The 144,179-nt window shown below is 41.4% G+C and overlaps 1 protein-coding gene across 1 annotated transcript; it reads left to right on the top strand.

Moving 5' to 3' along the window:
- The first annotated feature begins 51,810 nt into the window (after positions 1 to 51,810).
- Positions 51,811 to 121,077, top strand: VAMP7 (vesicle associated membrane protein 7). Its single transcript, XM_056128854.1, has 8 exons — positions 51,811 to 51,910; positions 61,420 to 61,574; positions 70,402 to 70,459; positions 73,374 to 73,511; positions 79,110 to 79,200; positions 87,808 to 87,875; positions 103,830 to 103,922; positions 120,857 to 121,077. Exons 2-8 carry the CDS (start codon positions 61,429 to 61,431, stop codon positions 120,914 to 120,916), a joined length of 654 nt encoding a protein of 217 aa, XP_055984829.1. The 5' UTR covers positions 51,811 to 51,910; positions 61,420 to 61,428; the 3' UTR covers positions 120,917 to 121,077.
- The last annotated feature ends 23,102 nt before the right edge of the window (positions 121,078 to 144,179 follow it).

Below are 144,179 nucleotides of genomic sequence, written 5' to 3'. Positions count from 1 at the left end.
GAGAGACTATGGGGGAAATTGTCTGCCATGGAGGCAGAAGGAGGAGTGAGATGTGGGGGGATGATACTGGGGACATTGGTGGTGGAAAACGTGCACTGGTGGAGGTATGGGTGTTCAATCATTGTATGACTGAAACTCAAACATGAAAGCTTTGTAAATATATCTCACGGTGATTCAAAAAAAAAAGAGAGAGAGACCAACCAGATACCAAAAATCCTTCAGACATTTGTGCATGGCTGAGAACCTAGGCCCTGGACTGATCCTCCCAAAGCCCCGCCAGCCTCCTTCACTGCAAAATTGCTGCTATATCTCTGGCTGGCTCCATTATCTTAGGACCAATCCTTACCCAGAAATTAATCTGCTGAAAATTCAGGTATGCGGGTCTTTGTGACTGAAATCTTCAGGCTTTCTCAGAATTGGGATAGGCTGCCTTACCTCCCCGCCCACTCTTCTTTACTTCCAGAAGCTCCAGAAGTCATGTCCACACCCCAAAGCTGCTGCCCCGTTAAAATTTAACTCCAGATGTACCACCCAGTTAAAATTTCTGGACTTCATAGAGCATGTGACCACACTACTTCTCCAAACTCTACGACACTGATAATCCAGTAGTAGCACTGCAGATTGGATGGGATGTAACATAGAAGGCAACCAATCTCAACTAACCAAACAGTAATACAGAATGCTTAACCTGTGACAACAGTTTAGTAAACCTGCCACGGTAAGATACAACAATTTTCACTAATTTTCTTCTAAATAAATATTTCTTATCATTCTAAGGAAATATTTTTATCATTCTGGTAACAAGTTATTGATAACAAGTCACTGTCACTGTCCTCTCGTTGTTCATCAATTTGCTCGAGCAGGCCCAGTAACATTGTAAGACTTGTTACTGTGTTTGGCATATCGAATACATCACGGGTAGCTTGCCAGGCTTTGCCATGAGGGTGAGATACTCTCAGTAACTTGCTAGGCTCTCTGAGAGGGCAGAGGAATTGAACTCAGGTTGGTCATGTTGCTGTGTACAAGGCAACCGCCCTTACCCTGCTATGCTATCGCTAATACAAAATAAATTATTGTGGGCCTGCCATTGGGGCAGGCTTGTGCGGTGGTTGAGAAAATTATAGACAATGGTGGAGGGAAGGCGATAATGGTGGTGGAATTGGTGTGGGAATATTGAATGCCTGTAATAAATCATCATGAACAACTTCACAAACCATAGTGTTTATATAAAGTGTAAGGGAAAATTTTATGTAAGTAGATCTTATGGCAGAGCCTGGAAAGCTACCCGTGGCATATTTGATATGCCAAAAGCAATAACAATAATGGGTCTCATTCCCTGACCCTGAAAGAACCTCCAATACAGCAGTGTTGGGAAAGACAGGTAAGGAGAGGCTGCTAAAATCTCAGGACTGGGAAACATTACTGGTGCCACTCGAGTAAATCAATGAACAACAGGATGACAGTGATACAGTGATACAGTGAAGTAGATCTTACCTATTTCATGTAAATTCCAAAATATATCAGCACAGAATTTCTTTAAAAGTTTTATTAGGGGCTGGAGAAATAGCACAGCGGGTAGGGCGTTTGCCTTGCAAGCAGCCGACCCGGGTTTGATTCCCAGCATCCCATATGGTCCCCTAAGCACCGTCAGGAGTAACTCCTGTGTGCAGAGCCAGGAGTAACCCTTGTGCATCGCCAGGTGTGACCCAAAAAGCAAAAAATAAATAAATAAAAGGTTTATTAAAGACAGGTAAGTCATGATTATTGCCATAATGAGATCCAAATATAAAATAACATTAATGCAATATACTTTAGATTCCAGAGTTGAGAACTTACTTATGTAGATGAGAATAAGCATTTATTATATTGTATTAAAGGATTTTATTTTTCCTATTTACATAGTTTAAAAATCATATAGCAACCACATATTGGCTCTTATTAATTTTCTGATCATTCTATTTGCCATATCTTAAAATTTTGTTGGAACAAATAATATAAAGTAAATTTGTTATGTGCCTAAGAGGGCAGGTTGGCAATGGGAGGGAAAATGGGGACATTGGTAGAGCAAAAGTCACACTGGTGGTGTTGTAACACAAAATTACTGAGACGACTATATAATGAACAACTTTATAAATCAGAGTTTTTAATCAAAATACATTAAAAAAATTTTAAATAATAGGTTATTTTTAAACATTATAAAAATAAATAAAAATTTTTAAAAGATTATTTTGAAAGTAATATGTAAATATATTTTTATTAAAAATAAAATACTATATGCAAAGCTAAACATTAACCTGATGAGTATCTAAACTAAGTACCCTACCCAAATATAGTCATGTTATATACTTTTTGATATGTTTTAATTTTTATATAAATGTATTCATATATGTACACATATCTATGTTCACAAAAGTAGTTTTTTAATATCAGCACAAAAAATAGAAGTATTTCTATGTAATTTTCTTATTTAAAACTTTCTTTTATAAGAAACAGTAATAGCAACAAAATTATATAAAACAGATTTGGAGTTAAATTAGCCAAAATAGCTAAACAGAAAGTCCAGGAAGTCTTGAAGATAATAGAAAAGAGAAGAGCTCCTATTTAATCTACAAAAATTAAAGCTATGTAGATACATAATATCATATAGAGAGAGTATAAACTTTAGAACTGTGTTATCCTTAAAGTTGCATCTGCAGTCAGATATCTCAACTGAACCCATAATTCACATATCCTATAATCTATGTGATTTCTGCACATTTCCAACTAGACATTTCAAATCGATGAAACAGTCAAAATCTAATTCTTTCAAGTTTTCCTGACTAACTCTACCATTAAGAATGTTGCTCTAGTCAGAAATCTAGGTTCGTATCAGATCATATTACATCTCTACTTGCCACCCAGTTAATGAGGAGGGGGTAGGAGTGATAGCACAGCAGGTAGGGTGTTTGCCTTGCACGCAGCCGACCCGGGTTCGATTCCTCCATCCCTCTCAGAGAGCCCGACAAGCTACGGAGAGTATCCCGCCCGCACGGCAGAGCCTGGCAAGCTCCCCTCGGCATAGTCAATATGCCAAACACAGTAACAAGTGTCACAATGGAGACATTACTGGGCCTGCTCGAGCAAATCTAAGAACAACGGGAGGACAATGACAGTGAAGAATAGTTGTATATCAAGTTTAGAATAGAATTTTACCAAGAATAAATTGTAAGTAGTGTTGTTTATAGTTGTCATTGTGTTAGATCAAAAGACCCATAATATCTGGGGGTATTACTCCTGGGAATATCTCCCAGAGAGGCAAAAAAGTATAGTCAAAGTGACATCTGCACTTGTTTGTTCATTGCAGCACTATTTACCATAGCCAGAATTTGGAAAAAACCTGAATGCCCAAGAACAGATGACTGGTTAAAGAAACTTTGGTACATCTACACAATGGAATACTATGTAGCTGTTAGAAAAGATGAAGCCATGAAATTTACATACAACTGGTACTACATGGAAAGTATCATGCTAAGCGAAATGAGTCAGAAAAAGAGGGACAGACATAGAAAGATTTCATTAATCTGGGGAACATAAAGTAACAAAATAGGAGACTAACACCCAAGAATAGCCGAGATAAATACCAGGAGGTTTACTCCATGGCTTGGAAGCCAGCCGCACACTCTGGGGGAAAAGGCAGCTCAGATAGAGAAGGGAGCACCAAATAAAGGGTATTGGGAGGAACTTCCCAGGATGGGAGCTACATGCTGAAAGTAGACTATAGACCAAACATGATTGCCACTCAATGCCTCTTTTGAAAACCACAGCACCCAAAAGGAGAGAGCGAACAAAAGGGAATGCCCTGCCACAGAGGCAGAGTGGGATGGGGGAGATGGGGGTGGGAGAGATACTGGGATCAGTGGTGGTGGGAGGATGGGCAGTGGTGGAGGAATGGGTACTCGATCATTGTATAATTGAAACTCAAACACAAAAATTTCTAAGTCTACAACTGTACCTTTAATAAAAATTAAAATAATTTTTAAAAATAAAAATATCTGGGGGTATTGTAGTGTTCACAGTGGCTAGTTAATTTATACTAAAAGCCAAATATTTCAATAGACCCAATAGATAAAATAAATTTACAAAGTTAAAGTTGTTCATAACAAGTCTCACAATGGAGACGTTACTGGGCCCGCTCAAGCAAATCGATGAACAACGGGAGGACAGTGCTACAGTGCTAAAGTCGTCCAGGTGTAAGAAAATTGGGACTAGGCTTTAAATTAGAATAGACTGTGTGCACCAACCCCAAAGAATCAAATCCAATTAAAAGCACAGAAGACTTCACATTCACACCCATCTAGAATCTCTGGTATCTATGTTTGTTCCAGTTGATTCCATGTAATCCTATAATTTCAATAACCATCAGAGAAAATTTTGTGTTAATGTCTTCTACTCAGTTCTTTGAGCTTCAAAACTGACCTATCACATACTTTCTGAATATCTCAAACGATGTTTGCCATTTGTACCCCAAAATTTAACATGTTCAAAAAATAAATAAGTATTTTATTCTCACTCAGTATCTACCATCCTCTTGTATTATCCGTTAAGCATCCCCGGCATTGTTTGGCACAGTACTCTATACTTTCTACTCCTTACCACAGTTCAAAATTACATTTTTGTTTACCATGTTTATTTCTTTTGCTAGACTGTATCAGACATACAAAAAATAACCATTCTTATTTACTTCACCACTTTATTTCCAGAACACAATTTTATAGTAGGCAATTAATAAACTTTTTTTAGTGAATAAATGGTACCTTTGAGATCTAAGCCCTGGGTCCTGCATACCTGGGTTCCTCTGCCATTTCCTTCATGCGTGAGGCTTGTCCGAACGTGTGGAAAGTGGTCTTAAGCGTGGCTGTGGCTGGAACCGGAGGTCTTTAGATGTCGGGGCTCTGCTTGGGGCGGGGAGGAAAACTCAACCCGCCCCCCTCCAAGGGGCCCCGGTGAGGACAGCCAGGTGCGGAGGCAGGAGACTCTGCGCTGTTCTCTTCCAGGAGCTGGGTTTTATAGTCTCTGGATCTTGGCCATTGATGGGATTACACGGCTTAGATCTCCAAGCCTGCTCGGATCAGGACTGGGCCTCCGCCACCCAGATTCCCCATCTACCAGTATGTAGGCGTTACACTGCCCCCAGCGCCAAGTAATCCCATCAACGACCAAGACCCAGAGACTATAAAACCCAGCTTCGGGAAGCACGCGACGGCATCTACGGTCGCGCACCATCTTATTATCTAATTTTTACTCTGGAGAACCTGGCAGGCTACTGAAAGAATCCTGCCCGCATGGCAGAGTCTGGAAAACTCCTTGTGGCATACTCAATATGCTAAAATCCTGTAACAATGATGGGTCTCATTCTCCTGACCCTGAAAGAGCCTCGAATGTGGCACTTTCTAAAATCTCAGGGCTGGAACGAAGGAGATGTTACTGGTGCCTGCTCGAGGCAATCGATGAACAACAGGACAACAGTGATACAGTGAAATGGTACCATCAGCTATTCAGTTAGCCAAACACTTGACTCAGCTCCCTCACTTGCCATTTTTTCACTTAGCAGGTAGTCTTTAATTCTTACAGATTTTATTTCTTCAATAATTGTTGTATCAATGGAATACGACACAACTGTTAGAAAAAAATGAGGTCATGAAATTTGCCTATATGTGGATGGATGAAATTTGCCTATAAATGGAGTATTGTGCTGAATGAAATGAATCAGAAGGAGAGGGGCAGATATAGAATGACTGCATTCATTTGTGGGATATTAAAAAACAGTATGTATTCCGGGAGCTGGGTTTTATAGTCTCTGGGTCTTGGCTGTTGATGGGATTACCTGGCGCCGGGGGCAGTTGGTGGGTGGGACGCCTACCTACTGGAAGATGGGGGACCTGGGTGGAGGAGGCCCAGTCCCAATCCAAGCAGGCTTGGAGATCTCAGCCCCGGGACCCGCATGCCTGTGTTCCTCTGCCAGTTCCGTCATGCGTGTGGAGAGTGGTATCAGCATGGCTGTGGCTGGATCTGGAGGTCTTCAGCTGCCGGGGCTCTGCTCAGAGCGAGGGGGGAAACTCAACTCACCCCCCTCCAAGGGTCCCCAGTGAGGACAGCCAGGTGCGACATCTTATTATCTAGTTCTTACTCTGGAGAACCTGGCAGGCTACCGAGAGCATCCTGCCTGCATGGCAGAGTCTGGCAAACTCCCCATGGCATACTCAATATGCCAAAAACCAGTAACAATGATGGGTCTCATTCTTCTGACCCTGAAAGAGCCTTGAATATGGCACTTTCTAAAATCTCAAGGGCTAGAACGAAGGAGATGTTACTGGTGCCGGCTCGAGGAAATCGATGAACAACATCCTGATCATGATAGTGATTGTGATGAAACTAATAATAATAAGTTCAAACTCAATACATCAGGATCCTCCGTGAGCTGTACTGCGGATTCACTACCAGGATCTCACCATTCTACAAGCAGGTGGTCATTGACGTCAAGAGAGGGGTTCCGCAGGCTGATACCATTTCACCGAAACTCTTCAGTGGCACCCTCGAGAACGTCATGGGACGACTGGAATGGGAAGGAATGGGAGTGAAGATAGACAGTCAGCAACTATACCACCTCCTCCGCTTTGCTGATGACATTATTCTTATAACACCAAACATCAGCCAAGTGGCACAAATGATGGCCGACTTCAACCGTGACTGTGGAAAGGTCAGACTGCAGCTGAATCTCATGAAGACAATGTTTATGAGAAACGGTCTCGTTCCTGACGTTCCATTCACTCTCAATGGGACAAATATCTCTGAATGCAACAGTTATGTGTACCAAGGTCGAGAAGTCAATATGACGAATGACCTGGCACCTGAATTGCGCAGGAGGAAGAGAGGGGCTTGGAATGCCTTCAAGAATGTCGAAGAAATAGCTAAGAGGATGAAGAACCTCCGGCTCTTGGGCACATCTCTTCGATTCCACTGTTCTTCCTGCATTAACATACACCTCAGAGACCTGGACCCTATGAAAACAGGATGAGAACACTATTTGGGTCTCCCAAAGAGAAATTGAAAGAGCTATGCTTGGAGTATCACGCTTCACTCAAATGAGAGAAAGAATCCAGAGTTCCAACCTCCGTCAACGGTCAAGAATCAGGGATGCTGTGGATGCTGTCTCATTTGCCAAGGCATTGAAAATCAGATGGGCTGGACACGTAATGTGATTTGGAGATGACCGCTGGACTAGAGCCATTACCGACTGGATTCCATGGGATGTCAAAAGATCGCATGGCCGCCCACCTATGAGATGGTCAGACTTCTTCGTCAAGATCCTGAATCATCGGTTTGAGGCTGTTTGTGTTCCTAGAACGAGCAGATGCCACTGGGCTAGACTAGCACAAAACAGGGACAAATAGAGACGTTACTGGTGCCCGCTTGAGCAAATCGATGAGTAACGTGATGTCAAGTGATCAAGTGATGAAACTAATATCCAAGGCCAGGGAAAATGGACCAGGATGACTGGTCAATGGTTGGAAATTACCACAAAGGTGTGGCGGGTGGAGGGTAATTAAGATAGATGAGGGTCCATTATGACAATATTAGTTACAAATGATCATTCTGGACAAGAACTGACTGTTTAAAGTAGGTAAATGGATATACATGATAACCTTTCAGCAACTGTATTGCAAACCATAATGCCTAAAATGAGAGACAGAGAGAGAGAGAGAGAGAGAGAGAGAGAGAGGAGAGGTTCCTGCCGGAGAGGCAGGCAAAGGTGAGGGATGATTTGGGGGGATGGGAGGGAAACTGGGGACACTAGTGCTAGGAAATTAATTACACTGGTTGAGGAATGGGTGTTGTAACATTGTATAACTGAAACCCAATCATGAATAGCTTGTAATGCTCTATCTCACGGTGATTCAATGAAATAAATAGCACATTGTATCTTTCTCCAGTGCAGCTTCCTCTTTTTTTCTTTCTGGGTCACACCCAGAAATACACTCCTGGCTCTGCACTCAGGAATTACTCCTGGCAGTGCTCAGGGATGCTGGGATATGGGATGCTGGGAATCAAACCCGGGTCGACCGCATGCACAGCAAATGCCCCACCCGCTGTGCTATCTCTCCAGCCCCCAGTGCAGCTTCCTTAATCTACCATCATTTTTAAAGTATCTGACAGTTTTGATAAAATAAAACAAAAATAAAAGTTTTCTTTTAAAGGCCTATTTCCGTTGTATGACATTTCTGAAAAAAGGTACTCTGGGTACTTCTGCTATCATAACAGTTTTACACACAGTATATTTAGACAGGGAAATTTTAATTTCCATTGATTTCACATGTTTATCACACAGTTTTCTGCTAAACTGTACTCATTTGAATGTGAATAATAAAACCTCTCTTACAAAATATCTACTATGTCAGGAAGCAATATTATAGTGTAAGTATTTCTATCATTGTTTTAACTTTGCAAATGGAGAACTGAGACTCAGAGAGGTCAATTCCTAATCCACTCAGCTAGTAAGTGATATATTCCAACTCAGTTTCATTTTTCTATCAAAGAATCTATTCTCTTTTATATATGCCCAATCATAAGAAACTATATTATCACTGACTAAATGTGAACATGTTTTTATAATTTTCAGAAGTGCTCTTATTATCATACTGGTCATATTTCAATGGTCTGGGAATCTGAATATCTAAAACTTCTTGATCAAGGCCACAAAGTAAGCTGATGGAATCCAAGACTTCAGTCTCTCAATCTATTACTTTTTTACTGTAGCATGATGTTTTTGTAGTATTCTCAGGCAGGATTCTTATTCCTTTCTCCTGTTTCCCATAGCATTTTGCCCAGAGTTGAACAGAAAGTGGGTCCTTACTGTGTTTTTTATCACTTGACTTAATCAAATATTCAGGTTTTTAATAAATACAGTACCTAAAATTTGAGTGATACTATTGACTCCTTTAGTTAATCAGAAAGCAGAAATTTTTCTGAATTAGTCTTACTGGGTAATTGGCCAACACTTAATTACATCTGGCTTTGAAATTTTCAGGAGGCGCAGGAGGAAGAGAGCGGCTTGGAACGCCTTCAAGAACATAGAAGAAATAGCTAAGAGGACGAAGAACCTCCGGCTCCGGGCACATCTCTTTGATTCCACTGTTCTTCCTGCATTAACATATGCCTCAGAGACCTGGGCCCTACGCAAACAAGATGAGAACACTATTCAGGTCTCCCAAAGAAGAATAGAAAGAGCTATGCTTGGAATATCGTTTCACTCAAATGAGAGAAAGAATCCGGAGTTCTGACATCCGTTGATGATCAAGGATCAGGGACGCTGTCTCATTTGCCAAGGTGTCGAAAATCAGATGGGCTGGTCACATAATGAGATTTAAAGACGACCGCTGGACTAGAGCTGTTACCAACTGGATTCCACGGGATGTCAAAAGACCGCGTGGCCGCCCACCTACCAGATGGTCAGACTTCTTCGTCAAGATCATGAATGATCGGTTTGAGGCCCTTCATGTTCCCGGAGCGAACAGATGCCATTGGGCTACACTATCACGCGACAGGGACAAATGGAGACGTTACTGGCGCCCGCTCGAGCAAATCGACGACTAACAGGAAGTTAAGTAGTTAAGTGATTAGTCACTAGTCTTTTTAAGATGATTAAATCATCTTACTTTTTGATCCCCTTCTCTATGCAACTTTCTCTTACCTTTAATTCTCTTCAACTTAAATACCAGTTCATAGAATTAGCAAAGATTTTTCTTTGTGCCTATGAAATTTCACTATATTCTCCTTAACAATATTCTTAATTCCAAATACACAGTTAGAGGATGGAGAGATTCCACCACAAATAGAGCAATACCCTTGCATTTGGCTGACCTGGGTTTGATTCTCAGCATCCCATATGATCCCCCCCAGAGTAATTCCTGAGTTCAGAGTCAGAAGTAACCCCTCAGCATCAACAAGTGTGACCCAAAATAACAACAATGGCAAAAAATCAAATACATTGTGATTTGAAGATAGTCTTGTCTCAATGATTCACATTTCATGTGGGGATTTTATTTCAGTCCAGAAGTTCCAAAACTTATCTGACCCACTGCTCTTTTTCAGGAAGAAAATTACTCAGCACCTTAACTGTAAATGTACCTTCTTTAAGCAAACCGACAACACCCTCAATTGCACTTGGGGCTACAACTGCGGCCCTTCTCCTGAAGTTGATCCCGTGCTCCACACTCCCACTCCCAAGGCAGTGTTGCACACTTTGTTAAAGACTGTTGAGATTGTGACAAGGGATACAACCATTATGCTACAGATGAAGCAATATCATGCAGTGGTTTTGGGCGGAAGGATTTACTCTTTAGTGGAAGGGTATGGTGACAATGAGTCAGGAACTTGAAAATGACCCATCCTGCTGCCAGTATTGATACAGAATCTCTTGGTATACAGCCCAGATCCCTTCCAGTAAACTGCTGAAAATGTTTGATTTCATTTTTTATTTGGTTGCCAATTTATTAAGTGGTTAACCTTGGACTGTATCTATCCAGCATTTAATTAATTAAGGCCAGTTTGAAGTACCTTTAGAAACCTCACTAATTTCAATATACCAAACTGGCGCATGTATAAGCATCCAGCAATTGCTGAAACACTAAATCATCGTCACTAAGTTGCAGTAGTTGCCAACAGAGCATTAATCAATTGAAGAGCTAATTGTTTAGCTCAAGAATAAAATCAATCCAGCATTTATTCTCCCTCTCTCCACAATTTACAGAAGAGTAGTGAGAATTAGTTTCATGGAAGTTCAGAACTGTAAAGGTCCACAAAAACTCTTTAGTCTATCTTCCCTGTTATTGTTAAACATGAAAAGTGGGAGACAGAACAGTGAGCATTAAATAATTCAGGATTAGAGTCCTAGATTCTAATAGTCTTAATTTCAAGAAATATTTTTGTTATAGAAAATGTTAAAGAGAAATTTTTGTTATAGAAAAAAACCCACAACTTATCCACTCAGTACTTTTTCCCCCTGAATATATTTTATTATGAAGCTGTTCACTTTCCATAAGAATAATTTTTACCATATTTTCTATTTTTTTATTAGTGAGACACCATGAGGTACAGCTTTAGACTTACAAATTTTTTGTGCTTGGGTTTCAATTATACAATAATCAAATACCCATCCCTCCACCAGTGCCCATTCTCCACCACCACGGATCCCAGTATCCCTCCCATCCCTCATCCCCCACACGGATCCCAGTATCCCTCCCATCCCTCATCCCCCACCCCATCCCACCTGCCTCTGTGGCAGGGCATTCCCCTTTGTTCTCTCTCTCTCCTTTTGGGTGCTGTGGTTTGCAAAAGAGGCATTGAGTGGCAATCATGTTTGGTCTATAGTCTACTTTCAGCATGTTTCTCCCATCCTGGGAGGATCCTCCCAACACCCTTTATTTGGTGCTCCCTTCTCTATCTGAGCTCCCTTTGTCCTTAGCATGTTGCAGTACTCTTTACAATAGCCAGAATCTGGAAAAAACCTGAGTGCCTGAGAACAGATGACTGGTTAAGGAAACTTTGGTACATTTACACAATGAATTACTATGTAGCTGTTAGAAAAAAAATGAAGTCATGAAATTTACATACAAGTGGTACTACATGGAAAGTATCACTCTGTACTTTTATGGAGAATACTTGGAGGACAATGTGATGATGGTAAACAGCATTCCTGCATGTCATAGAAAAATGATAATCCATACTGCTGCTCGTTATCATATTATTGCAGAAACCCATAGCATAGTTTTGAAGGTTAATTCTAAAGCCAAAGTTTTCTCCAAAAATTAGAGTTAACCTTTTCTCAGGGCCTTTACTTACCTACTATAAGTAGATTCCTGAAATCTGAATTGTCAAGACATGGTGGTACTTGTACCCATTAAATTGCAAGCGATGATTTAGACAAAGAGCATTTATATTTGACTTTGAACTTTGGACATGGGTTTGTGGAAGAAGTAAAACTCATTAATAAAATGCCAACCCAAACAGAATAACAATTCACATTCTCTGAGTCTACATCAGCTGAATATAGTCATGCCAGCAGAAAAATATAAGTTTACTCTCTTTGGATGCTGAAAAACAATTACCGCACAACACATCAACAGTCTATGACAGAAGAAGAGAGAAAAGAGAAAAAGATGAAAAGTGATCCTTGACTAGTAAATAATAATAAATATGTCATTGGTGTGCAAACTGCAATTTGTATCTTAAAATACTTGAGAAAAAATAATCAAAATAGGCTGAATGGTTCTTGAGACAGGTTATGAGTGTGGTGGTTACAAAACTGTATACAATAGGGGCCAGAGGGATAGTACAGCAAGTAGGGTGCTTTCCTTGCACATTGTTGACCCAAGTTAAATCCCCAGAATCCCAAATGGTCCCCCAAGCCCTACCAGAAATGATCTCTGAACACAGAACCAGGATCAAGTCCTGAGCATCCTGCTTATGACCAAAAGATATGTAATTATTTCATGTTGATTAATTAAAAATTAAAAAATAAATAAATAATATGAAACTTCATATAATCACAAAATTCATCTGGCTGTATATTTTTAGTGGTTGTACTTTAAAAAAAAAAAAAGGCCCTCCCGTTGATCATCGATTTGCTCGAGTGGGCCCAGTAACGTCTCCATTGGAGACTTTGTTGTTACTGTGTCTGGCATATCGAATACTCTCAGTAGCTTGCCAGGCTCTCCGAGAGGGGTGGAGGAATCGAACTCGGGTCGGCCATGTTGGCTGCGTGCAAGGCAAATGCCCTACCCGCTGTGCTATCGCTCCAGCCCGGTTGTACTTTATTGAGTATAAATAATCTGTATAAAGTAATAGTAAGTCATTTTTAGAAGAAAATGATCTTGTCCACAAGTCTATGTAGCCATCGAGCCATAGATGTGCAATAAAACCATTCTATATAAAGCAAAAAAAATCATAGAGACGTTAATATGCATACGGAAATGTAAGGAAATACCAAGGACAAATCTATTGAAAATAGAACTAATGAAAATATTTAAAAATGAAATAATCTTATTCCTCATAAAGCTACTGAAAAAGCAATTGGTTATTACTTTATTTTCTATAGCTATGAGAAATTTGCCCAAAACTTAATATATTTGCCAATGACAGATAGAATATTGAGAAGGACTGGTGACAGAAGCTTACACACACTCATTAGAACATAGTAGGGACTTAAAAAAGAAAATAATAGGAACTTTGCAAACTAAATTATCTCAATAAAAATAAAATAAACTCTAAAAGTATGCAGAATTTTATAACTAAAATCACCAAACTCTAGGGAATTTTTATGGACTTAAGACGTTCAAATAAATCATTTAAAAACAAAAATAAAACAGCAGATTCAGGCACATGATACCAGAAAGTCTAGTTAGGCAGTTAAGCAAAGAGTGTGATCTGGAAAGTATTATTGATGAGTTACAGAAATCAAGAGACCCAAAACTTAACAACTGAACTTAGAAAGATACCTGTTAAGAGGGCAGGCTGTAGAGTGGGATAGGGAAAGGAACCTGGGAACATTGGTGGAGGAAGGTTAACACTGGTGGTTCGATTGGTGCTACAATATTCTATGTCTAAAAGTATGAATAACTTTATAAATAAAGGTGTTTTAATAAAAATTTTAAAAATAAATTAGCATCGAGTGGGTATGCAGTCAGTTTCTTGTGGGAGTTTGGTAGCAGAGATAAGTGGAGGTAGGAAAGTTATTAACATGGGGTAGAAATGTAAGGTTTTGACTTTATTGTCATAGAGGAGAAGTACATGAATAAGACTTGCTGATAAGACACTAACAACACTTAGATATTGTGAAAACTAGCATGGTTACCAGAGGGAAAAGAAGATGAGTGTGAGAGGAACTGGTAAATGGTCTTTTTTTGGTGGTCAGATAACATTTGAAATTTGGTGGTGAGTGTAGTGATAACTGCAAACACAGAGAGGTGTGAAGCAAAACCCCTGAAATTCCACAATATTGAACACCAAGAATAAGTCACTTCAATTAATCACTTAACTTCCCGTTAATCGTCGATTTGCTCGAGCGGACGCCAGTAACATCTCCATTTGTCCCTGTCGCGTGCTAGTGAAGCCCAATGGCGTCTATTCACTCTAGGAACATGAAGAGGCTCAAACCGATCGTTCATGATCTTAATGAAGAAGTCTGACCATCTGGTAGGTGGGCGGCCACGTGGTCTTTTGACATTCTGTGGAATCCAGTCGGTAACAGCTCTAGTCCAGTGGTCGTTTTTAAATCTCATGACGTGACCAGGGCTGGAGCGATAGCACAGCGGTAGGGCGTTTGCCTTGCATGCAGCCAACATGACTGACCCGAGTTCGATTCCTCCACCCCTCTTGGAGAGCCTGGCAAGCTACCGAGAGTATCTCGTCCGCACGGCAGAGCCTGGCAAGCTCCCCGTGACGTATTCGATATGCCAAACACAGTAACAACAAAGTCTCCAATGGAGATGTTACTGGGCCCACTCGGGCAAATCCATGATCAACGGGAGGGCCTTTACTTTACTTACTTTTACTTGACCAGCCCATCTGATTTTTGACACCTTGGCAAACGAGACAGCGCCCCTGATTCTTGATCGTCGATGGATGTCAGAACTCCGGATTCTTTCTCTCATTTGAGTGAAACGTGATATTCCAAGCATAGGTTTTTCAATTCCTGTTTGGGAGACCCGAATAGCATTCTCATCCTGTTTGCACAGGGCCCAGGTCTCTGAGGCATATGTTAATGCAGGAAGAACAGTGGAATCAAAGAGATGTGCCCGGAGCCGAGGTTCTTCATCCTCTTAGCTATTTCTTCGATGCTCTTGAAGGTGTTCCAAGCTGCTCTCTTCCTCCTGCGCAGCTCAGGTGCCAGGTCATTTGTCATATTGACATCGCTACCTAGGTACACATAGCTGTTGCATTCGGAGATGGTTGTTCCGTTGAGAGCGAAGAGGGCGTCAGGAATGAGGCTGTTTCTCATAAACATTGTCTTCGTAAGATTCAGCTGTAGTCCTACCTTTCCACACTCATGGTCGAAGTCGGCCAGCATTTGTGCCGCTTGGCTGATGTTTGGTGTTATTAAAACAATGTCATCAGCAAAGCGAAGGTGGTGTAGTTGCCAACCATCTCTCTTCACTCCCATTCCTTCCCATTCCAGTCGTCGCATAATGTTCTTGAGGATGGCACTGAAGAGTTTTGGTGAAATGGTATCACCCTGGCGAATCCCTCTCTTGACATCAATGATTACTTCTTTGTAGAATGGTGAGATCCTGGTAGTGAATCCGCAATACAGCTCACAGAGGATCTTGATGTATTGGGGTTGAATGCCCTGATTGGCTAGGGCTTCAATGACCGCTTCCGTCTCAACAGAATCAAAGGCATTCTTTAAATCAATGAACGTTAGACAGAACGGCATCTTGAACTCTCGAGAAACCTCAATGAGCTTGGTTATCGTTTGGATATGGTAATGGTGCTGAATCCTTTGTGGAACCCGGCTTGCTCGCATGGTTGACCTTCATCTAGTGTTCTGCCAATCCTATTTAGGATGACTCGAGTGAACAACTTGTAGATGACAGACAATAGGCAGATCGGGCAATAGTTGCCAATGTCATGGATGTCTCCCTTCTTGAACAGTAGTACGGCCCTGCTGGTTTTCCATTGGGACGGAACCTTGCGTTCAGACAGGTAGCGTGTGAAGAGCCGAGCCAGTGTATTGATGAGTACTGACGGCAGGTTCTTCAGGTGTTCAGGTCTGACCTTGTCTGGGCTGGGTACTGTTCGTTTCTATACTGATAAAATGGCATGTCGGATTTTGGAAGGGAGAACATTGGGAACGACATATCCATCCTGTGGAATTTGGTATGTCGGGAAGTGGACATGGCTATCAAAGAGATTTGAGTAGAAATCATGGATAATCATCTCCATTGCTGTTCTGGAGGATGTGATAGATCCATCAGGACGTTGGAGGGCAGTCATCTTGGTCTTGTAGTTGGCGAAGGACAGGCAGACGTTATGAATACTCTTCCCGGCTTCTGCCGCACCTACCAGCACTTCTGCTCTTCTCTCTTTAAGGTCTTCCTTGATCGCATTTCTGCACTGCTTTGCAAGTTCGGACGTTCGCTTGTGGTTTCCTTAGGCATGCGCCAAACCACATTGGCGAATAAGCTAAAGAGTTTTCGAATACAGGAGTTTTTTTGTGGCTATCTCTCTCGGCGTTCCTCGCACAATCATAGAGGTGCTGAACCAGTCGATCGTATTCCTCGTCAATGTTGTCAACAATGGCATCTTCCCATGTTGCTGCAATAGTGCCAAAGAGCTCCCAGTTGGTGGTCATTCTGGCAATTGTCTTCTTAAACTTTGCAGCCCTTTCTCCCCGCTCTGTGAAGTAGAATTTTGCACGAAGGAGATGGTGGTCCGATCCCGTTTTGATTTTTGGGATAGCAGCGACATCAGTCAGGCAAAACCATCGATTGAATATGATGTGGTCTATTTCGTTGTGGAATCGTCCACCGGGAGACTCCCAGGTCCAACGTTTAGATTCTGCCTTCTGGAACTCTGAGTTACCATGGAGGGTCTTGGTCGACATTATGAACTCAGATAGTCTCTCACCCTGTTCGTTCCATTCTAGGCCATGGGTCCCGATGTGAAGTTCTTCAGCTGATCTTCTCGGTCCCATCTTGGCATTAAAGTCACCCACAATGATCTTGTAGAAGGTGTGGTCTTCTTTATAGAACTTCTCCAGCTCCATGTAGAACTTCTCAATTTCTCTTTCATCATAATGAGATGTTGGTGCATAGACAACGAATATAGAAACTGCCGGCAGTGAGCCACATCTATTCAAATGTAAACGTCCGATTCGGGTTGTTAGGCATTCGAATGAATCAATGCTCATGGCCAAGTTCGTGTTGACAAGGACACCGACACCACCGACACCTCTTTTATCACATGTTCCAAGGAACAATTCTTCTCCAGTGTCGGAAACGGCATGGTGAGATTCGTGCCTTCTTATCTCGGTCAGAGCAATGATGTCGTACTTGATCTTTCGCGCTTGTACCATCAGGTCCTCAATGGATGCATCTGATGCTAGCGTACATGCATTGAAAGTACGGACGATCATTTTTGTCTTCCTTAGTTGTGGTAGCCTAGTTCGGCCTTGAGATTTTGTCGGCCTCTCCTTTCTCATCCTTCTCAGTGCTGCCATGTCGGTGAACCCTTCAGGGTCAGGTGAATGAGACCAGTTGTAATTACTGGTTTTGGCATATCGAGTACACAACGGATAGCTTGCCAGGCTCTTCCGTGCGGGCAGAATACTCTCGGTAGCTTGCCAGTCTTTCTGAGAGGGATAGAGGCTTTTGGGGCGACCTCTAATCGCCCTGGTAGGTGTTACCATATTTGAACCCTATCAAATATGGTATGGCAATTCCGGAAGATGGGTATGTAGTGTCTTATTATGTGTCGCGCGGCCGCTTTGCGGCCCCACGGATCTGGAAAGCGTCCTGGAGTGTCCAGGACGCTTTCCGGACCCGCGTGGCAGCTCCGGCCGAGACTCACGCACGACTGATGACCCACAGAGCAAGATAAGTGGAACTCTCTGAGACCTTTGACTCCAGGCTCAACGTACCCAGGGATAGAGATACTCTGCTTGCTCCCACCAACCACAGGTGACAAAGGGATTATAATCAGGAGCCCCACCCTACCCTGCCCTGTCTGCTCCCATCAACCACCAGAGACCCAGGGATCGGATCGCGCACAGAAGACCCACCCTACCCCTACAGGGACCAGATAAATACCCCACTGGCAGACCTCCTCTACCGACACTACCTCCACTACCCAGCTGCTGCCACACACTCCAAGAATAAGTCAAGGGCAAAAAACTTTAAGAGTACAATCACAGTTAAAGAAACTATCAAGAGACCTGCAGCTCAAGTGGGTAGTTAGGCCATGAAAGAAACTGAATTAGGAAGCTGTTACAGGTGTCTATTAATATAATTTATAGGAAGTCACAGGAATATGAGAATCCTGATTTATTCTATCTCTCCTTGCTATGTGGTCCCAGAGGTAGATGTAGTCACAAAGAAGATAAAAAGACAAATATGCTTAATTTTTAGTTGAGAACTTAGATCTAAAAACTAATTAAAAACTACAGTAAGCTAGTTTTAGTCACAGAGGAAATCTTTATTTTTTAAGTATGTCCTAAAGGCCTTTCATTCAATGAACTTGATGGACTTCTACTTGGCTTCCCTCTGTGTTTTCTGTAATTCTGTCATTCTGAAGGTGAATCTTTGTTTTTAGTTCCACTGGGAGTCACTGAGGAATTGGAAAGTTTCTCTTTTCCTTCCCTGCCAGTTGTCACCCAGTGAAAAGTTGTATAAGTGTGAACAGTGTGAGGAGCGGTGAGTAGAGCTATCCTGCAGCCTCATATGGAGGCATGAAGTTCAGGGTACAAGCAACAGTGAACAGGATTGTGGGCATGAGAAGTGGATAGTGCCCTCCACAGTTTTTTTTAATGTAGTTCACAGCTACATGGAATTTCCTTTTTACTGCTCCTTCAAGAGTTAGAAGGAGGGAAGACCAGAGCTTCTGGGTATATCCAGTTCAAAATATAAACAATTATATTACAAACAAATAGATTATAAACAAACCATTATAAATAAACACAAGGAATAAAGAGTGAAATAGAAAATATATAATGCCAGTTCACACTTTTACTACTAAGAAAACATTTCTACCTCAAGTGAACTGCTATTTAGAGTCCTGAAAGTCCCACTACCCTCTAAAAAGACGACTATATGAATAAGGCTTACTTTTCCACCACTAAGCATTCCAAATTATACACTTCACCTGGGTCAAATGGCACATGTAAACTGTAGTTAACCTAACCATTTGGTAATTCGATAATTATTAAAAGAATTACATCAGGAGTTTTCACTGTTAGGTAAGCGCCTAAAGACCAAAGTTTAAGAATTATATGGTATCAATTGACACTGATAGACATGACTAGCTCTCTAGAAGGAAAACATAAAGCATATGACAAATAAACAAATTAATCAATAATAAAGAAAAATTCTTGAGTTTATAAAAGAACCCAAAAGGTACACAGAAAGAGTGGTTAAATATATGTGGGAGATAATAGATTTCTAGGAATGGAAAACATAACTGTTGAACAAGGACACTTACAACAGAGAAAACTCTAATATCTAGAACTAAAAATACTGCATCATTTATGAAACATGAGAGTGGTGGCTAACAAAGGGTGCAAACAGAAAAGTAAACACATTCTACTTGTTGTGTCTGGGAGAGAATGAATTTAGAGGGAAAAATTTGAAAATAGTCCAAATGAATGAGAAAAAAATCTAAATAGTGAATATTGGAGTAGCATCAAATCATAATAATGAGCAAAGCATCATGTTTTCAAATATTAGTGGGAGAATATGTGCCTGAAAGTTACTGTAAAGTTATAAATGAAATAATAAAGCATATACAAATAACAAATTAAAAACGGGCTAAATAGCTCCATCAAATTAGAATGCTTGGGAAAAGAAAAATTGACAACAATAAAAATAAACAGTCTTCTTAAAATAACATGCATAAAATTAAATTAGGTGCATCATTGTACAAAATGTGAATGATCTGCAATGAACAAACAAGTGCAGATGTCACTTCGACTACACATTTTTGCCTTTCTGGAATATATTCCCAGGAGTGATATTGCTGGGTCAAATGGGAGCTCAATTTCTAATTTTTTGAGAATCGTCCATACTGTTTTCCAGAAGGGCTGAACCAGTCGGCATTCCCACCAACAGTGAAGGAGTGTCCCTTTCTCGCCACATCCACGCCAGCATCGGTTGCTTTTGTTCTTTTGAATGTGGGCCAGTCTCTGAGGTGTGAGATGGTATCTCATTGTGGTTTTGATCTGCATCTCCCTGATGATTAATGATGTAGAGCATTTTCTCATGTGCTTTTTTTGCCATTCGGATTTCTTCTTTGAGAAAGTTTCTGTTCATTTCATTGCCCCATTTTTGGATGGGGTTGGATGTTTTCTTCTTGTGGAGTTCAACCAGTACTTTGTATATCCTTGATATCAAACAGTCCTGACCTACATTGTATCACAGCCCTGGCTTCTACTTCTCAAACCACGAGGTACTCCTGTGCATAGCCAGGTGGACAGTTCAGACCAGTAATTTAGGTCTTTTTCTGTTCTACGAAATACAGTTTTCTCTTGGCCACTTCAATGAGTCTAGGAAGTTATACACTAGTTTAGTAAACGGAGAGTGGACTGAAACACTCTATGGGGTAAGAAATTGGAATTGTAGGTAACTGCAGTATAAGCCAAAAGGATGGGCTTCAGAGGTGAACATATTAAAAAAAAGGTGAATGATCTCAGTCTCTTTAAATAATAGAGATCATATAATATTGGGTAAAAATTAAAGTCAATATATGTTGTTTTCAAGGAAGAAATGCGATTACCTGGTCACATCTATAGTCTAGCAGGAAGGGTGCACCATATGGTTCCCCAAACTCCTCCAGGAGAGATCCCTTAGTGCAGAGCCAGAAGTAAGTTCTGAACACTGCTCTGTGTGGCCCAAGAACCAAAAAAGTAATTGCAATGACAAGAAGTAGAAAATAAGAATCTGTATATATTCATTCATTTAACAAGTAACTTACGGAATGTTTACCATGGACAAGACACTTCAAATTACTGGAACCACATCAAAAAATAAAAATTCTTGTTTTTTAAATGAGCTTACATTCTCATAAAAAGTTGAAGAAATTATCAGATAAATGTATATTAGGTGATAGTAAGTGCTAAGAAACAAGTGCAAGGTAAAGTGACAGAATAAACTTTAAACTACAGTGACTGAGGGGGGAGAAGAAAAGTATCTATCAGGATGGAAGAGGGAGGGGAAAATGGGGAATGGGAAATGTATACTGGTGAAGGGATGGGTGTTGGAACATTATAGAACTGAAACCCAATCATGAACAACCTTGTAACTGTGTATCTCATTGTGATTCAATTAAAAAAATAAACTAGAATGACTGGGGCTGGAAAGTTAGTACAGTGGATAAGGCAATTGCTATGCATGTGGCTGACCTGGTTTTGATGTTTGGCATCTCACATGGAACCCTAAGAATCACTAAGAGTACTAATCAAATAATAAAGGAAAGTTCTTGAGCTTATGAAAGACCCCAAAGGGTACACAGAAAAAGGAGTTAAATATAAGTGGGCAAGAATAGATTTCTGGAAATAGAAAACGTAACTGTTGAACAAGAACTCTTAAAACAAAGAAAAATCTAATGTTTTATTCCTGAGTTGGAGCCAGGAGTAAGCCCCTGAACACAGCCACGTGTGGCCCCAAAACAAACACAAAAACAAACCAAAAAAAGGAGAATAAACAAAGGAAAACTAAATACTGAAACTTAACTATGAATAAGTTTGTAAACCACAGTTATTAATTTTTTACTTAATGAAAATAAAACATCCCCTTTTACTTTTCCCTAGTCCCTGGTAATACTATTATTCCACTTTCTGTATGTATTTGTCTAATTTATAATCTTCCTTTGTCTATTTTGATACACATAAAACTAGAACCATATAGTATATGTTTTTTCATGACGAGTTTATTTCACATGACACTGAGAACAAACCAATCACAAGTACATAAATGGAGCAGTTATAAATAGCTTCCTAATAAGGGTCAGAGGGATACTACAGTGGAGAGGGCGCTTGCTTTTCACATGGTCAACTCAGGCTCAATCCTCAGCATTTCATATTGTCTCCCAAAGCCTGCCAGGAGTGATTGCTGAATGCAGAACCAAGGCTAACCACTGAGTACTGCAGGGTTTAACTTCCAAATAAACAGAAATAATAACAATCTCCTTAATAACAAAATCCCAAGACTAGAAGCCTTCACCACTTAATTCTACCAAACTTTCAATGCTCTATTAGCTATAATTGTCCAATTACTAAAAAAATCAGAGAGGGAAACACACCCTAACAAAATTTAGAATGTCAATATTATTCTGATCTCAAACCCAAACAATAACAGTACAGAAAAGAAAACTATATACTAATACTGCTGATAAATATAGTTGCAAAACTATTCAACAAAATTTTTGCAAAAGAAAAAAAATCCATCAAGAATATGTGGGAAGGGGGTATGGTGCCGCCAGCAGGTCAATCTGTACCTGTGAGGCGAGTGCATCAGCAGCCTGATGGCGCCTTTAGACTTCCAGATACCCCAAAATTGCTGCTGTGCCTTTGGCCAGACCCCAAAAACTTAGGGCAAAGTTTAACCAAGAAAGTAAACAGCCAAAAGTTAGGTATGTGGGAGAAATACCCACAAACCACCTCCCGCTCAGCTATATAATTGGAGGCATGGCCTTTCTGGTTCCTGATTGAACTGCTTAATGGCTTAATGATCCCAGAGACTCAGAAACGAATCTCAGAACCCAAAGGCTTTTGGCAGAAATGCGTCCTGTTCCGGCAGTAGGTTACCGGTGCTGGGCCAACCCAGGTGGGAATAGGTTTTGTGCCTTGGCCTGTTCCCCCCTGCGGCCTAGTGGCTGTCACCCTTCAGAGGCCACTGGACAGTCAGGTTTGGGCCCCCAGTGATGAGACACGCAGGGCCACATGGGATGGGGGTGGAGCCGGTCCTGTCCTTCCCACCCCAACAAGACCCCAAGTCATCACCCACAAACGGCCTCTCTGGTTCCTGATCAAGGTGCTTAACGGCCTTGATCCCAGAGACTCAGAAACAAATCTCAAAACCCATTGGCTTTTGGCAGAAATGCATATGGACTATGCAGTAGGTTACTGTCGCCAGGCCACCCCAAGGGGGAATGGGTGTTGTCCTTCCGTCTGCCCCCCTTTGGTGGCTCAGTGGCCGTCATCCTCCAGAAGTCATTGGACAGTCAGGTCTGGGCCAGCAGTGATGAGACATTTTGGGCTTCACAGAATGGGGAGGAGCCGGGCCTGTCCTCCCCACCCCAACGAGACCCCAAGTCATCGCCCATGAATGGCCTCTCTGGCTCCTGATCAAGCTGCTTAACGGCCATGATCCCAGAGACTCAAACAAATCTCAAAACCCAGCGGCTTTTGGAAGAAATGCGTCCGGACCCCACAGTAGGTTACTGTCGCTGGGCCACCCCAGGGGGGAAAGGGTGTTGTCCCTCTGCCTGCGCCCCCTTGGCAGCACGGTGGCCGTCATCCTCCAGAGGCCATTGGACAGTCAGGTCTGGGCCCACAGTGATGAAACTTGTTGGACCTCACAGGATGGGAGTGGAGCCGGTCCTGGTCTCCCCATCCCAACAAGATCCCAAGTCATTGCCCACGAATGGCCTCTCTGGCTCCTGATCAAGCTGCTCAAAGGCCATGATCCCAAAGACTCAGGAGCAAATCTTGAAACCCAGTGGCTTTTGGTGGAAATCCCTCCAGATTTAAGTGTTAAAATTTCAGAATTTCAAAATCACATGGCCCTACTGAAGCCACGCAACATCATATGTTATTCATAACCAACAATAGAACACAAATTGTCTACTGTTGCCTTCTCAGCAGATCTGAGTGTTGGGATAAAATCTCAAATAATAATGGTGGGTCTGGTGTCGAAATACTGAATGTGATCAAAGTAGAGCGAGAGTAATGTGGAAATCATCTACCCCACAGGTAGGGGGAGGGTGTGGGGTGGGGGTATACTGGGGATTTGGGTGGTGGAGAATGGGCACTGGTGAATGTATGGGTGTTTCATTGTATGAGCGAGACTTAGACCCAAAATCTTTGTAACTGATCTCAGGGTGATTCAATAAATAAAACTATAAAAAATGGGAAAAAAATGTAAGGTGGAGTTCATGCACAATTCAATCAGCTAATCAGTGGCTGAATAAATAGCAGTACTCCTACATAAAAAAATGTGGGATTCATTCCAGGGATTGTAAGTATGGTTCAGCATATGCAAATCAGTAAATATAACATACTACCACAACAAAATAAAAGGGAAAAAAATCACATGGCACATAAGATATAGTATAAGGGCTAAGGCCTTGCATGCAACTGAGCTCATTTCTATCTCTGGCACCACATATGGTCCTCTGTGTGTTTTCAGAAGGTCCGGTGGTGTTCTATCTCTCCTGCGCCCGCATTTGGTAGTATCGAGCCGTTTCCCCCATCCCAGGGAGGTCAATGGCGATGGGTAGGCGAAGGAACGAACGAGGCCCAGGCTGGTTGGTATCAATTGTAGTTTATTACAATCTTCACTCTCACCTCTGATTCTGCCCTCTGGAGCCCAAGCTCCCAAGCCCGAGCCTGCGCCTCAGCCTGAGCCTCAGTCTCTGCTCTCTCGAGCCCAAGCCCCCTTCGAACTTACAGTGTTAGTTTATATATCAATCACGTAGGGTGGTGACACAAAAGTGGGTTGAACATTAACAAATCAGCAAAGAGAGGTAAGCCCACTCCTCAAGGAGATTAACTCAAGGATTAAATCTCATCTAAAGAGATTTATTCCAGATTACTAGATCTGCTCAAGGGTGGGGTCACAACAAGGGTGTATTCTTTCTTCATTTAGTAATCTACTTAAATAATTGTAGTAACTCTACTTCCACTACCCAGCTGTCGCCACACTCCAGGACGCTTTCTGGACCCGCGCAGCCGCGAAGATACTAAATACCCATCTTCCGGAATTGTCGTACCATATTTGATAGGGTTCAAATATGGTAACACCTACAAGGGTGATTAGAGGTCGTCCCAAAAGCCTCTATCCCTCTCGGAAAGACTGGCAAGCTACCTAGAGTATTCCGCCCGCACGGAAGAGCCTGGCAAGTTATCCGTTGTGTATTCGATATGCCAAAACCAGTAACTACAACTAGTCTCATTCACCTGACCCTGAAGGGTTCACCGACATGGCAGCACTGAGAAGGATGAGAAAGGAGAGGCCGACAAAATCTCAAGGCCAACCTAGGCTGCCACAACGAAGGAAGACAAAAATGATCGTCTGTACTTTCAATGCACGTACGCTAGCATCAGATGCATTCATCGAGGACCTGATGGTACAAGCGCGAATGATCAAGTACGACATCATTGGTCTGACCGAGACAAGAAGGCACGAATCTCACCATGCCGTTTTTGACACTGGAGAAGAATTGTTCCTCGGAACATGCGATAAAAGAGGTGTTGGAGGCATCGGTGTCCTTGTCAACACAAACTTGGCCAGAGCATTGATTCATTCGAATGCCTAACAACCCGAATCGGACGTTTACATTTGAATATATGTCGCTCACTGCCTGCAATTTCTATCTTCGTTGTCTATGCATCAACATCTCATTATGATGAAAGAGAAATCCAGAAGTTCTACATGGAGCTAGAGACATTCTATAAAGAAGACCACACCTTCTACAAGATCATTGTGGGTGATTTTAATGCCAAGATAGGACCGAGAAGATCAGCTGAAGAACTTCACATCGGGACCCATGGCCTAGAATGGAACGAACAGGGTGAGAGACTGTCTGAGTTCATCATGTCGACCAAGACCATTCATGGTAACTCACAGTTCCAGAAGGCAGAATCTAAACGATGGACATGGGAGTCTCCCGGTGGACGATTCCACAACGAAATAGACCACATCATATTCAATTGACGGTTTTGCCTGACTGATGTTGCTGTTGTCCCAAAATTTCGAACAGGATCGGACCACCGTCTCCTTCGTGCAAAATTCTACTTCACAGAGCGGGGAGAAAGGGCTGCAAAGTTCAAAAAGAGTACTCCCAGAATGACCACCAACTGGGAACTCTTTGGTACTATTGCGGCAACATGGGAAGATGCCATTGTTGACAACATTGACGAGGAATACGATCGACTGGTTCAGCACCTCCATGAATGTGGGAGGAACGCCAAGAGAGAGATAGCCACAAAAAATCGCCTATCTTCGAAAACTCTTGAGCTAATTCGCCAGCGTGGTTTGGCGCATGCCTCAGGCAACCGCAAGCTAATGTCCGAGCTCGCAAAGCAGTGCAGAGATGCGATCAAGGAGACCTCAAAGAGAGAAGAGCAGAAGTACTGGTAGATGCGGCAGAAGCCAGGAAAAGTATTCGTAACGCCCGCCTGTACTTCGCCAACTACAAGACCAAGATGACTGCCCTCCGACGTCCTGATGGATCCATCACATCCTCCAGAACGGCAATGGAGAAGATTATCCATGACATCTACTCAAATCTCTTCGATAGCCATGTCCACTTGCCGACATACCAAATTCCACAGGATGGATATGTCGTTCCCAATGTTCTCCCTTCCGAAATCCGACACACCATTTTGTCAGTAAAGAAACAAACAGCACCCGGCCCAGACAAGGTCAGACCTGAACACCTGAAGAACCTGCCGTCAGTACTCATCAATACACTGGCTCGGTTCTTCACTCGCTACCTGTCTGAATGCAAGGTTCCGTCCCAATGGAAAACCAGCAGGACCGTACTACTGTTCAAGAAGGGAGACATCCATGACATTGGCAACTATCGCCCGATCTGCCTATTGTCTGTCATCTACAAGTTGTTCACTCAAGTCATCCTAAATAGGATTGGCAGAACACTAGATGAAGGACAACCATGCGAGCAAGCCGGGTTCCACAAAGGATTCAGCACCATTACCATATCCAAACGATAACCAAGCTCATTGAGGTTTCTCGAGAGTTCAAGATGCCGCTCTGTTTAACGTTCATTGATTTAAAGAAGGCCTTTGATTCTGTTGAGACGGAAGTGGTCATTGAAGCCCTAGCCAATCAGGGCATTCAAGCCCAATACATCAGGATCCTCCGTGAGCTGTATTGCGGATTCACTACTAGGATCTTACCATTCTACAAAGAAGTGATTGTTGATGTCAAGAGAGGGGTGCGGCAGAGTGATACCATTTCACCGAAACTCTTCAGTGCCACCCTCGAGAACATCATGCAATGACTAGAATGGGAAGGAATGGGAGTAAAGACAGATGGTCGGCAACTACACCACCTTCGCTTTGCTGATGACATTGTTTTAATAACACCAAACATCAGCCAAGCAGCACAAATGCTGGCCGACTTCCACTGTGAGTGTGGAAAGGTCGGACTACAGCTGAATCTTACAAAGACAATGTTTATGAGAAACAGCCTCGTTCCTGACGCCCCATTCGCTCTCAACAGAATGACCATCTCCGAATGCAACAGCTATGTGTGCCTAGGTCGAGAGGTCAACATGACAAATGACCTGGCACCCGAGCTGCGCAGGAGGAAGAGAGCGGCTTGGAACGCCTTCAAGAACATCGAAGAAATAGCTAAGAGGATGAAGAACCTCCGGCTCCGGGCACATCTCTTTGATTCCACTGTTCTTCCTGCATTAACATATGCCTCAGAGACCTGGCCCCTATGCAAACAAGATGAGAACACTATTCAGGTCTCCCAAAGAAGAATAGAAAGAGCTATGCTTGGAATATCACGTTTCACTCAAATGAGAGAAAGAATCCGGAGTTCTGACATCCGTTGACGATCAAGAATCAGGGACGCTGTCTCATTTGCCAAGGTGTCGAAAATCAGATGGGCTGGTCACGTAATGAGATTTAAGGACGACCGCTGGACTAGAGCTGTTACTGACTGGATTCCACGGGATGTCAAAAGACCGCGTGGCCGCCCACCTACCAGATGGTCAGACTTCTTCGTCAAGATCATGAACGATCGGTTTGAGGTCCTTCATGTTCCCGGAGCGAACAGATGCCACTGGGCTACACATGCACGTGACAGGGACAAATGGAGACGTTACTGGCGCCCGCTCGAGCAAATCGACGACCAATGGGAAGTTAAGTGTGATTAAGTGATTAACTCTACTTCTAATATTTCTAGCAATGTCATTCTGTATGAGCACAGTAAGAGATAAATTTACAGTTTTGTTCTTCTTGAGGACATCTCAATATATATAAAACAGTCCTCAGGCCAGGTTAGTCTTTCTAGCCCCAGCAGGGTCCTAGTCTCGCCGTTACTTTCTTTTGGATCATGACAGCATTTGTCCATGATTATGCCCTCAACTTATAGTTGACTATCGTGACGCTTTGGCCAGGGTAGCTCACAGCTTGCCCTGAGTCCATTCAGTCCCTCATCAGGACCCTGTTTTTGAGGTGCTAGGAACTAAGGGCAACTGAGTCAAGAAAGCAGATGCCCAGGAGTAAATATTTTTCGGAGTCAATCAACTCCCAAGTTACAAAGCATAATATTAACGGTCTTCCTGTTTCCATACAGAAAGGACATTGCTTTAAGGTAACTATGCAAAGGACACGACTTACAACACAAGTTCAGTGTCCTTAGAAGGATATGATCTTACAAGCTAACAGAATCTGATTAGGGAGAAAAGGTGATTAACTGGCTGGGGAGGAGGGCACAGAGAAGAGTTTACAGATAAACAGAGGAATGGGAGTTACTTGGGAACACTGTGATTGGTGTAACCCGATAAACCTGAGCTCCCTGTGACAATGCTATTCTACATTCCTCCAAGCAATACCAGGAGTAATACCTGAGTACAGAGCCAGGAGTCAGCCCTGAACACAGCCAGTTATACTTCCCCCCTAAGGAGAGAGAGAAAGAGAGAGAGAGAGAGAGAGAGAGAGAGAGAGAGAGAGAGAGAAGAAAAATGCCTGCCATAGAGACTTATTGGGGGGAGGGTGGTGGGAGGGAAACAGGGGACATTGATGGTGGTAAATGTACACTGGTGGAGGGATGGGTATTGGGACACTGTTTGACTGAAACCCAACCATGAACAGCTTTGTAACTCTGTATCTCATGGTGATTCAATAAAAAAATAAAGAAACCATGTACTAATATGCATAGACTCTGAAAAAGGATTAGACAAACCAATATCTCTTTCTGGATCTGGATTTTATAGTCTCTGAGTCTTGGCCGCTGATGGGATTACACGGCGCCAGGGGGCCAGGTGGTGGGTGTGACCCCCGCCTACTGGAATTTGGAGGATCTGGGTGGAAGATGCTCGACTCCAATTCGAGTAGGCTTGGAGGTCTCGGCCCCGGAACCCGCGTGGCTTTGTCCCTCTGCCAGTACCTTCAGGTGTGCGGAGAGTGGTCTCAGCATGGTGGTGGCTGGTCCTGGAGGTCTCCGGCTGCCGTAGCCCTGGCCGGGGCGGGGAGGAAAGCTCAACCCGCTCCCCTCCAAGGGACTCCGGGAAGGAACACCGAGGCGCGGGGGCAGAGACTGCACTGCTCTCGTCCGGGATCTGGATTTTATAGTCTCTGAGTCTTGGCCGCTGATGGGATTACACGGCGCCAGGGGGCCAGGTGGTGGATGTGACCCCCGCCTACTGGAATTTGGAGGATCTGGGTGGAAGATGCTCGACTCCAATTCGAGTAGGCTTGGAGGTCTCGGCCCCGGAACCCACGTGGCTTTGTCCCTCTGCCAGTACCTTCAGGTGTGCGGAGAGTGGTCTCAGCATGGTGGTGGCTGGTCCTGGAGGTCTCCGGCTGCCGTAGCCCTGGCCGGGGCGGGGAGGAAAGCTCAACCCGCTCCCCTCCAAGGGACTCCGGGAAGGAACACCGAGGCGCGGGGGCAGATCCCGGACGAGAGCAGTGCAGTCTCTGCCCCCGCGCCTCGGTGTTCCTTCCCGGAGTCCCTTGGAGGGGAGCGGGTTGAGCTTTCCTCCCCGCCCCGGCCAGGGCTACGGCAGCCGGAGACCTCCAGGACCAGCCACCACCATGCTGAGACCACTCTCCGCACACCTCAAGGTACTGGCAGAGGGACAAAGCCACGCGGGTTCCGGGGCCGAGACCTCCAAGCCTACTCGAATTGGAGTCGAGCATCTTCCACCCAGATCCTCCAAATTCCAGTAGGCGGGGGTCACACCCACCACCTGGCCCCCTGGCGCCGTGTAATCCCATCAGCGGCCAAGACTCAGAGACTATAAAATCCAGATCCCGGAACCGCGCGGCCGCAAATGCGGCCGCGCGACATCTTATTATCTCTTTCCTACTTTGGACAAACTTGCAGGCTGTCGAATGTAGCCTGCCCACAGGGCAGAGTCTGGCAAACTCCCCGTGGCCTACCAAATATGCCAAATACCAGTAACAATGATGGGTCTCATTCTCCTAAAGAGCCCTGAATATAATCTCAGGGCTAGGATGAAAGAGATGTTACTGGGGCCTGCTCGAGGCAATCGACGATTAACAGGATGATGAAATGAAATGAAATGAAATATCTCTTTAGGATAAAATCAACAAACTGGGAAGAGAAGGAACATAACTCAATACAATAAAAGTCTACATATAACAAACCCACAGCAAACATCAAACAGAAAGGTAAAAATATGAAGTTTTTCTCCATAAGATCAGCAACAAGATAAAGATGTCCACTCTCACGAGTTCTGTTCAACATAATTCGTTAAAGTTCTAACTAAAGAAAATAGGCAAAAAACTAGAAATAATGGCTTTAAAATTTGAAAAAAATACGTCACGGTCACAGTCCTCCCGTTGTTCATCTATTTGCTCGAGCAGGCCCAGTAACGGCTCCATTGGAGACTTTGTTGTTACTGTGTCTGGCATATCGAATACATCATGGGTAGCTTGTCAGGCTCTGCCGTGCGGGCGAGATACTCTCGGTAGCTTGCCGGGCTCTCCGAGAGGGCGGAGGAATCGAACTCAGGTCGGCCATGTTGGCTGCATGCAAGGCAAACACCCTACCGCCGAAAAAAACAAAGCTACCACTATTTTCAGATGACACCACATTTATAGATGAAAACAGTCAATTATCCGGATACAAAATAAAGTAACAAAACTCAATTGCATCTCAATACACAATGAATATGAGAATTTTATTTTATTCTTTTTAAGGAAACAATACAGTATATATTTTAAGCTTTAATATATATATATCTTTTGGGCTGGAGTGATAGCACAGCGGGTAGGGCGTTCGCCTTACAAGCGGCCAACATGGCCGACCTGAGTTCGATTCCTCCGCCCCTCTCGGAGAGCCCAGCAAGCTACCGAGAGTATTTGATATGCCAGACACAGTAACAACAAAGTCTCCAATGGAGACGTTACTGGGCCCGCTCGAGCAAATCGACGATCAACGGGAGGGCCTTTACCTTTTTATCGAGCAATATATATATATATATCTTTTATTTAGGCAACAAGGTTTACAATGCTGTTAATAATAGAGGATGGTTTTTTTTGCTTTCTTTTGGGGGTGTCACACATGGTGATACACAGAGGCTACTCTTGGCTCTGTACTCAGGAATTACCCATGGCTGTGCTCAAAGTGTCTATGACACTTGATTAATGTCCTTATGTCACCTTCAGTCCATCTCATCATTTCCGCTTCCACTACTTTCTTACTTGGATTTCTTATTTCTTAAATTCGAGTCCAGTGTTTGCCATCATTTGACACCTTACATTTCTTTGTCTTATTTCTTTATACACCACAGGTGAGTGAAATTATCCAGTACATGTCCTCCACAACTTCTTTTCACAAGATACCAAGTCCCATTTATGTTGAGGTGAACTGGATGGTTTCATATTTTTCTATGGCTACATAGTATTCTGTTGTGTATATGTACCACAGCTTCTTTACCCATGCATCCATCTTTGTACATTTTAACTGTTTTCATATTCTATATTCAGCACTTTAACAAACATAGTCATGCATATATCTTTTCAAATTAATGTTTTCGTTTTTAGGGGGTAAATAAACAAAAAGTGGGTATTTGGATAAACTGAAGTTTTTTGAGAAAGAGAATTAGAATAATCAATCTCATTAACAGTCATTCTAAAACGATTATGCAACTGGAAGTGTTCTTGAAAAGGATGAAATAAAAGACATAAACACTAAAAATTAAAAGACATTGCTAACAGAAATAGAAGACCAAAGAAATAAAAATAAATCATTTTTGTGGTTTGAAAATAAACTTTATTAACATGGCCTTATTAACTAAAACAATATAAAGATTCAAGAAACCCCAATTAAAATTTCAATTACTTTAAAAAATGAAATATAACAAATATTTCTAAAATTTGTATACCCATTCCACCCAAACCCAAATAGCAAAAGCAATACTGAGAAAAATTTTTAAAAATATAAAGCCATAGAGGTGTTATTCTCCCTAACTTCAAACTCCACTGCAAAACTATAGTAATCAAAACAGTTCTGTATTGAAATAACAGCAGAATCACATATCAATAGAATAGAACTTGATCACTTCATCACTTTACATCCTGTTACTCATCAATCTGCTCGAGTGGGCGACAGTGACGTCTCCATTCATCCCTGCCCCGTGCTAGTGTAGCTCAATGGCGTCTGCTCGTTCTAGGAAAACGAGCCTCAAACTGGTCATTCAGGGTCTTGACGAAGAAGTCTGACCATCTCATAGGTAGGGAGCCACGCAATCTTTTGACGATCACGATCACAACAATCCTGTGATTCGTCGATTGCCTCGAGCAGGCCCCAGTAACGTCTCCTTCGTCCTAGCCCTGAGATTTTTTAAAAAGTGCCATATTTAAGGCTCTTTCAGAGTTAGGGCTGGAGCGATAGCACAGCGGTAGGGCGTTTGCCTTACAAGCGGCCAACATGGCCGACCCGAGTTCGATTCCTCCGCCCCTCTCGGAGAGCCCGGCAAGCTACCGAGAGTATTGGATATGCCAGACACAGTAACAACAAAGTCTCCAATGGAGACGTTACTGGGCCCGCTCGAGCAAATCGACGATCAACGGGAGGGCCTTTACCTTTACCTTTACCAGAGTTAGGAGAATGAGACCCATCATTGTTATTGGTATTTGGCATATTGGGTACAGCACGGGGAGATTGCCAGACTCTGCCATGTGGGCAGGTTACATTCGGTAGCCTGCCAGTTCGTCCAAATTAGGAATGGGATAATAAGATGTTATAATAAGACCTTGTCTGGGCTGGTTATTGTTCACTTCTTTACCGATGAAATTCCAGAAATAAGCTCACACTGTATGGACAGTTAATTTATGACAAAGGATGGGATTACACGGCGCCAGGGGGCCAGTTGGTGGGTGTGAACCCTGCCTACTGAAATTTGGAGGATCTGGGTGGAAGATGCTCAGCCCTGATCCGAGCAGGCTGGGAGATCTCAGCCCCGGGATCCGCGTGCCTTTGTTCCTCTGCCAGTACCTTCGTGCACGTGGAGAGTGGTCTCAGCATGGTGGTGGCTGTCAATCTTTTGACATCCCGTGGAATCCAGTTGGTAATGGCTCTAGTCCAGCGGTCATCTCCAAATCACATTATGTGTCCAGCCTATCTGATTTTCAATGCCTTGGTAAACGAGATAGCATCCCTGATTCTTGACCGTTGATGGAGGTCGGAACTCTGGATTCTTTCTTTCATTTGAGTGAAGCATGATACTCCAAGCATAGCTCTTTCAATTCCTCTTTGGGAGACCCAAATAGTGTTCTCATCCTGTTTTCGTAGAGCCCAGGTCTCTGAGGCGTATGTTAATGCAGGAAGAGCAGTGGAATCGAAGAGATGTGCCCAGAGCCGGAGGTTCTTCGTCCTCTTAGCTATTTCTTTGACGTTCTTGAAGGCATTCCAAGCCCCTCTCTTCTTCTGTGCAACTCAGGTGCCAGGTCATTTGTCATATTGACTTCTCGACCTTGGTACACATAACTGTTGCATTCAGAGATGTTCGTCTGGTTGAGAGCGAATGGAACGTCAGGAACGAGACCATTTCTCATAAACATTGTCTTCGTGAGATTCAGCTGCAGTCTGACTTTCCACAGTCATGGTTGAAGTCAGCCAGCATTTGCGCCGCTTGGCTGATGTTTGGTGTTATTAGAACGATGTCATCAGAGAAGCAGAGGTGGTGTAGTTGCCAACCGTCTATCTTCACTCCCATTCCTTCCCATTCCAATCCCTGTGTGATGTTCTCGAGTGTGGCACTGAAGAGTTTCAGTGAAATGGTATCAGCCTGCCGAACCCCTCTCTTGACGTCAATGATCACCTCCTTGTAGAATGGTGAGATCCTGGTAGTGAATCCGCAATACAGCTCACGGAGGATCCTGATGTATTGAGTTTGAATGCCCTGTTTGGCTAGGGCTTCAACAACCGCTCCGTCTCAACAGAATCAAAGGCCTTCTTTAAATCAATGAACGTTAGACAGAATGGCATCTTGAACTCCCGAGAAACCTCAATGAATGAGCTTGGTTATTGTGTGGATATGGTCAATTGTGCTGAATCCTTTTCGAAAACTGGCTTGCTCGCATGGTTTTCCTTCATCTAGTGTTCTGACAATCCTATTGAGGATGACTTAAGTAAACAGCTTGTAGACGACAGATAACAGGCAGATCAGGTGATAGTTGCCAATGTCGTGAATATCTCCCTTCTTGTACAGTAGTACAGTCTTGCTGGTTTTCCATTGGGACAGAATCTTGCATTCAGACATGTAGTGTGTTAAGAGCTGAGCCAGTGTATTGATGAGTACTGAGGGCAGGTTCTTCAGGTGTTCGGGTCTGACTTTGTCTGGGCCGGTTGTTGTTCACTTCTTTACCGATGAAATTCCAGAAATAAGCTCACACTGTATGGACAGTTAATTTATGACAACGGAGACAAGACCACAGAATAGAAAAGAAAAAAAAATTAACAATAGTATTTGGGATACCTGGACAACCACTTGCAAAACGATACATTATTATTTAACACCTGTCCACTGTAGCACTGTCCTCCCATTGTTCATCGATTTTCTCGAGCGGGCCCAGTAACGTTTCCATCATGAGACTTGTTGTTACTGTGTTTGGCATATCAAATATGTCACAGTAGCTTGCCAGTCTTTGCCATGCGGGCAAGATAATCTCGGTAGTTTGCCAGGCTTTCCAATACACAAAAATTTTTTAAATACATTATTATTTACCACAATACACAAATATTAAAAATAGATTAGGAATTTGGGTAGAAGGCTTGAAACTATAAAATACATAGAGAAAAACAGGTGAGACACTTCTGGACACTGACTTCAGAGATATAGTATAGGTCTCGATTTCAGCAAAGGGAATAAAAGCAAAATTAAGGAAATGGGGCTACACTAAAAAATAAAGCTTTTGTACAGTGAAATAAGCCAGCACAAAAACTAAATGGTCACCTTTTGCTTGGGATAAGACATTTTCACAGGGCCAGAGAGATAGTACAGCAGGTAGGGCACTGACTGACTCAGTTCATTCACTGGCACTCATTAGAACTAGAAGTTAGTCCTAAGCATCAGTGACTGTGACCCCGAAACCAAAAAATTAAACGGATAATTTCACATCATGAATCTAGCAAGGAATTAGTGTCCAGGATATAAGAAGTTGCACAACTCAACAACAACAACAAAAAACAAATAATGAAGTTTTTGAAATGGGCATATTTAAGTACATCCTTCTCCAAAGACAGACATACAGATGACCTATAGGCATATAAAGCTGCTCAACTTAATTAACTGCTGCTGTTTTCTTGGCCACAACCAACTGTGTTCAGGGTTTACTTATGGCGAAGCTCTGGGGATCATAGGGGATGCCAGGGATCAAACCCAGGTTGGCTGCAAGCAAGGCAAGCACCCTACTAGCTCTACTATGGCTCTGGCCACAACTCAACTTAATTTATTTCTGGTGAAATACAAGTCAAAAACCACAATTATATATTTTATTTATATAATTTTGTATAAAATATTAAAAAATAAGAATCTAAGAATCTATTTGGGCTGGAGCGATAGCACATATTTGGGCTGGAGTGATAGCGATAGTGGGTAGGGCGTTCGCCTTACAAGCGGCCAACATGGCCGACCCGAGTTCGATTCCTCCGCCCCTCTCGGAGAGCCCGGCAAGCTACCGAGAGTATTGGATATGCCAGACACAGTAACAACCAAGTCTCCAATGGAGACGTTACTGGGCCCGCTCGAGCAAATCGACGATCAACGGGAGGGCCTTTACCTTTACCTTTACCTTAAGAATCTATTTGTATTGGCATACATTAATTTTCTATCTGTAAAGAAATGGTTATTTTTGCTATTATGTTATCATACCATTTTAATTTATCTTAAGTGATGTTATCTTGCCACTTTGAGTTGTATCTTAAGTTTTAAACAAAGTATATGTATTCAATATATATCTATTTATACAGATAGATGTTTGCTATCGCTCCAGCCCTTAGCATAGTACCGCAGGTAGGGAGTTTGCCTTGCACACAGCTGACCCGGGTTTGATTCCTCCATCACTCTCAGAGAGCCCAGCAAGCTACCGAGAGCATTCTGCCCACATGGCAGAGCCTGGCAAGCTCCCCATGGCATATTCAGTATGCCCAAACACAGTAACAACAAGTCTCACAATGGAAACATTACTGTTGCCTGCTGGAGCAAATCAATGAACAATGGGAGGACAGTGCTACAGTGCTACAGATAGATGTTTAAAAGTAGCAATGTATACAACAATGAGAATGTAAGCTATATTCATGAGCATTCTTGCTATTTATAATCCAATTCACTCTCAAAAACCACATTCACTTTCTCTTTTCACAAAAACCTTTCTTCCAATTTTCAAGATGTCAACCTAGGGAGTCTCCCTCCTTTCACGATAAGAGCTCATGATGTGTTTCCTCTAGGCACTTAGGTCAATGTGGCTATGCTCATAGAAAAGCCACACAAGTAAAAGGCATACATTATTATCTTTCAGTACTTGTATTGTAAACCATAGTGCCCAAAAGGAGAAAGAAAGATAGAGAGAGAGGAAGTGCCTTCCATAGAGGCAGACTGAGGGTGGCGCGTGGCAGAAGGGAAACTGGGAATACTGGTGGTGGGAAATGTACACTGGTGAAGGGATGGGTGTTAGAACATTATAAGACTGAAACCCAATCATGAACAGCTTTGTAACTGTGTATTCATGGCGATTCAATAGATATATATACACATATATATGGATTTATGCACATATATGTATATATATGCAAAAAAGCTACACATATAAAGCATGATGATTCTATATATATATGCAAAGAACTAACACATAAAATTTCAACTTGTAGTTATTTGAAACATCTAGTATAGAAAAGACTATTACTTGTCAGTGTAATTTTCAGATCAAACAACAGGGATTAGTTATGACAAAAATATTCTGTTTCCATAGCATTTTCCCCAGGACACTTCTAATTCTTTATCTATGGTATTTCATTAAGGCTTACACAAGCCCTGAGATATGAGTGTAGGGAAGAATGGAGAAATAAGTGAATATCTGTTTACCAGATGGAAACTGAAGTTCAGTGATAAGTGAAACAGTTTTTAAATAAAACATTTATTGGGTTGTCTCTCATTGTAAAATTTTTCAAAACTGACTCTTCTCTTAAAGAAATCAATATACACATGGGAAATAAAATTGTCTACTTTATGTTCACTTTCAGAGTATCACAAGCACAGGTTCTTGGGGAAGTTTCAAATTGCCTATTACTCAGACTTAATTTAATAGAATTCACACTTCTAACACTAAAAGACACGACTGCTACAGACAGTACCATGAAAGAAATGTATTTAAAGTATTTTAGCAGATGTATTTTAATCATCAAGGAGAACAGTTAAAAAGTTATAAAAATTAATGCAGGAAACACACAAAGACGTATACACAAAGTAAACCTCTTTCTCTTATGGTACCACAAGTGCACTCCTTTATCCTTTCAATTGAAGAAGAAAGAAGCATAAAGGTCCACCAAAAAGACTTGAAAGGGTAGAAATAAAACTCTTGAACTTAAAATATATATTTCTTTGTTTAAATGTTACTTTTTAACTCTCATTGTATTATAGGTTTAATGTTTATAGTTCTCATTGTATTATTGACCTATTTCTATGGATCTTGTCAATATGAAAACAAAAATAATACTCTCTTAACAACTTAGCTATCATTATATATTGTTCCTTGTTATTGTGGCCAAAGTCTTATACAAAACTTGATAGATTTATAGCTCTCTTTTGCCATTGTAGAGTGAGTAACAAATTCCCTTTGTTTAAGTTCTTACAACTACTGGTTAAAATTGGAGTTACATGAAATGTTGAGTGTCATAGGAAGCAAAAGAAAGGTAGGGAAAACCTGTAATTATTATAAGCATGTTGTCACAGTTATTCATTCATTATGTTCATTATTTCAACAAATATTTACCGTCTAATTACATACCTGAAAGGTGGGTTCAGCACAAAGCAGAATTTTCTGACATCTTGAGGAACGTCAACAGAACAGTTAAGATTTTCTGACAACTTGAAGAATGTCAGTGATATAACTAAGGGAAGTTAACACTACTAGTATGTCACAAATCATTTAGCACCTTCAATGTCACCTCCAGCAGCAGTTTATCACAGAGAACAAGATAGACAAACACTTAAGGAGACAGACAAACACCCATGGACTGACCAAGCTTTGAGTCACCTGGGCAGCCATCAGTGGTCTCAAAGGTAGGCCATTTATTCAATACAATATCCCTTTCCCATACAGGTGAGTTTTTGGTGATAGAGACATTAAGGACAGTTAGTAAGAACATCAATATTCAATTTGTACATGAAGATCAGAGACTGGGTTATATTACATACTGGGGTATATTACATACTGTCTGAAGCTGTCTGAAGGCTCCCTTAAAATTTAAAGTCCTGGTGGTTTCCTATTCTATTTTTTGTCCATGTTGTTCCTGCATCCAAAAATCCTGAACAGGCTTATTTCTATACTTGCCTGGTGCATTTTTGCAGCCTATTCTATTATTTCCTGCTGTGGTTATTCTTTTTTTTTTGGTGCATTTTTGCAAACCCTTAGCAGTCTAATAACTAAACTATCTAACCTAAGGGCATTTACCATCATTGTGTTTTTTGTTGTTGTTGTTGTTAGGGAGCCAAATTCCCACATTGGTGAGGTTGATGTTGGAACACTGTATGCCTGAAACTCCATAATGAATAACTTTTAAAATCATGGTTTCAGTGCATTATGCTGTCTGAGCCCATCTGCTGCCTCTATCTCTGTGTTGCTGCTGAGTGCATGTAGTGCCTGAGCACTTGTGTTGCCTGCATTACCCCTCTTGAGAAGTATACTTTCATATCCAATGCTGAGATAAATGCTGGGGCTCCCTCTCTACTCTGGAGAAGTCCTTGTTCTCTTTCAAGTGTGTTATTTTACCACTTCTCTCTCTTTCTCTCTTTCTCTCACTCCCTCCTCTTCCTCAAAACTTCCAAAATATATTTTATAATTCAAAAAATCAAATCAAATCATGATTCCTTAATAAAAATGAAAATTAAAAATAATCAAAATTCAGAAGGTCACAATAAGAAAGCTTTATTTTCCACCCATGATTTTAAATCTGCTATGTGGAATTTATTTCTGGTATAGTAGACCTAGCCAACACACATTTTACCATCAGAAAATTTTCTGAAATCACATTTTACTTAGACAATGAAAACACACATTCTAGTACTGTGGAGGAACTAATAACACACCTCTCAACTAATGGGGAGTGAGAGATAGTATTCTGGAATAGTCAGTCCTTTCACGGTAACTCAAATTCAGGTGTTTTGTCAGCAGATGCACATGTCCAAAGATAAAAAAAAAACAACCTATTGTTCTCCTAAATGGTGGAAATGTAGTTCAATTTCTGACCTCTTCTAATTTGTCGGCTGTTATAGAAAGCACTAATCACTAACAAGATACTCCCAGGGAAGAGACAGACAGCAATCTCAATGCCAGACTCCCAAATCTTTCTTGGAGACATAAGCCGGATTATCAGAAGAAATCTTTTGCTCTGCAAAGTTAACAGTTGATGCAAACTTAAAGGTGGCACATATTTTCAGGTGGACATTATGAACTTGCAATATGATCAAGCCTTTGAGATTTCTTTCTATCCATTTGCATATGAGGATCTTTATCCACATCAAAGAATATTTGTTAGGGAGCCAAATTTCCACATTGTTGAGATTGGTGTTGGAACATTGTATGCCTGAAACTCTATCATGAATAACTTTTAAAATCACGGTTCCAGTGCATTATGCTGCTTGCACCCATTTACTGAGCTCAATTTTGGGGAAGAGGTGCCTTGTCTGTCCTCTCATTATCACAAATCACAAATCAAACCATCCTGTTATTTGTCGATTGCCTCAAGCAGGCCCCAGTAATGTCTCCCCTTATCCTAACCCTGAGATTATATTCAAGGCTCGCCACGGGGAGTTTGCCAGACTCTGCCGTGTGGGCAGGCTACATTCGGTAGCCTGCCAGTTTGTCCAAAGTAGGAATGAGATAATAAGATGCCATAATAAGATGTCGCGCGGCCGCATTCGCAGTTCCGGGAGCTGGTTTTTATAGTCTCTGAGTCTTGGCCATTGATGGGATTACACGGCACCAGGGGGCCAGTTGGTGGGTGTGACCCCCGCCTACTGGAATTTGGAGGATTTGGGTGGAGGATGCTCGGCCCCAATCTGAGTAGGCTTGGAGATCTTGGCCCCAGAACCCGCGTGACTTTGTCCCTCTGCCAGTACCTTCATGTGTGCGGAGAGTGGTCTCAGCATGGTGGTGGCTGGTCCTGGAGGTCTTTGGCTGCCAGAGCCCTGGTTGGGGCGGGGAGGAAAGCTCAACCTGCTCCCCTTCAAGGGGCCGCGGCGAGGACAGCCAGGCGCGAGGGCAGGAGACTGCACTGTTCTCTTCCAGGAGCTGGTTTTTATAGTCTCTGAGTCTTGGCCGTTGATGGGATTACACGGTACCAGGGGGCCAGTTGGTGGGTATGACCCCCGCCTACTGGAATTTGGAGGATCTGGGTGGAGGATGCTCGGCCCCAATCCTCTCATTATAAAAATGATTAATGATAAAGGTCAGCTTAAGTGTGCAGAATCATTACCAGTTCCTTTCATCAACAAGTAATTAGTGAGAGACTTGTGGAGGTATAATCTTGAAAACTGAGAATGAATCAATGTGGGGGAAAAGTCTACATGTTACAGACTTTTTCTAAAAGACCATAATCTTATCAGTTGTTATACTCTTGGGATGGAGCGATAGCACAGCGGTAGGGCGTTTGCCTTGCGCGCAGCCAGCCTGGCCGAGCCGGGTTCGTTGCCTCTGCCACTCTCAGAGAGCTCGGCAAGCTACTGAGAGTATCTTGCCTGCACGGGAAAAACCTGGCAAGCTAACCGCGATGTATTCAATATGACAAACACAGTAACAAGTCTCAAAATGGAGACATTACTGGGCCCCCTCGAGCAAATCGATGAACAACGGGAGGACAGTGACAGTGACAGTTATACTCTTAGAGTGTGGACTCTACATCAAATTGGAAGTGGGTCACAGAGGGGTAAAATATCTGATTTTATGTTTAGAATTTGGGACTGGAAGTGTTCTTACTTCAAATTAGTGATTTTGATGTAGGCAGGTAGATAGGGAAAGGTCCTCAGCAATGAAACTTGGATTAACAAAGTTTCATGGAAGAAGAATTCTAGGACTGATCCACCTTGTAGATACAGAAAACAAAGACCTGATAAGACCATCGGCAGACCCTGAGGATATAGGCTCCTTCCCCATGAAGTTCCTCAAACCCTGGACCTCTCCCTTAATTCGATTAACTTTAGTGATTCAGCCCGAAGAAGACCATCACCACTCCCAACCTCCCTGATAACCTCCTCAGCAACGGACTTTTACCTAGGAAGAAGACTCACGTGGGGGCAGGTTGGAGAAATCCTATAAAGGCCACCTTGAACAAAGGAAGGGCACGCATATGCTGCCTGAGCCCATGTGCTGCTTGCGCCTACGTGGTGGAGCACATGAGTCACCCACATCTCCCCTCTTGAGATGTGTACTTTCATGCTTTCAGGTCTAATGCTAGGATGTGTGTAGGGGCTCTCTCCGCCCTTGGAAAAGCCTGTGTTCTCTCTTGAATACCTTACTCTCTCTCTCACTCTCTCCCCCTCCACACATTAAAAATCCTCTAAATAAAATCTGTTATTTCACTGCTTGTCTACTCCTGAAATTCCTTTCTGTGAGGTGAGACAAGAACCCAGTAACCCTGGTCCCAGGTGGCAGAGGCGGTTGGGGAGAAAGTGACCATCTTTCTACACCCAGCTTCACATAAGTCACCCGTGTGGGCCACCGACATCAATTTCTCTCCCTGTGTTGTTTATCATTTTAATACTTGTAGGATAACATCAGTTTATTCTTTCTGCCTTGCCACAGGGAGCTTAGGTTTATTGGTTACTCCCATCACCGTGCTCCCATTCCTCTGTGTTTATCTGTAAACTTTCTTTTTTTGTTGTTTTTTTTTTCTTTTTGGGTCACACCAGCGATGTTCAGGGGTTACTTCTGGCTCATGCACTCAGGAATCAGTCGTGGTGGTTCTTGGGGGACCATATGGGATGCTGGGAATCGAACTAGGGTTGCCCACATGCAAAGCAAATGCCCTACCCGCTGTGCTATCCCTGCAGGCCCTGCAATCTTTTTCTTTATGCTCTGCTTCCCCAACCAGTCAATCACCTTTATCTCCTAATCAGACTCTGTTAACTTATAAATATTGCTTTTCTCTTCTCCTTAAATACTTTGCATAGTTAATTCAGAGCAATGTCCTTTTTGTATAGACACAGGAAGACAGTTAATTTCATGCTTTTGTAACTTGAGAAATTAATTGATTCCAAATAACATTCACTCCTGGGCATCTGTTCTCTCAACTTAAGCCACAGTTGCCCTTACTTCCTAGCACCCCAAGAGCAGGGTCCCAACGAGGGACTGGATCGATCCAGGGCAAGCTATGCGCTACCCTGGCATCAAAATGGGCCAGGCCAAAGTGCCATAATACTTAACTCTAAGTTAACAGCATGGTCATGGACAAATTCTGTCGTGATCCAAAAAGTAAAAACTAGATTAGGACCCTGCTAGTTTTAGGAAAGATTTATCTGGTCTGAGCACTGTAGCTTGAGCTCTATAGTGAGATGTCCTCAGGAGAGCCACCCTACAAGCTTAATGTATCTCTTATTGTGTCCATACAAAATAACTAACATTAAGATGTCAATTAAGTTATTGGACTAAGGAAAGACACCCTAGGTGGTATTTTGCCCTTGAAACTGATCTGCGTCAGAAAGGGCTTTGATACGTTTATTGTACTATCAGTCCTGGGTCTTGTTGCTACCCTCCCCCCCATGCAGGGAGTTGGAGAGAGACTAGAGAGAGATCAAGGCAGCCAGTCAGAGCATGGAGAGACTAGCGAGGGAGACAGGAGGAGATGGAAATGAGGGGCAGTATGAGACTGGAATGGGGAGCTTAGGGAGATTGGAACAGGTGCTTGGGGAGGACGGAATAAACGGCAACTGATCAGAAACCAGTTTGGCCCTCGTTTCCTCCATCTGTCCTTGGCATCAGCAGTCCTGGGTGGGGAAGCGGCCTGAGACTACCAAATGCAGGCAGCAAGAGAGAGCCATGGGAATCCCCGGTCTCTTGGTGATACACAATAATTTTATCTTAATGATTTTTTGTTCTGATAGTAGCAGTATCTACTTCAAAGTCACTAATATCCCTTACTTTTCACTTGAGTACAAAATAATCCAAATTAGCCCTTTGGTAATTTAACATCATCTTTGCTGTCAGGGCTGGAGTAGGGCGTTTGCCTTGCACGCAGCTGACCTGGGTTCATTTCTTCCGTCACTCTCGGAGAGCTTGGCAAGCTATCAAGAGTGTCCCGCTCGCATGGCAGAGCCGGGCAAGCTCCCTGTGGTGTATTTGATACGCACAAAACAGTAACAACAAATCTCACAATGGAGACTTTACTGGTGCCCACTAGAGCAAATCGATGAGCAACAAGAAGACAGTGATACAGGTGATACAGTGCTACAGTACTTTGCTGTCAGAAACTTCAAAACTTAATGAATTTTCTTGTCAGTGTTGCACTTGTCTCCAGAAACTTAGCCTTTGGTTTTGACTTTCATAGCGTGTTCATGTTAACGAAGAAGGTTGCTTTAGTTACACTCCATGAATTGTTACTCATGCTATCAAAGAGAAAATATAGTGAGCCTCCAATTTCTCCCACTAGAAGTTAGTGGATAATAAAAAAATGTCAAAAAGTGAAACGAGGGGCCAAAAGATACTAAAGTGGGTGAAGTGTTTGCCTTACAGTCATTCAATCCCAGGATCCTCTATGGACTCCTAAGCACTACAAGGAGTAATTCCTGAGTGCAAAGCCTGGAGTAACCCTTGAGCATCACCAGGTGTGAACCCAAAATAAACCCCAGAAAAGCATTTTCTTAATAAAATGCTGTATATTTCTTGACAACTAAGAAAAGATAAAAGTTGAGTAGCCAAGCCAAGGTGTGTAAAATTCATAACAGAATGAGAGGAGAAAATATGCCAATTTAGTAAATACAATGCTTGAATAATGTTGCCAGTCTGGGGAAGATATTTCTCTTTTTTTATTTTGACTTGTTTTGTTTTGGGGTCACATTACTGTGCTCACAGCTTACATCTGGCTCTGTATGCAGGGATCACCCCTGGCAGGGCTCAAGGAACACTATGTGGTGCCAGGGATGTAACCTGTTTCAGCTGTGTGCAAGGAATGCAACTTAACCCCTGTACTATCTCGCCCGCCGTGGTATTTCTATATCTGGCTACTCACTGACTTATATAAAAAGCTAGTGAAATTAATCGCCAGACAGGTGTTGACACTGTTTCTAGAACTGGCATGATGATTTCAGCATTATCACTATAGCATGTCTTTTTATCTAAAAAAACAAAGTAAAAGTCATTGCTGAATATAACCTTGAAAATGGTAGGGCAAATCTGAATAAATGTAGTCAGAGGCACATACCAGTGCATCTATAATCTACAACCAAACCAGAGACATATTCTTAAAGGACAATATTATTCTAGGAAAAAATTCATATTGAAGAAAGATAGGTCATCGCATTTGTTGGGGTGTTGAGAGAAGCCTAAAACTAGAATCACTTATATGTAAATTTTAGAACTCTCTTTGTATACAAAATATTCCTATGTGTACATAAAGTTAACAAAATTGTACTGATATGTGACAGGTAGTTTGGGAAATGGTTCCTGTAATTAGAACGAAAAAAAAATCAACATTCTACTACTGAGAATTGCACACAGACACCCAAATTTGAAATGAAAACAAGTCTGGTTTAATTTTTTTTTGCCTTCCAGCACCATGGCTACATGCAACCATCTGATTTATAAATAATAAGTTATCAAAGGCTTGATCTAAAAGTGGCCCATACATTCTGAGATTCATTGTTTTCAATCTTATTTTTAAATGGTATATTTTTGATGTTATGAGAAATTTCCCATTAGTATGTGGGGTATATATATCTCAGAAAAGAGAACCACTGATTGGTCAGGTGAACAGAGCAGGGTTTGGTCATTTTATGGAAGGAGCTGCTGAGATGCAAACTGTCCTCAGAATGTTGCCTATTTTGCAAATTTTGATAATATGTTAGCTCCCTCTGCTGACTTAATTTCAAATAGCATGCTTTCATTTTTTTCTCTTTTTAAAATTGAAGTCATCATAGTATGCAATTTATATTCAAGTTGTTATTTTTGTGTTTGCAGAGTACTACACCAATCTCTCTATCAGGAGAATAGGCATTCTTGAAACATGTCTGTTAGAGCATAGAAAAATTGTCCAAATTGTTCAAACACTCAGGAGAAAAGGAAAATGAGCATCACTGGTATCAGTGACAAACTGCAATAATGGGAATGATTTGCGTAGCAAAATAACAATTACTAGACTTGGTAGTGAATTACAAAATTATACATCAGAATTCAATTATGTGAAGCAGAAAGTAAAACCAGGGTTATTTAGACATGACACTGTCTCATATATGTGTCTTATTTATCTCATCAGGAATTTTGGGAACATCTCATATATGAGAACTGTTTTATAATCCAGGTTCCATATCTTCTTAATTTTGTAATCTTTGTCATACCAGATTCCTTGTATATTCAATTAGGAAACTGAATTAGTTTGTCTAATCTGTCAGTTGTTTATTTCCAGGCTTGGTAGCTGCCGAAAATAAAATGCCAATTAAAACATTTACTCCATAAACTTGAAGATATGAGGAACAAAACTCAAAGAAAACGGTCACGGTCCTCCCGTTGTTCATCGATTTGCTCGAGCAGGCCCAGTAACGTCTCCATTGTGACACTTGTTACTGTGTTTGGCATATCGAATTCGTCACGCGTAGCTTGCCAGGCTCTGCCGTGCGGGCGAGATACTCTCGGTAGCTTGCCGGGCTCTCCAAGAAGGGTGGAGGAATCGAACTCGGGTCGGTCATGTTGGCTGCGTGCAAGGCAGACGCCCTACCGCTGAGCTATCGCTCAAATAAGGAGGTGTTTCACATATCTGACAGGTAGAAAGAAAAATGGTATAATCTCTTACTACTCTCCTCTTACTTTCACTATTCTCCAGTCATTGGGGCTTTAAACTGTTCTCTTTTTTTCTTGGGAGTGAATCCTTTTTGAATTTTAAATGTTACTGACCCTGATTTCTCAGTATAAAGAATTGTGTTTGATATGATGGCCACTTAGTACCTGCATTGAAAACCATAACACTCAAAAGGAGAGAGGGTAAAAGAAAATGTGCCTGCCACAGAAGCGGGGGTGTGGGGAGGACGCGGGATGGAGGGAAGGATACTGGGAAACTTGGTGTTGAATGGGCACTGGTGGAGGGATTTGTACTCGATCATTGTATGACTGAAATGTAATCAAGGAAGTTTGTAAGTCTGTAACTGTATATCACAGTGATTCATTTAAAAAATACATAAATAAAAAATACTTCTAAAAATAAGTATTACTGAACAAAATATTAAAAATAAAATAGAATTGTGTTTGAGACACAAACTCTGGATCATAGAAAAATAAAGCATTAAAAGAGGAGCTTTGATAAGATTCTAAATTGAGGCAACATTTAGAGTTCACAATGTGAATAGTTCAGGACCCTTAGGATCCAAAACTCATTCTTTTTCTAAGATAAAATGCTGTCTTTGAATAATTAGATATCAAATAAAGCTAATATTAACATAAATTGTGTACATTTGAAAATGGTGGATAAAACTGAAAAAGAAGTGTTTTGATTAAAAATAAAGAGGCATTTTTGAGATCATTATTGAAAAAACATGATTTAGACAAAGGAGGCAACATGTACAAAAACATTGAGAGATAAAAGTACATGGCACTTAAGCTCTATTTGGGCAAGAACATTGTGTCGTTCATTGATATATCTTCTGCATCCAGAATAGGTCTGGTTCATAGCCTCATTTACTATAAGTTATTGAAGGATTGGATATTTTAATCCAAATATTAGATGTATAGTACAGGAATAGGCTTGAACACAGGATGTGTTGGTGAGAGAAGAACATGAAGCAGATTGTCTTACACATGGCTGACCCCAGTTGAATCTTATGCACTGTATATCTTCCCTGAAGCACTTCCAGGAGTGATCCCTAGGGATAATCCCTGAACCCTAAGCAGAGCTGGATGTGGTCAAAAAACAAACTAACAAGAAAGAATACTAAGTAGAAGTAAATACAGTCCAGACTATGGAAGGACTTAAGTCTCTGTTGAGAATCATAGACGTAAAACTCTATATGATATGGAGCCAACAAACAGTTAAAATGGTGTTTTCAAGTGATCAGATTTTATTGTGGGTAAAGTAATCTCAAGTGATGTTGAATGGGGTGAGGTGGAAAAAAAGGGAAGGAAACAGTATAGGTACGAAGACATTACACATTATTAGTGCCCAGATCATTTTATTCATGGTTTTTTAAATGTGCTTCAGTTGATCTATAACCTACTTAGAACTGAACACAATAGCTAAAGTATGATACATCATAAAATATTCTCTCTAAATATAAACTCATAAAAATAAGTGCTAGCTATCATTTTATAAGGCCTAATGAAGAACTGATGACAAGCACAATCCTTGTTCAATAAATATTTCTTTTTGTCTTTGCTTACATTCTGCTTGTCATTTCTCTTTAGTAATTAGCAAAACAACTCTTGAATACAGGTATTATTATTATTTAAATCTGGGAAAACCAAATTCTAACTAATGAGATAATTAAAGAGAATTAATATAGCTTGCTGGTTGTTTGCATGTGAACTTTAAGGGTCTAAAAACATTCAAAATAGTACCCAAGTTTCTGGCATGGGAAACTGATTGCATGACTGTTTCACTCTATCATGGAATTGGGGAAGATGTAACAGACTATATGAAAAGGAGAATGGGAATGTATTAAATCAGATAAGGACTATTTTCAGTTTTAGGTGCCCAGGTACCATTTATACCTCAGTCTGGATCATTGCAAATCCTGCCTAGACTTTCCATATCTTAGAATTGTCACCAACAATTGACAACTAAAGCAGTGAAATGGTTAAAGTTATCCAAGAAAATTGTGAATAAAAATAGTAAGAAGAGAAAATAGGGTACAGTCCTATAGCACATGGGGACCCAGGAAAAGAGAGTAGAGTGCATCATCTTAGAAAGAACTAAGAAAATAGAAGGTATTTTGAAGTTAATGTGTCTCCAACCCAATTTATATTGTGACTTCCTGATTCCCAATGTCATGGTATTTGTAGGTGAGACTTTGGAAGGTAATTAGGCCAGGAAGGTGGAGCTTCTTATGAATAGGCACAGTACCCTTCTTAGAGATTTGAGAGATAAGACAATACACAAGCCAGGAAGTAGGTCCTTGCCAGAATCTGACTACTCTGTCAGTCTCATGTGAAACTTTCTAGCTTTCTTAACTGTGATAAATAAATTTTTATTAAAAGACACCCAACCTATGATATTTTGTTAAACATTACCCAAACTGACAGAGAAGTTTTCAAGAAGGAGAAAACAACGTGAAATCAGCATATTTGAAGTATGAAAATGGCTGAAAAGTGTCTATTTGTTTTAGCAATACTGTTGAGAATTTTTACTGGAAATGTAATTATGGAAGAAATACCAAAAGCTTCAGTCTGTGTGGTGAAGGATTTGAGATCAGGAGAGGGTCTGCAGGTTTTAGAAATGGGACTTTGGAATGCTTTGGGTGAGAGAAATGCTACCACTCTTTAAGTACAGATAATAATAAAAAAAGAAAGTGGAGGGACAATGACAAATCTTGAGCACACAGCTTCTTAGATAAAAGGATAATCCTTGTTTATTGTTATTTTAGTTGCATTTTGGGGTTATTTGGGGGGCTACCATTCTAAAGGGTGGTAAAAGACATGCTGGACCTCACAAGTGCTCTATTGTTGTTCTTGTGTGGGTGGTCACTGGCATGCCCGCGGTGACCTGAGGGTCCCCTTAGTGTGTTTGGAGTTGATCATCATCCCCTGGCGAGCCGAACGAAGGAACGGGGGCCACCAGACTTGTTGGTAATCAGTGGCCATTTATTCAAGTTTCACAGCATTAGTTATAGAGAAATAATGAAGGGTTTGGGGTAGCAATTACACATAGGTAATTTAAGCAACTGAGGCTGAACATTATAATAAACAATGAACAGATGTAAAGCCCTTGCTCCAGGGGAAGTTCTCCTAGGAGATACCCAAGGATAAAATCTCATCTAAGTGCTTGCACTCTAGTTTCTTGCTAGGAGATCCGCTCAAGGGTGGGATTCCATCCAAGGATGTATTGCTTTCTCCTTTCCTTAGCCAGTATCCACTTAAACAATCATCTTAAATTTACTTCTTACTAATATGTCTAGCCATTTTGTATGGATTCAGTAAGAGATATATTAAACTTAAAGGGTGGCTCTTCCTGGGGACATCTCACTATATGTCCCAGACTATAGTCGTCAGGCCAGGTTAGTCTTTCCTAACCCGAGAAGGATCCTTATTCAGTTACTTCTTTTGGGGTCATGGCAGAGTTTGTTCCATGACCATGCTCTTAACTTATTATACTTCTTATGGCACTTAACCTTTTCAGTGCCAGGGTAGCTTACAGCTTACCCTTGGTCCATCCCTGTCCCTTGCCAGGACCCCCACTCCATTTTGGGGTGTTAGGAACTAAGGGCAACTGAGGCTTAAATCAAGTAAATATGATGAATGCCCAAGAATAAATATTATTCGGAGTCAATTAACTCTCACGTTACAAAAGCTAATGTTTGTTGAAAGAGCTATGCTTGGAGTATGACGATTCACTCAAGTGAGAGAAAGAATCTGGAGTTCCGACCTCCGTCAACGATTGAGAATCAGGGACGCTGTCTCGTTTGCCAAAACGTCAAAAATCAGATTGGCTGGACACATAATGCGATTTGGAGACAACTGCTGGACTAGAGCCATTACCAACTGGATTCCATGGAATGTCAAAAGATCAGTATCTGCCCACCTACGAGATGGTCAGACTTCTTCGTCAAGACCCTGAACGATTGGTTTGAGGCTCTTCATGTTCCGGGAGTGAGCAGACGCCATTGGGCTACACTAGCACGCAACAGGGACAAACGGAGACGTTACTGGCGCCTGCTCGAGCAAATCAATGAGTAATGGGATGTCAAGTGATCAAGTTACAAAATCATAGCATTGACTGTCTACCTGTGTCTATACAAAAAGAACATTGCTCTAAACTATACAAAAGACATAAAGGAAACAGAAAAGCAATATAGCACTTACATATGCAAAATGCAGGACCCTCAGAAGTATTTGACTTTGCAGGTCACAGGGTCTGATTTTGGGGATATTTGTGAATAAAAGATAAGGGGAGAGAGCACAAAGGAGAGGTCAAAGATAAACACAGAGGATTTTGTCTGCCTCAAGGAATTGGGAGCACTGCGGTGGGAATATTTCAATAAGCCTAAGCTTCCTGTGAATGGAGAAAGGACAAACCAACATTACTTCTTAAAATTCTTAGAACTATAATCCATCACCTACCATTTGAGCCACTTACTTTGCCCCATTATTATTATTATTATTATTATTGACCCAGAATGAGGGACACAAGATTAGAACATTTTGTGACAATGGTAGGAAACACTTCCTGTAAGATGAATTGTATTTCTTTCTGTGAAATAATAGGTGGCTATAGCTGCTGGGGCTAAACGTGGAAAGATACATTCATTTATCCTATGTACTAAATGCTGGTGTTCTCTTTATGTACCTGCATCTCCTCTCGTTTTCCGGGATCCTCAGGTGCTTGATGTTTCTCTCAAGAATTATTGATGAGTGCGCCAAAGAAAGAAAAGAAAGGGGGCCAGAATGCCAGAATGTTGATCAGTGGTAAAGGACTTGTCTTGCACTTGTGAGGTTCTGGAACAGAAAAAAAGTGTGGGGAGAGAGAACCCCATCACTCCTCCCCCCACCTCTTCTACCTGGTCAGCGAGGGGAAGGGAAGGGAGAGGAGAGGGTAAGAAGAGACGGGGGAAGGAGCATAGAAAAAAAGAGGGAGGTGAAAGAGAGGGAAAAGAAAAGAGGAGGGGGAGGTGGGGGAGAGAGGGAAGGAGAGAGGGATGAGAAAGATGAGAGGGGAGAGTGGGAGGAGACTCAGAAGGGAGAAATGCAAGAGGGGAAAGAGGTGAGATGGGGGCGAAAGAGGTAAGAGAGAGGAGAGCGTGAAAAGGGAGAGGGAGGAGAGAGTTACTCCAAAAGAGATTGGAAAAAATAGTGCAAGAGCGAGACATATCGTGAACAAGACAGAGAACTCTTGAGAAACTGGCGGATTGGCCATTTGGAACTACCAGTTCCGGAATGCAGTGCGGCTCAGGCCCCTTCCACTGCCCGTTCTCATTGGAGAAACGCTGACTTTCCCAGGAGGCCTCGCGCGGGCGGGGCGCTTTACGCGGAAGCCGTTGGCGTCCCGTCCCAGTCCTATCTGGGAGCTGACTGTAGGCGATATCCCCCGATCATCAGTGCTGACCCATACTAGTCTGCCCTCGGCCCGTACGCTCGCAGAGGGTGCCCGGACAGGTAAATGGATCAGGGTGTGACCGGCGGAAAGTGGGGAAACGACCATGGAGGGAGGGCAAAGGTGTTGAGGGAAGATGTTGGGTGGAGGAAGGAGGTAGTGCAAGGGTGACTCGGGCTTCTTTGATGTCAACAATTCCAATTGACCGGCAGGTACAGTTTTGGTTAACTGCGTTCTATGCCGTTTAAAAGACCCTGAGCTAAAGAGTGTCAGAATACGTCACTTATTACAGGGGGAGGGAATGTTAACTTTCCCTTGATTCCTCTTCTGTGAAATATTGCTTTTAATCTCTTGAGATGACTTGATTCTTTAGCTCCCATCTGTGTCCTTGTTTCTATGATGACGTCACTTTCTGCTTCAGCTCCTACTTCTGAGCTTCTTTGTAAGCTTTCTGTACACCCTTCTTTCTCCACCTTGTGTAGACAGCCCTTTTCCTCACTTCCGAAAGGGTTAATTCCTCGGCGTCAGGCCATTACGTTGTTAATCTTATTAGCCGATATTTAAGAAACTCTGTCCATTACTCTTTGGCAAGTGATATATATCCCTCGCCCATAAACCTCAAAACAATCACTTACCAAGTTAATTTCTCTTTACATTACTAATTGCTCTCAACTACTTGTGCCTACATTGACATATGATCACAGGATACTTTCATGCTTTTGATGTGCATAATAATTATTTGTTAATTTAAAGGTTGCATTTAAGTTTTTTTTATCTGTTTTTAAAATAAAGTAAATTCTCCTTTAGCAGATAAAATTTTCTTTAGAATCGAAATTCCAGGGAACAAGTATGTGTACTAAGCTCTGAGATGTTAGAAACCAGCAGACCCACTCGTATGTTGAGTGACTGATATCCTAGAGACTTCTAAGTGCAAGACATACCTGAAACAAGTCAGAGAACTCTACTACTTGTGCCTAACATGTCTGTATGTGTGTGAGGTTGAACAGGGAAGATCAAGATGAATATCATGGTGATGGCTAATGCAAAATATAACAGTAGTTTTCTTGAAAGACTGAGCTCCAGTTTCAGAAAGAATAATTGAATTGGGTCTCGGAACATTACCTAAAATATTTGTAATTATCAACATGAGTAGTCTAGATCTGTGACTACTTTTCATAAACACTGTTTCTTTTTGTTACATGAACTTTGGTTTCATTCTTCTGCCTCCAGAGTTATTAAATCATAATTTCTTGGGCTTACATCCTCTTAGACCCAAGTAGGAGAGTTGGTGATTGAATTACTCTCAGTTCAACTTTTTAATTTTACCAAGGAGATAATTTGGTATTCAAAATATTTCTACCTTTTACTTAATATGAAGTTATTTATCACTTACATTATATTTGAAACCTGAAACATGCTCATCAATCATTTATTCAACAAAAGCTTGAATGAATATTATATGCCAGGCACTATACTCAGTGTTGGGAACCTTGTGAGGGTAAAATTGGTACTTTGACCTCTCTTCCCAGGAGAAATAATTGTAACCATAATGGAGGAAATTTCCAATACATAGGACACCTAAATTTATTTTTTCTTCATTCGAGGTGGGAAAATTACAAGACTTTAAGGATTCTCCTCAAGAGTTGTGTAGATTCCTATTTATGTACACTTTATTGCATATTCTTGCTTTTGTTTATTGTTTAACAGGTTGTAGTATAGTTTCCTTGAAAATAGAGATCCTTTTGTACTGATTTTTTACCTCCGGTGCTTACTGAGATGGCTGTCATAAAGTAAACCCTTAGAACATATATTGTACTAAAATAAGAAGGCTAGTCCAATCCAAATAACCTTATCTGTACAAGGCCTTCCTTATAGAAGTTCATTAGATTTTTTCCCTATGCCTTCTTATTCACTAAATATGGCCCTATGCCTTCTTATTCACTAAATATGGAACATTTAATCCCAGACTAGGTTACATCCCCTAACCTGCTCAAACTTCTATATCTTACTTTGTTCAATAGCTACAAAATGCTTCAAAATGAGTTAAACAGCTTCAAAATGAGTTTCTGTTCTAAACACCTTGCAGTCTGCTCTTCCATTGAGTTTAATGAGCCAGTTTAATAGTATGCTCCATGATCGTGGGTGGAGAATTTAATGTCTGTTTTGTATTTCCTGTAAAACGTTCTGCTAATGAACTTTTGCATGGATTAACATAGTACATCCTCATAGAGTATTTTATTTTATTTTATTTTGACTATTACTGTGTGCTTTGTGATGAGTTAAGTCTTCCATATTTTGGGGTTTTTTGAGCAGTTGCACACCATCTTATTATTTGGTTTCCTCTTGGTACCAACACATCTTTGAGTATTTTCCACCTTTAGTTTGTAATAATTGATGTTAATGGGTTTTTCTGGCACACTGTCACTTTCAAAATGTCAGAAAAAAGTCTAAATCTTAAAAGATTTTTTTTCTATGCAGATATCTTTCAGTTGTAAATTGTTCCTGAAAGAAGATGAATTCTGAGAGAGGGACATGGCTCAGACTCAGGTGGTTGCTTTGCATCTGTGAGCCTTGGTTTAGATCCCCAATACCACATGGTCATCCGAGTATTGTTGGGTATGACCCAAAAACAAATGAACAAACAAAATTGTAAATTTTGCCTTCATGATTGATTAAAAGCACATCAGGAGTACAAGAGTGTTTGAGTTATCTATCCTTGTCATTATGAATCTAGAATGTGCACTCCTAAAAATAGTCAAATGTGAGTATACAAAGTAAACTGGGGGCTGCTGCTGCGATGTGTGTATGCTTTTGGTGACCCAGAGCTGCCTTCCCGCCTCCCCACCTCCCCAGGTATCCCCAACAGAGAGATGGAGAGTTGGGGAGACTGGGACCACAGCCTGATGGTGAAAAGCCCGTTTAATGCATAGTTGCTAGCACACTTATAGAACATCTGAAAGGGGGGTTGAGGTAAGGTCATAGATATGATGATCATTTACATAGATAAACATTTGGCAGAGAAAACTCTCTTGGGGAGATCAACTCAAGAAGATACTGTCTTCCAGGGACATCTACATTGTTTTTATCTTTCCCTCTAGTATAAGTTATCAATACTTGCAGTTATTTGGATAATCACAGTAAGAGATAAAGATTCCAACACTTAGTTCTCTGGGCTGAGAGCAAGCGAGGTTTTTAACCATAAGCCCCAGACTAAGTCCTTAGGCCAGTTCAGCTTGTCCTTCTCCATGGGGGTTCTGTCTTTTAAGTTGTAACAGTTTGCATCAAGTTCATGCATTTATGCGTTCTAGAATGTACCCATTTCAATGCCGGGTAGCTTTGCCACTCGCCCCACATCCACCCAGTCCCACGGTGGGACTGGTTAGGAACTACAGCAACTGAAGCCTGAGTCAAGTAATTATGACCATGTAATTATGCCCAGGAGCAGATATATTTCAGAGTCAATCAACTTCCAACTATTAGGAGCATAGCATTAATGGTCTTTCTGGAGCGATAGCACAGCGGTAGGGCGTTTGCCTTGCACGCAGCCAACATGGCCGACCCGAGTTCGATTCCTCCGCCCCTCTCGGAGAGCACGGCAAGCTACCGAGAGTATCTCGCCCGCACGGCAGAGCCTGGCTAGCTCCCCGTGACGTATTTGATATGCCAGACACAGTAACAACAAAGTCTCCAATGGAGACGTTACTGGGCCTGCTCGAGCAAATCGACGAACAACGGGAGGGCCTTACCTTTACCTGTGTTTACCAAAGAACATTGCTCTATAGTAAAATATAAAAGGCTATAGGGGAAATAGAAAAGCAGGTACAAATAGACAGCACTTCAAATACAAAGAAGTACAAATACAAGTTCAGCATTACCAGAAATATTTGGCTTACAAGTAATCAAGACTGACTTGGTGAACTATGAGAATTAGAGGTAAAAAACAAGGGAAAGATTAAAGATAAATTGTAACTAAGTTAGGGATGCTAGCAAGAGCATGTTAAACTTCTCTGGGAGGAAGAAAGGGGGCAATTCACTGTTGAAGCCTAAAGTGCTTAGGGTCAGTAGCAGTGTCCTATAGCACTGTCCTCCTGTTGTTCATCGATTTGCTTGAGCGGGCACCAGTAACATCTACATTGTGAGACTTGTTGTTACTGTTTTTGGCATATCGAATATGTGACGGGGAACTTGCCAGGCTGTGCTGTGCGGGCGGGATACTCTCAGTAACTTGCTGGGCTCTCTGAGAGGGACGAATGAATTGAACCCAGGTTGTCCACATGCAAGGCAAATACCCTACCCACTGTGCTATCTCTCCAGCCCCTTAGGGTCAATATCCAACACAAAGGAAAGGTTGAAGATAGACTTTAACCAATTTAGGGATGTTAGCAAGGGTATGGTAAGCTTCTCTGGGAGGAGGAAAGGGGCAATTCATTGGTGAAGCCTAAAACACTTAGGGTTGATATCCAATAGTCAAACATGCTTCTTTTTTTTTTTCATTTTCATTTCATCATCCTGTTATTCGTCGATTGCCTCGAGCAGGCCCCAGTAACGTCTCTTTCATCCTAGCCCTGAGATTATATTCAAGGCTCTTTAGGAGAATGAGACCCATCATTGTTACTGGTATTTGGCATATTTGGTACGCCACGGGGAGTTTGCCAGACTCTGCCGTGTGGGCAGGCTACATTCGATAGCCTGCAAGTTTGTCCAAAGTAGGAATGAGATAATAATATTATTATCTCATTCCTAACATGCTTCTAATACATTAAAAATTGAACATTGTCATTTTGCAGAACTCAATACAAATGCATCACTAAATTGCGACGTGACTCATTCATAAGATTTATGTATGGATCATCATAATATTCATGTCCATTTTTCATGTTATCAAAACAAAAATAGATTTAAAACTTTTCTCAGAACACATGAACTTAGTTATGAGAGACATTAATATGGCCATTTCTCTATAGTTCTTTGAAACCATCTTCACCTATTTGATTCCTCCACCAAGAAGTATTTGCAGTATTTGCTAGGCTATTAACAATTTTTTTTAAAAAATAGACAGTTCCTTACTAACAGATATGTACCAAAAGTTCCTGTGTAAAATTATTGTACATATAGGTATGTCACCTTCTAAATAGTGTAAACTGACCTTTCTAAGGTCATGCTGTTGGAGGTTGCCTTTCTGGCCCTCAGCTTTAAGGATAAGCCCCTGAATAAAGAAATAGATAGAGGTTTTTAAGGTGAGAGGAATATAAGTTGGAATGATGTGAATAGGGGCAGAATGGAGAAGGGTAGTTTTGGAGGAACAGTGAGTTTCTCAGATGGAAATCTGTTGTAATCTTTTAAAAAAAAGAGATGTTGGGGCCCAAGCGATAGTACAATGGATAGGACATTTGCCTTTCTTGCCACCAACCCAGGTTCGGTCCCCGGCATCCCATATGGTCCCCCGAGACTGCCAGGAGTAATTCCTGAGTGCAGGGCCAGGAGTAACCCCTAGGCATCACCAGGTGTGTTTCCCCACCCCCCCATCTTCCCCCCAAAAAACAAGATATATTGAATCCTGACCCCTGGAGCTTATGAATGTGACCTTATTTGGAAACAGGGTCTTTTAGGTGTAGTTACGATATAGCACTGTAGCACTGTCCTCCTGTTCTTCATCAATTTGCTCGAGCGGGCCCAGTAACGTCTCCATCGTGAGACTTGTTGTTACTGTGTTTGGCATATTGAATACGTCGCGGGTAGCTTGCCAGTGGTAGGGCGTTTGCCTTGCAAGCCACCAGCCTGGCCAAGCCGAGTTTGATTCCTCTGCCCCTCTTGGAGAGCCCTGCAAGCTACCGAGAGTATTTCACCCAGTTAAGATATAAAATCAAATAAAGTCATCCTGGAGTCAGCATCCATAAAAGAAGATGTGCATAATACTGCGTGAAGATGTGGACACACATGAAGAACACCAAGTTATGATTTAAGTAGAGACTTATGTGCTGTAGCTGCAAGCCAAGGAATATCACAAGTTTAGAAGAGAAGAATTCTCCCCTGCAGATTTCAGAGGGAGTATGGCCTTAATGATATCATGATTTTAGACTTCTGGGCAGATTTAGGATAAATTTGTTATTTTAAGCCATACATCTTTTGGTGCTTTGTCATTGTAATTATAGGAAACTCATACAGTATCTTAGCAGAGATGATGTAGAATTGGGATTAATGCTCTGGGATCACGAAAGGAGTATGCAAGAAAGCTGGGAGAAGCAGTGTTGAGATAGGGCGTCACTTTATATTTCATTGTGATTTTACCTCTTCTCTGGCTTATATTTTTATTTTTTTTCTTCTTGAATAGTACCTTATGTTTTTATAGCACTTGGCAGTTTTTTAGCATTTGCATACTAATAATAATGATCTGAGTCACAATATCTGACTTTTAGTATTTGTTTTCAAATTTATTTCACCTAGTGTGGTTTTATAAATGTATGTGTTTATAATAGAGTTTCAGACATATAATGTTCCAAAACCTTTTTCTATTATGCCAGTGTTTTTAATTGATGTAATTTAAGATTAGTAGACTTTTAATGATATCAAAATAAAAATACAAAATATTAAAAACACTGGTTTCAGGGCTGGAGTGATAGTACAGTGGGTAGGACATTTACCTTGTACCTGGCTGACCTAGATTCAATCCTAGGCACCCCATATGGTCCCTGGAGTCCACCAGGAGTGATTTCTGAGTACTGCCAGGTGTGGCTCAAAAACAAACCAAAAAAATTAGTTGCAGTTACTTCATGTCAGCTCATAATGAAACTGTGGCCCATTAACAATAAGTCATTTTTTGTTGTTCTTGCCCAACTCAGGTATCTTTTTTAAGCTTTTAAGGTACGAGTCTGCTACTTTTCCATCTGTCACAAAGACCATATAATTTGTTGTCTTCTCCTCTTTCTCTTTATATTTTTGTTCTGTTCCTTAACATTCTCTTTGATCCTAACCAGTGACCTCCTTCCTTATAAAATTCAGTCCTATTTTACAGTCCTCATACTATGCATCAGTGAACAGTGAGCACATCTAATTGCTGACACTTGATCTTTCTTGAAAATCCCTTTCATTTTGGCTTCCAGGTTACCATACTCTTCTGGCTGTCTTTTTTGGTCCCTTTTTATCATTTACTTTCACCCGAACTATTATACCTCAGTTTTAACTTCAGTTTTTTCACTCCTTTGATTGTATAATTGGGTTTTTTCCCACTGGGGAATATATCTGTAGCAAATAAGTCATATACAATATGGCAGGTCTGGATGAACTTTTGATAAGAACAGAAATGAATCCCTGTGGAAATGTAATGTTTCGAGGTCAGCTAGAGGACAACTAAGTAATAAAACAGAAGGCACATTCAAAAGCAGTTCAAGAGGGAGGGTTAAGCAGTATTGCTTGTTCCTGTGTGGTTAAATAAAATAAAAATGGAGAAATGAATGAGAACTTTACAATGTAAATGCTGTTAGTGACCTTAACAGACCTGTTTTTGTAGAATGTTAAGGGGGAAATGCCAGATTACAGTAAATGGAAGATTTAGCAATTAAGCCATGATGCCCAAAAGTAGAGAGAAAGAAGGAAGGTGCGGGCCACGGAGGCAGGGAATGGGATGGGGTGTGGGTGTTGAGAGGGATACTGGGGACATTGTTGGTGGGAAATGTGCACTGGTAGAGGGGTGGGTGTTCAATCATTGTATGACTGAAACTAACTATCTCACAGTGATTTAATTAAAAAAAGATTTAGCATTTAAAAAAAGGTAACAGAACATAAAGAAATACAGTGTGTAAACTGTTTTTTGATGAGATTGTGCAGTCACTTGATCACTTGACTTCCCGTTACTCATCGATTTGCTTGACCGGGCGCCAGTAACGTTTCCATTTGTCCCTGTCGCGTGCTAGTGTAGCCCAGTGGCGTCTGTTCATTCTAGGAACATGAACAGCCTCAAACTGATCATTCAGGGTCCTGATGAAGAAATCTGACCATCTGGTAGGTGGGCGGCCATGCGGTCTTTTGACGTCCTGTGGAATCCAGTCGGTAATGGCTCTAGTCCAGCAGTGGTCTCCAAATCTCATTACGTGTCCCACCCATCTGATTTTTGACGCCTTGGCAAATGAGATAGCGTCCCTGATTCTTGATCATTGACGAAGGTTGGAATTCTGGATTCTTTCTCTCATTTGAGTGAAACGTGATACTCCAAGCATAGCTCTTTTGATTCCTCTTTGGGAGATTGTGCAGTACTTGAGGTATATTACAAGTCAGTGTAAACTTTTAGAATCAAGAGCTATAATGCAAATAAAGAGGATTGGAAGCTATAACCTGGTACTTCTGTATAAGGAAAAATCCAGCAAGAAGATGGCTGAAGACATAACCCTGAGGAAACCCTTATTTAGGGAGGTAAGGTAAGGTAAAGGTAAAGGCCCTCCCGTTGATTGTCGATTTGCTCGAGCGGGCCCAGTAACGTCTCCATTGGAGACTTTGTTGTTACTGTGTCTGGCATATCAAATACTCTCGGTAGCTCGAGCAAATTTAGGGAGGAATGAAGAAGAAATACTGAAGGTTTGGGTTATTTTCACTGTGTTTCTATTGTGTATGTCTTTCTATTAGAGGCAGTGTACAGGTTAGGGTTAAAACTGTGAATTATAGAACCCTACTTTCTGTATTTAAATTCTAGGTTATCACTTTGTAGCTCTAATTTTGGACAGACTAAGTCATTTGTAGTTCAGTTTCCTCATGTATAATTTAAGTATAATAGTATATCATTTCTTTAATGTGAGGATTAAATCAGTTAATAATTGTAAAGTACTTGATTAATGGAAACAGTATCTGGCACGTAGTAGCACTTTATAACTCTTTTGGATATTAGTATTGTTTGTAGGGAATTTTTTTTTGGAAATTTGAGTTATTCTTTAATGAATTTCACAGTCTAACAATGTTTGGTTTTTAGGCATTATGATTTTTTTTTATTAGTGAAACACCATGAGGTACAGTTATAGACTTACAAATTTTTGTGCTTGGGTTTCAGTTATACAGTGATCAAGTACCCATCCCTCCGTCAGCGCCCACCCTCCACCACCACGGGTTCCATCATCCCTCCCACCCCCCATCCCCCCCATCCCACCCTGCCTCTGTGGCAGGGCATTCGTAGGGAATTTTTTAATCTAACTTTTATTGAACTATTTTCCTAGGATAAAGTTTCAGGATAAGAGTGCTGTATTCAAGGATGAAGGCATTTTTAAGTTCTTAATTATGTTATGTTCATTATTTTTCAAGTGATGCCATCAGTTTATGCTGTATAACCGATAAATGAAAACTATCCATTAATCTGTTGTATATAGCATACATTTTATGTGTCTCTTTACATGTATGCGTTTCAGCCTCATTTAGAACTTAAGTTTGTATAAGACTGACCTTATTAAATCTATTGTTTGTTACATTTATTGTTACAGCACTTCTGTCAATAGCAGTTGTAGGTAGATATTGGTGAATAATAGTAGATGACTTTTTAAGAGATCATATCAAATGAATACTTTAAATCTTTTGTGTATTTTTTCTTTGATAGATTGACGCCATGGCCATTCTGTTTGCTGTTGTTGCAAGGGGAACCACTATTCTCGCCAAACATGCTTGGTGTGGAGGAAACTTCCTGGAGGTGACAGAACAGATTCTGGCTAAGATACCTTCTGAAAATAACAAACTAACATACTCACATGGCAAGTGAGTTCTGCTCTGCATGTGGTAGAGGGCTGAAGGAAATGAATATTGTTAATTGTAACCACCTGGTTGTAACTGGAAGATACCATGTTGAATGAAGTAAACCAGAAGAAGGACAAACATGGGATTATTTTACTTATCTATGGTATAGAGAATAACTGGACGAGGAAATGTAGTATAAAGGAGATATGGTTAGATCACCCTTGACCATAGAGAGGAGAAGGACAAAGAAGGAAAGAAATTGAGAGGGAAGGAAGATGAGAAGGGAAATAATGAGGTAGAGGAGACAGGGGCCTTGGATATGCCAGTGATGTTGGAGAGTGGTATAGCTGTATATCTAAAGTACAGATTTAACAACATTGAAAACATGAGATCTGAACTACAAATACCAGACTTTGAAATGTGTCTGTCAAGGTAATAGGCATGGGTGGAGTGGTGAGTGGGGGTGGGAAAGACAGGAGGGAGCATGGGAACCCTGGTGGAGGAAAGATGGTACAGGTGGTGGGATCAGTGTTGGAATATTATATGCCTAAGACTCATCTAGCAATAAAAAATTTGTCACTGGAACAGCAGAAAACTAGGGGAAAAACTTCTTAGTAAATAATGTGAATAAAATGACAGAACAGTAACTTTTACCAGCTTAGAAAATATCTGGTTAGGTTTATCATAAATTGATACTAATATTTTAAGGGAAGATTCAGAAGTTTCAGATGTAAAATGACTGTGCTATGCAGCTCTAGGATATGCAACACTTGATGCAGATGAGATAAATAAGATTCCTTGGTTCATTCTTTCATACGTATTTACTGAGTATTTCACTGTTACCAGGCACTTTTCCTAATGATGAGATTATAAGAAGAAATGCAGTGTTTGCCCTCTTAGAGGTATAGTTTAACGGAGATAGTCAAATTCACAGGTAGTTCTAGAAGGTTGGTAGCAAGAGGATATATTTTAGGTAGGAGAAGGGACTTCTAGATCGATATGGTAAGCAGGCATGAAATTCTAGGAAATATTTTGGTGGTTCTCAGTGACTGATGGCCAGCATGAAACTAAATTTAGGGAGATAGAAGAGAAATCATGTAGGACCACATAGACCATGGTAAAAAAAATTAAACTTCATGCTGCATATTGGGAGGGCATTGAAGATTTTCAGTGGTGATTTGACATGGTCAGGTTTTGGTTTAGAAAGATCACTCTGGTATCTAATAGGTAATGAGTTGGAGAGGATATAGAGGTGAAATTGTAGAAATCAGTTTAAGGGGCCACAACTTTCTTCTAAGTACTTCAAACACTTGTTCTTTTCTTCTTAGTTTTTAGCTTCATTTTCCTCTCACCAGGTACCCCAGTGTGTAGGGACATCAGGATCATTTCAGTGTACGTGGTGACACATTTGAAATCTCAACCTTGTACTAGCCAGGCAAATGCCTTATTTAAGTCATTGAGCCATTTTCTGGGTATCTTTAGTTTGTCTCAGAAAGAAGTCCTTATCGCCTTCCAGAGCTAACTAACAACTTGTGCAATATAAAATTTAGTCTAAGTTACTGTTAGTGGATGCGTTCAGGGTGGTATGGCGATAGCACAGCGGTAGGGCGTTTGCCTTGCATGCAGCCAACATGGCCAACCCGAGTTCGATTCCTCCGCCCCTCTCGGAGAGCCCGGCAAGCTACCGAGAGTATCTCACCAGCACGGCAGAGCCTGGTAAGCTACCCGTGATGTATTCGATATGCCAAACACAGTAACAACAAAGTCTCCAATGGAGACGTTACTGGGCCCACTCGAGCAAGTCGATGAATAACGGGAGGACAGTGATACAGTGATACAGTGATACTGTTAGTGGATGACCCCCAAAATAGAGTGTTAAATGAGATATCACAGAGTCACATAGTTCAGGGTTGGTGGGTTGCTCTGCCGTTTTAAGTTAGTGCTTTACAACTCTGGCCAAGACCCTTTTTTCAGTTCTTGTTTTTTCTGTGCTTGCCCATAAGTCACCTCACCCTCTGTTGTTAAGAATCTTCTAGTTAAGTTTTATTGTTTATTTAATAGTTTTGTAGCTAACTAGAGGGAAGGACTTGTTATTTCTATATGTAGGGCTATAAAGTCATTTAAAGTGCTGAAGCGGTTATATCATGATACAACTTATCTTTGAATCTCTCTTCTGAGTTACCCAACTATCTGGGTATGCTATTCTTTCTGAGCAGAGAATATACCTCCTCTCTGCATGAGATGGCCCCAAACATTCATCTTATCACTGGACCCAACTCTGATTCTAGAGAGTCTGTGTAATACACAGAGCTCCCCATCTAGCCCTGGAGTGCCTGCTGTGGCCTACTGACCAGAATCTCACAGGCATTCAAATGTTTCCTGTGCAGCCCTACAACCTAACAAACAGTGGTGAAAGAAAAACACTACCTCAATGGAAGTTACAACTTCCTATTTAGAAAATAAAAAAAGAGAAAAGTCTGGAGTTGCTGTTTTTAGCACTGTTCAAATAATTACTTCACAACCACTTCTAAAATTACATGTTGGCCTAAGAGTGCTCTGCTTTAGTATAGGAAATTTTCCCTCTTTTCTCCCAACTCCTAAGTTTTCCATGAGGATCTTACTGGTCCATTGTCTAATATAACAACATCTAAAGTGAGGGTTAGACAGTGGATCATAGCTGCAAATTGTATAGGTTCTGTGACCTGTTTCTTATCAATGTAGTATAGGAGCTCAAAGGTGGTTTTAGGGATCAAACAGTCCCAGCTTCCTGTGAGATTGGTGTCATTGTTTCTTCAAACAATTATTAGGCTTGGGAGTAGAGAGATAGTATAGTAGGTAGGGTGCTTGTCTTGCATGCAGCTTACCTCAGTTTGATCCCCAGCTCTCCATATAGTTTCCCCAAGTCCTGCTACCAGTGATCCCCACCCCCAGTATTAATGTATTTCTAGTCAGTCACCAGGAAAATGTCCATAGAAAGCACATGGAAGTAGAGCCCGAAACTTCAGAAACATATTAGTCCTCTTTGCCAAATACTTACTATTGTCCTACAAGAGGTATTTCAATTCTTTCTCCCTCTTCTTTTCTCACTTGTCACAGTGATTGTTCAGACCTTCATTTCTTATAGCACTGTCCTCCCGTTGTTCATCAGTTTGCTTGAGTGGGCCCAGTAATGTCTCCATTGTGAGACTTGTTGTTACTGTCTTTGGCATATCAAATACGTCACAGGTAGCTTCCAGGCTTTGCCATGTGGGTGGGATACTCTCTATAGCTTGCCAGGCTCTTAGAGAGGGGCGGAGGAATCAAACTCGGGTTGGCCAGGTCAGCTGCGTGCAAGGCAAATGCCCTACTCGCTGTGCTATTGCTCCAGCCCCCATTTCTTATAGCATCTCCTAATTTTTTCTGCTTTTAGTTGCTTCCCCCATAAATCTATATTTCATATTTCTGTGATCACATGCATTTGCTTAAAATACATTGCTTTTAGAATAAAGTCCAAACTAGGCCTACAGTATTTTTTTTTCTATTTCTGACCCTTCTTTCCATATCTCTATGAGATTCTTTGCCATTTCTTGACTAGCTTAATATTTGAAATTTAGTGGATATTTTTTCCATGCTTTTGCATATTTGAATGTGTGATCTCCGGGCAGCTAGCAAGACCCTGTGTGGCTGTCTCTCTTGCTGCCTGCATTTGGTGAATTTGGACCACTTCCCCACCTGGGACAGCCAGTGCCATGGGTAGACGAAGGAGGAAATGAGGGCCACTAGGCTGGTTGATGGTCAGTTGCCATTTATTCTGTTCTCCCCACACACCTGTTCCAGTTTCACTAAGCTCCTCATTCTAGTCTCACACTGCCCCTCATCCTAGACTCCTGCTGTCTCTTCTGCTCACTCTCCATGCTCCATCTTGCAGCCTCGTCTCTCATCTCTCCACACGCCTACTCCTGCATTCTTCCCCTACATTATTCTCCCTCTATCCCCCTTGCTAGTCTCTGTCCTCCATCTTGCTGCCTTGGTCTCTCTCTAGTCTCTCACCAACTCCCCAGCTTAGGGGGTAGCCACCACACCCCATCTGGTAGCACAATTAGCATATGAAAACCCTTCTCCCACTCAAGGACAAAATACCATTTAGGGGTGTTTCTCCTTTCCTTAGTTCAATAACTTAATTAACATCTTAATTAGCATCTTAATTCTACTTCTTAATATTAGTTATTTTGTATGGACACAGCAAGAGATACTTTGAGCTTGAAGAGTGTCTTTCCTGGGGACATCTTGCTATAGATCTCAGACTACAGTGCTGAGGCCAGATTAATCTTTCCTAACCCTAGCAGGGTCCTATTCCAGTTATTACTTTTTGGATCATGACAATTTGTCCAAGACCATGCTCTTAACTTAGAGGTAAGTATTATGGCACTTTGGCCTGGCCCATTTCGATGCCAGGGTAGCTCATTGCTTGCCCTGGGTCCATCCAGTCCCTCATTGGGACCCTGCTTTTGAGGTGCTAGGAAGTAAGGGCAACTGAGGCTTAAGTTGAGAGAACAGATGCCCAGGAGTGAATATCATTCAGAGCAATTAACTCCCAAGTACAAAAGCATAGCATTAACTGTCTTCCTGTGTCTATACAAAAAGGACATTGCTCTCAATTAACTATGCAAAGGACTTATGAAAAGAAAAGCAATATTTACAAGTTAACAGAGGACAAAGAAAAAGATTACAAAAAACATAGACGCATGGGAGCACTGTGATGGGAGTAACATAATAAACCTAAGCTCTCAGTGGCAAGGCAGAAAGGACAAACCAATGTTATCCTACAATCCCTCTCCTTTGTAATAAATTTTTGCTAATTTTAAAGTCCCTCATTAAATACTTTATTGTGTATATTCAAAAAATAAATTATGAAAGGGCTATGGCGGCTCTCTCTCTCTCTCTCTCTCTCTCTCTCTCTCTCTCTCTCTTTCACCGCCTGATTTCACTTCCCCAACCCTGGGGAGGTCAATGGTGAAGGGAGGATGAAGGAGGGAACGAGAGCTAGGCTGGTTGGTATCATTTGCAGTTTATTCCAATCTCATCCCTGTTCTTCTCTCATTCTCCTTCTGCTTCTCTCTCCCCATTCTACTTCCTTCTCTTCTGGATCCCCCAGCCCACTCTGATAGCCTTAGTTAAGTCCCAAATCCTGAGGGGTTGGGTTTACACATAGGTGTGGTCACAATCAACAGAGGTAAAGTCGTTCCCTCAGGGGAAGCTTCTTCTAGGACAGATTCTCATCCAGCAGGACGACCCACCCAAGAGTGGAATCCCATGGGTGTGTTTCTCCTCTCTTTGTCCAACAAACATATAAACATTCATAATATTAATCATTTTGTATGGACACAGTAAGAGATACATACATTAAACTTATAGGATTGCTCTCCTGTGGCCATCTTGCTATAAATCTCAGACTACAGTACTCAGGCCAGATTAGTCTTTCCTAACCCTAGCAGGGCCCTAATCTCATCGTTACTTTTTGGATCCAGACATAATTTGTCCATGACCATGCTCTCAACTTAGAGTTAAGTGTTGTGGTGCTTTGGTCTGGCCCATGTTGATGCCAGGGTAGCTTACAGCTTGCCCTGGGTTCATTCAATCCCTCTTCAGGACCCTGCTTTTGGGGTGCTAAGAACTAAGGGCACCTGAGGCTTAAGTCAAGAAAGTAGATGCCTGGGAGTGAATATTATTCAATTAACTCCCAACTTACAAAAGCATAATATTAACTGTCTTCCTGTGTCCATACAGAAAGGACATTGCTTTAACGTACTGCACTGCACTGTCTGCACTGTCCTCCCGTTCTTCATCAATTTGCTCGAGCGGGCCCAGTAACATCTCCATTGTGAGACTTGTTGTTACTGTGTTTGGCATATCGAATACATCATGGGTAGCTTGCCAGACTTTGCCGTGCTGGTGAGATACTCTCAGTAGCTTGCCAGGCTCTCCAAGAGGGGCAGAGGAATCGAACCCGGGTCAACCGGGTTGGCCGTGTGCAAGGCAAACGCCCTACCCACTGTGCTATTGTTCCAGCTCTGCTTTATTTGTTTTGTTTTGTTTTTTGGCTTTTTGGCTTTTTGGGTCACACCTGTCATTACTCCTGGCTCTGCACTCAGGAATTACTCCTGGTGGTAGCTCAAGGGACCATATGGGATGCTGGGAATCGATATTGGGTTGGCCGTGTGCAAGGCAAATGCCCTACCTGCTGTGCTGTCACTCCAGTCTCCTCCAGCCCTGCTTTAAAGTAAACTATGCAAAAGACATAAGAGAAGGAGAAAAGCAATATTTGACTTACAGTACAAGTCTAGTGTCCTTAGAAGGATCTGACAAGTTGGGGAAGAGAGCACAGAAAAGAGTTTACAGAAAAACACGGAAGAATGGGAGTGATTCAGGAGCACTGTGATGGGTATAACCTGATAAACCTAAGCTCCCTGTGGCAAGGGAGAAAGGTCAAACTGATGTTATCCTATACTTTATAAATTATCTTTTTTATTCTTCTCTCCTTTTAGAGTAGTTCTGATTATTTTCCTTCTCTCAGCAGATACTCACTATTTTCTGAGTAACTCCTTAACATGATTTGGAAAATTCTTCATTATCTCCCCCTGCTCCCTTCCTGTTCTTATATGTGATTGCCCTACATTTTGTCTTTCAGTTATACTTAGCTAAAAATTTGATTTTGTTCTCCTGAATTTATGTAAACATATGGTTTTGTCTTTCTGAATTTATGTTTCCTCTTCTAGAATCCCATGATCTCCAAAAGTGGTTCAGGCACCCCATTTATGTTTATCTCCATAGAACCTTATGTTTATCCATTGTATTACACTTATACTCTATAATGCCTAAAGTCTGTTTTTCATCAGTCCCAGATGGGAGGCTCTTTGATGGCTGAGACCATTCTTGACATCTGAGTGTGGTTTGGTAGAAACAAGTTTTATGGGAAAAATAGGAATTCCATTTTGGACAAGTGATTTTACGTTGTCTGTGATTTGTTCCAGCTGGATATATCTAACCAATGGTAGTGTAACTCAGCCTAGAGCTCAGGAAGTGTCAGACCTATATTTGGGGATTATTTGCATAATTGTAATAACTGAAAACAATCATCAACAAAACAGGAGTGGATACCATCTTCCCAGAAGTCTGTGACAAAAGCAGGGTTGCTGAAGTCAAAATCTAGTAGTGAGAAAATACCTCCCAGGAGTAGGGAGCTGTCAGCATTATTAGATGTTTCAGTGGGAGCCACTGGATATGGTGATGTGGGTTCTGTAATAGAATTATGAGTAGTTTTAAAATGGTTGGAGGAAGACATTTTGCCTGAATTCCTGTACCTCATATAATTCATATCAAGCCTCGTTGTAGATCTCAAAAATGAAATCTAGGGCCAAAGATATGGCACAGAGGGTAGGGCACTTGCCTTGCATGCGGCTGATCTGGGTTTGGTAGTCCCCTGAGCCCTACTAGGAGTGATCCCTGAGCACAGAGGCTGGCGTAAGCCTTGAGTATTGCTAGGTGTGGCTTCAAAACAAAAAGTAAATTAGATCAATCTAACATGTGTTTCCTGTCTATCCACTTGCTCAAGGTAGAAATCTAGTAGGAAAATTGAATTATTCTTTTGCCTCACCTCCATTGTTTATTTACCTCATCATATCTTACTGGCTCTATTTAAGTCATATTCTGTCCAGTTCTCCTTTCATTCAGTTCTCAACACTGTAAGTGTGCTTTATAAAATGAAAATCTGCATATCACAAATTAGTGAAAACATCCAGCATTTGACCTTGTTCTTTTCACACTCTTCTAGTTAAAATCCTTTGCTGCTTGTTCATTAACTTTTAGGACAAGGCAGAGTGTGGTTTATAAAGACTTTTATAACCCAGTATTTTCTTACTTTTCCAGCCTCATATGTAGAGGCAATCTTTTCCTTATAATCTATAGTCAAGTTTTTTTAATTTACTTACATTTTTCAAAACCCAGTATGTGCTCCAGGCCCTTAGGCTTCTTGTTTCTCACTCTGGAATACTCTTTGTTTAATCTTTACTTTGCCGCTTTTTATTCATCACATTTCAGCGTAGACACAACATGTTCTAGGAATTCTTTCTTGATACCTTTAACTTATGTCTCCACAGTGCTCTATACAATGCTGTTAATTCTTCCTCTTACTTACCAAACTGTTATGTAATTCCCTGCACTGTGATCTCTACGAAGGCAAGATCTAATACTTTTACTTATTCATGTCCTCAGTACTCAGCCCTGTAACTTGCTCAAAGTAGACACCAAACTATTATTGAGTACTTGGTAGGAAAAAATGTTTGCTTTAAGACTTTAAGAGAAGGCAAGGAAGATTGTATGGACTATGGGGGTCTTCTTAATTCTGTGTTCCTCTAAGATGTCATCTGATGTTTAGAACTTAAGAGTTCAATTATGGTTTTTCAGCTATTGGGTTTTTTGGCTTGTTCATCTGTTTTTATTTTGGGGTCACACCCAGCGATGCTTAGGGTTTACTCCTGACTCTGCACTCCAGAATCACTCCTGACATTGCTTAGGGGACTGTATGGGATGCCAGTGACTAAACTTGTGTCAGCTGCATTATCTCTCTGGACTCTGCAGCTATCTTTTTAATAGGTAATATGTATACTATTGTTCTATGTAGCTAGGCTGGAGACCTTCTCATATTTGTTTCTACCAGTTTGAATTGAGAAAAAGTTACATAGTGGAAGGAGAGAAGGAGAATAAAGATTATATGTGTAAATAATATGGTGACATTTGAAATACTTATACTTAGAGATTGCTCATTATTTTGTTTCTAACCACAGTAAGTTTCATATCTTTTATTCTACAGTTATTTATTTCATTACATCTGCCAAGACAGGATTGTTTATCTTTGTATCACTGATGATGTAAGTAACTGAATACATACTGTTATTTAACTTTGTATACTGCTGATAGAATAGGTTTTTAATTATCTGTATCTGTGGTGGGCAAATGTAATTGAACTTTTCATTGCTAGAATTTTCCATATACTTTGCATTTATTATATTAAACAACAAATGTAAGAAAGGTTAAAACTTGATAAATGCAAGTTTCTTAAGGTTTTTTTAATTTTGGGGTCACAACCGGCAAGGCACTCCTGACTCTGCACTCAGGAATTACTCCTGGCGGTGTTCAGGGGACCATATGGGATGCTGGTAATCGAACCCGAGTCAGCCGCATGCAAGGCAAATGCCCTACCCACTGTGCTACTGCTCTAGCCCCAAGTTTCCTAAGTTTTGACACAGTTTTAATTTAACCTCTTGCAACTTTGACATTTATCCTGTTGTTTTGTGAGAATTGATGTTCAAATTCAGTCCCTTTGATATCAAATACTCTCAGAAGTTATCAATCTGAAATATGAAGTAGATTGTTTTTTCTCGTCAATAGGGGATTTTTTAAATGTTTGTGGAATTTGGGGTAACAAACTTACAATGAGTCATTATCTTTTTGGCAAACCTATAGCTGTGTTTCATAGGCCCTAGACCCAAAATGTTTAATAACTTTTAATGTCAGTGTCCTTTCTTCTGCTCTCTACAGTGTTGGCTTCCTTCTAGACATACCTTATTATATACTATATAATATGTATTATATATAATATATATAATACATATTATATATATTTACTGGACATACTAATTTATTATGTCCAGTAAAGAGGAAATGTTTTCTAATTCTATTATTGTATTATTAAAGAAATACTTCCCAGAAGCATACCCTTCCCTCCCTCTGCTTTCAAAATGGACTTCTTTTTATTTCTTATTGGCCAAGACTAGTGATTTACTTAATTCTAAATTTATTACTCTTACTTAGGATGGCACAGTGAAATACAGATAAAAGTCATCACTTTTAGGACGGAAATGCAGGAAGAGGATTTCAAATGTACTTTTTTCCTTCTTTCCACTATCATACTGTTCAAAATCAGCTCATTAGTTTTTGAATGAAATATTAGAATGATCTTTTGGAGAATTTTATCATTTCAACAATACTCATGCCAGAGATTCTTAAAAGGTTAGACTATATCCACAGTAAAATTTTTAATATTAAAAAGTAAATTTAAAACACTTTAAAATTGGGGCTGGAATGATAGCACAGTGGGTGGGGCATTTGCCTTGCATGTGGCCGACCTGGGTTCGATTCCCAGCATCTCATATGGTCCCCTGAGCATCGCCAGGAGTAATTCCTGAGTGCCGAGCCAGGAGTAACCCCTGTGCATCGCCAAGTGTGATCCAAAAAGCCTAAAAAAACGCTTTAAAATTTTATCATAAAATTCAAATTAAATGAATAAGTAAATCACTGACAAGAGGCATGAAACAGATATGATTGACACTAGTAGGGGTCTCAGCCTTTTTGTGTCACAGATCTCTTTGATGCTTGTGGGCTCCTCCAGAATGTTTGTAAACTTTTGAAATAAAGCACATGATTTTAAATGTACCGATTTTATTGAAATAAAAGATTGAGGTATTTTAAGATTAAAATAGTAATATCTACTTCTTTATGAATTCTTAAATAATAAGTATTCGATATGCCAGACACAGTAACAACAAAAGTCTCCAATGGAGACGTTACTGGGCCCGCTCGAGCAAAAGTATAGTAATGAATCTAATGTAATGGTAACTTTGAAGTAATGGCACACAAATGTCATTTTGAGATGTCAGTTATGAATGGTATATGAAAAAAGGATCTCTTGGTTACAAAGCCACAGTGTTGTTTAATATTCTGATTTGTTACCTACATTCATAATTGAAGTTAAAATTAAAAATCAGTGAAAAGAATGTTGTAGGTTGTTTTCTATGAACCAGTTACTATATCTTTCAAGATGATTTTTATTGAAGCTTATCATATATATTATAGAAAATATCACAAATTATTAATTATTAGGTGAATGAATTTTCATAAAAAGAACATTCTTATAAGCAATACCTTGACCATCAGTGAGTACTATTATCCCCAGAAACCCACTCACCGTAAAGCTCCCTACCATTATTTTGTTTGCATTTTTTTAATTTTTATTTTGGTCACTGTGATTGTTACAGGTTTAAAAAATACATTTAAATAGACCACTTAAATTTGTACCAGTGACCCCAGTGACCCCAGTTCAAGAAGCCCTGGCTTAGTTAGACTAAAGATCTGGGTGAATTAGAGATGAATTGCAAGTGCAGTGATCATCTTTGTGAGTTTTATTGCTGGTTTCACAGGATTTTCTTGGAGCATATAAGAAATTGCACTAACTTTGGGATGATCAGATTGAATTCTTTTTTGATTGAGCTATTATTTTATCTATATATGTGTATATATGTGTTTCAACAGTTTTGAATTTCCTAGAATTAAAAATGCTTCACTTATCTTTTCAACCATATCACCTCTATTGAGAAAAAATCTAGGTTATGTCAGTACTATTATCTTTATGTTTTTGAAAGGCTATGCTATTAGTATGAATTTGTTAAGTATCTTCTTGTGCAGGAAATTTCACAAGGTCCCATGAAAGGAATGAAATTATAATCAATTCCTGCCTGTAAGTTTTATCTAGGTAGCCTTATCCTCAGTTGCCAGTAATACAATATTTCAAGTGGATACTAATTTCTTTCATTTACTAGTTGTTGATTTTTTTCTGGCTAGTTATATTTTCTGGTTTGTTTTCTTTATCTGAAAATGATTTTGCTACACCACTACTCATAAAATCTTTGCTCAGTAAATGTTAACTGGTGTTATAGTTTTTATTATGTTAATGATCAATATCATCGTTGACTTTCTAAAGTAAACTCTGCAATGCTGTTTTTCCAGGATTTTGAACGTTCCCGAGCCTTTAATTTTCTGAATGAGATCAAGAAGAGGTTCCAGACTACCTATGGTTCAAGAGCACAGACAGCACTTCCGTATGCCATGAATAGTGAGTTCTCAAGTGTCTTGGCTGCACAGCTGGTAAGGTCTTTCTCAGAATATAGTATTTTGATTTCTGTCTTCTTTATTACTTTAAAGCAGTGTTTCTGAACTTTTTTTTCCCAACCGTGACTGCCTTCTAACCTTGTTTTCTTCCCATAACCCCCATGTCCTACTGGTTGACATGACATGGATCCCCACTTAGGTGATTTTGTCCGTGGTATCTTGGAATATCCTGAGTCTTACAGGAGGCCATATGCCCTGCAGATGAAGAAAGCTGCCTTAAGGCACCATGAATATAGGAGAAAACATTTAAAAAAATATATATATATAAAATACATATATATGTATATATTTGGGGGCCACATCTGGTGATGCTCAGGAGTTGCTTTTTGCTTTCCACTTGGGAATTAATCCGGGCAGTGCTCAGGGGACCATATGGGATGATAAAGATCAAACTTAATACATCAAGATCCTCCGTGAGCTGTATTGCGGATTCACTACCAGGATCTCACCATTCTAAAAGGAAGTGATCATCGACGTCAGGAGAGGGGTTCAGCAGGCTGATACCATTTCACCAAAACTCTTCAAGTACCACCCTCGAGAACGTCATGCGACGACTGGAATGGGAAGGAATGGGAGTAAAGATAGGTGGCCGGCAACTACTCCACCTCCACTTCGCTGATGACATTGTTTTAATAACACCAAACATCAGCCAAGCGGCACAAATGCTGGCCGATTTTGACCGTGAGTGTGGAAAGGTAGGACTACAGCTGAATCTTACAAAGACAATGTTTATGAGAAACAGCCTCATTCCTGATGCCCCATTCGCTCTCAACAGAACGAAACTCTCTGAATGCAACAGCTATGTGTACCTAGGTCGAGAAGTCAACATGACAAATGACCTGGCACCTGAGCTGCGCAGGAGGAAGAGAGCGGCTTGGAACGCCTTCAAGAGCGTCGAAGAAATAGCTAAGAGGACGAAGAACCTCCGGCTCCGGGCACATCTCTTTGATTCCACTGTTCTTCCTGCATTAACATATGCCTCAGAGACCTGGGCCCTACGCAAACAAGATGAGAACGCCATTCAGGTCTCCCAAAGAAGAATAGAAAGAGCTATGCTTGGAATATCACGTTTCACTCAAATGAGAAAAAGAATCCGGAGTTCTGACCTCCGTCAACGATCAAGAATCAGGGATGCTGTCTTGTTTGCCAAGGTGTCAAAAATCAGATGAGCTGGTCACGTAATGAGATTTAAAGACGACCACTGGACTAGAGCTGTTACTGACTGGATTCCACGGGATGTCAAAAGACTGCATGGCCGCCCACCTACCAGATGGTCAGACTTCATCAAGATCATGAACGATCGGTTTGAGGCTCTTCATGTTCCTAGAGCAAACAGACACCATTGGGCTACACTAGCATGCGACAGGGACGAATGGAGACGTTACTGGCGCCCACTCGAGCAAATCGCCGATTAACAGGAAGTCAAGTGATCAAGTGATGACTCTCCTAAGGACGTCTCACTGTAGATCTCAGATTACAGTGCTCAGGCCAGATTAGTCGTTCCTAACCCTAGCAGGGTCCTAATTTAGCGTTACCTTTTGGATCATGACAGAATTTGTCCATGACCATGCTCTTAACTTAGAGTTAAGTATTGTGGCACTTTGACCTGGCCCATTTTGATGCCAGGGTAGTTCACAGCTTTCTCTAGGTTCATCCCTCATTGGGACTCTACTTTTTGTGTGCTTGGAAGTTAGAGCAAGTAAAGTTTCAGTGAGAGAACAGATGCCCTAGAGTGAATATTCAGAGTCAGTTAACTCCCAAGTTACAAAAGCATAGCATTAACTGTCTTCCTATGTTAATACAAAAAGGACATTGCTCTGAAGCTACTATAAAAAAGGATGTAAGGAGAAGAGAAAAGCAATATTTACAAGTTAACAGTGTCCAATTAGGAGATACAGGTGATTGACAGGTTGGGGAAGGAAAGCACAAAGAAAGAGGTTACAGATGAACACAGAGGAATGGGAGTGCCTCCGGAGCACTGTGATGGTTGTAACCCAGTAAACCTAAGCTCCCTGTGGCAAGACAGAGAGGACAAACCAATTTTATCCTACACCAACATAATAAGCTTCTGTGGTAAAGGAAAAATCAATTGGGACATTTTAGGTTAGACAGCTAATACTTGGTTATCTTTTCTATTTACAGCTGTAAGAGTATCTCCAGATTGTCAAGTACAGGGCCAAGAGATAGTACAGGGGGGTAAGGTGTTTTATCTTACATACAGCTGACTTACATTTATTTCCTGGCATCACATAATGGTCCCTGAGCACCATACTATGAGCGATCTCTGAGCACAGCGCGAGGAGGAAGCCCTGATCACAGTCAGGTGTGGCCAGAAAAACAGAAACAGATTGTCAAATGCATTGACACTCGACAACTTCTACTACCCTCTAATTACAGAAAGTTGCTCAACATGGCAAATGGCTTTTTATTTTTTTTTATTGAATCACCATGAGACACTTACAAAGCTTTCATGATTGACTTTCAGTCATAAAATGATTGAACAACCATCCCTCCACCAGTTTACATTTTCCACCACCAATGTCCCCAGTATCTCTCCTGCCACTCCCCGAGCCCCCAACCCCACCCCACTCCCTGCCTCTATGGTAGAGAATTTCCTTCTTACTCTCTCTCTACTTTTGGGCATTATGGTGTGCAATATGGATACTGAGAGGCCGTTATGTTTGGTCCTTTATCTACTTTCAGCACACATCTCCCATCCCAAGCGATCCCTCCAACCATCATTGACTTAGTGATCCCTTCTCTATCCCAGGTGCCTTCTCCCCCAGCTCATGAGGCCGACTTCCAATCGTGGAGCAAATTTTCCATGATCTTCAAGGGTCTGTCATAGCTTGTTGCATTTCTCTCTTCCCCTACACTCTGTTCCATGCAACTAATTTTCCATTTTCTATCATTGTGAGTTTATTTTGGCTTTTCTAGAATTTCAAATAATATATTCATACTATTTTATACTCTTTTGTGTTTTACTTGGTTCAGTGTAAAGCCTTTTATATTCATGCACATTTTGTAAATTATTATTTCCTTTTTAATGGAGTAGCTTTGACTATACCACAATTTGGATATCCAGTCACCTTTTACTAGAGAGTTGAGTGCTACCAATTTTCACTTATTTCAAATAAATCTGATATTTATATTCTTCGACAAATATTTGTGTGAGCCTTTGTTTTTACACATTTTTGGTAAAAACTCTGGTATAATTGTTGAGTCATACAGTGAGTGATATTTAAATTTATAACTCATCAAGCTTTTTTTCCCAAAGTGGCAGATAATTTGTTTTCCCACCTGAAATTTCAGTTTTTCTGCATCCTTATGCACAATTATTATAGTCTGTGTTTTTAATTTTATTTATCTATCTGAGAATGTATGTAATGGTAATTCATTGTTTTTATTTTCACTTCCCTGATGACTAAATTTGAGACTTTCCAAAGTGCATACCTTTATTATTAAACTATTTGAATGTAAATATGTAAGTTCTATTTTTGTTTTGAGAAGAAGTTACTGTAGCTGAATACCTTCTTTTTCACTTACCCTTTGGATGTTCTTCTTAACATTTTTTTCAGAAAGGCAGGCACCCTACCTGCTGTACCATTACCCTGTCTCATAACATCCTTTTTAAACTAGAAAAATTATATAACACTTTATTCCTATATTTCTCTGAAATATAGGGGCTGGAGCGATAGCACAGCGGTAGGGCATTTGCCTTACAAGCAGCCAACATGGCCGACCAGAGTTCGATTCCTCCACCCCTCTCGGAGAGCCCAGCAAGCTACCGAGAGTATCTCACCCGCACGGCAGAGCCTGGCAAGCTATCCGTGACGTACTCGATATGCCAAACACAGTAACAACAAGTCTCATGATGGAGATGTTACTGGGCCCACTCGAGCAAATCGATGAACAACGGGAGGACCATGATCAATTTCTCTGAAATCGTCTTCTAATTGGTTATATATCTTTATTATTCAATCAGTTGGTTCATTATTCCTTCCCTTTAGTAAAAATTTATGTATGTGAGCCTGTAAAAAATCACCAAAAATACCAGTACAAAGTAAACCAATAGGTCAGCTGGTAGCAAAACTTTTTTTTTTTTGGCTTTTTGGGTCACACGTGGCGATGCACAGGGGTTGCTCTAGGCTTTGTACTCAGGAATTACTCCTGGTGCTACTCAGGAGACCATATGGGATCCTGGAATTGAACCTGAGTTGGCCTTGTGCAAGTTCCCTATTCACTGTACTATCTCTCAGCCCTGGTAGCAAAACTTTTAACCTAACCAATTTGTTATTTTAGTTCCAGGTCTCTGAGGACCCTCTGTACAAATCTCTGACAGTTTTCTTGTGTACAAATGATATTAATAGCATTTTAATCATAGTTTTATTTATTTGTTTTTACTTTTTGAGTCACACCCAGTGATGCTCAGGGGTTACTCCTGGCTCTGAACTCAGGTATTACTCCTGGTGGTGCTTGGGGGGACCATATAGGATGTGGGGATTGAACTCAGGTTGGCCGTGTGCAAGGCAAACACCCTAGCCTTTGTACTATCGCTCTGGCCCCATGTTTTTAATTGATTAAATGATATCCCCTATCTGAAGCATTTATCATACTGACATGATAAGAATATTATGTATTAAGTACTTCTTATTTATTGACATTGATAATAATTTCAAAATAAATACGATCATCTGTGTCTTACGTTTCTAGATAATATAAAGAGCCACTGAAAATAGGATAATTACTTAGATCCCAACAGATAAAAGTAGATGATCAATAAAAAATAAATTATTTCAGTTCTGCTTTGGGGGCAGGGTTTGGGGTTCAGGGTGGAAACATTCGAAACATGATGGTGGGAAAGTGTAATGGTGGTGTGATTGGTATTCAAATATTAAATGTAATTATTGTGAACAACTTTATAAAAATAAAATAAAAATTACAAAAATAGATGGTCAGAAGCTGGGTTGTTTCCTACCTCATCATGCTTAAGAATTGGGGAACATTTTGGATTTCCTTTTCATGTCCTGTTATCCCTGCTCCAACTACAGATACAATTTATTTAATTTATTTTTTTCTTTTTTTGGGGGGGGTCACACCTGGCGATGCACAGGGGTTACTCCTGGCTCTTCTCTCAGGAATTAACCTGGCGGTGCTCAGGGGACCATATGGAATGCTGGGAATTGAACCCGGGTCGGCCACTTGCAAGGCAAATGCCCTACCCGCTGTGCTATTGCTCCAGCCCCTATATTTCTTAATTGTATGAGATTAGGTTATGTAACATCTTATTTCTGCCTGGACTCCCAGACATATATTTGATATTACAATACCTTTAACTTTATTTCATTTTAAATAATGTGATACTTTTTATAATGTCATATTTATATTTCCTATATGATTATTTTAATGCTGCATTTATCCCAGGTCTAATAACTATTTTTGAATGAAGTAACATATATATTGTATCAGTAGAGAGATAATTTTATGGCATTCTTCAGTTACATTCCTTTTTCTTTTGTTTTTCTATTATAAATAATGTCTGCTCATCATAAATTAAATCTTAATTTCTTATAGAAACACCACTCTGAGAACAAGGGTCTAGACAAAGTAGTGGAGACTCAAGCCCAAGTGGATGAACTGAAAGGAATCATGGTCAGAAACATAGGTAAGCTTCATGGAATAGTCCACATTCATTGGGTAAAAATGATAATAGATGACTTGAATGGGATCAAAATATAAATAGGTTGAATTAATACTGTTATTATATACTCTTGGAAACTATTAACTGAGATATGGAGATAACCTAACCTATGATATTACCTAACATATGATTTGTGTCTTAATAGGGATTACTGGTTTAGTTCTTTATTGTAAATTTGTTTATTTGCTTAGGAAGTCTAATTTCTGAAAGTTCAGCAATTCAGACAGACATTTTACAGGGAGGGGATAGGAAGTAGAATTTACTAGATGGCATGTCTAACGAGGGGGAATTTTTGAGACTATTGAGTGTTGTACTATTGTCCAGAGGTATAGAAATCGGCATAGGGATTTGGCCCCACAGCCATGTAGGATGAACTACTTTCTTTTTTTTTTTTGACCTCAAGTTTTTATTTTTATTTATTTTTTAATTTTTATTAGTGAAACACCAAGAGGTACAGTTGTAGACTTACAAATTTTTGTGCTTGGGTTTCAGTTATACAATGATTGAGTACCCATCCCTCCACCAGTGCCCATTCTCCACCTCCAGTGATCCCAGTATCCCTCCCACCCCACCTCCATCCCCTCCATCCCACCCCACCCGTATGGCAGGGCATTCCTTTTTGTTCTCTTTCTCCTTTTGGGTGCTGTGGTTTGCAAAAGAGGCATTTAGTGGCAATCATGTTCGGTCTATAGTCTACTTTTAGCATGCAAGGATGAACTACTTTCAGTGTGACTGAAATTGTGTCTTCATACTCCTTTGCATTAAATGTATAAAGCCCCATTTCTTGAAGAAGTTGCAAGGGAACTTTTACTTGGTCCATCTCAGAACCTTAGTCACATGCCCTGTTTGGTAGAGATGATTGCACTTGACTTGTCCAATGTGGACTCTAGGCACCATGCCCAAGGTTTTTCCAGAGGCACCCCTCATTCTAATGTGGATCCTGAGAGAAATTGTGAATGTCCATTGCAAAGGATCATTTCTCTGTCACTTAGGACAGCCTATGCAAGCAACAGCCAGCATATGCTACCAAGGAGACTGTTGTTCATAGCCTGTTTTCACATAGGATATCTTAGGTATAATTTTATCAGTTTTGGCTAGTCTGCATAGCTGATAATGATAAAGTATTTGATCTCCTTAGAAAGCTATATTCTTGATTAAGAGAAGTAGACCAAACAACCTGACTTATTCTTCTATGTCAGTTTCATTGGTTTATGTTTCATTACTAGACCATCAATTTTATTTTTAATTGAGAATAAAATTATTTAGATTTATGGTGAGGGTATTTTTTAAAAAGCATTGATACTTCACAGTATATTCCCTGCCAACAGCATAATCACCAGATAATCTCATGTTTTCAGTCCCTACCCTAGACTTTAGTCACGGTCACAGTCCTCCCGTTGTTCATCGATTTGCTCGAGTGGGCCCAGTAACGTCTCCATCGTGAGACTTGTTGTTACTGTGTTTGGCATATCGAATACATCACGGGCAGCTTGCCAGGCTCTGCTGTGACCTACTGAATCTTGCCAGGCTCTGCTGTGACTTACTGAATCAAAAGTGGTAGGGGTTGGATCCAGTAGTTGGTGTTTTATAGGCCTTTCCAGAATCTCCAACACAGACTCAAGTTTGTGATTCATTTTGTAAAATGTATTTTCTAAAGGGAATATCTCACAGACAATAACTTTAGTAAAATCAAATTTAAATTATTATGTAATAGTTTTATAAGATTTAAATGTTAGTTTTTATAAATGATCATTTGATTATAATTATTGCTACATTTGAAAAATGCATTCAGTTTGGGATTGGAGAGATAATTTTGGGGTTAAGGTGCTTGCCTTGCACATGGCCAGCCCTTGTTTCACCGGGGCTTCGTCCCCTGCACCACATGTGATCCCTGAACATTGCCAGGTGTGACCCCAATCCAAAAAGTATATATTAAGGTAGCATTTCTTTATAACACTATATGTCTTGGAGGCCAGAGTGATAGTATAGCAGATTGGGCACTCACCTTGCACATGGTAAACCCAGGTTTGGTCTTGGCATCCCATATTGTCCCCTAAGCACTTCCAGGAGTAATTACTGAGTAACCCTCGAGCATTACCAGGAGTGGGCCAGGAGTAACCCAGGAGTGGGTCAGGAGTAACACTCGAGCATTACCAGGCGTGGCCAAAGCCCCCTCCAAAAAAATAAGAGTGTGTGTCTTATAGACAAATGTTTTAGAGTAACGTTTCAGGCTTCGTCAAATGTCAGTTACCACACCATACCTAACATCACAGTGCCAGAGCCCTTCTACCACAGTCTGTTGAACTCCCTCCTCCCTTTCAGCTTATAACCTCAGTTCTGTGGTCAAAATCCAAGTGCTTTTTTTTGTTTTCTGTTTTTCTTTGAACTGTGTTCCCTAGCTCAGATGTTTGTCTTGAATTTAAAGAAGCTTCTTTAACACTTTTAGCAAGACTGGTTTCAAGACTCTGAATTCCCTAAGTTATTGCCTGTTTCTGAAGCTCTGTATCCTTCCTTCAGTCTGAATCACAGTCTAACTGGATAGCATATTCTATTTTTTAATTGAATCACCGTGAGATACAGTTACAAAGCTTTCATGTTTGAGTTTCAGTCATACAATTATCAAACACCCATCCTTCCACCATTGCACATTCTTCACCACCAATATCCCCAGGATACTCCTCCCTTTACACCTCTCCCCTTGTCTCTATGGCAGACAATTTCCCCCCCATACTCTCTCTACGTTGGGGCATTAGGATAGCATATTCTTGACGATCATGATCATGATCATCCTGTTTGTCAATTGCCTCGAGCGGGCACCAGTAACATCTCCTTTATCCTAGCCCTGACATTTTAAAAAGTGCCATATTCAAGGCTCTTTCAGGGTTAGGAGAATGAGACCCATCATTGTTACTGGTATTTGGCATATTGGGTACGCCACGGGAGTTTGGCAGACTCTGCCATGTGGGCAGGTTACATTCATTAGCTTGCCAGGTTATCCAAAGTAAGAATGAGATAGTAAGATGTCACGCGGCAGCAAATGCGGCCGTGCACTTCCAGGAGCTGGTTTTTATAGTCTCTGGTATAAAGATAAGTCTAGAACTCCAGCTACATATAGATATAGATACACATATATATAAACTCTAGTATATTTAATATAGTACAAACTCAATACATCAGGATCCTTCGTGAGCTCTATTGCGGATTCACTACCAAAATCTCACCATTCTACAAAGAAGTAATCATCCATATCAAGAGAGGGGTTCGGCAGGGTGATACCATTTCACCAAAACTCTTCAGTGCCACCCTCGAGAACATCATGCAACAACTAGAATGGGAAGGAATGGGAGTAAAGATAGATGGTCGGCAACTACACCACCTTCGCTTTGCTGATGACATTGTTTTAATAACACCAAACATCAGCCAAGCGGCACAAATGCTGGCCGACTTTGACCGTGAGTGTGGAAAGGTAGGACTACAGCTGAATCTTACGAAGACAATGTTTATGAGAAACAGCCTCGTTCCTGACGCCCCATTCGCTCTCAACGGAATGACCATCTCCGAATGCAACAGCTATGTGTACCTAGGTCGAGAGGTCAACATGACAAATGACCTGGCACCCGAGCTGCGCAGGAGGAAGAGAGCGGCTTGGAACGCCTTCAAGAACATCGAAGAAATAGCTAAGAGGATGAAGAACCTCCGGCTCCGGGCACATCTCTTTGATTCCACTGTTCTTCCTGCATTAACATATGCCTCAAAGACCTGGACCCTACGAAAACAGGATGAGAACGCTATTCGGGTCTCTCAAAGAGGAATCGAAAGAACTATGCTTGGAATATCACGATTCACTCAAATGAGAGATAGAATCCGGAGTTCTGATCTTCGTCAACGCTCAAGAATCAGGGACGCTGTCTCATTTGCCAAGACATCAAAAATCAGATGGGCTGGACACGTAATGAGGTTTACAGACAACCGCTGGACTAGAGCCATTACTGATTGGATTCCACGGGACATCAAAAGATCACGTGGACGCCCACCTATAAGATGGTCAGACTTCTTCGTCAAGACCCTAAATGATCGGTTTGAGGCTCTGCATGTTCCTAGAACGAACAGATACCATTGGGCTACGCTAGCACGCAACCGGGATGAATGGAGATGTTACTGGCACCCGCTCGAATAAATCGATAAATAACGGGGATTAAGTGATTAAGTGATAAATATATTTAAGATAATAAATCTTTCATCTGAAACTTTTTTTTCCTTTTTGACATTATGTTCATTTCCTTGAGGTTTTGTACTACACTCCTCCATTCTCTTTTGCTTGTAGACTTCATAGATATGCTGTGACTCTTGTGGGACTCTTCCTTTATATGTATTTTACATTTTTTGATCTGGCTGCTTTCACTATTCTATCTCAATTTTTGGCTTTTGTCATTTTGAATACAATGTTTCTTGGAGGTCTCCTATTTGTGTCTATTTTTGCCCCTACACTTCGGGCCTCTTGTATATGGTTGCCTGTATTTCTCAACTCTCACAAATTCTTACCTGTGATTTCTATCAGTTAACTATGTGCGATTAAGTATGATTCTTCATCAGATTCATCTTCCTGTTACGCAGGAACTCCAGTAATTCTTATATTGTTCATTTTGAACTCATCTGATAGTTCTCTGGTATGCTGTTCTCTTGAGAGGCAGGCCACAAGACCTCAAGGGCAGACTACAGAAAATCAGTGAGAGAACAGGACACTAACAGACTTCATGATACAGAACCAGTGTGAGAACACTGGATGTAAAGGGTCAGAGCAATTGAACTGCCGGTATATCAAGTACAACATGCACCATACACCAGAGAGGTATCAGTGTGACATGGTCATAGAACAGTGGGGCACCCAAAACGACCTTCTTAAAGCTCATAAATAAATACACTTTCCTTAAAAATGTATTGAGGTGTCATAGATTTTTTTCATGTTTTATCACAAAATATATTTTTCTTGCCTGAAAATAGGATGAGCTAGCTACTACCATATTATGTACAACAGATGCATAAAATTCCCAGAAAAAATGTTTTTTTAATCAGCTGATTTTGCTCGATTTGCTCGAGCGGGCCCAGTAATGTCTCCATTGGAGACTTTGTTGTTACTGTGTCTGGCATATCGAATACTCTCGGTAGCTTGCCGGGCTCTCCGAGAGGGGCGGAGGAATCGAACTCGGGTCGGCCATGTTGGCCGCTTGTAAGGCGAATGCCCTACCCGCTGTGCTATCGCTCCAGCTGATTTTAAGAACTTATTTTTAGAATAAAACAACAGATTTAAAATGTAGCAAAGATGGGGCTAGAGCAGTAGTACAGTAGGTAGGACATTTGTCTTGCACAGATAAACCTGGGTGTTGGGTAACACTTTGCTGCTCCCCCAGGGAGCTTAAGGTTTATTGAGCCACTCCTGCAACAGAGTAACTGAGGCACAACTAATAATCCTATATTGCTTATATTTTTCCTTTATGTCATTTGTATGGCTTATTTAGCGATGTCCTTTTTGTATAGACACAGGAAGACAATTGATGCTTTGCTATGTAACATGGGAGTTAATGGACTCTAAAATAATATTTACTCCTGGGCATCCATATTTACTTGACTTAAGCCTCAGATGCCTTTAGTTTCTAGCACTCCAAGAGTAGGGTCCCAATGAGGGACTGATGGAGCCAGGGCAAGCTGTGAGCTACCCTGGCATCAAAATGGGCCAGGCCAACCACCATAATACTTAACTATGTTAAGAGCACGGTCATGGACAAACTCTGTCATGACCCAAAAGAGGTAACTGAATAAGGACCCTGCTGGGGTTTGGAAAGCTAACCTGGCCTGAGGACTGTGGTCTGGAATATATAGTGAGATGTCCTCAGGAAGAACCAAACTTTAAGTTTGATATCTCTTACTGTGCTCATACAAAATGACATTGCTAGAAATATAAGAAGTAAATTTACTACAACTATTTAAGTAGATTATTAGCTGAGGAAAGAAGAAGGCAACACATCCTGGATGGAATCCTGCCCTTGAGTGGATCTCCTAGTAATCTGGAGTAATCTCCTTAGATGAGATTTTGCCCTTGAGTTGATCTCCTGGAGGAGTGGCCTTACCTCTTTTTGCTGATTTGTTAATGTTCAACCCCACCTTTGTATCCCCACCCTACATGATTTCTATATAAACTATGTGGTAAGGGGCTGGGTGTCGTTAGATTACGAGGCTATGAGGTCACCAAGGTCACCATGGTCACAGAGATAGAAGAGGTGAGAAGAAGAGATCAGATACTGAAGGAGACAATGGCAGCAGACTAGAGAGCATGAGACACAGAGAGTGAGATAGAGCACAACAGCACACATAGAGGCAGAGCACAAAGGAAGAAGATAGAAAGAGAGCACAGCAACAAAGAGAAGACAAGAAGACGCGGAGGAAAACTGAGACATGGGAGACTTTGAGGTCTGCAAGGAGACTAGGATGATGGAACTGTGATGACTGAGACTACAGCCTTAATGACGACTACAGTTGTGCCATAAAGAGGGAGATGGGACGATACCAGGGAGTCCGCCCATTGCCTATCCTTTGCCCGGTGTCCCAGAAGAGCCTGGGGAGGCTGCTCCCGGTCCTCTGAACACCATCTCTACATCCTGCCTGTGCAGAGACTGGAATACTTTCAAAAGAATGAAAGCAACCAGTGCTGGCATGGATGTGGGGAGTAAGGGACGCTCTTTCACTGTTGGTGGGAATGCCCACTAGTCCAGCCTTTTTGGAAAACAATATGGACAGTCCTTCAAAAACTAGAAATTGAGCTTCCATATGACCCCGAAATACCACTTCTGGGAATATATCCTGAGGGTGCAGAAAAGCACAGTAGAAATGACATCTGTACCTATATGTTCATTGCAGTACTGTTCACAATAGCCAAAATCTGGAAACAACCCAAGTGCCCTAGAACAGATGACTGGTTAAAAAAACTGGTACAGGAATTTTGCTCCATGACTTGGAGGCCAGTCACACATGCTAGGGGAAAAGGGAGCTCAGATAGAGAAGGGAGCACCAAATAAAGGATGTTGGGAGGATCTTCCCAGGATGGGAGAAGCATGCTGAAAGTAGACTATGGACCAAACATGGTTGCCACTCAATGCCTCTTTTGCAAACCACAACACCCAAAAGGAGAGAGAGAACAGAGGGAATGCCCTGCCACAGATGCAGGATGGGATGGGGGGGATGGGGGGTGGAAGGGATCCTGGGATCCGTGGTGGTGTGAAATGGGCACTGGTGGAGGGATGGGTATTTGATCATTGTATAATTGTAACCCAAGCACAAAATTTGTAAGTCTACAACTGTACCTCATGGTGTCTCACTAATAAAAAAAAACTGGTACATCTACACGGTGGAATACTGTGCAGCTGTTAGAAGAGAGGAAGTCATGAAATTTGCTTATAAATGGATAGACATGGAGAGTATCATGCTAAGTGAAATGAGTCAGAGAGGGACATACATAGAAGTACTGCATTCATTTGTGGAGTATAAAATAACATAACATGAGACTGTCACCCAAGGACAGTAGATACAAGGGTCAGGAAGATTGCTCCATAGTTGGAAGCCTGCCTAATACTCTTATTTTAATCTTTATAATATGGTTAACTGTTTAGCAAACCATCCTATTACAGCATTCTTTTCCTCTATTTACCTTTATCAGTGGTCTATTCTATATGTTACCATGTCACAAATTAATGTTTTTTTCCGTTGAAAAATTCTTACATGGCAAGTCTAATGAACAGTGATGAACTTCCTCAGCTTGGGTGTGCTGGAAGTTATTTGGTTTTTCTTCATATCAAAAGAAAAGCCTTGCTTGTATAGAGTATTCTTAGCTGACTTTTTTTCCCTTCCAACACTTTGAATATATTGATCCACTCCAGGCCAATATGTTTCTTCTGAGAAATGTGCTGATAGTATAATCAGGGTGAGGGTTGGGGTGGGGAGTTAGTGGGTGGGGAAGAGATTCTTTTGCATGTCTTTAGGACATAGAAGTTTTTGGAGGTTTTAAATGTTTGTTGCTGTTACTTTCTGTTTTTATAATTTCATCATTTATGTTTGCAGAGAGTGTGCAGGACTTTTCATACCCCAGTTCTAAAAGCATACAACTCAATTATTTTGAGAGTTCCCCCTTTTTCTCTCAGATTATATATTTGATATATGGATTAACAAACTATAGCCTTTATATCATATCTGGCCTGCTTCTTGTCTTTCTATATAAAGTTTAATTGAACACATATATGCCCACTAATTTACCTGTTTATTATGTCTGACAGAGTTCAGTGATTTTGACAATTTGGCACACAAAATCTACAATATGTTGTATTTGTCCTCTTATAGAAAAAAATTGGTCAACAGCTATTTTAATTGATAAGTTTTTCTTTAAGTCTTTTAAAACTTAAAGATATAAATCTCCTGTAGCAAATATGATTTATCAAGAATGCCAACTATAGTATCAGATTTGACTTAAAACAAATATAAAAATTGCATTTTTAATAAAACATATTGTTTTTCCAATATTTTCAGATCTGGTAGCTCAGCGAGGAGAAAGATTGGAATTATTGATAGATAAAACAGAAAATCTTGTGGATTCAGTAAGTATGGGATATAATATTTTAAAGGATGTGAAGAATCTGTTTGATTACTAACAGCAGGAAAATACATTTAATCCAGTACTTTAGTGATTTTTTTCCTTTTCCTTTCTATTATGTGAGTATAATAATGAAGATAATGTGATAGAACAAATAGCTATGATGCATCATAAGCCATGGAAGCTTTGTCTTGAAAAATTTACTCACTATACAGGAATGACTCTTTAAGGCTTGGATTGATGCTCATATAATATGGCGCCTCACCTTCACATGAGTCTGTTCTCTGTACAATTTATAAAACATGAAGTGTATAGGATAGTTGTGAATAAGTACTGAAAACTGGGCATTTTGCCCACTTTCTTCTTTAACAGCTTGAGCTTCTCTGGTATCAAGAATCATGATTATAAAGGGACAATAAGCTTAAACGAGGAAGTGTGTCCTTGTGACCTCCTTGTGACATATGTGTATGTGGTTTTTTAAAATTTTTTTTATTAGTGAAACACCATGAGATACAGTTGTAGACTTACAAGTTTTTGTGCTTGGGTTTCAGTTATACAGTGATCAAGTACCCATCCCACCACCAGTGCCCATTCTCCATCCCTACCAATCCCAGTATCCCTCCCACCCCCCCCCCCCCCCCCCCCCCATACCTCAACCCACCCTGCCTCTGTGGCAGGGTGTTTTCCATTAGGTAGTAAAGGAAGATACAGGAAAAGAAGATACATATGCAGTGGAATGGAAAGAGACTGGGTGTGTAAACTCAAGAAGGGGGCACAGCAGACAGCGGCAGTGACTCTATCTCTCCCGCCGCCCTCGTTTGGTAGTCTCACCCTTCTTCCACCCCGGGGAGGTCGATGGCGATGGTCAGGCAGAGGAAGGAAACGAGGGCCAGGCTGGTTGGGATTAGTCGCAGTTTATTCCGATCCTCTCTCCAGCCACACCAGTCTCTCTTCTCTGCCTCTGCCCCCTTTTTCCCATTCTACGGTCTCATTATATCTCTCTCCATGAGGAATTGAGGGAACAATTAGACATAGGTAATCAATAGGGGTAGAATCAATAGGGGTAGAAATCTTAGCCTCAGGGAAAGCCGCTCCTAGGACAGATCCTTTCTCAGCAGGATGACCCACCCTAGAGCAGAATCCCAAGGGTGTGTTTCTCCTCTCCTTGTCCACAAGTATATAAGAATATATAATATAAATCATTTTGTAAGGATGCAGTAAGAAATATCTCAAACTTAGAGAATTGCTCTCCTAGGGCCATCTCGATCTCAGACTACAGTGCTCAGGCCAGATAGCCTTTCCCACCCCTAGCAGGATCCTAGTCTCGTCGTTACCTTTGGATCATGACAGCATTTGTCTATGATCAAACTCTTAAGTTATAGTTAAGAATCGTGGCACTTTGACCTGGCCCATTTCGGTGCCAGGGTAGCTCACCACTTGCCCTGGGTCCATTCAGTCCCTCGTCAGGACCCTGCTTTTGGGGTGTTAGGAACTAAGGGCAACTGAGGCTTAAGTTGAGAAAGCAGATGCCTGGGAGTGAATAATATTCAAAGCCAATCAAATCCTTAGGTACAAAGCATAATGTTAATGGTCTTCCTGTATCTACACAGAAAGGGCATTGCTTTAAGGTAAACAGTTCATAAGGCATAAGGAGAGGAGAAAGGCAATATTTCACTCATACAAATAAAATCATAGATTTCTGGGAAACTGACCTTACAAATTAACAGAGTCTGATTAGGGGGAAAGCTGATTAACTGGGTGGGGAGGAGAGCATAGGGAAGACTGTTTACAGATAAACACAATGGAATGGAAGTGCCTCAGGAGCACTGTGGTGGGTGTAACCAGACAAACCTAAGCTTCTCGTGGAAGAAGGACAAAGCAATGTCACCCTACAACTGGGATCACTTAAAATTTGATCTATGTAATTGCACATTTTAATGTAGAATAGAAGTTAAAACCTTGAGGTGATCTTGTTCAGTGAGTGATGTTGTTTGTGGGGACAAGATTATAATAGTTAAAATCAAACTCTCAAATTAGTCAACGTATATTTGAATTCAACCTATGCTTCTTACTGTGTTGCCTTAGGCAAGGTACTTAAACTAACTCTCAGTTGTCATCATCTTTAAAATAGAGATGTACATACTTTACAGTGTTTGGGGGGTTAAACAACATAATGATACAAAATGCCTAATAGTATATGACACATTTTCATTTTTCATTTCATCATCCTGTTATTTGTCGATTGCCTCGAGCAGGCCCCAGTAATGTCTCTTTCATCCTAGCCCTGAGATTATATTCAAGGCTCTTTAGGAGAATGAGACCCATCATTGTTACTGGTATTTGGCATATTTGGTACGCCACGTGGAGTTTGCCAGACTCTGCCCTGTGGGCAGGCTACATTCAATAGCCTGCAAGTTTGTCCAAAGTAGGAATGAGACAATAAGATGTCATAACATGACACAGAGCTATTTAAATGTTTATTTCGTGTCAGAGAGATAGTACACATAGGGTGCTTGCTTTTCATGCACCAATCTGAATTAGATCTGCACACCCTATAGTGCAGTCTCCTGTCCCCGCGCCTGGCTGTCCTCTCCAGGGCCCCTTGGAGGGGAGCAGGTTGAGCTTTCCTCCCCGCCCTGACCAGGGCTCCGGGAGCCAAAGACCTCCAGGACTAGCCACCACCATGCTGAGACCACTCTCCGCACACCTGAAGGTACCGGCAGAGGAACAAAGGCAAGCGGGTCCCGAGGCTGAGATCTCCAAGCCTACTCAGATCGGGGCTGAGCATCCTCCACCCAGATCCTCCGAATTCCAGTCGGCGGGGGTCACACCCACCAACTGGCCGCCTGGCGCCGTGTAATCCCATCAATGGCCAAGACTCAGAGACTATAAAAACCAGCTCCCGGAACCGCATTCGCAGCCATGCAACATCTTATTATGACATCTTATTATCTCATTCCTGCTTTGGACAAACTGGCAGGCTACCGAATGTAACCTGCCCACACGGCAGAATCTGGCAAACTCCCCGTGGTGTACCCAATATGCCAAATACCAGTAACAATGATGGGTCTCATTCTCCTAAAGAGCCTTGAATATAGCACTTTCTTAAAAATCTCAGGGCTAGGATGAAGGAGACGTTACTGGGGCCTGCTCGAGGCAATCGACGAATAACCCTATAGGGTCTCCTGAGCTCCCCTAGAGTGATCCCTGAGTGCAGAGCCAGGAATATGTCTTGGGAAACATCTGGTGTCACCCAAAATCCCCTTCAAATAATTATTTTTAATAATAAAATAAATATTGATATTATAGGGTTTTATAGGGACATATGTTAATAGTAGGTCTTAGGCAGAGTACAGTTATTTCATCAAAGCATGTAGTAATTTGAGGAAGGAAGGTACAATATGGGATCTCAAAACACTAGTGTTTTCCGCTGGCTCTCTTTGTAATCACTGCTTGAGGAAAAAGAGGGCAAAAATACCTGATTCCAGTTCATATCTTAGCTATTATTATTCCCTAAACATTATCCAAATTTAGCTGGGGTGGCCAGTATTTTAATTTAAGACTACTAGTGTAGTCTATGCTTTCCAAATAACTGTTGACTACATGATTCAAACAACAGACTGTACTAATTGTTTCTATGGCACAGTAGGATGCATAGTAATAAAAGTCAGTAGCTATACTTTTATATGTAGACAACTTATTTTTTTTCACATGTAACCACAATCTAGATAAAATAGGGCCAGAAGGATTGTATAGCGGGTAAGGCACTTGACTTGCATGTGGATGACTCATATTTGATCCCCTGACCCACTTATAGTCCTCTGAGCACTACCAAGAGTGATCCCTGAGTACCACTAGGTGTTCCCCCCACCAAAAAAAAGATATATAAAACATTCCCAATGTCCAGTAGTTGCCTCATGCCCCTTTTAGTTAGTAATCCATCCCAAACAAAGTTGTTTTCTGACTTTACATCAGTCTAGATTAGTCTTTTTCAACCAGCGACCATATGAATCACTGTGAACCCCAGCATAATTCCAGGGGGCCACAGGTGAAAATTGCATAAATGGAGGCCCTGGGATGAGCCTGAGGAGGCAACCAGTTAGATAGAGAGACACAAGAAGGAAACAAGGTTGGAAGGAGACCATGGTCAGAAAAAGGTTGAGAAACATGATCTAGATCATGTTTTGCCTGTTTTTGAAATATATATAAATTAAATCAGGGACTGAAGAGAAATTATAGAGGGTAAGACCCTTGCTTTGTATACACTGACCCTATTTCAATGGTTCAATTCCTGACACTGCATATGATCCCCAATCACCAGAGATTGCTTCTGCAACAGATGCAGTAATATCCCCTGAGCACCGCTGTATGTGATCCACTCTCCCAAACACAAATGAAATCATATTTTTATATGTTTTTGTATCAGACCTCCATCACTCATCAGTCTATATTAAATGCTTTTCCATGTTAAATGTGGTAATAGTTTTTTCCCTTTGATTGTTCTATACAGTTCCATTGTATGAATTTGACCTACAACAGTTTTTTTTTTTTTTTTTTGCTTTTTTGGGTCACACTTGGCAGTGCACAGGGGTCACTCCTGGCTCTGCACTCAGAAATTACCCCTGGTGGTGCTCAGGGGACTATATGGGATGCTGGGAATCGAACCTGGGTCAGATGCGTGCAAGGCAAATGCCCTACCTGCTATGCAATCACTCTAACCCCTGACCTACAACAATTTTTTTATCCATTCTCTCTATTATTTCTAGAGTACCTATTTTTCCATTATCCTGTTTATCTAAATTTATGCCAATACTTTACTTTTACTGATAGTTATCAGTAGATTCATAGAATTCTCTTAAATCCTTCAACTGTGTTCTTCGCTGTTTGTCTTTTCAACATTGCCATCATTATTTTAAATTCTTTACATTTCCAATTTACATTATAAAATAACACTTATGTTTCAGAATAATGTTATTTTTATCGTTAAAAGAACATTTGGGGCCAACGATTTAGCTCAGCATTTAGTGTGCTTGCTTTGCATGTATGAGGCCCTGGGTTCAGTCTCTTGTACCGCACAGGGAGTAATCCCTGAGTGCAGAGCCAAAAGTAAGCCCTGAGCACAGCTGGCTGTGACCCCTTTCTCCCACAATAAAGTAACAGACAAAAGATGTATCTTTAATTTTGATTATATTTTAAAATGGGACATTTTATATGGGACATTTTCGAAAGAATTGTTATCTTAATTGCATTGAGTCATTCATGATTATAGTGTATCTGCTTTTCTTGATTTATTTTTCTCAGCAGTATTTTATGGTTTCTATTTATAGATCATACACATTCTGAGCATTTTATTCTTTAATATTTTGTTTGTTTTTGTTTTGGGGCCACACTTGGTTGTGCTCAGGGGTTACTTATAGCTCTGCACCTAGGAATGATTTCTGGTGGTACTCAGAGAACCATATGGGATACTGGGAATCAAATCCAGGTTGGCTGCATGCAAAGCAAGTGCCTTACCCACTGTACTATGTCTTTGGCCCCTACTTTTGTATTTTATTGTAATTTTTTAATTTCAACTTTTCCAAATTTTTATTTTAATATAGAAAAACAAATTTATTTTTGTATATTGAACTGGATTATATACCACTTCTTTGCAAAATTAACTTTTTAGGGTTAGATGATTTTATGTCTTTTCACCTTTATTCAGTGAAATGGTAAATCACATTGATTTTCTCATTGAATTTTTAATGTTAAACCAGAATTGAATTTCTGCCAAGTCATGATACCATTTTATAGCACTTTATTCATTTTTCTATTCATGAGTTTTGTTTAGGCATTCATAAGAAATGTTGGTCTATAATTTATTTTCTTTTTTAGACTCTGGAGCCAGGGATATGCTGGTAACATAAAAAAAAATGAAAAGTGCTAGCTTCTCTATCCTCTGAAAGGTTTTGTCAGTATTACCTATTTTGAAGCATTCACCAGCAGAGCAGTGTCAGTTTTCTTCGTAGGGAGATTTAAAATCTACCATCTTTGCAGTTTGATTCCTATTTGTTCTATTCTTTGGTCTCTTCTTTTTCTGCCTTCTGCTGGATTATTTTTTTCCCTTTTTGCTTTAAATTTTTATTTTAGTGAATAACTGCGAGATGCAGTTACACATATACAAGCTTTTGTGAATATGTTTCAGTCATACAACTTTCAAATACCTGTCCCTTCACCAGTGCCCATTCTCCACCACCAATGTTTCCATTGTCCCTCCCACCACCCACACCCCTTCCCACCCCCTGCCACTGTGGAAGGCACATTCCTTCTTACTCTCTCTCCTTTTGGGTGTTATGGTTTGCAATACAGGTAGTAAGTGGCCATCATGTTTAGTCCATAGTTTACTTTCAGCACACATCTACCATCCCGAGTGAGCTCTACAACCATCATTTATTTAGTGGTCCCTTCTCTATCCTAGCTGCCTTAAGGACAGTTGAGATAAGGGTCAGGAGGATTGCTCCACAGCATGAAGGCTGGTCTCACATGCTGCTGGAATATTTTTTAAATTTCATTTTTGCCTCCTCTGTTGGCTTTTACCTTTGATTTGATATTTTTTGGTTGCTTTTTGGTTTATAATATAACAAATAGAGTAATAAGCTTACAAAAGTATACCTTAATTTTTTTCCATCTGTTCTTTATGCTGTTGTCTTATTTTTAATTATGCATGTACTTAAAACCTCATAGTAGATTATTTTTGTGTAGACATTTATCATTAAAAGATATTTAAATAATAAGCAAAATGTATTTTCTATTTACCCATTTTTTCTGTGTCTAGGCTTTTCATTATTTTGCATAGAACTACATATTCATTGCTGTGGATTTTTATTTTTGTCAAAGTTTGGAAACATTTAACTATTTTATCTTGGAATATTTTCTTTTAAAATGTTTTGTTTTATTTTAGGCACCATGATTTATATTACTGTCAATGGTAGGGTTTCATATAAACAATGTTCCAGTATTACACTCTCCTCCAGTGTTTCCTTCCACCATTCTCTCACTGTCCCTTTCCACTCCAACACCCCACTTTGGTAAGCTCAGTTCTGTAGACCAGTTCTCAAGTTCTGTTGCCTTTGACCAATTTGTTATTACATTATAAATATTTCCTGTCCCTCCATTTACCACCATCCCCTCCCCAGACTCCAATTACATATATGTGAGAGTTTGTTAAGTTTTCTTACAATTCATTGATGCTCTGCTAATTTTTTCAGTCTTTTTATTTCATTTAGGATAGTTTCTACTTCTATGTCTTTAAGTTTGCATATGTTTTTTTTTTTCTGTTTTGTAATATACTATTACGTCTTGGGAATTTTTAAAATCTTTACAAGTTTGATTTGGTTCTTTTTTTTATAGATTCCATATGTGCCTGTTTTTCTTTAAGGTTTTTTTTTTAAATCTAAAGAATATTGAGGCTGGAAAGATAGCTCAATAAACAGTGCATACAGGGAGCCTGGGTTGATCCCCAGCACTGCATAGTCCCACAAGTACTGCCAGGAGTGATCCCCAAACATAGAGCCTTGACTAAACCCCGAGCATTGCCAGGTGTTACCCCAAAACAAAAAGAATATTTATGCTTGTAAATTTGGGAGCGGGGCTTTCAAGGGTACTTAGGAGGTTCAGGCATCCCCTGATTCTTGGTCAACCAAGAATTGGCCTGCAGTTCAACACAAAGGCCCAAGGATGCAAAGTTGCTCAAGCCCTATGGTGCTGGGAAATGTCTGGGCCATCTCACATCTCAGTAGTGCTGGAGGCCTCCACAACAACATTCGGCAGTGCTCAGGGGTCTCCAATGCTGCATCTGGTTGTGTTAAGCGAAGTGTGTGGTGCTGGGAATAAAACCCAGGTACCTCTGTACTGTCTTCTGGCTCCTTGAAATATATTTAAAATATTTTTATACTTACATGTAATTTAAATATAGATAATGTTGTGTTCTAATCATCTTACTCTTTTTTAAATTCCCCTCCCTCTTTGTTCCTCATTTTCTTTTGTTTGTTTCCTCAAGAATTTTACAAATAGTTTAATTTCATCATCTCTTGGGTTTCATGGGTTGGAGCAATAGCACAGCCAGTAAGGCATTTGCCTTGCACGTGGCCGAACCAAGTTCAATCCTCCGCCCCTCTCGGAGAGCCCGGCAAGCTACCAAGAGTATCCTACCTGCACGGCAGAGCCTGGCAGCTCCCCATGGCATATTTGATATGCCAAAAACAGTAACAGCAAGTCTCACAATGGAGACATTACTGGTGCCTGCTCGAGCAAATCACTGAACAACGGGAGGACAGTGCTACAGTGCTAAAGTGCTTGGGTTTCATACCAGCTTTAATTATCCAGACTCTGAATTTAAATTTACAGACTCTGAATTTAAATTTACAGACTCTGAAGTTACTCATTGACAGTATACAGTTCAATGAATTTTGGTGTATTATTATTTATTGGTTGTGTTAAAATTTAACAAGAAATTTACCATTGTACGGGGGTATGGTGCTGCCAGCAGGTCAATCTGTACCTGTAAGGAGAGTGCATCAGCAGCCTGATGGCACCGTTAGACTTTCAGATAACCCAAATTGGTGCTGTGCCTTTGGCCAGACCCCAAAAACTTGGGGCAAAGTTTACCAAGAAAGTAAACGGACGAAAGTTAGGTCTGTGGGAGACACACCCACAAACCACCTAAGGCTCAGCTATATAATTGGAAGCATGGCCTCTTTGGTTCCTGATCAAACTACTTAATGGCCATGATCCCAGCAACTCAAAAACGAATCTCGGAACCCAAAGGCTTTTGGCAGAAATGAGTTCTGTTCCTGCAGTAGGTTACTGGCACTGGGCCACTCCAGGTGGGAATAGGTTTCGTGCCTTAGCCTGTTCCCCTTGACGGCCCAGTGACTGCCATCCTCCAGAGGCCACTGGACAGTCAGGTTTGGGCCTGCAGTGACGAGACACGCGGGGCCTCACCAGATGGGGGTGGAACCGGCCCTTTCCTCCCCATCCCAGCGAGACCTCGAGTCTTACTACAACTATTTAAGTAGATTACTAGCTGAGGAAAGAGTACACCCTTGTTGGGAATCCACCCTTGAGCAGATCTCCTAGTAATCTGGAATAAATCTCTTTAGATGAGATTTAATCCTTGAGTTAATCTCCTGGAGGAGTGGTCTTACCTCTCTTTGTTGATTTGTTAATGTTCAACCCATCTTTGTGTCACCACCCTATGTGATTGCTATATAAACTAACACTGTAAGCTCGAAGGGGGCTTGGGCTCGAGAGAGCAGAGACTGAGGCTCAGGCTGAGGCTCGGGCAGAGGCTCAAGCTAAGGCATGGGCTCGGGCTCAGGAGCTTGGGCTCCAGAGGGCAGAATCAGAGGTGAGAGTGAAGATTGGAATAAACTATAATTGATACCGACCAACCTGGCCCTCGTTCGTTCTTTTGCCTGCCCATCGCCATCGACCTCCCTGAGGTGGGGGAAATGACTCGAGACTACCGAACGTGGGTGGCAGGAGAGATAGAGAGCCGCGGGACCTTCAGAAAACACACACCCCACGAGTGGCTCTCCGGCACGGCCATGGCTCCAGAGGCAAAAGGACTTAATCCAGAGCCCAGCAGCTTGCGGCAGAAAACTGAATGGACCATGCGCACCATGCCTCCCCGGGAGGGAAAGGGTGTTGCTCCCTTCTGCCTCCCCCCTCCCCGCCCTCCACCCTCGGCAGCAAGGTGACCACCACCTCAGAGCTTATAGGAAACCAGGTATGAGCCGGCGGTGACAGGGCAACTGCAGTCTCATGGGAAGGGGGACTGTACCGGCTCGTCCTTCACGCCCTACTGAGGTCACGAGTTGCCTCCCGCAAGCAGCTCTCCGGCACAGCCATAACACCAGACGCACGGAAACCAATCTCGTAATTATCTGGCTCTTTGCAGAAATCCAAAATCCACGCGATAGCGGCCATGCGATATTATATGATTCTCATAACCGGCTATAGAAGACAAAGTATTTCACAATGCCTTTTCAGCAATTCTGATGGTTGGGGGGGGGGGAATTCTAAACAATAATGGTGCATTTTTTGTCAAAATAATGAATGTAATCAATGTAGAGAAGAGTTAAGTAGAAATCATCTGCCTCACAGGCATTGGGAGGGGTGGGAGGGGAGTATATTGGGGTTCTTGGTGGTGAAAAATGAGTACTGGTGAAGGGAAAGGTGTTTGATCAGTATATGACCGAGACTTAAACCTGAAAGCTTTGTAACTTTTCCCACAGTGATTCAATAAATAAATATAAGAAGATAAAAAAGAAGAAATTTGCCATTGTAATAAACTTTAAATGAATAATTCAGTGACATAACTTAGAGGGCAATGGCCAAACCCTATTTGGGGCAAGGTTAAGCCCAGCAAGCTACCGAGAGTATTTGATATGCCAGACACAGTAACAACAAAGTCTACAATGGAGACGTTACTGGGCCCGCTTGAGCAAATCGACGATCAACGGGAGGGCCTTTACCTTTACCTTAATATATATTTTTTTAAGTTCTTTTTTTTCTTTTTGTTTAATTTTTTCACCCGTCCCTTCACCAGTACATATTTTCCACCACCAAGAAGCCCAATATACGCCCCCCACCCCACCCCTCCCCATGCCTGTGAGGCAGATGATTTCCACTTAACTTTCTCTATTTTGATCACATTCATTATTATTTTTTTATATTTACAATTTTTTGTGCTTGGGTTTCAATTATACAATGATCAAATACCCATCCCTCCATCAGTACCCATTTTCCACAACCATGGATAATATCCCTCCCACCCACCCCCATCCCACCCTGCCTCTGTGGCAGGGCATTCCCTTCCGTTCTCTCTCTCCCCCTGGGTGCTGTGGTCTGCAAAAGAGGCATTGAGTGGCAAACATGTTCAGTCCATAGTCTACTTTCAACATGCATCTCCCCTCCTGGGAGGATCCTCCAAACACACTTTATTCGGTGCTCCCTTCTCTATCTGAGCTGCCCTTTCCCCTTGAATGCCCGCTGGCCTCTAAGCTATGGAGTAATCCTCCTGGTGCTGATCTCAGCTATTCTTGGGTATTAGGTAAAGGCCCTCCCATTGTTCATCGATTTGCTCGAGCGGGCCCAGTAACGTCTCCATTGGAGATTTTGTTGTTACTGTGTTTGGCATATCGAATACATCACGGGTGCCTTGCCAGGCTCTGCTGTGTGGGCGAGATACTCTTGGTAGCTTGCCAGGCTCTCCGAGAGGAGCGGAGGAATCGAACTCGGGTTGGCCATGTTGGCTGCATGCAAGGCAAACGCCCTACTGCTGTGCTATATTTTGTTACTTTATATCCCCCAGATGAATGCAATCTTTCTATGTCTATCCCTCTTTCTGACTCATTTCGCTTAGCATGATACTTTCCATTTGTACCACATGTATGTAAATTTCATGACTGCATCTTTTCTAACAGCTACATAGTACTCCATTGTGTAGATGTACCAAAGTTTCTTTAACCAGTCATCTGTTCTTGGGCACTCAGGTTTCTTCTAGTTTCTGGCTATTGTAAAGAGTGCTGCAATGAACAAACAAGTGCAGATGTCACTTTGACTATACATTTTTGCCTCTCTGGGATATATTCCCAGGAGTGGTATTGCTGGGTCAAATGGGAGCTCAATTTCTAATTTTTTGAGAATTGTCCATACTGTTTTCCAAAAGGGTTGAATCAGTCGGCATTCCCACCAACAGTGAAGGAGTGTCCCTTTCTCGCCACATCCGCGCCAGCATCGGTTGCTTTTGTTCTTTTGAATGTGGGCCAGTCTCTGAGTTTGAGATGGTATCTCATTGTGGTTTTGATCTGCATCTCCCTGATGATTAATGATGTAGAGTATTTTCTCATGTGCTTTTTTGCCATTCGGATTTCTTCTTTGAAAAAGTTTCTGTTCATTTCATTGCCCCATTTTTTGATGGGGTTGGATGTTTTCTTCTTGTGGAGTTCAACCAGTACTTTGTATATCCTTGATATCAACCCCTTGTCAGATGTGTATTGGGCGAATATCCTTTCCCATTCTGTAGACTGTCTTTGTATTTTGGTCACTGTTTCTTTTGAGGTTTTTAATATTTTTTAATTGGATCACTGTAAGATAGACCCTTACAAAGCTGTCCATGATTAGACTTCAGTCATACAGTATTCCAACACCCATCCTTCCACCAGTGTGCTTTTCCCAACACCAATGTCCCCAGGTTCCCTTCCATCACACTCCACCCCCCCAAACCCCAGTTTTACTACACAGTGTTTGTATTTCTGCCTAATTATAGAGACTTGTAGCACTGTCCTCCCTCCCGTTGTTCATTGATTTGCTCAAGCGGGCACCAGTAATGACTGCATTGTGAGACTTGTTACTGTTTTTGGCACATCAAATACGCCACGGGGAGCTTGCCCGGCTCTGCTGTGCGGGCAAGATACTCTTGGTAGCTTGCTGGGCTCTCCGAGAGGGACAGAGGTATTGAACCCAGGTCAGCCAGGTGCAAGCAAACACCCTACCCGCTGTACTACAACTTCAGCCCATATAGAGATTTGTAGAATTAAAAAAGAATAAAAATAAAGACTTAGAGTACTAAAATGTTACTAGGTTATTAGGGAGTGTATGTGTTGCCATGTATTGGTTAGCTACTTTGAGTGGAAAATTCAAGTCTTTTGCAATGTAGGGATATTTTCTTTTATTGGTCCTTGGGATTATTGATTTTTAAAATGTTCTCTTCAGCAACTGTTAATATGTGCCTAAGTCAGGGCTGGAGCGATAGTACAGTGGGTAGGATGTTTGCCTTGCATGCGGCCGACCCGGGTTCAATTTCCAGCATCCCATATGGTCCCCTGAGCACTGCCAGGAGTAATTCCTGAGCACAGAGCCAGGAGTAACGCCTGTGCATCACTGGGTGTGACCCAGTGTCACTGTCACTGTCCTCCCGTTGTTCATCAATTTGCTCGAGCGGGCCCAGTAACGTCTCCATTGGAGACTTTGTTGTTACTGTGTTTGGCATATCGAATACATCACAGGTAGCTTGCCAGGCTCTGCCGTGCGTGCGAGATACTCTCGGTAGCTTGCCGGGCTCTCCGAGAGGGGCGGAGGACTCGAACTCGGGTCAGCCATGTAGGCTGCGTGCAAGGCAAATGCCCTACCACTGTGCTATTGCTCCAGCCCTGTCGTTGCATTTTTTTCTGGCATAAATATCGATATAGTAGATATAGATACTCATGGCAAAGATAGTTTATATAAATTTCTTCCATATCTACCTATTATTCTATCTCTCTGACCTAAGTTATTTTGGTCTCAATTATGTATATATGTATATATTGGGCTGGAGCGATAGCACAGTGGGTAGGGCGTTTGCCTTACAAGCGGCCAACATGGCCGACCCGAGTTCGATTCCTCCGCCCCTCTCGGAGAGCCCGGCAAGCTACCGAGAGTATTCGATATGCCAGACACAGTATATATATATATATATATATATATATATATATATATATATATATATAAACAAACTGTCCTCCCATTATTCATCAATTTGCTCGAGCTGGCCCAGTATTGTCTCCCTTTTGAGACTTGTTGTTACTGTGTTTGGCATATCAAATACATCACGGGTAGCTTTTTGGGTGTGACCCAAAAAGCAAAAACAAAACAAAACAAAAAATATGTGTCTAAATCAGCACCTAACATATAATAGCACTGTTGCACTGTCCTCCTGTTGTTCATCAATTTGCTGGAGTAGGCACCAGTAAGGTCTCCATTGTGAGATTTGTTACTGTTTTTGGCATATCATATACGCCATGGGGAGCTTTCCCGGCTCTGCTGAGCGGGTAGGATACTCTTGGTAGCTTGCTGGGCTCTCTGAGAGGGGCGGAGGAATCGAACCCGGGTCGGCCGTGTGCAAGGCAATCGCCCTATCCACTGTGCTATTGCTCCAGCCCAACATGTGGTAAGCACGTGTAAAATAGCTATTTTTTATACAGATTTATCCTGGATTTGCTTGATCTTTTTCATCTATGTCATGCTTTCTCTAATAATTTCCATCCTAGGTATTTTTCTGTTTTCTAAGGGAAATCTTCACATTGCTCCCACAGTGTCAGGCCAGTTATTTTTTAACTTAAAATTTTTAATATGCCATAATTTTCTTAAAAGAATTTTTAAATGTTATGTAATTTTTCTTCTGCATTTCAGAATATCTTTTATCTGAAGATGCTTGTTGGACATTTTTTCATTATTATATTCTCTCTTATTTTGAATATTAGTTCTATTGAGGATAGTTTACTCTGATTGCTTAACGTTATTTCCTCCACTTTTGCTGTTGTTGTTGTGGGCCATACCCAACATTACTCAGGGCTACACCTGCCTCTGTGCTCATAGATCACACCTGGAGGGGCTCTGGACATCGTATGTGGTGCCAGGAATTAAACCTGGGTGGACTTCGTGCATGGCAAGTGCTCTACACACCACACTGTCACTCTGACCCTGCTTCCTTCATTTTAATTACTGAATCTCCTTGTATATTCTGTGTTATGTATGTATTCCGTTCAGTGGATATACTGAGAGCTAGATGTAATCAGTTTTGTTCTGCAGTATATATTTAGCATTTGAGTTTGACCTGTAACATCCTGAGAACTTTGTATCTAAAAACCCAAGGACCAACCAGTAAGACTTTCTGGAAAAAATTTTGTGGAAAAGGTTACTGAAGACAAATGCTTGATGAAAAGAATATTTTGTTTTGTTTTGGGTCACACTGGGCAATATTCAGGGGTTACTCCTAGTTCTGCATTAAGGAATTACTCCTGGAGTTGCTTGAGAGACCATGTGAGATGCTGGTGATAGAATCTGCATTGGCTATGTAAAGCACCCTACCCACTGTACTATCACTCCAGGCCAGATTTAAACATTTTGGGGGGCTCTTTTTTGAGGGGACGGGGGAGGGAGTGGGGAGGTGTCTCATACTCCTGGCTTTGCACTCAGGAATTACTCCCGGCAGTGCTAGGGGACTATATGTAATGCTGAGGAGCCAACCTGGGTCAGATGCATGCAAGGCATATACCCTTCCCACTGCATTATCACTCTTGACCCCTTAAAAATTTTTTATTGAAGTATAACTAATGGAGAAAATTACAGACACTAACCATAGGTATACAGTTTGTTTTATTGAGTGATTTGGAGAGAGGGTGTTGGCTATCCCCAGCCATGTTCAGGGCTTACTTCTGGCTCTGTACTGAGGGAGCACTCTTGACAATGCTTGAAAATTATATGCAGTGCAAAGGATAGAGCTAGGCAATTTTGAGTTAAGACAAATAGTATTGTTGGAAACATTTTTGCTATGTCTTTTGTTGGAATATGTTTATACACCTCTGTTGGGCATATAAGAGTGGAATTGCTAGACTATTAGGGAGTTTCATTTGCTTACTTTTGTCCTGGTGAGAATGGTTCAGTACATACTGAGAAATTAATGAAGCAAAATAAAACATTACCAAAAGAGTTAAGTTCTTTGGGCTTTGGCTGTTACACAAATAAATACATGTATCTTCCTATGGGACTTGAATAGGTTTTTATTGCTCAAATTACCAGAATTTTACCAGGAATAATAGAGAATATGTGTTTGCAGCCTGGAGGGCCCTTAGAAGGAGTGACTATTTGTTACTGGAAACAAAAAGAAAAACGATTTTCATCTCTCAGGAATCACCACTGCTGGTTCTTGGCATCATGTATGTTGCTCTAGTATACATTTCAGCTCCTACTATTTATCAGCTAGGCCTAAAAGCATCTAGAGATTGTGAATGACCAGTCTTTACCTATGAAGAAAGTGAAGGGGTAAAGAACAGTGACTTAAGGAGTTACTGAAAGTAAAATCTTTTGCATGTATTATACAAGTCAGTCCTGTAGTCAGTGCCAGAGACCAAACAATTCATGCTTTGTTTCCTAGTCTGTCACCTTTAAAACGACAAGCAGAAATCTTGCCCGAGCCATGTGTATGAAGAATCTCAAGCTCACGGTCATCATTATCATCGTATCAATTGTAAGTTTTTAACCTTCTGTATGTGGTTTTATTTTTCAATCCCTGAGAAATTGCATGTTAGATTTCTTTCTCAATGATTAACACTCTGAAATGAGCTACAAAGAAATTTCATTCATTAAATACATGACAGACATTGGCTTTCGTGTAAAGTCACTATAAATACTATCTCTCTTAACTCCATCTCCTTTATTAAAGTTTTATAGTTCATTCCATTTTTCTACTTCTTTATTGTGAGTTTCCAAAGAAAAGGTGTGGTGGGCACTCAGGGGATGCGAGCATTTGGTGGCTGGGAACCGTTTCCCCAAGTCGGTCCACAGTGGCAGACGGATGAAGGACTGGGGGAACGGAGAAAATGGACCCAGACCCCAGGCTGTCAGTAGCACTGTAGCACTGTCCTCCTGTTGTTTATTGATTTGCTCTAGTGGGCACCAGTAACATCTTACAACAAATTGAGAGACTTGTTGTTACTGTTTCTGGCATATTGAATATGTCACGGGTAGCTTGCCAGGCTTTGCCATAAGGCTGGTCAGTAGACAGTTTATTTCTGTCTCTCCTCCCCGGTGTAGTCTTATCTCTCCCCTTACAGCACAATCATAGTCGTAGTTTTGGTCACAGCCCCAGTCATCATAGTTCCATCATCCTAATCTCCTTGTAGACTTCAAAGTCCTCTACCTTGTTACATTTTCTTCCTCATCTCGTTGTAGTCTCATAGTCCTCTACTTCCAGTCATCATTGTCATCTAGTCCTCCTTCTAGTTCTCAAAGTCCCAAAGTCACAGTTCTCAACCTCTTTCTAGTCCTCGACTTTCTAGTCCTATCTTACCCCTTATAACATTGTTATATAGAAATCATGAAGGGTTGGGATACACAAAGGTGGGGTTGAACATTATCATAACAACAAACAGATGTAAAGCCACTCATTCAGGAGATTAACTCAAAGACAAAAATCTCATTTGATGGTTCAACCCCCCAGATTAGTAGGAGATCCGCTCAAGGGTGGGATTCTATCCAGAGTGTATTGCTTTCTCCGTTCCTCAGCTAGTAATCCATTTAAACAATCATAGTAAATTTACTTCTTACAATATTTCTGGGCTGGAGTGATAGCACAGTGGGTAAGGCGTTTGCCTTGCACACAGCCAGCCCAGCTGAGCCGGGTTCGATTCCTCTACCCCTCTCGGAGAGCCTGGCAAGCTACTGAGAGTATCTCGCCCACATGGAAAGCCTGGTAAGTGACATATTCAATATGCCAAACACAGTAACAACAAGTCTCACGATGGAGACGTTACTGGGCCCACTCGAGCAAATTGATGAACAACGGGAGGACCGTGCTACAATATTTCTAGTCATTTTGTGTGAATACAGTAAGACATATAGCAAGCTTAAAGGTTGGTTCTTCTTGGGGATATCTCCAAGAAGATATCTGGAATCTATATATTCCAGACCACAGTCCTCAGGCCAGGTTCGTCTTTCCTAACCCCAGCAGGGTCCTTATTTAGTTACTTCTTTTTGGGTCATGACAGAGTTTGTTCTATGACCGTGCTCTTAACTTATTATACTTATGCCGCTTGTCTCCTTTCAATGCCAGGGTAGCTTACAGCTTGCCCTGGGTCCATCCTGTTCCTTCGCTTGGACCCTGCTTTTGAAGTTCTAGGAACTAAGGGCAACTGAGGCTTAAGTCAAATAAATATAGATGCCCAGGAGTAAATATTATTTTGGAGTCAATTAACTCCCATGTACAAAGCATAGCATGAACTGTCTTCCTGTGTCTAGACAAAAAGGACATTGCTAAATAAACCATGCAAATGACATAAAGGAAAACGAAAAGCAATATAGGATTATTAGTGCTTGAGGGAATTGGATATGCCTCAGGGGGCACTGTTATGGGAGTAGCTCAATGAATCTAAGCTCCCTGCAGGAGGAACAAGGATAACCCAATGTTATTCAGACGAGATCGGGCATGTTCAGGGTGGTATGGCCGTAGACATCCCAATGTTATTCAACACTTTATTTCTGTTTTCTCTTTTACATTTGATCTATTTTGTATTTATAAATAGAGTTGCAATGGTTTTTCAGTTGTGTCTTCTGTACATTAGAGGTCAGGAGTCAGCAGATGTTTTGTATAGTACCAGATAAGAAATACCTTCATCTTTGCAGTTATTCATTTATTCTTTTTCACTTACTCTCTTTTTAAATTGAAGCTTAAAAAGTATAAAAGTATTCTTAGATGTAGGTCACAGGCTATTGTTTGGTATAGGTAAGTTATGCTACTATCTCAATAATTTTGGCCTCATAATTTATATTTATACACATAAATTTGTCATATACAGTGTTATATTTTTGTATTTATTAGCAATGTAAAATAGTTGTGGTATCTGTAGCTATCTTTAATTCTTAGTTAACTCGAATCCTTCCAATACTTCCTTCATAGGAATGTTATTAACTATGAGTTATTGTTATTCTTTTCAAGTTAAAAAACTTTAATTTCTAGGCTGCTGAAAGTGGTTTTTTTTTTTTAGGAATGGACATTTAATTTTAGAAAATTGTATTTCCTACCCAATGAATTGGTCACTGTCACTGTTCTCCTGTTGTTCATCGATTTGCTCGAGTGCGCACCAGTAATGTCTCACAAGAAATTGTGAGACTTGTTGTTACTGTTTTTGGGATATCGAATATATCACGGGTAGCTTTCCAGGCTTTGCTGTGCGGGCGAGATACTCTCAGTAGATTGCTGACCTCTCTGAGAGGGGCAGAGGAATTGAACCCGGGTCAGCCGCATGCAAGGCAAACACCCTACCCACTGCGCTATTGCCCCAGCCCAGATTATTATGTATCACTGTATCACTGTTATCCCATTGTTCGTCGATTTACTCTAGCAGGTGCCTGTAACATCTCATTCAACCTAGCCCTGAGATTTTAGCAACCAGTTCTTACTCATCTTTCCCAAGGATGCCATATTGGGGCTCTTTCAGTGTCAGGGTAATGAGTCTCGTTATTGTTACTGTTTTTGGCATATTGAATATGCCACGGGTAGCTTGCCAGGCTCTGCCATGCAAATGAATATATAAATGTATGTAATACACATATATTGCTCACGGACAACTGTCAGGGAAAAAAAGGTTGTTAGTTCAAAAGAATCTTTAATACCCCTGCACCAGAACCTGAAAAGAAACTGGACAGGGCACCAAGCTCTCCAGAGCTAACACAGACAAGGAATTTCACACAAACCACAGGGCTCTCTTCAAAGGCAAACAGAAATGAGAGCCCAGGAGGGAGACACGAAACCAGGCCCCTCGCTTTCCATATCCAACTATTCTTCACAAGTTCTAGGGTTCCAACAAGAGCTAGATTCAAACTGACACTCTACAAGCTCTTCTGGAAACACACCCTGTAGTCAGAAATGAATGGGTGAGCTTTTTCATTTTTTGTTTTGTTTGGGGGTTACACCCAGCAGTGCCCAGGACTTATTCCTGGAATTACTCAGGGGATTGTAGGTAGGGCCAGGGATCAAACCCAGGTCAGCAGCATGCAAGGCAAGTGCCACCTAATTGTTCCATCTCTCTGGCACTGAGTTTTCCATTTCTGTAATACGATGGCACTCTCCACTCATGATCATCTGCTTATTAATGTTCTGAGAGTGACAGACTATCTACTCTCTATCTATCTAAGATAATTATGTAATATCTAAGATTATTATGTAATATCCATTAAATGCATGACATGTTTAATCAGTGTCTTTCAGTTTTTGCTTTTACATACTGTTTTGGGATAGTTACTCAGCCAGCTCTTCCAGCCATCTATTTTGTTTTCATCTCTGTTAGCTCTGTTATCTGGTACTTCTATTTATTTGTCTTTCTCAGTCATATTAAAAATTTATAATAACTGTTGTTATTCTTAGTATAGCCCTATTTTCTTGAAACTTGTACTTGTTAATAGATGTACTCTTTCCTGAAACTTCTCTGGATGTGTATTAAGAGATATGTCACAGAGAATTAAATTTCCCAAAGAAAGGAGCCTGGTGGACAAGTATAAATACTGTAGGGAGAAGGACAGGAAGACCCATGGGTCAGGAGAAAAGCTTTAACTCACAGGCAAAATTTCTTCTTCAAGAAATCTCAGCTTGAAGAAACACTGTTAAGGCATTCAGTTTGTCAAATCAGTTTCATTCAGATTATGTATGATACTTTTCATTACTTAAATTCAGCTGATTATGAGCTTTAATTACATATACAAAATACAGCTGCACCTAGGATGGTGTTTTGACTAGATAAATTCATAGTTAATGAAACCTATCAGACTTCACAAAATTTTCATATGTAATATGTTCTATTATCATTTCTAAATGAATTATATAGATATTTTAATTGCATTTATCACTTGAGCACTTGATCACTTGACTTCCCATTAATCGTCGGTTTTCTCGAGTGGGCGCCAGTAATGTCTCCATTTGTCCCTGTCGCGTGCTAGTGTAGCCCAGTGGCATCTGTTCGCTCTAGGAACATGAAGAGCCTCAAACCAATCATTGATGATCTTGATGAAGAAGTCTGACCATCTGGTAGGTGGGCAGCCACACGGTCTTTTGACATCACGTGGAATCCAGTCAGTAACAGCTCTAGTCCAGCGGTCGTCTTTAAATCTTATTACATGACCAGCCCTCTGATTTTTGACACCTTGGTAAATGAGACAGCGTCCCTGATTCTCGATCGTCGACGGAGGTCGGAACTCCGGATTCTTTCTTTCATTTGAGTGAAACGTGATATTCCAAGCATAGCTCTTTCAATTCCTCTTTGGGAGACATGAATAGCATTCTCATCCTGTTTGCATAGGGCCCAGGTCTCTGAGGCATATGTTAATGCAGGAAGAACAGTGGAATCAAAGAGATGTGCCCAGAGCCGGGGTTTCTTCATCCTCTTCGCTATTTCTTCGATGCTCTTGAAGGTGTTCCAAGCCGCCCTCTTCCTCCTGCGCAGCTCAGGTGCCAGGTCATTTGTCATGTTGACTTCTCGACCTAGGTACACATAGCTGTTGCATTCGGAAATGGTTGTTCCGTTGAGAGCAAATGGGGCATCAGGAACGAGGCTGTTTCTCATAAACATTGTTATTGTAAGATTCAGCTGTAGTTCGACCTTTCCACACTCACAGTCGAAGTCGGCCAGCATTTGTGCTGCTTGGCTGATGTTTGGTGTTATTAAAACAATGTCATCAGCAAAGTGGAGGTGGTGTAGTTGCCAGCCATCGATCTTCACTCCCATTCCTTCCCATTCCAGTCGTCGCATGATGTTCTTGAGGGTGGCACTGAAGAGTTTCGGTGAAATGGTATCACCCTGCCGAACCCCTCTCTTGATATTGATGATTACTTCTTTGTAGAATGGGGAGATTCTGGTAGTGAATCCGTAATACAGCTCACGGAGGATCTTGATGTATTGAGCTTGAATGCCCTGATTGGCTAGGGCTTCAATGACCGCTTCCATCTCAACAGAATCAAAGGCCTTCTTTAAATCAATGAACGTTAGACAGAGCAGCATCTTGAACTCCCAAGAAACCTCAATGAGCTTGGTTATCATGTGGATATGGTCGATGGTGCTGAATCCTTTGCAGAACCCAGCTTGCTCGCATGGTTGTCCTTCATCTAGTGTTCTGCCAATCCTATTTAGGATGACTCGAGTGAACAACTTGTAGATGACAGACAATAGGCAGATCGGGCGATAGTTGCCAATGTCATGGATGTCTCCCTTCTTGAACAGCAGTGCAGTCCTGCTGGTGTTCCATTGGGACGGAACCTTGCATTCAGACAGGTAGTGTGTAAAGAGCCGAGCCAGTGTATTGATGAGTACTGATGGCAGGTTCTTCAGGTGTTCAGGTCTGACCTTGTCTGGGCCGGGTGCTGTTCGTTTCTTTACTGACGAAATGGCATATTGGATTTTGGAAGGGAGAACATTGGGAACGACATATCCATCCTGTGGAATTTGGTATGTTGGCAAGTGGACATGGCTATCGAAGAGATTTGAGAAGTCATGGATAATCTTCTCCGTTGCCATTCTGGAGGATGTGATAGATCCATCAGGACGTCGGAGGGCAGTCATCTTGGTCTTGTAGTTGGCGAAGGACAGGCGGGCGTTATGAATACTTTTCCCGGCTTCTGCCGCTTCTACCAGCACTTCTGCTCTTCTCTCTTTGAGGTCTTCCTTGATCGCATCTCTGCACTGCTTTGCGAGCTCGGACATTAGCTTGCGGTTGCCTGAGGCATGCGCCAAACCACGTTGGCGAATAAGCTCAAGAGTTTTGAAAGACAGGCATTTTTTTTTTTTTGGCTTTCTCTCTCTTGGCGTTCCTCGCACATTCATGGAGGTGCTGAACCAGTCGATCGTATTCCTCTTTAATGTTGTCAACAATGGCATCTTCCCTTGTTACCAAAATAGTGCCAAAGAGCTCCCAGTTGGTGGTCGTTCTGGGAGTTCTCTTTTTAAACTTTGCAGGCCTTTCTCCCCGCTCTGTGAAGTAGAATTTTGCACGAAGGAGACGGTGGTCCGATCCCATTTGGAATTTTGGGACAACAGCAACATCGGTCAGGGAAAACCGTCGATTGAATATGATGTGGTCTATTTCGTTGTGGAATCATCCACCGGGAGACTCCCAGGTCCAATGTTTAGATTCGGCCCTCTGGAACTGTGAGTTACCATGGATGGTCTTGGTGGACATGATGGACTCAGACAGTCTCTCACCCTGTTCGTTCCATTCTAGGCCATGGGTCCCGATGTGAAGTTCTTCAGCTGATGTTCTCGGTCCTATCTTGGCATTAAAGTCACCCACAATAATCTTGTAGAAGGTGTGGTCTTCTTTATAGAACTTCTCCAGCTCCATGTAGAACTTCTCAATTTCTCCTTCATCATAATTAGATGTTGGCGCATAGACAACGAAGATAGAAACTGCAGGCAGTGAGCCACATCTATTCAGATGTAAACATCCGATTCAGGTTGTTATGCATTTGAATGAATCAATGCTCATGGCCAAGTTTGTGTTGACTAGGACACCGAAGCCTCTGATAACTCTTTTATCGCATGTTCAGAGGAACAATTCTCCAGTGTCGAAAACGACATGATGAGATTCGTGCCTTCTTGTCTCGGTCAGACCACTTGATCTTTCGTGCTTGTACTATCAGGTCCTCGATGGATGCATCTGATGCTAGCGTACGTGTATTGAAAGTACAGACGATCATTTTTGTCTTCCTTCGTTGTGGCAGCCTAGTTCGGCCTTGAGATTTTATCGCCCTCTCCTTGCTCATCCTTCTCAATGCTGCTATATTGCTGAAGCCTTCAGAGTCAGGTGAATGAGACCCATTGTAGTTACTGGTTTTGGCATATCGAATACACAACGGATAGCTTGCGAGTCTCTGCTGTGCGGGCGGAATACTCTTGGTAGCTTGCCAGGTTTTCCGAGAGGGATAGAGGCTTTTGGGGCGACCTCTAATTGCCCTTGTAGGTATTACCATATTTGAACCCTATCAAATATGGTACGGCAATTCCGGAAGATGGGTATTTAGTGTTTTATAATTATAAATTACATTTATAATATGGGTAATATTGTTATTAACTCCCTAAGCAATGACTCTTTGTAATCCTCACTGATTGTGTGATGAGGTCTTGAACCAGAAGTTTGAACCATTGATCTAAAAAGTGGTTCAAAAATAGGAATGGGAAGGTGCTTTTACTCTGGAAGTAGTTCTGCTGGGCAAAGGAGCCTTTTGCCCTGTCTTCTTGTCTTTTGTCGAAGCCTCCCAAAATTATCTAGAACAAATACTTTTGTTTCAGCTACACTTCTCCACCCTTACCTTATCTAATAGAGAAGAAAAGCCACAGATCTATAGCTACTACACTGTAAATTGTACCATGAATTAAAATGTTTCCTCAGTATACTCAAGTGTCACATTCTAGGTTACACAACTTAACTTTTATCTATTAATTTCCCTCCTGTCCCTTATCTTTGTTTTGATTGTTGTTGCTTCAATAACTTGGGCTTTTAATGTGCCAGAAATCACATATTTTGGTTATGACACCAGGGACTGTAAATGTTTGTGCTAACAGGAACATACTTTGCGTGAGGGGTCAATTCCAGGGAACAACAAATTCATAACCTTATGCCTACAGTTGAAGCACTCTACCATTAAACTGTATCTTAGACTAAATATTTTAATTTTTACCTGGGGAGTTTGACTTTTTACCTGGGGTACTTCAGCAGTGCTCTTGAACCGGACAGTCTCTCCAAGAAATACCTGGCTCACAGTGTAGACCTGATGGTTTGGTGTTCAGCCTGGTAATGCTGTGCTTAAGCCACTGTGGCAGTCCCAGGAGATGAATCTGGAACCTTACATATGCGACCCTTTGAACTGTCTACCTGACCCTGATTTTTTAATGTTTAATATTTTTAGTGAACACATTTTGGTTGTTACTTTGGTGCCACATCTGGTGGTGCTAAGGGCTCACTTGTGGCTCTGTGCTCAGGGATCATTCCTGACAGTGTTTGGGAGAGCATATGCCAGCAATTGAACCTGGTTTGGCCACCTATAAGGAAAACTCCTCAATTCCTGTACTCTTTCTCTCCAGCTCATAGAGAACAGTTTTAGCTTTTAAAAGCCAGTTGCATAGAAATTACCGCATTTGATAATTTTCTCCCAGTTTTATTTGTTATGATTAGCAAATAACATCATGTTAGTTTAAGGTAAATGATTTGATATTGCAAATGATTACCACAGTAGAGTTAGTCAGCATCTATCACCTCACATAGTATTATTTTGTGATGAGAATCTTTAAGCTCTACTCTTATTAACTTCCAAATATGCAATATAGTACTGTTAACTGTGGTCACAGTACTCTATATTAAATCTTCAGAACTTTTAAAATTTGTAAGTCTACAACTGTACCTCATGGTGTCTCACTAATAAAAATCTAAAAAAACCTTATTTTAAACACTATAATTTACAGTATTGTTGATAGAATTTCGTGCATCCAGTGTTGGAACACCACACATTCCCCCAGACTGTTCAGTTAGTTCCCTTGGCCGTTGTCTTAGTGCTCTACTGTGTTTTTTATATCCTGCCTTTGAGAGAGATCATTCTCTAAATGTCCCTCTCCTGAATGATTTTACTCAGTATTCTCTAGTGCCACCCACATAGTGGCAAATCATGAGTTCATCTTGTAGAATAATATTCCATTGTGTATATGTACTGTAGTTTCTTTTTCCAATCTTTTATTGAATTGCAAAGTTGCAAAGATATTTGTGATTAAGTTACAGGTGTACACTGTTCCAACACCAATCTTTCCACCAGTGTCCACTTCCCTACACTAATGTCCCCAGTTTCCCTCCCAGCTCCCAGCCTCCCTCTCTGGCTGACATATTTCACCTCCACCATTGTCCTAGTATTTCCTTCCCTAACTTAATCCCTCCGCCTCCACCTCAGTAGCAGTCATCCTACTGAAGACCAGTTCTCCTGCTCTTCATTTCTGTTGCCTTTGGGCATTTGGTATTGCTTTAGGAAGTTTATATACCTCACATGATAGAGATATTCTGAAGCTGTTCCTCTTCCTCTGACTAATTTCACTCAACATAATACTTTTCAGATCCATCCACGTACCAGCAAATTGAATGACTTCACCTCTTCTTGCAGACAAGTAATATTCTATTGTGTATATGTACCATAATTTCTTTATCCAGTCATCTGTTCTTGGATATTTGTTTTCTTTTCTGGATTTTGTCTATTGTGAATGCTGAAACAAATATAGGAACATAGTTGGCCATTTGAATTTTTAATTTGAGGAAGTTTGTGTTCATCTCTTCTCCCCATTTGTTTTACAGGGCTGGGTTCTTTTTGTAGAGTTCTACTAACGCTTTATATATATTAGATATTAACTTTTTATTAATCTTTTTAGATGAACGGTGGGTAAATAGTTTCTCCCTATCTGTGGGCTCTCTTTACACTCCGGTCATTATTTCATTTGAAGTGCAGAAGCATCTTAATTTAATGTAGTCCCATTTGTTTATTTTTGCTTCTGTTTGCTTGGTTAGTAACATTTCATCTTTAACAATGCCTCCAGCTTCAGTGTCATGGAGAGTTCTGCCTTTGTTTTCCTCTGTGTACTATATGGATTCATGTTTGATATCAAGTTCTCTAATCCATTTTATTTTACTTTTGTGCATGGCATTAGAAGAATTCTGAGTTTATTTATTTGCATGTGGCCAACCACTTTTGCCAGCACCACTGTTGAAGAGGCTTTTTATGCTCCACTTCATGTTTTTTACTCCTTTATTGAACATTAACTGACTGTATATCTGAGAGTCTGCCTCTGGATTTTCTTTTCTAATCAATTGATCTGAGAGTCAGTCCTTATTCTAGTACATACTCTTCTAAGTACTACCACTCTATAGTATAATTTGAAGTTGGGGAAACTGATGCATCCCATCTTTTTCCCCAAGGATTGCTTTGGCTATTCAGTAGGGTTATTGTTCCATGTAATTTTAGGAGTGTTTGACCTATTTCTTTGAAACATTTCATGAGTATCCATTCTTATCGAGACTACATTGAATCTATACAGTGCTTTGGGGAGTAATGCCAATTTTACAATGTTAGCCCTCCCAATTAATGAGCAGAGTATGAATTTCCATTTCTTCATATCTTTTATTTCACTAAGTATTTTATTTTTAGTTTTTTTGTGTGTAGGTCTTTCATATCTATTGTTAAGCCGATTCCTAGGTACTTGACTTTCTGAGGCACAACTGTGAATGGGATTGTTTGTTTGTTTTTAATGATCTCTCTTGGACATCCGTGGACTTTTGCATGTCAATGTTATAGCCTGTCACTAAATTATACAAATATACTGTTTCTAGGAGCTTTTTTGTAGGTCCTTTAGGGTTTTCAGTATCATGTCATCTGCAGGTAGTGAGCACTTAACTTCTTCCTTTCCTATTTGGATATCCATAGTATCTTTTTCTTGCCTAATTTCTATGACAAGTACTTCCAGTACTATATAAAATAGAAGTGGGGAGAGTGGGCAACCTTGTCTTGTGCCTGATCTTTGGGGAATGCTTTTAGTTTTTCCCCATTGAGTATAATGTTTGCTGAGGGCTTGTAGTGAATGGCGTTGACTATGTTGACAAAAGTTCCTTTTATTGAAGGAACTCCCCCCTCCCCCTTTGTGGTTTTTGGGCCACACCCATACTGCTCGTGGATTACTCCTGACTCTGTGTTCAGGGATTATTCCTGGTAGGACTTAGGGTACCATATGGGTTAAGAGGGATAGAACCCAGGTTGACCATGTGCAAGGCAAGCTACCTACCCACTGTACTATCACTCCATCCCATTCAATTCACATTTTTCTGAGAATTTTATCATGAATGGGTGTTAGATCTTTATTAATGCTTTCTTTGTATCTACTGATATAATCAAATGATTTTTTCTTGTATCGATATGGTGTATTACGTTAATTCACTTGCATACGTTAAACTATCCTTGCATTCCACTTGGTCATGTTGTATGATGTCTTTGATGAGTTTTTATATTTGATTTGCTAGTATTTTGTCAAGGATCTTTGTGTCTATGTTCAACAGAGATATTGGTCTGTAATTCTTTTTTTGTGCTGTCTCTATCTGCTTTTGTATTAGGGAGTAATGTTTGCTTTATAGAAACTTTCTTTGAAGTGTTTGTTTCTTGGATTTCATGAAAGACTCTGAAATGGATTAGCAGTAACTCTTTTTTAAAGGTTTGAAAGAACTCACTAGTCAACACATCTGGGCCTGTTTGGGGTGAGAATCCATCTGGACCTGTTTTTTTTTTTAATTATTTTTATTAGTGAGACACCATGAGTTACAGTTGTAGACTTACAAATTTTTGTACTTGGGTTTCAATTATACAATGATCAAATACTGGTACTGGCAGAGGGACAAAGTCATGCGGGTTCCGGGGCCGAGATCTCCAAGCCTACTCGGATTTGGGCCGAGCATCCTCCACCCAGATCCTCCAAATTCCAGTAGGCGGGGGTCACACCCACCAACTGGCCCCCTGGCGCCGTGTAATCCCATCAATGGCCAAGACTCAGAGACTATAAAAACCAGCTCCCGGAACCGTGAGACCGCGAATAAGACATCTTATTATGACACCTTATTATCTCATTCCTACTTTGGACAAACTGGCAGGTTACCGAATGTAGCCTGCCCACACGGCAGAGTCTGGCAGACTCTCCGTGGCGTACCCAATATGCCAAATACCAGTAACAATGATGGATCTCATTCTCCTAAAGAGCTTTGAATATAATCTCAGGGCTAGGATGAAAGAGACATTACTGGGGCCTGCTCGAGGCAATCGATGAATAACAAATACCCATCCCTCCACCAGTGCCCATTTCCCACCACCACGGATACCAGTATCCCTACCACCCCCCAGGCCCCCATCCCACCCTGCCTCTGTGGCAGGGCATTCCCTTTTGTTCTCTCTCTCTCCTATTGGGTGTTGTGGTTTGCAAAAGAGGCAATGAGTGGCAATCATGTTTGGTCTATAGTCTACTTTCAGCATGCTTCTCCCATCCTGGGAGGATCCTCCCAACACCCTTTATTTGGTTCTCCCTTATCTCTCTGAGCTCCCTTTTCCCTTGTCATGTGTGGCTGGCCTCCAAGCCATGGAGTAAAATTCCTGGTACTAATCTTGGCCATTCTTGGGTGTTAGTCTCCTATTTTGTTACTTTATGTTTCCCAGATGAATGCAATCTTTCTATGTCTATCCCTCTCTTTCTGACTCATTTCGCTTAACATGATACTTTCCATGTAGTACCACTTGTATGTAAATTTCATGACTTCGTCTTTTCTAACAGCTACATAGTACTCCGTTGTGTAAATGTACCAAAGTTTCTTTAACCAGTCATCTGTTCTCGGGCATTCAGGTTTTTTCCAGATTCTGGCTATTGTAAAGAGTGCTGCAATGAACAAACAAGTGCAGATGACACTTCAACTATACTTGTTTGCCTCTCTGGGATATATTCCCAGGAGTGGTATTGCTGGGTCAAATGGGAGCTCATTTTCTAATTTTTGGAGAATCGTCCATACTGTTTTCCAAAAGGGCTGAACAAGTCGGCATTCCCACCAGCAGTGAAGGAGGGTCCCTTTCTCGCCACATCCGCGCCAGCACCAGTTGCTTTTGTTCTTGTGGATGTGGGCCAGTCTCCGTGGTGTGAAATGATATCTCATTGTGGTTTTGATCTGCATCTCCCTGATGATTAATGATGTGGAGCATTTTCTCATGTGCCTTTTAGCCATTTGGATTTCTTCTTTGAGAAATTTTCTATTCATTTCATTGCCCCATTTTTTGATGGGGTTGGATATTTTCTTCTTGTGGAGTTTAACCAGTACTTTGTATATCCTTGATATCAACCCCTTGTCAGATGTGTATTTGGCAAATATCCTTTCCCATTCTGTAGACTGTCTTTGTATTTTGGTCACTGTTTCTTTGGAGGTGCAGAAGCTTCTTAGTTTAAGATAGTCCCATTTGTCTATCTGTTTTCACTTGCTTGGCCAGTGGCGTTACATCTTTGAAGATACCATTAGCCTCAGTGTCATGGAGAGTTTTTCCAACTTTTTCTTCAAAATAAAGCCACGCCCACTTTACAGAAGCTACGCCCACTCATAAAGTGGCCACACCCCCACGGGTACCTGGTGTGGGGGGGAGTAAAGACTGGGTGGAGGAGAAGACCAGCTCAGCTTGGGGGATGAAAAGGAAGAAGCAGAGAGGCTCAGAGCTGCTTTGTCTCCCAAGGTCTGAGAGGACGCCTGGGGGGGGGGCTTACAGGGTGAAATCCAAGTCCCGGGTTCGAGAAGTGGCGGATAAACTGACCTGGGTGGGGAGAATACCAGCTCAGCTGGGTGGGGAGAAGACCAGCTCACCTTGAGGGACGAAAAGGAAGAGGCATAGAGGCTCTGAGCTGCTTTGTGTCCCAAGGTCCGAGAGGACGCCTGGGGGGCTTGCAGGGTGAAGTCCAAGTCCCGGGTTCGAGAAGCAGTGGATAAACTGACCTGGGTGGGGAGAAGACCAGCTCAGCTTGGGGGACGAAAAGGAAGAGACAGAGAGACTCAGAGCTGCTTTGTCTCCCAAGGTCCGAGAGGACACCTGGGGGGCTTGCAGGGTGAAATACAAGTCCCGGGTTTGAGAAGCGGCAGATAAACTGACCTGGGTGGGGGTAAGACTAGCTCAGCTGAGGGGACGAAAAGGAAGAGCCATCTGGACCTGTTTGGGGTAAGAATTTTTTTATTTCCATTTCAACTTTTTCAGTAGTTATAGGTCTGTTCCAACTATTATTGTGTTGTTATTAATGTCTTACTTGAAGTGTCTGTTTGCAGTCATTTTAAGTATCTTGCTGGTCCTTCATTTGGTATGAGTTCTCGCTGATGTACATATTCCTTGACCATTAAGAAAGGACTCTCTCCACCTCTTATAACCTTTTAAATCCTGAAACTTATGTTGTCTGATAACAGTATGGCCACACTGGCCTTTTAGTGGGGGTTGTTTACTGAAAATATTTTCTTCGCAACCTGTGATTTTGAGGCTATGTTGTCTCTTACTGTTCAGATGTGTTTCTTATAGGCAGCAGAAGGTTGGATTCAATTTTATAATCCATCCTATCTTAATTGGTGCATTTAGGCTATTGACATTGAGTGAGATTATTATCATGGAGTTTTGTGCCATCTTTTTATAGCAGTCTGGAATATTTTTGAAATTTATCTTGTCTTAAAGTAGCCCCTTTAATTCTTCTTGTAAAGTTGGTTTTGAGTCTATGAAGTTCCTGAGCTGCGACCTGTCCATGAAGTTCTTTATCATTCTTTCAAATCTGAACAAGAGTCTAGCTTGGTAAAGTATTCTTGGTGAGACATTCATTTCATTGAAGTCATTTTTGGTTTGGTTTGGTTTTTCCCATATCCTACCATTGTGTATGGTGTGACATAGGGGTCCAGTTTAATTCTTTTACTTATGCTTTCATTTTTTACAGTTTCCTCAACAACATTTATTGAAGAGACTTTTTTTCCTCCATTATACAGCTTTAGCTCCTTTGTCATAAATTTACTATCCATATATGTAAATGTTTATTTCTGGACTCTCAGTTTTATTCCACTGGTCTGTGTTTCTGCTTTTATTACCATACTGCATTCTACTTTTGTAGTGTAAAGTCAGGGAACATAAGGCTTCCTGTCTTCTTTTGTCTCAGGATTGCTTTAGCTATTCAGGAATTTTGTGGTTCTATACAAGTTCTAATAATGTTTTTCTGTAACTGTGAAGAATGTTTTTTGAATTTTGATAAGGATTGAATTGAATCTGTATACTATCTTCCATAGTAGGATGGTTGTTTTAATAATTCTCCCAATCCAGGATCATTTCCCAATCCATGTCCATTTCCATGTACTTTTATTTCTGTTACCAATAATTTAGGTTTTTTATGTGTAAGTATTATGCCTCCGTTGTTGATTCCTAGGTACTCAGCCCCAAAACTGGTGTACCTGGAATTTTTCATTGGTTTGTCATCTCTGCAGAGATTAGTCATGATGCAGTGAGATTGGGCCATGTGAATGGTTTGGATGGCAGAGACTGGAGTGTGTGGGGGTAACCAGTCTATAGTTTTCTTTTGTGATGTCGCAGTCTGGGTTTGGTATTAGTGCAATGGTGTCTATTCAGTAATAAATATTTACTTGTGAAGCTGGTCTTACTGCTAAATTTGGATTTTATGTCCTGATTACTCTAAATGCTGTTTCTATCTTTTCAAAATAACATTATCAGGTATCATTGTCTTTCAACTTAAAAACATCATTATAATTCAGCTGTGCATATGTTGTGAGTAGTTTAATCTTTTCATTAATAACTAGATTTAGTTATAGCCCTCACTTCAATATTAGTAGAGAATAAGGCAAAAAACATTGTTGACTTTTGGGAGGGAAATTGCAATTCATAAATGTATTTTTAAAATATGTGGATAATAAAATCAATCACTTAAAGATTACAAAAATTTGTAAATTAAAGCATAATAAAGTGTTATTGCAGTGAGCGTAATTTTTAAGCTGTAGTAATACGAGCAAGACTATACTACAAAACCATAATTTAAGACTATAATTTTGGAGTATAGAGCAATAAAAGTATATCAGGTAGGGCATTTGCTTTGCATGTGGCTAATCTGTGTTTGGTTTCTGGCCCACATATCGTCCCCAAAGCCCTGCCAGGAGTGATACCTGAGTGCAGAGCCAGAATTAAGTCCTGAACACTTCAAGTATGGGCCAAAGCTCCAAATGTATGTGTGTAGTTATATGCATATATATGTAGTTATATGCATATATATGTGTGTGTGTATATATATGTGTAAAACTACACATATATATATACACACATACATATATGTGCACACATATACAAAATTAAAAGATATCTATAGGACAAGTAGAGAAAAAAAAGTGTATCTATTATAGAATTTGGGGGTTAGAATTACTTGTGTCATAAACTTTTCTTTGACTTTGCCATTCTAGTTGTCATCCACTGAAAAGAAAATTAGTCAAAGGTGATATAGATATAGTCTCTAGTATTTTTATATATTTTTATCATTCTAATAATGAAATTTTAATCCATGTGTAAAATCTTAAGATGCACTTTGTAATAAAGCTATACTTACAGGGAATTATGCTAATTTGTGTTTTATGATCATTAAAGAGGTTTCAATAAGAGTTACTCATAAAACTGGATTCTGCCTAGTTTCCAGTGAAGAGAAACAACCCTGCTCTTTTCTCTCCACCAAAGAAAGTATAGTGTGATTCAAATTCATAAGTTATATTGGGAGAAGTATTCCTTAACAGGTCTTTTATTTGCTTATTATTTTAGGAGCAGCTAATAGGTTCAAGAAAATAAAGTTGCCTTCTTCCTTCCTCCAGGTATTCATCTATATCATTGTGTCACTTCTTTGTGGTGGATTCACCTGTGTGAAGAAATAAAAAGAAAAAAATGTTATTAACCAAGGATATGAGAGAACAGGAGTTGGAAGCAATCCATGTGACTCAAGCCTTTTAAAACCAACAGATGATTCTACTAGTCTCTTCAACCCCTTTCTTTTTGTAATGTTGTTCTTTACTTTCAGATTTATCTTTGTCCTCTTAACCAGTTTATTCCATAATACTTCAGACTGATTGATACAATAATGTCTTTAAAAGGCTTAGCATCTGTTTCTTTGGTTTATTAACATATTGTCATCTACTTAGAGAAAGTTTTCTATGGTTGTGCAAAATTGTCACCAAGGTAGAAATAACCATTCTTAACATCTGTCTACTAAAACTATGCAGGAAATTAATATGTGTACATAAAAGAAGTACTTGAGATACAGTATTAAGTAACATCTTAACATGCTTAATTATTGATGAGTTTGAGGTGCCTCAAACAATGTAGCTGGAGAATAGTTGTTATTTGGAGAATTAAAATCAGATTGTTGGTGCTGCTTGTTTTTAGGAGTCCCAGCTGATAACATATTAACATTGTCTCTGCCAGTTGTAGGGAACATATTGTTAAGCTCATTAGAAGCACAGGAATTATCCTTGCCCTCATACTGTTCACTTTCAGGAATAAAGTTGTACCCTTTCATAAACCTCATATCTGTTTCCCAGTGGCAGTTGGTTTGAGAAGATGATTTTAAAATGTTGAAGATGGTTGTTTTTCGTATATTCCTTTTCACTGGATGTTTAGGACTGTTGTCTAGTTAATGAATGAGTAGTGGAGGAAGAAGAGACACAAATTCCTCTGACCAAAGATTGTGAAGAGAACAACTGTGGATTGTTAGTTTTTTAGTTGTTTGAAGGAGGAAAGTGGGAAGTTTTGTCAAGTCTGGGAAAAGCCCCCATTGGATAAAGTTAATAGTTGACTCCATGGTCTGGGCTTAACTGCTATTTAATATAGTTTGAGCATTTTTTTATGGTTAACTAATTTCTTTAATCTGCCCAGTTTTGAGAAACCTTTTGTGAAACTAGAGAGTGATATTTAGAAGCAATACAGACAATTTAACAGCTACTTAGCTATAGTATGAAAAACTAGAGTGTACTCGTACTGCTTCAAATTGTCATCTCTGAGTATGTTATTTTTGGTGTTTATTGAAAATGAAAATATTTGCTGTCATAGATCAGATTGCATTTATCAGTAAGTGCCGGTATGTGGAAATTATCTTAAAGTTGATCAGCTCCTTAATGAAAGAACAATCATTCTATAAAAATTAGCCACCTGTTTAGCCTAACCATGTGCCTTGAATATATATGTTTCACATAATCTGGCTTATGCTTCCTGTTGTTCCATCTAAATATTTTGACTCGTGCTATCTGAATCATTTTTTGACATATATTTTTCAGACTTACTGGAACTCTCTTCCCAGTAGTCATGCACAGTGTAAATGTTTTTCCAGTATCATTCATCAATACTAATGCCTTTTCATTACATCAGCATTTCCTATTGGAAAACTTATCTGCTCCTGGAAAACATTTGGCATTCTAGCATAGTAATTTCCTAACATCTTTAATTCAAGGAGAAGTACCTAAGATTATGTCCCTTCCTTTAATATATACACCTAAATAAAACTGATGTGCATGTTTTAAGGATCAAATACTTAACTGCCCCTTGGTATATTTATGTAATAATGCTTTTAAAAGTACATATCTTGTTTTAAATAATACATGAATTTGAGAGCATTAATAAAATTTAAGAGAATTCGGTGAAAATTTCTTGTTTTAGACATTTTTAGTGGAATCTGATTCTTTTGATGACATGTTTCCATAATCTACAGAACAACAGTGTTTTACTTAACCTAAAAATGCATTAAAAGTCTTACCAGTAGCTTTCAGTAGTTATAAAATTGTCTCAGTAGAACAAAAATTGCTTTTTAACCAAAAGACATAAAACCCTAAAATGACCATGTAGACTATACTAAAAACCGTGAAAGATCCTAAAATGGCCACACAACTTTCACAGCTCTCATCCTAACATCATGGTTGAGAGAGAACAGAAAAATGACTACAGGCATTATAGCCAATTCTGTCTAACTCTGAAAAATCTAAAGTTTAATTATTGGATTAAAAGAGATGACACAAAGGGATGCATAAGGGTAGAGAATCATAATAGTAAACAGATTTAGCAATAATATTCAGCAACAAGGTAAGATGAAATCATGAAATTTGCCATAACATAAATGGAACTGAAGGATTTTATGTAGGATAGAAGGACAAGGTCAACACTGGTGTTCTGTATACTAATCTATTGTATATAGAATAACATGTCTAGGGAATGGTAACAAAGGTGTATGAAACAGTGGCTCTATATTATAGAAATAATGACAAGGAAAAAGGGAAATGGAGAGGGAGTAAACAAGAAGTTGGACATCTGGAATAAACAGGGTCGAGATCAGGGGCATTGGGCCCCTCTATGGTGTAGAGGTAAAGTATCTGTATAGATCTAAACCACTATATTCAACACTACTTTAAGTATGGGACCCAACTACAACAAATTAAGATAAATATAATTGTCAAGGAGTCAGGTTTCCAGGTAAGAAGTAATTTGTAGCAAGTAGTGGAGAGATGGGGCATATAATGGGATTGGAGGTAGAACATTGTTTGCCTGAAAACCAATTGTAAACAAGTATATACATACATACATATATATATATGTATATTTGTTGTGGACAAATTTTTTATACATTTGATCTTTAACCATTTTTGTCCTTTTCCTGTTTCACTAATCTATTTTCTTAAAAAATTATTTAGACACTTGGCCAGAACAACAACAAAACCAGTCACTTGAAGTATTTTAATCAATGCAACTGAGACAAAAAAAATGTAGACAATGTTTTGTAAAGGCTAGAGTAACTCAACAACCCATTTGACTTCTCCCCAGTGATCTTCTAGGTTTCAACTGAAGCTTGCATTTATAGAGGTTTTTTTTAATTGATTAGAACAAAGTAGCACCAGCTTTTTTTCTTCTAGCCAATGGCCCTCAGGATAAATGTGTAAGACTTTGGGTTTGATTCTGATCACCACATGGCCCCTCAAACATTGCCTTATATGACTCCTAGCCATCAAGCACTGCTGGATTTCGGTTCCACAATATTTTTTTAAAGCTTATCATGTGGAAGAGTGATGGTGGTGTCCCACATCAAACCCAGTGGTTTACCAAGGTATCCATTTGAATTCAGTGATGAATTAGAACCAAAACATGTATTATTCAAATAAAGGGTTTAATATGGAAGGGTTGTGCTAGAGAATCAAAGTAACAGCCCTAAGCAATTTCCACCGAAGCACTGGAATTGATGGGAAGTTTGAAACTTGCTGGAAGACTTGAGCATCTTCATAATTCTGATGGCCAAAGCGGATATAAGAAGAATAACATGTGGACAGATTTGTGGAAGCTGTAGCCTCAGTAGGCTGTTGCCAAAATACTCACGACTCCAAATGGTCAGTGGGACCAGGTGTCAGGAGGAGAGAGATATGGAGTGGAACTTAAAGAAAAGATGGGGTAAACCAGGTCTTTTTGCATTTTTGTTTCTCATTGCCCTAACCTTTGGATTGTTTGTTCTCCACTCCTCTTTGGCTTTCTAAATCTTATGTGAGTTCATTTCACTGGAAATGCAGCCCTAACGCTACACAGGGAAAGATGTTTCTAAGAAATTCCCAGCTTCTCTACCCAGTTAAAAAGCTACTCCAGCCCTACCATCCCGATTAAAAAATACTGAATGCCCTGAACAAACACCATGACCTCTCAACACCTGTATTGCAAACGATAATGCACAAAAGGAAAAGGAGAGAGAGCGCAAAAAGGAAAGTGCCTCCTCATAGAGGGAAGCTGGGGCTGGGGGTGGGGTGTTGGGGGATGGTGGCAGGAAAACAGGGGACATTGGTGGCGGGAAATGTACAGTGGTGGAGAGATGGGTGCTGGATCATTGTATGACTGAAACCCAATTCTGAACAGCTTTTTCAATTAAATTTTTTTTCAAAAGTAATGTGGAGTTCATATCCACTTCAATAAGCTTAATCAATGGCTGAATAAATAGCAGTACTACTACATTTAAAAAAGAAAAGAAATTCCCAACTTCTGGGAAGAGCACTGGCTAACAATCCACACAACTTAAGTGTATTCACAGAATCAACAATTTGAGTATTTATACGGTTTATTGTGCAAAATGGTTTTGTATTCATGCAGTTAAGCTAAAATGCATCTGAATTCAGAAAAATTGGGTTTTCTGTACCCCCTTTTTCCAAGGAGAAGAAAAAGTATGGCCTTACTCTGTGGAGGTTTTAGATATAGAGGCTGATGCCCTAATTTACCTTTTTAAATTCCAATTCCAAGTTTGAAACAATACAAAATATTAAGCCCCAGGGCTGTAGAGAGATAGGACAGCTGGTAGGTTTCTTGCTTTGCATGTGGCCAACTTGGGTTCGATCCCCAGAATCCATATGGTCCCTGAGTTCTGCCAGGGGTCATCCCTGAGCACAGATCCAGAAATAATCTGAGGACTGTTGGGTGTGGCCCCAAACCAAAGATGAAAAAGTAAAATGTGAAGTCTCATTCACAGAGAAAATGTTGAGTAGTCCTTGGGATCTCTGTTTCTGGCCATGGCAGAGTAATGGGGATTATCTTTACCCTAGTGCATGTAACAACTCCAAAATGAATATATATATATTTATATAAATGAATATATATAATATTGTATAAATGAATATATCAGCGGTAGGGCGTTTGCCTTGCACGCAGCCAACATGGCCGACCCGAGTTCGATTCCTCCGCCCCTCTCGGAGAGCCCGGCAAGCTACCGAGAGTATCTCGCCCACACGGCAGAGCCTGGCAAGCTCCCCGTGACATATTCGATATGCCAAACACAGTAACAAGAAAGTCTCCAATGGAGACGTTACTGGGCCCGCTCGAGCAAATCGATGATCAACGGGAGGGCCTTTACTTTTACTATATATGAAACAGGTCTTGGGGGACTGCTATAGATATTGAACCTATGACCTTGTATATATGAAGCATTCACCCATCAATTTTGAAGATACTGGACAACAGGAATGAAGAACATTGATACTTCAAAGAAGTGAACTATCAGCCCAGCTTGTTATATTGAGAACATCTTCAGACCAAGCAGAAGATGAATCAAGGAGACACCAGCATATCCTCTGGGTTGACACATTACAGATTGCCAGGGAGACCATGACAGTGCTGGAGAGGAAAGAGCTGAGGAGAGAATTCTAGAAATGTAGGAAATTAGTGAGTGACAGGGAAGGAACCAACCCAAAAGATGAAAGTAGCCTCCTGTACTCACATAGGGTCAAAAATATTGGTTGAGACACTAACAGAACTTGAGGTTTCTTTTGGGTAACAAAGTATATCCAGAGTAGCATTTCAGAAAAATGAAATATCAGGCACTTCTTTCAAAATCCTGTCTAGATGTGTTGGGGTACCCAAAATCAATCTGGGTCAATTCTAGCCCTTAGGAGATGAGATGGACTTCTATACAAACAAAACATCTTACAAGAAGACTGAAAAAATCTGAGATCACCAGCAGCTTACCATATTTATTTGATCCTCACATTGGGCCAGATTTTTGGGAACTCTTACTGTGGCAGATAGGAATATCAATTTCTTTTTATCATTATTTTAAAATTTTTATTAGGGCACCATGATTTACAAAGTTATTGATAATTGAGTTTTAAACATACAATATTGCAGCACTAATCCCACCACCTGTGTCAACTTCCTTCCACCAGTTTTCACAGGATCCCTCCTATGCCCCCATCCCCCTTCAGCCTGCCCTCTTCACAGTCGCCTTTTGAAGTTCGGCTGTTAAAGTTGGGGTCTCTTGATTTCGGCGTTGTTGATTCTGTGGTTTGGATATTTGGCTCTATTATTCCTTAACACCACCTTTGCACCTAAAGGTATTTTTCTTATTCGATACAGGATCTACATACTCTGAACTTAGTCAGTCCTCAGGATGTCTCTCAGAAAAATAATGGGAGTTAATGGAGTACCCAGAAGAGAAAATTTACTTAAGATCCTTATGCTTACTGTGTTTATGGAAAATAACTGCTACTCTTATTAGAAGTAAACTTAATTTTAGAGGTTGTTGAGATAGCACGGAGAGTTGGGTGCTTGTCTTGCATATGACTGACCCGAATTCGATTCCCAGCACACCATACAGTCCCCCAAGCTCCTCCAAGAGTGTTTCCTGAGTTCAGAGCCAGGAGTTAACTGAGCACCGCCAGGTATGACTCAAAATATAAAAGAAGTAAGCATAATTTTCACTCTAAGTATTTGGTAGATTGGGGGTGAAGGTAGAGAGAAAAAATATGTTGTAGTAACATGATTTTTGGTGTGGATTCTAGTCCTCAATCATTTTTGGATATTTTTAGTTTTTTGTTTGTAAACTGGATTGAATCAATTCTAATATCTGGCTGTGATTTTACAAACTGGCATTCTCATTTTTTCAGTTGGTCTTCAGTGGTTAAGAATTCAGAAGTCCTCTTCTAATGACCATGAAAATTTGAGATGGAGAATTAGATATATACTAAGTGATTTATACCTCTGCATTAACTGCTTCTGAACACCTGAGGGCATCAGAGACCTGAAAACCTGGAAATCGTGTTCATTGACGACACTCTGAGATTGAACTGGAACTTCTTGGAGCTTGACTCTTCACTTAACTTCCTTTATAACAGGTTTTCTCTTTTGTCTCTCAATTGGCATCAAGGATTTAATTGCAACCAGTCTATCCTCAGGACGGTCATGGTCACGGTCCTCCCGTTGTTTGTTCATCAATTTGCTCGAGCAGGCCCAGTAACGTCTCCATCGTGAGACTTGTTGTTACTGTGTTTGGCATATTGAATACATCACAGGGAGCTTGCCAGGCTTTGCCATGCGGGCAAGATACTCTCGGTAGCTTGCTGAGCTCTCCGAGAGGAGCGAAGGAATTGAACTCAGCTCGGCCAGGCTCGGTCAGGCCGGCTGCACACAAGCCCTACTGCTGTGCTATCGCTCCAGCCCCAATCCTCAGGACAGAGTAGACTGATCTATCTTCAGAACTCAGAGACTGATTCTATGAAATAATTGAGCAAAACAACTTTTGAGTAATTGAACTTCTCAAGAATTTCCAAATGTAAAACTGTAAAGAAATAAAAATTTGCCACCCCAAATATTTCTTGGAGGGATCAGAGAGATGGTACAGTAGTAAAGGTTCTTGCCTTACATGCAGCAGACATGGATTTGCTCCCTGACACCCCAGATGGTCCCCTGATCCCTGATCACAGAGCCAAAGAATAAGCCCTGAGCACAGTCAGGTGAGGCCCCCAGCATTAAAAACAATGTGTCTGGGTTAAAGGTTACTTTTATGGGAAGCACCCTGAAGATAGAATGTAGTTTACCTTTGAAGGAATATTTTCCCTACCATATCAGTTTGTTCTATTCCACCTTTCTCTCACATGGTGACCCTATTCAGCCTCTTAGTTTTAAAATGATTATCTTACAGTGAGTGATAAAACTAATTTTAAAAGGAATATTTTAAAAATTTAACAGCAAAATATTCCTGAATGCAGACTGTTAAACCTAAACCAGCTAACTGCAATAAATAGTTTTTTTATATTACACAAAAGTGAAGCATTAATTTTAATTAGAATTTTGAATTAGACTAAGTTAAATTTAGGACAGTTATAAAGAATCTGTCTCATTGTAGTTAAAAGTGTTAAAATGAATGCACTGCAAATAGAATATTTATGAAATTTTAGCTAAAAATCTGTGATAGAATATGACTTATAAAGAAATGCTAGAAATTACCCAAAGGCAAGAAAATTATGAAGGATTATTTTACTTCATAAAAATGTAAATAGGTATTTTAGACAATAATTTTTCTTTTTTTAAATTTTATTTTCATAAGGTTCACAGTAATTGATTGCATTCAGTATTTCAACACCATTCCCACCACCATTACACCTTCCCGCCACTATTATTTCGAATTTTTCCACCACCATTCAAGCCTGCCTGCCAGGGGCAGATGCTAGATAATTTATTTTCTATTGCTTATTATGAATATCATGAGAGGCAGCCGCGCACTTCTGGAATTTCAAAATTGTAAATGATTGGGGTCCAGAGACATCTCTGTAGGGAGCTAATCCATTTTGAGATTCATTTGTGAGTCTCTGAATCAAGGCTTAATGTGTTGAGATGGCGGCCAGAGGCAGTTCGTGGGCATGACAGCCAGGACCTCAAGCGGGCGAAGAGATGGGAAGGGACAGCATGTCTCTGCTGCCACCATGTGGCCTGGAGTCTTAGTTTCAGATCCCGCATACCTGAGTTTTTCTTCTGGAAGCATGTGGCCACCAGGAGTTTATCTGGAGTGGGTGGAGAGGGAACACCTGCTCCATCTGAGGTGCCCCGGTGGAATTGACTCCGTAAGGGGTCCAGAGAGATCTCCGACAAGCAGTTGTCTTCCGGGATTCACTGTGAATACAGAATTATTGGTGTGGGAAAAAACACCTTGAAACGGTTCTTCACCATTGATGGAAGCCATCTCTCTTACTGAGTCTCCAGCCTCTCTAGACCTAGAGAAAGGGTGGGGCAATGCTATAGGAAATAGAAAAAAATAGAAAAAATGATGGTTTTAGGTAAAGGCATTGACCTACAGGGGAGTAAGTGGGTCTCATCATGCATCTGACCAGGAAACTACATATTGATTTTAAATGTCCACTTTAGGGGCTAGAGTGATAACACAGTGAGTAGAGTGCTTGCCTTGCATATGGCCAACCCAGGTTTCATTCCTGGCATTGCATTTCGTCCCCTAAGCCCCACCAGGAGTAATCCCTAAACAAAATAAGTAAAAATAAATCTCCACTTTTGTGAGAGGCTGAAACTGCAATCAAGGGAAGACTTTTAGTCTTGGTCGGGCCTGCTTGAGCTGTTGAGAAATTGTTTTCTGAATCAGGCAGGTGATGTAGCTGTTTCCAGAGGGAAGATTCCAAGCAGCTCTGACTTATAGAGATTTGGCCGACTGAATCATCAGTGTCTAAAGGGTGAGGAAAGGATATCTGCAAGGAGGCAGCAAAGAGCTTCTCGTGAGGAAATAATCATAACATATCATAATCATATATGAAAATACAATCATAAGCGGGTTGTATCAGGAGGTTCAGTTAGTGTCAGAGCTCCTGAGTTGGTAAAAGGCTCTCTCTCCTGTCTGCTCCAGTCTCATGACTTACTTGGGAACTCACGCACAGGCCAAACTGCTGTGCATATAGTATCAAGATTTGCACCTGTAGAGGTTGCTTTCTAATTGCTTTGAAACACTGCAGCGATGTGGGGTTGTAGAAGGGAAGCTGGGTGGTGGTGGTGTTTTTCCTTAGCAGTATTTCTGGGACAATGTAAGCTGTGAAGCTGATGTTGGTGGGAAATGTGGGAACTGAGGGAACAGATAGCCTCTATACAGAGTGTTAATGGCCTTCTGTTTGACCCATTTTGGTTTCCTCTGTGGAAGTGCCTGGGAGGAGGTGTTTAGGGTTGGTAAAAGTGTGCCACAACACCACAGGGATACTATGACTATGGTCCCACCAGACCCAAAAAAGAAGCCCTGAAGTCACTTCATCTATGCTACAGAACACCACCCCCAGATTCAAAGCTATCACTTCTCCAGGAACAAGATATTTAAGAGTAGGTACAAACACTACCTTTTGGTTTTCCAGATTCCAGGGAGACCAAAGGGAAGAAAGGCTTTGTGTTCCCTCACCCTGAGGAAATAAACACCAAATCCTTGCTCACAGCCAACCTCAAAATCACTTGTGGGAAAATATTTTGCAGAGCAGCCGCCAGACCACCAGAGAGAGCTATTGTCACCCCAAGTATCCCAATAAATGTCATTCTGATACAGCAGAAGTGGAAGGAGACGTGCCAGGTGAATTTAGTCACTTTAAGTCCCATGGAATAGGCAGCCAATCAAATTTGATAATGGCATGGTTGGGGGTGGGATATGGCAGCAGATAAAAAAGAAGCCCCCAATCCCATTTTTTCTTGCTCTAGACTCTATTCTCTCTTCCTTTATGTCCAAGATCAGGTATGGATTTGTGCCCAGACAGATGACTCACTACATGCAGTCCTCTTAGGTCCAGACTGAGGCAAAATCAAGGAGGGATAAGAATCTGACCCATATGCACATGGCCCTTACTGGAGACTGAAGAAAGTGTAAATAGGATAGAAAGCAATGCAGGGACAGGACCTGGCTGTTGTTTATGAGAGACAAGTAGACTACATGGGATGAGACAGGGAGGTCATTTACGGGATAAGGCAGCATCAAGGACAGGACTGGTGACGTCATTCATGAGTAAAGAAGAGGCCTGGACATCTGGGGAGGGACCAGGGTCATCTACTTTATCTGTAATAAACTCTTATTAATCTCCCGAATTTTGTATGCAAATCTTTCATAAACGTCTCAAGAACCCACCAGTGCAGGACAATCTGTATTTTCACTAAAAATTCCCCCAAGGAGTCCTGTAGCCACTCAGAAATGATAAGAAAACCAAATGATACTGTGGGTGTGACTCAGGCAGGACTGACTGGGAGGAAGGTGCAGAGATGCTCACCTCCTCCTCCCAGTGTCCTGACCCAGTGTGTCCATCATCCTGGGCAACAAACAAACAAACACTGTCCTCCCATTGTTCATCAATTTGCTCGAGTGGGTCCAATAACGTCTTCAATTTGAGACTTGTTACTGTGTTTGTCATATTGAATACATCACGGGTAGCTTGCCAAGCTTTGCCCTGCGGGTGAGATATTCTCGGTAGCTTGCTGGGCTTTCTGAGAGGGGCGGAGGAATCGAACCCGGCTCGGCCGGGCTGGCTGCGCTCAAGGCAAACACCCTACCGCTGTGCTATTGCTCCAACCCTGGCAATGAGGTTCATAAATGTTAGGGAGTGAGGAATTTAACCTGATATGCTGACTGCAGCTCTGGAAACCACCAGAGGGCCAGTGCTGCGCTGTCCTTCCCACTCAGGCCCAGGTCAACCCAGGGAGTAAAGCCCTGCTTCACCTGCACCTGACTGTCCCTTTCAGTTTCCATCAATGAGAACAGCCTCCAGTTTTCTGCCCATGGAGCTCATTCTGTTCCATTGTTCCCAGATGTCCTCATCACCTTCACCCCAAGTGGTGGCCTCCCATGTTGGAAGGTTCATCAGTCCCTCCTGAGCCCCTCTGCCATTCCTAAGGCCTTCAGTTCTTTCTGTCAATCCTAGGCTTTTGGCCCTCAGCACACTCAAGGCCTGCCCATTATGTCAATCAATCCTCAGTCCTCTCCTTCCTCTCCCCCCACATCCCCCAACCACCACTCTCTCCTTGACTCAGCTTTCTCCTGACTGCTTGTCTCTCCGGGACAGCTTGACTCTCTACAACTGCTCAGTTCTCTCTGTGAATGCTAGGCTCTCTCTGAGAAGGCTCCGGTCTCACTGTGGATGCTGGGTGTTTTGGCTATCTTCAGCAACCTAATTTTAACTCTAAGCTCTTTCTAGGCCACCCTAGCTCTTGTACCACTTCCAAGAATTGCACGTGCTACATTCAGATCCCTGTGCTTTGGAATCTATCATGCTATGGATTACTTTGTCCTTACTGAAACCACACTTACTTGAAAGAGTTCTATACCTCAAGAAGCCCGAGCACGATCTCAGGGTGAGGATGAGCAGTGAAGGGTTGGTATCCTTCCCAAATTCTCTGAGGGTCCAGGGTGGAGAGATTTTCCCAGAGTCACACATGAGTAGTTTTAGCTGGCTCTTTGATTTCTTCCTCACATTCATGGATTCACAGAGGAATGAGGGAATGTCTGCACTGGTTCTATTTAAATAAATAGTTCAACTTCAGTCCAGGGCTGTGGGGGCTCAGAAGTCATGCAAAGGCTCCTCCTTACTACACACCAAGTAACTCAGAGGAAATCATATACAAGGTCTGATGTGGAGATATAGGTGATTAACAGATAGGGTAAGCAGAGCACAAAAGGAGAGGTTAAAGATAAACACAGAGCGGCTGGCACAATAGTACAGCAGGTAGAGCATTTGCCTTGCACACGGCCAAACCCCCAGGTTCGATTCCCAACATCCCATATGGTCCCCTGAGCACCGCTGGGAGTAATTCCTGAGTGCAAAGCCAGGAATAACCCCCGTGCATTTCCCGGGTGTGACCAAAAAAGCAAAAAAAAAAAAGAAAGAAAGATAAACGCAGAGGAATGGGAGTGCTTCAGGAGCACTGTGATGGATATAACTCAATAAACCTAAGCTGTCAAGGGAGAAAGGCCGAGGAGAAAAGAGGAACCAACGTTATCCTATAATAACCTGTAATTTTATTTTTCTTTGCTGCTTCCTGACTCCAGATTAGTCTACTCGACATACCTCAGTGATTATGTATTTCTCTCTTTCTCCTATCAGTTCAAATGTCAGCTACAAGGATCATGCAAGTTGGCATATTCCCTGACTTTATTTTGTAAACTTAGATTCTTACATTCCTTGATCCGCCTCATTGTGAGTTCAAAAAGTGTGGGTTTTAACGCATACGTTTGGTGACCAAGATCCATTCCCCTGGCCAGCCCAAGGTGACAGATGGATGAAGGATAGGGAAATGGGGAAGTGGAGGAACAGGGCTGGTGGGTAATCAGTGACTTTATTTCGTTCTAATCCTAATCCTTACAGTTTCATTCTCCTGCAGTATAGTTGTTTCTTCCCCAGCATAGTTATTTTTTTCTTACCCTCCCTCCTTACAGAATAGTTATATAGAAATCGTGAAGGTGAGGGTACACATAGATGGGGTTGAATGTCATCATAACAACAAACAGATGTAAAGCTCTTCCTTCAGGAGAAGTTCTTCTAGGAGATTAACTCAAGCACAAAAATCTCATTTGTGGTCCCAGAATTCTAGATTACTAGGAGATCCACTCAAGAGCAGGATTCTATCTAAGAGTGTATTGCTTTCTCTTTCCTTAGCTAGTAATTCATTTATTTCTAGTCATTTCTATGAACACAGTAAGAGATGCAAGCTTAAATGGTGTCTCTTCATGGGGACATGACATTCTCAGGCGAGATTATTCTTTCCTAACTCCAGCAGGGTCCTTATTCAGTTACTTCTTATTGGGTCATGACAGAGTTTGTTCCAGGACTCTGCTGTCAACTTATTATACTTTTATGGTTCTTAGCCTGTCCCTTTTCAATTCCAGGGTAGCTTATAGCTTGCCCTGAGTCTATCCAAGTCCCTCATCAGAACCCTCCCTTAGGGGATGTTAGGAAGTAAGGGCAACTGAGGCTTAAGTCAAGTAATTATGATGGATGCCCATGAGTAAATATTATTTGGAGTCATTTAACTCCCATGTTACAAAAGCATGGCATTAACTGGACATAGCTAAACCATGCAAAGGACCTAAAGGAAAGAGAAAAACAATATAGGATTAGGAGTGCCTGATGGAATTGTGTGTGCCTTGGAAACATTGTGATGGGTGCAACTTAATAAACCTAAGCTCCTTGCAGGAGGAGCAAGGACAAAGCAATGTTATCCAACACCAGGGAAGATAGTGAAGTAATATATTTTATTTAGGAAATATTAGAGGGCAGAGAGAGAAGATAAGAGAGCTTCCCAAGGCAAAGGGAGTGGTTTCATGAAGGAGATCACAGGTACTTCCAGAGAGAAGTGCCATAAAGTAAAGTGGGATTAGCTGCATCCAAAGCTGAGATGTGGAGACTCCAGGTTTCAGACTGCAGAGCTACTTTGGGAACTGATTTTAGGATTCTCTCCTCCCAAGCTGTCTCAGCTCTGAGTGTTGTTGCTAGAGAGTTGCCAAGGGAAAAGGCTTTTGGCCTTGGGGAATTTCTGTTCTCTCTTATCAGGGTCTCATTTCTGTCATATCAGATAAGACCTGCTTCTCATACTGAGTTGGCAGCAAAGTATGCCTTTTCAGATCCTGTCTCTGCAAACATTCCTTGTTTGGTTTTAACTTTTTATCTATCTCTCTGAAAATCACTGCCAAGGGGCTCTCTACCTGACTGCTGCTTATCACTGTCTTGCATGCATGGTCACAAGGAACAGATCCACTGTTTGCTAGTTTGTTTCTGGGTCACACTTGGTGGTACTTGAAAGCTGCTCCCAGTGTGGTGCTCAGGGGTTACTCCTAGTGGGAATGAGGAGATCATGTAGTGCTAAGAATTGAACCCGGGCCTCCTGCAGGCAAAACAAATGCTCAAGTACTGCTATTTATTCAGCCACTGATTAGCTGATTGAATTGGGCATGAACTCCACCTTACATTTTTTTTTCATTTTTTATAATTTTATTTACTGAATCACCGTGAGAGCAGTTACAAAGCTTTTGGGTTTAAGTCTCGGTCATTCAATGAAACACCCGTACCGTCACCAGTGCCCATTCTCCACCACCAAAAAACCCAGTACACCCCCATCCCACTCCCTCCCCGTACCTGTGGGGCAGATGATTTCCACATTACTCTCTCTCTACTTTGATCACATTCAATATTTTGACACCAGACCCACCATTATTATTTGGGATTTTACCCCAACACTCAGATCTGCTGAAAAGGCAACAGTAGGCAATTTGTTTTCTATTGCTGGTTAAGAATAACATATGATGTCACGTGGCTGCAGTAGTGGCTGCACGATCTTGAAATTCCAAAATTTTAACACATAAATCTGGAGAGATTTTTGCCAAAACCTGCTGGGTTCCGAGATTTGTTCCTGAGTGTCTGGAATCATGGACGTTAAGCAGCTTGATGAGGCGTCAGAAAGGCCATTCATGGGTGGCGACTCAGGGTCTCATTGGGACGGGGAGGAAAGGGCTGGCTCCACCCCCATCCTGTGAGGCCCCACATGTCTCGTCACTGAGGGTCCAAACCTGACTGTCCAGTGGCCTCTGGAGGATGGCGGCCACCGAGCCGCTGAGGGGGAGCAGGCGGAGGGACAGCACATTTTCCCCCCTGGAGTGGCCCGGTGACAGTCACCTACTGCGGGGTCTGGAAGCATTTCTGCCAAAAGCCGCTGGGTTTTGAGATTTGTTTTTGAGTCTCTGGGATCTGGCTGTTAAGCAGCTTGATCAGGAGCCGGAGAGGCCGTTTGTGGGTGGCGACTCGGGGTGTCATTGGGGTGGGGAGGAAAGGGCCGGCTCCACCCCAATCCTGTGAGGCCCCACATGTCTCGTCACTGACTGTCCAGTTGCCTCTGAAGGATGGCAGCCACCTGGCCTCCAGGGGGAACAGGCCAAGGCATGAAACCTATTCCCACCTGGGTTGGCCCAGCACCAGTAACCTACTGCAGGGACCAGATGCATTTCTGCCAAAAGCTGCTGGGTTTCGAAATTTGTTTCTGAGTCTCTGGGATCATGGCTATTAAATGACTTGATCAGGAGCCAGAGAGGCTGTTCATGGGTGGTGACTTGGGGTCTTGTTGGGATGGGGAGGAAAGGGCCAGCTCCAACCCCATTCCGTGAGGCCCTGCATGTCTTGTCACTGTGGGACCAAATCTGACTGTCCAGTGGCCTCTGGAAGATGGCGACCACTGAGCCGCCAAGGGGGAGCAGGCGGAGAGACAGCACCCTTTCCTCCCTGGGGTGGCCCGGCAACAGTAACCTACTGTGGGGTCAGTACGCATTTCTGCCAAAAGCCACTGGGTTTCGAGATTTGTTTCTGAGTCTCTGAGATCATGGCCATTAAGCAGCTTGATCAGGAGCCAGAGAGGCCGTTTGTGGGTGGCGACTCGGGGTCTCATTGGGGTGGGGAGGAAAGGGCCGGCTCCACCCCAATCCCTTGAGGCCCCATGTGTCTCGTCACTGCGGGCCCAAACCTAACTGTCCAGTGGCCTCTGGAGGATGAGAAGAACAGGCCAAGGCACAAAACCCAGTTCCACCTGGGTTGGCCCAGCACCGGTAACCTACTGCAGGGACCGGACGCATTTCTGCCAAAAGTCACTGGGTTTTGAGATTTGTTTCTGAGTCTCTGGGATCATGGCCATTAAGCAGTTTGATCAGGAGCCAGAGAGGCCATGCCTCCAATTATATAGCTGAGCCCAAGGTGGGTTGTGGGTATGTCTCCCACATACCTAACTTCCGGCCATTTACTTTTTTGGTAAACTTTACCCCAAGTTTTTGGGGTCTGGCCAAAGGCACAGCAGCAATTTTGGGGTATCTGGAAGTCTGAAGGCACCATCAGACTGCTGATACACTCGCCTCACAGGTACAGATTGAACTGCTGGAGGCACCATACCCTCAAGAAAATTTTTTTTAATTTAGAAACTCTTTTATAGAAAAAAAGAAGAGGAAAGTGTATCTTTGGGAAGGGTGAGTTGCAGACTGTGTGCATTTGAATGATCAATAAATTTCTTCCTGGGATAGTAGTACCTGGAATATTCACCACCAAATTTTTATATTAGTTGTTTTTTTGCTTGTTGTGGGGTTTTTTTGCTTGTTTTGTTTGTTGGGACATACCCAGAGTGTGCCAGTATGGGGCTGAATGTGTTAGCATCAAAGGGCTGTAGGGATAGAGATGTTTCCTCAGTTCTTTATCTTTGTTGGAGAAAAAATTCAAAGACAAGACAATGTGGTTAACAGAAGAGAGATTTATTAAAGAGACAGTACACACACCAGGGGTGTGTGTGTGTGTGTGTGTGTGAGAGAGAGAGAGAGAGAGATATGGAATTTGCTCTTGCTTCCTAGGCCAGACATACTCTTTCTTATCTGCAAACCTTAATATAGGTTTCCAAAGGAGAGTTCAACCTGTCCTTATCCTAGGCTTTGAGGGAAGGGCAAAAATCAGAACAACTTTCCCGCAACAAAATCACTTGCTGGTCTTTCCTTATTTTTTAATTTCACTCTTAATTTCTTCTGGGTTAGTTTTACTGACCCCCGTCCTGCTCTGCTTCTGACTAGGAGCACAGGACATTGAACTGCTTACTTGGGAGCCATACTTTTGTTGGTGAAGCCCTATTTCCTTTCCCAAGACTCTCGTTTCTTCCATTCAAGCCTCTCTTGCCATAAAGATGCCCACTTAAGGGTCCAGGGTTTGCCTTAACAAACCTTAGCAGGAATTCTGTGGCCCTTCTGCCCTGGAGTTTGCACAGTGCTGCAATAGGCTAGCATTAGGAGTACCCATCTGGGAGAGAGTTCCTCAGAACAGTCACTTCTCCAAAGGGAAGGGATTTTCCTTGTCAGGTGTACCTCTGGGATAGTGTGAGAGAGGGGCAGGACATTATTCAGATAGCAAAAAAGTCCTTCATCTGGATCTTACATGTCCCTGGGGTACTGACTGCCCCAGGGTGTTTAGAATCCAGTCTGTTTGATATAGTTCCCCCAGCACCAAGCCATCCCAGACTCATCTGAGCACTTTCATCCCAACCCTCATCCCAGGCCCACTTGAGCATCACTGAGTATGGGCTCAAAACAAAAAGCCACTTCTAGTTTCAGACTCAGAGCACCTCATCAAATATGGGTATTGAGATAAAAAACTTCCCCTAAGGAAACTCACAGCAGGAGAAGGAATCAGCAGACCTCAGCAAAGGGAAAGAACTGAATAGAACTCTCCTTTGCTGCAGCCTCTAAGGCACAGCTGCCTAGTCTTGGCATTGAGAGCTCAGTGGTGTCCTCTGCTGCCCTCAAGTGTTCTGTATGGAAAGGTTGATCAGAACCTCCTCAGTTTCCCTCAGCTCCACCTCAGGATGAACACAACCTTTGAAAAACTGCTTAAATGTGAGGAAAAACCGGTTTATTAAGAAATGCATAAACAAAAGTCTGTAAACATCCCTCGGGGTACCACAAGGGTTCTAAATAAACAGGACCATTTTCAGAAGACCCAATACTCTGACTGTGATTGGGAGTGGTGCCACACTTTGGTCACGCAAGTCTAGATTTCCCGAGGCCTCACTCCAAACACCAGCAGTCACTGTGAAGTTCTGAAGGCACATGGAGTAGGATGTGAGACAGGATTCCAAAACTGTGGGGTGACCACATCCAACCCCAGAAACAGTTCCAGACACTAGAAAAGTGAAACAGGCATAGATATATAACTGTGTAAGTTAAATTTGAGAGCCACATGCAGGTCCATCATTGGTGACAGGCTGAGAGAACTTTATTGACAATAAGTCAACAGGTAGAAGATGGAGACATACACCCATGTCCTCAGAGTGACCACCTTGCTTTTGTAGCCACAGAAGCGGTAGTTATAATGAAAGAGAACAGGGACGTATGTTTTTAGGAAGATCAGAGGCAGACAAGTGAGCAGCAGAATGATGTGTAAATTCCCTCATGGACTTTTCCCCAGGCACACACAGTTTAGCTATAGACATAAACAGAGGTTTCCAAGTGAGGGTGGTGGTGGTTCAATTTATCCTTACATTAGGATTTTCCCCCTTGTGTATTAATTTTTATTCGGCAAATAAGCTACAAGTCTACTTCGAGGTATTTCTTCATCCTCAGACTCAGACCCATCTTTATACTGAAGGATTTGGAAGGAGCAAAGACCCCAAGTCTCCTTTTCAGATGCAATTACATGAAGACAATCACAAAACTTATTCTTATCAAGGTTATTAGTAAGATTTCTAAATGCGTTTTTATTTAGATTTTTATTAGTGAAACACCATGAAGTACAGTGGTAGATTTACAAAATTTTGTGCTTGGGCTTCAGTTATACAATGATCAAATACCCATTCCTCCACCAGTGCCCATTCTCCACCACCACTGATCCCAGTATCCCTCCCACCCCCCATCCCCCCATCCCACTTTAAATGTTTTTTAAAGAACTGTTTTTCAGAAACAGTTGGGATTCCATTCTTGAAGTTCTCATTGTGAATAATATTTCCAAGATTTCCAGTTTTCCCAATGACTTTACCCTTCTGCAGAAAATGCTCAAAATTTCCAGAGTCAACCTCCAAATTTAATTTTCAGGTTGCCCTCTTAGGCTTCTTACCTTTCTGAACTGCTGGGCTTTCCAATTTTAATTGAGCTCTCAATTTCTTTTGAGTTGGTTTCAAGGTCAGATGACTTAAAATTGGTACTGGGATAAGTGCTAGCTGTTAGAACAAATTACCATTGGGTGGATAAATTATAAATGATGTGGAAATAGTTGTGAAGCAGAAACTATGTCTTTGAAAAGAGAAGAGGACCACAGATCAGAGAAAGTCTGGGTCCCCACTAAAGGGTTGAAAGGCATATATATATAAGAAAAGGCAGATGAGCTATGCAAAGGGAACAACCTCCGTGACTATCACCAGATGTTTCCTTCAGAGTGTTAGCTATTGGTATCGGGAGGCTTGGTTAGCACAAGCAGGTATTTTGGGGGTGTTTTCAGCTATTTGTCACTTGTACAATGTGGGCAGTGTTATGTTTTTACACAGATGTCATTATTATTATTATTATTATTATTATTATTATTATTATTATTATTGTCCTCCCAATCTCCCCCAAAACCCTTCTGGTTCTGCACTCAGGAATCACTCCTGGTAGGCTTGAGGGACCATATGGGGTGCTGGGGATCAAACTATCAAGTTTGATATATCAAGTTTGATATTTGTATATATCAAGCTCTTTACAGGGCAAGTGCCCTCCCTGCTGTACTATTGCTGTGGCCCCTACAGAAGTCTTTTTGGTCCTTGTAAGAGAATTTCTGATGAAAGTTCGGATCATGTTCTCTCACTGGCTAGTCCATATTTTTGCTCTATAATAACCCCAAACCTTAGAGTCCCACATCCTCCTGTGAGGTCTACCAGGACCTTCTCCTGAGATACCCTGGGAGTTGATGACCAAAGGAAAAAATTAGTCTTGACCTCCACCTAGGCTGTAGGTTCATCATATATCCTTCCTTCCTTCCTTCCTTCCTTCCTTCCTTCCTTCCTTCCTTCCATCCGGAATCATGGTGAGATACACAGTTACAAAGTTGTTCATGATTGGGTTTCATACAATGTTCCAACATCCATTCCTTGACTAGTGTACTTTTCCCACTATCAATGTCCATAGTTTCCCTCCTACCACCGCTTCACCTCCCAATCCCTCACCCAGTCCCTTTGCCTTCCTCTATGGCAGGAACCTTTCTACTCTATCTTTTTCCCTTTTCATCATATATTCTTTTTTCACTTTTTTGGGTCACAACCGGCGATGCACAGAGGTTACTCCTGGCTCTGCACTCAGAAATTACTCCATATGGGATGCTTGGAATAGAACCTGGGTTATCCACTTGCAAGGCAAACGCCCTACTCGCTGTGCTATCACTCCAGCCCCTTTCACAATATATTCTTGAAGAAAGGGATTTAAGGAGCAAAGAGTGAAGCAAAACAAATTATTAGGGTTGAAGAGATGACTCAAAGGGTTGGAGCACATTCTTTGCATTCAAGAGGCTTGGGCTTGATTCCCAGGACCACATAGTCTAATTTCAGCACCAGGAAGTGATCTGGACATAACTGTCTTTATGTTTCAATCCTGGAGCTCAGGTGAATAGCCTAACAGCCTGGTGGCTTCCCTGTGTCACCACCCTTCTGGCACTTGCACATACCCTCCAGGCACTTGGACAAAGCTCCTACAGGACACCCACAGAAGGTGCAAGACATCAGGTGGGAGAGGATCAGCCCTGGACTCTGCAGATTGGGACACATGTGCAAGAAGAGTGGACACTCCTACTCTGTTTGTGCACCTGCCCCCTCATGTACCAGCAAAGCCTGACGCCCATCTGGGTGGATTGTGATGGAGCAAATGACCCACTATCTGCATACAGGTGTGACTCTGAGACCTTCAGGAAGGAATTTTGGGAAGGATCAGGTACTCACATCCACCCAGTTTTGGGTCAGGTGTGTATAGGCTGGATCTCAGTGGGTAGATCTCAGTGGGTATCAGTACCCTCCTTTTCTTGTTAGCTGTGCCTCCTCTTCCTGTTCATAGATGCCCCTGTAGGATAACATTGGTTTGCCTTTCCTCCCTGGCCACTGGGAGCTTATGTTTCTTGATTGCCCCCCAACCTGTCAATGACCTTCGTCTCCTGATCAGACTTTGACTTGTAAATACTTGTAAATATTGTCTTTCTCTCTTCCTTAATGTCCTTTGCATGGCTAGTTATTTCAGAGCTTTTTGTATGGATACAGAGAGACAGTTAAAAAGACAAGCTTGTAGCTTGGGAGTTGATTGATGCCAGATAATATAACCTCCTGGATATCTGCTTTCTTGACTTAAGTCTCAGTTACTCTTACTTCCTAGATCCCCAAAAGCAGGGTCCCATCGAGGTACTAGATGGACCCAGGGCAAGTGGTGAGCTATGAGATACCCTGGCATCGGAATGGGCCTGGCCAAAGTGCCATAATGCTTAATTATAAGTTAAGAGCTTGGTAATGGACAAATACTGTCATAATCCAAAAGTAATAACTAGATTTGGACTCTGCTATGGTTAGGAATGATTGATCTGACCTGAGCCTGTAGTCTGAGTCTGTGGTGAGATGTCCCCAGGAGAGTCACCCTATAAGTCTATTATTATGTCCATACAGAATGGTAAATATTAGGAAGTAGAATTAAAGATGTTAATTAAGTTGCTGGTCTAGGGAGAGGAGAAACACACCTTAAGGGCTATTTTGCTCTAGTGGGTTGCACTTGGTCAGGAAGACTGAAAAAACATTTTTGATCACGCTTCCTGTGGGAAGGCGTGGTTGGGGAGTCATGGTGAGAGGATAAAAAAGAGCTTCTGTGAGGAGAAAGGGATAGATTGATTGAAGGAGAGGGGATTAAAGGAGAGATGGTTACGGAAACAGTAGAGAGACAACAGGGAGAGAGAGAGAGGAGAGGTGGATAGAGCGGGAAGAAAGAATTGTGCGGTTAGAGAGTGACAGAAACACAGAGAGAGGGTTGGAGAACGCTGGGAGAGACGAGAGATTGAATAAACGGCAACTAATCAGCAATCAGCTTGGCCCTCATTCTTCCTTCATCCATCCAAGACAATAGACGTACCAGGTGGAGAAGTGGCTGGAGAGCACTGAACACGGGCAGCGAGAGAGAGCCGCCACATTCTTTGACATGTGATCCCAGAGCAGAGGAGTTTTCACAGCTATGCATGGGGGATTTACACAGCTGGCGTCCCTAGGTGCGGGCTCAAATGACCAACTAAAGGAAAAAGAAATTACACACACCCCTGCCTCCTGCTACCCTCAGGTGCTCCTCACTCTGAGCCTCCCCGCCTACCTCAGTCATGATACAGTCCTCAAGCTTCTGAGTCTCTGGTACACCCCGCGTCCATTGACACTAGATAAAGTTGACAAATATAGAAATATGAAATAACAATTAAAGTGAAATTAGAAAAATTTAATACAGAAAAATGAAATAAAATGCATGGTAACACTGTCCTCCTGTTGTTCATCGATTTGTTTGAGCGGGGCCAATAATGCCTCCATTGGGAGACCTTATTGTTACTGTGTTTGGCATATCAAATACATCATGGGTAGCTTGCCAGGTTTTGCCGTGTGGGCGAGATACTCTCAGTAGTTTGCTGGGCTCTCCAAGAGGGGTGGGGGAATCAAACTCGGGTTGGCCGGGCCAGCTGCGTGCAAGACAAATACCCTACCACTGTGCTATCGCTTCAGCCTGAAAGAAAATAAACCGAGAAAATCACGTGATCACTTGACTTCCTGTTATTCATCGATTTGCTCGAGCGGGTGCCAGTAACATCTCCATTCGTCCCTGTCGCGTGCTAGTGTAGCCCAATGGCGTCTGTTCGTTCTAGGAACATGAAGAGCCTCAAACCAATCGTTCAGGGTCTTGATGAAGAAGTCTGATCATCTTGTAGGTGGGCAGCCATGCGGTCGTTTTTTTTTTAATCTAGTGGCATTTTATTTCTTTAAATTTTTGTATCAGAAAAAAATTGTAGAGGTACAGCCCGCCCCCAAGGGCTCGGGTCCCTCTCTGGGCACGCGCAGCTAGAAACAGCCCCTAGACAGCCGGTTTTCAACCCCTGATCTGCGTGGGACGGGCACAGAGGCCCAGCTCTGGGCAACAAAGCTGAACGGCTCCAATTCCAAACAGATACAGCCCGCCCCCAAGGGCTCGGGTCCCTCTCTGGGCACGCGCAGCTAGAAACAGCCCCTAGACAGCCGGTTTTCAACCCCTGATCTGCGTGGGACGGGCACAGAGGCCCAGCTCTGGGCAACAAAGCTGAACGGCTCCAATTCCAACAGGTACAGCCCGCCCCCAAGGGCTCGGGTCCCTCTCTGGGCACGCGC

The sequence above is a fragment of the Sorex fumeus genome, unplaced genomic scaffold (genome assembly GCF_029834395.1).
Source record: "Sorex fumeus unplaced genomic scaffold, SorFum_2.1 ptg000070l, whole genome shotgun sequence".
Lineage (NCBI taxonomy): Eukaryota > Metazoa > Chordata > Mammalia > Eulipotyphla > Soricidae > Sorex > Sorex fumeus.
The sequence above is the reverse complement of the archived record's forward strand: the minus strand, read 5'-3'. Positions and strand labels throughout refer to the sequence as shown.

Coding starts and splice junctions, on each gene's coding strand:
- VAMP7 (XM_056128854.1), top strand. CDS start 61,429: ATGGCCATTCTGTTTGCTGTTGTTGCAAGGGGAACCACTATTCTCGCC. Junction 61,575..70,401: donor CTAACATACTCACATGGCAA/GTGAGTTCTGCT, acceptor TTTATTCTACAG/TTATTTATTTCATTACATCT. Junction 73,512..79,109: donor GTGTCTTGGCTGCACAGCTG/GTAAGGTCTTTC, acceptor AATTTCTTATAG/AAACACCACTCTGAGAACAA.